At 46.5% G+C, this 144,179-nt stretch overlaps 1 pseudogene; it reads right to left on the bottom strand.

Annotated features, from left to right (window-relative positions):
* Positions 1 to 24,963: 24,963 nt before the first annotated feature.
* On the bottom strand, positions 24,964 to 137,180 carry LOC147117451 (uncharacterized; annotated as a pseudogene).
* Between the last annotated feature and the right edge of the window lie 6,999 nt (positions 137,181 to 144,179).

Here is a 144,179-nt window from a genome sequence, read left to right as displayed (position 1 = left end):
TGCCCCTGAATGGCTGACCGGCAGGATACACGGCTGGCTGGTAGTCCCGCTAGGGTTAAAATCGCCCCTATAAATATTAGGGATGGAGTGGGCGGGAGGGAGGAAAACATCAACATGGGTGAACACACATAAAATATTAGCTATCGCACTGATTTATTCACTTCCTGCACAAGTCAACAGGGAAAAACAAAGCAATCATGGACAGCACGGTCCTAGTAATGAAGTAACACTAGATTAAAGGGCACCCATCAGGAAAATATTGATAGAAAGACTGCTTAGGAAGACCTATAACAATGATTATAGTACAATAGGAAGGAAGAAAGAACACAAATTAACTGGAATTTACAAAATGTAAAATTTATATACACAATTAAATACATATTATTAAGTTGTAGAGTGCCAAGTGGTTTCACAGCAGTTCAACAGAATCATTACCAATCAACAAACTTAGATAAAAGAAGAGAGAGAGAGAAAATCATGATTAGGAAAACCGAGAGTGTTCCAGTCTGCTTAAAGCACATTTGAATGTTAAGGGTGTGTTTGAATCAGCAATGGAGCTGTGTGCAGAATGTTTTAAATTTAGTACCAGGGCTCAATAAAGAAAATTCAGCAATGTTGAGTTTAGGAGAAAGAAAAATACGTTATTGCTGTCAGATTTGAAAGACTGCTTGATTAAAGAAATTAGGAGATGCACATTATCCATGAACTATTTTGTATATTGAACACAGAATGGATTTATTACCACAAAAGACAAGTTTGTCCAATCCACATATTGATAAGTGAGATTCAAATGGAAGATTCTAGTTCCAGTTTTGAAGGATTCTACTGCAAGCACATTTCTGAACTGATTCTAGTTTCTTGCTATTGTGTTGTTGGTGAGGCTGGATCCAGATTAATGAGCGACATTCCAGCATGGAATGCACAAAAGAGCAGTGAAGTTTTTTGGACAGTGGGATTGAAAGAGTGTGTGAAAACTCTGTTCACCACACTTACCATTGTACAAATGTTTTGCATGTTGCCTTGATATGAAATAACTAAGTTAAATGATCCAGATAGGTGGAAATGAATTCCTTTCTGAATATGCATTAAAACAAAGAGTGAAATCAAAAAGACAGTGCATTTTTCAACAATTAACACTTATGGGGGATAATTTCTATGGGACTCTCCTGCTGTAACTTCAGCAGAAAATCAGGGAAAACCCTACAAAAACAGGGTAAGTTGCAGTTTTGGCAGTTTTAGCTGTTCATGCTGATTGATCAATCCAAGTTACAACAAGAGATCGGGAGAACCTCACAGAAATTCCAGGCGATGGTTTTGCATTTTCTTAATGTAACAGTTTTTATTTTTATTTCAGGTTTTAAAGCTGTTAAAACATACACAATGTACACCTAGAAGATAAATAAACAAAACCCAGCATATTAAAGAGGAAGAATATATTACTGAACAATTAAAATTTTCATCTGATGGCAAGCTGACAAGATCATAACATAAACCAACAGAGAATTAGCAGTAACTTACCCAATAGCTTGGTGGGTAAATATACTGTGTAGTGTGATACTGAACCACATAGACCAGGAGATCCTATGCTTGATCTCTAATCTGCGCTGAATTAGCAGATATCAAATAGGAGCAAAATAATCGGCCTGAGACCCTGATCCTGTGAGGGGAAAAAAATCAATGACTTTTCTCCCTCCTAATTGCCAGCCACTGGCTTTTGCTGAAAAGCACCCGTGGATAGATGAGGACAGGATTGGACTTAGTTGTGATGGCCTTCATGATCAAATTGCCCACTGACACTCGCTGTTTAGGTTTGGAAATGAAGAATGCCCACTTGCACGAGGTACGAAAGAGCTACTGGCACCCATGGACCCATAGCCTGGCAAGAATAAGTACTTTCAGGAGAAAAGAGAGGAAACTAGAAACAACAAGAATAAAAGACCAGCTCAACATCAGTGTTAGAATAGAAAATAAAATCTCAGTGAGACTAGTCAAACTAATGCACATAGTATGGGTAACCATACTGATTGGAAAAACTAAAATTGCCTCTAACCCTTGAAGCAATTTTCTCCATAGAATCTTACAACACATTTCTGTGCTTACTCTTTGAAAGAGCTTTCCAATTAGTCCCACTCTCCCCGCTCTTTCTCCGTAGCCCTGCAATTTCTTCTGCTTCCACCACCCTTTCAGGCAGTGTTCTCCAGACCATAACAACTCGCTACCTAAAAAAAAATTCTCCTCATCTCCTCTTTGGTTCTTTTGCCAATTATCTTAAATCTGTCTCCTCTGGTTTTCAACCCACCCATCAGTGGAAACAGGTTCCCCGTATTTACTCTATCAAAACCCCTCATAATTTTTAATACATCTATTAATTACGATCTCTCATTGAAATTATAATTAGAGCTGTAGGATACATGGGGGGAAACCATTTCTCATCATTTTAATGGTTTTGGTAAAATTAGCAAATGGAGGGAAATATACCCCATAGTTTGAAAGTTTAAAATGGAGCCTCACCCTCTTGGAAACAGAAGAAGCAATGGTCCCCTAAATAGCTCTGGTAAGGCAAAGACAATTCTAGTAACTAGTGTAGTCTGGAACATATAACTACCCCTCTCTGCACTATCACTATCTTATTTATTTTTAAATAAACCCCTACCACCAGTGCAGCAATTCTAGACTGAATATACAAAAATATTCTCATTACATTCCCAACCATGCCAAAGGATGTAAATGCGATCCTACAAAGTCTGCTAAGTGCAAGACACTTTCTGTTGAAAGTTTTACTTTGGTGATTTCGAGCTGCACATTCATAAATGGCGAGCAGCGACAACCACCTGGGTAAATGCACCACATACTGCGGTACTGAGACTTACAGAGCACAAAAGGTTCAATCACTGGTCTGCAGCTCATCTCAACCAAGGTGGCAGTTGGCTGCTACCACTGACCTCAACATCTGTAGACTAGTGAAGAGAAAAATTAAGTGGGATTCCCACTCCTGATTGCTATCGACTAATCCCTGTTGGCAAGTGTGGACATTTGTGGACATTGGATAAGGATGGAATTTGGCTTGGTTATGAAGTCTCCTTTGGTCCAATAGCTACACAACACTAAGGGGGTTAAATTTGGTTGATTTGCACCTCCCGTTAGCACCCTAAGAGGGCGCTAACAGGGTGCAAATCAACCGGTGCCTGGGTGCAGCGCCGCTAACACCTCCTGCAAAATTCAGCGGGAGGTTAGCGGCTCCGCTAACCATTAGCACCGTGTGGCGCTGTGCCGCCGGCGATGACATCATCGCCATGCGCAGCACCCGGCTGTAATATTGGGTGGCGCCCCCCGACTTACCGCCCGACGCTATGTCCAACGGGGTCAGGGGGGCCTACCTGTGGCCGGGGCGGCGCTAGTTAAAGGGGAGGTGGCGGGCGGCCATTTTTGCTGCTGGCCGCCTGCCAGCACCTGCCCCCATTGCCGTCCCCGGCCCCCATGAAGCCCCCCCACGGGGTGCCAGCTGATCTTCGTGAGCCTGGTACTCCTCTTGAGTGCCGAACTCATTTGCCGGCACTCCCGATCCCTGGTGGCCCAGCTGGGTGCCGGGACGCACTGCGCCAGGCCCCTCCTCTTTAGTAAAAGGAGGAAGGTCTGTAGTACCGCGGCACGACATTGCGCTGCAGTTTTGGCTCACAGCGCCCCAAGATGGACGTGGGGTGCTTCCAGTAGCACCCCTCCTCCCTCTTGGGGTGCTACCTATGAAAATTGGCCGCGGGGGCACTACAATTAGCGCCCCGGCGAAGGTAGCACAAATTATAGCCCAGCGTAATTCACAATCTTCAGGAAAGGAGTGGTGAGAGGAGGAAATCAGATTTCTTTTTACCCACTACTTGAAATATTTGCTGCTGAATTAGTCCCCAACATCCATACAGATACTTGCTTGTTCTTATACAACTTTGATAAAAGTGAGGTTTAAAGCAATGTTTCTCCAGTGGAATCAGAAAAAAAAGATGGAAATAGCAGGTTTGAATCATTACGGTTGAATTTCCATGGGATTCTCCCGCTCGTCCGCCGTAACTTCGGAGGAAGATCTGCGGAAACGCTGGAGAAACAGCAACAACTATGTTGATGCCATTTCTCCGGGGTATGCATGGATCTTACGCCAAAGTCACAGCAGATGATTGGGAGAATCCCTGTGGAAATTAATGGTGATTCTGCTTTACATGACAATGAGAGAGAAACTGGCTGGCAGCTAGTTTAAATTTACAGAATTGTCAGAAACTCCTGATCCAGATACAAGTCTTGAATGCACAGGACTCCAGTAGCAGGGCTGATAACTGTAACATCTCCCATGATCAACCACATTATAGTAAACAGCACCAAAGGTGATAGCATATTTCCTCAACTGTCTTTTTCCACAGATTAGTTATAGATTAAATGGAGCTGAGCACCTCTGCTGCTGCCTTAGGTATTTGCACTGTCCAGCATAAAAATCAGGAGTTAGCAGGCTTAAGTCGTGGTCTGTGCTGTGTTAATTGAGCTCAGCCCCAGGGTAGTAATGCAACTACAATTGGCCACAGCATCCCTGGATTAAGAGGGAGAAAATCAGCTGATTACTGTCCCGAGATTCCTCCTGTGAATTCCACAAGTGTGAGTATTGGGCGAAAACAGGATTAGGCAATTCTAGGATTTAATTCATAGACAAATAGCCTGCCAACACTCACTGTGTAGGTTCACATGGCTCTTTGAGGGTTGTCAGCATCGGCAGAATCATGCCTAACATGAGTTAGGCAAATAAAGGAGGTGAGTTTTTTGCGTTACAAATGCCATGAGCGCAGTACATCTCGCAACCCGACCGGCATAGTTGAAGTACCCAATATTATGCTGTAGCATCATGTGGTGTCAGCCATCATACTCTCTGCTCTACTGGAATTGAGGCGGTTGACCCAGAGCCTACTTTCCTTCAAAAGAATTCAAGTATTCAAGTATCTTAGATATGTTAGCGGATGAGACTCTGGGGGGAATTTGAATGTGGGTAAGCGCGTGGGTTTGGGTGTGGGTGAAATCCTGGAAAAAAGCAAGCACGTCGGGAAGTCGACTCCAACCCGCCAACTTCCGCATTTCCCTCCAGCGTGAAAGGCTGCGTGTGAGCAACCCCCTCGGGAGAGGCAGGTTTTCAATTTCAATATGTTAATCACTCAATTAGAGCGATATTGACATGGGTTTTGCAATTTAGCTTTGCATCCACGGACTTCCTGGGCTTCCTGGAACTCGCCAGTGAAAGCATGGTGAGAATACAGTGGCAATTCAGGGGGATAAAGACATGACAGGCAAATATGCCAATAAGTGCTCGGTACTGACAGCCGCTTTCCTACCTGTGTGTGGGAAAGGGTTTGTTCACAGTACTTGTGCTGGGAGGTTACTTTACACACTTTGGAGGTTTCTTCAACACTTTGGAAGTTTAGAGGTCTGATCTGCACTTTGGAGCTCTGATCTATCCGATCAGCAGGGGTGCCGCTTACGCTGTGTTAGATTGGACCTCAGATGAGGATCAAGATGACCAGCAGCAGCAGCAGGAGCAGCAGGACTGGCACCAGCAGGAACAGCAGGACCGGCACCAGCAGCACCAGCAGGACTGGCACAGCAGCACCAGCAGCAGCAGGAATAGCAGAAGCAGCAAGACTAGTACCAGCAAGAGCCTGCTGCTCACAGACCTCCAGCTCCACAGGACAGAGGGGAGCAACAGAGAGGTGCAGCTCGCAGGAGGCCATACCCGGCACACAGGGTCTACAGGCAGAGGATAAGCTTCCTCGACATGTCGGAACACCAGTGTCTGAGGAGGCTCCGGGTCAGGTGGTGGCAGTCATTTGCAGCCTGCTGGAACAAGACCTGCTGCCAACTGGACCTGGTGGCTATGCTTTACCAGTGGCTGTCAAAGTCACCACCACCCTCAACCTTTTTGCCTCTAGGTCCTTCCACGGCTCTGCCGGAGACATTTGCAGGATCTAGCAATTGGCAGCACACAAATACATAAGACAGGTGACTGATTGCTTCTCTGCCAGGGCTGGAAATTATATGAACTTCGCCAGCGATGACGCCAATCGGAATGAGCGGGCGCTCAGGTTTGTGGCACTGGTTGGCTTCCCACAGGTGCAGGACATCATTGACTACACACACACAGCAATGAATGCAGGTGTGTGCAAGATTCTCAGGCAGCTGCCATGATGCTTTTGTCCTGCAGCAGTCCACCCTCCCTGATCTCTTTGCACCTCGAAGCAGTTACCGGCTGGCTGTTCAGAGACAACAACAACAACTTGTATTTATATAGCATCTTTAACGTAGTAAAACATCACAAGGCGCTGCACAGGAGTATTTTAAGACAAAACATTTGACACCGATCCACATAAGGATAAATTAGGGCAGGTGACCAAAAGCTTGGTCAAAGAGGTAGATTTTAAGGAGCGTCTTAAAGGAGGAAAGAGAGGTAGTGAGGTGGAGAGGTTTAGGCAGGGAATTCCGGAGCTTAGGGCCTAGGCAACAGAAGGCATGGCCACCAATGGTTGAGCAATTATAATCAGGGATCCTCAAGAGGGCAGAATTTGAGGAACGCAGATATCACAGGGGGTTGTGGGGCTGGAGGAGATTACAGAGATAGGAAGGGGCGAGGCCATGGAGAGATTTGAAAACAAGGATGAGAATTTTGAAATCGAGGTGCTGCTAAGACAAGGGATAACCACTGAAAATGAGGCTGATGACACATCTCAGAAATCCAAGGAATGGGGCCCAGGAGCGATACAATGAATGCCATATAACCACCAGCTGTGTCATCGAATAAGCCATCGGCATGCTGAAGGTGTGCTTCAGGTGCCTGACAGGTCTGGAGGCGCCCTCCAGTAAGCACCAGTAGAGTCTCCAGAATGGTCGTGGTGTGCTATGCTCTCTACAACATTGTGCAGCAGCGAGGTTTGGACCTACAGGAAGACCAAGGCGCAGAGCATAGAGCCTCTTCGGAGGTGAAGGAGGTGGCGGAGGAGATACGGGCAATGCACCACCAGTGCACCCCCTCCCAAAGCCACTAACACAAAGCAGTCCTACAAACAACCAAGCATCCATTTCACAGCCCCTCATTGCTCGGCATCAAATCGTGTCTTCCCATTCATCATCATACACCTGAAAAGGTCACATTTGCCAGCCAGCAAACAAGAATGAGCAAGACTAGAAAGTGGTGCAAAAGAATAATATTTATGTGGCTCACATATAAAACAGAAACTTAACACCCTTGTGCAATTACAAATCTTTACTCTTCCCTTTCCTAGCACTTCTACGTGGTGCAACCCCTGTGGCTTCAGCAGAGGTAGAGGCAGGCTGCTCAGATCCCCGCTCTGATTGCTGAGTTGTTCTTGGCCGACGCCCTCTTGATTTTGGAGCCCGTGAGGATCCCGCCAAAGACGCCTTCACCTGCACCTGTGCAGGGGCAGACTTGGCCATCATGACACGAAGTAGCTTGAGGGGGACTGATTGAGGGAGGGAGGGGGGCAATGGGTGAGAAGTGGAAGCGCTTTGAGTGGAGTCCCCGCTTCCATGTCCCCTTTCACCATCATCCCTCTCATGGCCCAGCCCCACTTCCCTGCTGCCACTGTGCTGGAGAACACTTTGCTGCAGATCAGTGGGGCGCTAAAAGGCCAAGGCTAGGGTATCGTTCATCCTGTTTAAGGTAGCATCCAGAGTGTTCAAGCCATTGGTGAAGGCCTGCATTCACTCGTGTGAATGCCGTGTTTGATGCTGCATGCAGGTGGCCACTCTTTCCATGGACGAAGACATCATGCTACTCATTCTTGAGATGGACTCCTCCAATCTCTCTGCAAGCGTGCACAGTGCGGCTGGAATGCCTGCCAGTGCATCGAACATTCTCTGCTGCTGCTCCAGAAGTATCCTCTTCATCGACAACCCCCGAGGTACAGCATCTGCGTGCAGCTAAGCAGAGCTTGGAGCATCCTGTGCCCTCTGACGCCGACTCTCCACTGCTCTCCCTGACTCCACCATCTGCTCTTGCTCACTTGTGAAGTGCAAGTCACCAGGTTAAAACACAACTATCTGCCTTACTGGTCCCACCATTGTATGCCATGTGGCTGTCTGATATTTAATTCTGCCGCCAAGTATCTGGGACGCTCCTAGCTCCCCATCAGCAATGGCCAGACGCGCCAGGATCCCACTGATTTCCAGTGCCTCCTCCTCTGCAGTTATTAATTGAGAGATGGCTAGAGAGCCACCTCTGTTCCACTGTCTCGCCCTGGTTTCCTGTGCTCTTCTCCTGCAATGAGGGAAAGAAGAGACGTATGAGTGAGAGTAATGGCACGTGTTGAATGGATGGATGAAGAGCATTTGTCGAGGGTGACTATGAGGGAGAGGCACGACATTACATAAGGAATAGGGTGAGTGTCAGTGGTGGATAGACAGATGGGGATGTGAGGAAGTACATAGACAGATGGGGATGTGAGGAAGTACATAGACAGATGGGGATGGGTGTAACTGCAAGGTAAGTTGGTGTGAGGTGTGATGTGCTGGAGTAGGCTTGAGAAGACAGAGTGAGGGGGTTGGGGTGACACGCACATCAGGATGTAGGTGAATGTGCCATTGCTCTCACCTTTCCTGCCCTGCTAGGTCATTGAACTGCTCCCTACATTGGAGCCAGAAATGTGGCGCTACTCTCCTGCTGCTGACCTCTTGTGCCACCTCCAACCCTGCCTTCTTGATGACCCCAGCTGGCTTCTTCCTCCCGTTGCTAGAGAACAATATACCCCTCTGGGCCTCACTGCCCCCAGCAGCACATCCAGTGAGGTGTCGCTGAAGTGGGGTGCAGCCTTTGACCATCTACCTTCCAATGCAACACTTCTTTCTCTCTCCTTCCCACCTCCAACTGCTTCAACTTGCATATTTGAATTGTCTCTTTAAATCCTGGTGTTGAAATTGCGTCATGTGGGTCGTCATCACGCCCACTGACGCTAATTGGTCGGGAAATCCGGAAATCATATGTTAATGCAGTGGCTCTGATAAAATGCCCCTGACAGACACGCTTTACATACTTCCGGGTTTCCCATGCGTTATAGTTCACCCCTCCTCGCTGCCAACACGTCTGAACATTAACATCCAGGCCTCTGTCATTCAACAGGACTGTGAGAATCTCTCTGAGGTATGTAACCATAGAAAGAGTTTCTGCTATTTGGACCTTATTGAACACACCGATTAGACAAAAGCATACATCACAGCAGTCTGCTTTCCACATGATCTGTGGAAATTTCAGCTTTGCCTAAAATACCTCTGTGATGGTGCAATCATAAATGTCGCAAACAGATTTCTTCCTGCAACTTGGTCCCCAATGCCAATAATTGATCATGGATCTGTATATTCCTGAATTATTTGAGCAAACTCCCAAAAGCACTGCCGTCTGATAGCCATAATGTTTGGTTTTTAAAAATTGCAACCAGTAAAAGACGGAGCAGCTTTCTTAAGCAACTGCCTGTATAACAGTAACTAATATATCCTGCTCTGCATACACTGCGGATGCTAGAATTACATTAGTTTATGACCTTCCTGTTGCATTTGTTATCTTCTCATCAAAATGAGCAGCCAAGTGCAATGATCCTAGTTCTGCATAAATTATAAAATATTATCTATTATAATTTCACCTTGGGGGCAAGCAATCTCACTTCTTGTTCCTAACTGAAGTACTAACCGCAATTATCCCTCCATACCACAATCAGCTCACTGAAACAAACTTTGCCTTCATGATGGATATGAAAGCCATGTGCTACCTTGTTATTCCACATTGAACAACTTACTTATATCCCACTCTTAAATAATTCATTTATTCACTAGTCCTCTGCAAATTCATAAGGTCAAATTACGCTAATGGTGCTTTGCTACATTGCATCTATTAATTTCATCCTGAAATGTTTTCATATTTGTAATTTTGTTCTTTTGTCTCCTGTAATAATCCCCTAACTATAACCATAACTGTATATGTAAACAATGATTTCCAAAATAAATGAGACAGAAAGCGAGGTGGATACATATGTGGGATTACTGGGTTGGATTGCAAAGGGTCATATCAATAACGCACATGGCGAGTTTTGTTTCCAGGATAGATTATAGCATTATTGTAATTTAATGTTAATGCAATGATAATGTTGTTAATGTATTGTTATTGCAGAATGGAATGAGGAGGAGACTAAGTACTGTACTGTGATTTGAAACAATGGGGAAAATTTTAACCAACCTTGCATGACAGGAATAGGGTGGGGAGGGGTCTTTAAAATGGAGCATTCAGCCTCAGCCCATTCCAGCTGGAATCAAGCTGGCCGCCATTTTAACTGCTCACTGCAGTTTGGGGACTGAGGCGCCCTCAAAGTAAGTTGAAATCTTTCCTTTGTGGGCTAGGAGGAGCAGGAGTGCTCAATTCTCAATCTTCACAAGGTAATCGGGGTATGGCCTTTCTAACAGTGAGAAAAGGTAAATACCATTTGATTGAGCCATTCTTGCTCACTGTAAAGTATGTCCCAGTTACAAAATAGCATTGGTTAAGGCCAAAACAGAAACAGAAAATGCTGGAAATACTCAGCAGGTCAGGTCTGAATGAACGGAGATGTTCAGCAAAGCGATCACCCAATCTACATTTGGTCTCCCCACTGTAGAAGAGACCGCATCATGAGCAGTGAATGCAGTATACTAAATTGAAAAAAGTACAAGTAAATCGCTGTTTCGCTTGGAAGGAGTATTTGGGGCCCTGAAGAGTGGGAAGGGAGGAGGTAAAAGGGCAGGTGTTGTATCTCTTACGCTTGTATGGGAAGGTGCCGTAGGAAGGGGAACGGGTGTTGGGGGTGGTGGAAGAGTGGACCAGGATATCATGGATGCAACGGTCCCTTTGGAATGTTGAAAGGGGAGTGGAAGATGTGTTTGGTTGTGGCTTCTCGCTGGAGGTGGCGACAATGGCGCAGGATGGTCTGTTGAATGTAGAGGCTAGTGGGGTGAAAGGTGAGGACAAGGGGAACCCTATCGGGGAAGGGGTGAGAGCAGAATTGCGGGAAATGAGACGGACATGGTCGAGGGTCATGTCAACCATGGTGGAGGGGAATCCTCAGTTTAGGAAAAAGGAAGACATATCGAAAGCACTGGTGGGGAATGTGGCATCGTCAGAACAGACGCAACGGAGACGACGAAACTGGGAAAATGGAATGGAGTCCTTCCAGGAAGCGTGGTGGGAGGAAGTGTAAACAAGGTAGCTGTGGGTAGTCCACTGACATTTAACATAGTAAACTATCCCAAAGCGCTTCACAGGAGCATTATCAGACAATATTTGACACTGAACCGCATAAGGAGATATTAGGACAGGTGACCAAAAGTTCGGTCAAAGAGGTAGGTTGTAAGGAGCGTCTTAAAGGAGGAGAGAGAGGTAGAGGGTCGGAGAAGTTTAGGGAGGGAATTCCAGAGCTTAGGGCCTAGGCAGTTGAAGGCATGGCCGCCAATGGTGGAGCATTGAAAATCGGAGGTCCTCGAGGCCAGAATTGGATCAGCGCAGAGATCTTGGAGGTTTGTAGGGCTGCAGGAGGTTGGAGAGATAGGGAGGGGTGAGGCCATAGAGTGATTTGAAAACAAGGATGAGAATTTTAAAATCGAGGCGTTGCCAGACTGGGAACCAATGTAGGTAAGTGAACCCGGGGGTGATGGGTGAATGGGACGGTGGCAGTTAGGATACGGGCAGCAGAGTTTTGGATGACCTCAAGTTTACGGATGGTGCAAAGTGAGAGGTCAGCCAAAAGAGCAGTGGACTAGAAGTAACAAAGACATGGATGAGGGTTTCAGCAGCAGAGGAGCTGAGGCAGGGGCGGAGACGGGAGATGTTACGGAGGTGGAAGTAGGCGTTCTTGGTAATGGAGAGGAAATGTGGTCGGAAACTCAGCTCAGGGTCAGAAAGGATGCCTAGGTTGCAAACGGCCTGGTTCAGCCTCAGACAGTGGCCAGGGAAAGGGATGGAGTTGATGGCTGGGGAACAAGTATCTTGAAGAGAAACATATCATTGGTTACATCTGTTACAACAGCAGAAGAGCAAACTAAATGGACTTGTAATCTTTTCTGGTTTTGAGATTTTCTATGTTTCTAAAGTAACAATTCTGAAATTATTCAATGAATGTATATATATATAATAATAATTTCACTTGGCCTACATTGTATAGTATCAAAAATCTCAGAGGTTCCAAGATTTAATTTCTTAATTCCCTCTTCCATCAACCTAAGAAGAACAGCAGTAGAATATACAGCTAAAATGGGATGTTAAATTTTTTTTTAAAAAAGGACTGGGTGGCAAAAGTTTACTATCTTTTCACTTCTAGCGCTTGGGTTTGAATCCTCGCTATGTTGAAGATAAGGGTTTCCAGTGAAATGAGTTTAGGCAGTCTCACCCAGTTCCTGGTAAATGCCAGGCTACTGCTCAAAGCTCACCACAATTTGTCACATTACATCATTAAACTGGCAAACTCACCGAGACAGATCAAATGGTACATGAAGTGAAAGTGTCCCACTGGTGCAGCAGGAAGTGCTCTCCTGAAACTGGAGTGAAGTCATGTTGTTCGAGCAGAGTATGGGCAGCTTTACTTTACATGTAGCCGTGCTACACCTGCAATGCAGGATGCTAAAACTAAGTGACAAAAGGTGTGTGGGGGGAGGAAATTATTATGTCCGTGTATAATTGAGACACGGACTGCAGGAGTTGATTATAACAAGTCTTTACTGAATGGAGACAACCTGGAAACTGAAACTACAGAAGCCTGCTAGGGCCTTTTATACAGGGGTGGTCACTGCCGGTACTGCAGTCTGAGACCAGTTATTCCCTTAAAGGTACATACACAACAATTCCTCCCCTGTTAGATAAACAGTACATAACATTCATTTAACAACTAAATAATAACTAATTACGGTTGCTAGATACATTGGTTGAAGTTAAGCAATTATAAGTTCAGTCTTTGAGGAGGCTTCCTGATTCTGTCTGGATAATGTCTCTTTGGGATATCAGGTTCTTCTGGCAAGGTTGAGTCGGGATCAATGTCGTTGTTTGGTTCGTCTGCTTCCAATATCACCGATTCTGAGGTAGATGCAATTGGTACTTCGGTTTGATCGCCAGGTGTATCAGATCGTGGTGTGGAGTTGACGTTTTCCAGTAACTCTAGAATCTGGTCAGCATGGCGTCTTACAATGCTCTCTCCAACGTCCACGGTATACATTAGAGGTCCTTGCCGTGTACAGATCGTTCCTGGCTGCCATTTCTCTGTGCGGTAGTCCCGGGCCAAAACGGGTTGACCTATCTTAAAACTCCTGGTCGGCCTTTCATTCATATTCTGAAACTGCCTGTTCTCCACATCTCTTCTGACGTTTGGCTTAACCAAATCCAAGCGGCATCGTAGTCTTCGATTGAAGAACATCATGGCTGGAGTTTGGTTGGTAACCGCATGTGTCGCATTCCGGTAGGCAAACAAGAAGTTATCCACCTTGTGTTGTAGGGGTATATCTTCATTACACATTGCCTTGATAGCCTTCTTGAATGTTTGAACAAACCTCTCGGCCAATCCATTAGTGGCTGGATGATATGGGGCGGATGTGTAATGCTTAACACCATTGTTCTTTAAGAACCTCCGGAACTCTTCAGACACAAACTGTGGTCCATTGTCAGAGCAAGTCTGTTCAGGCAGCCCATTCCTGGCGAATATGGTTCGTAAGACTGTGATAGTTTTTTCTGTGGTGGTTGAGGACATTTTTATTACCTCTGGCCACTTTGAATGTGCATCCACTGCAATTAAAAACATCGAGTCCATAAAGGGACCAGCAAAATCAATGTGCACCCTTTGCCATGGAGATGAGGGCCACTCCCATGGATGTAGAGGGGCTTGTGGTGGGGCGTTTTGGACCTTCTGGCATCCTGTACAGCTCTTGGTCATCTCTTCGATTACTCTATCGATTCCCGGCCACCACACAAACGCTCTGGCTAAGTTCTTCATTTTTACCCCTCCCAGATGACCCTCATGAAGCTCATTGAGCACTCTATCCTTCAATTTGGGTGGAATTACTACTCTGGATCCACACATCAAGGTTCCTCTGCACACTGACAGCTGTTCTCTTCTCGGTGAGAATGCTGGCAGCAGTGGTTCGCCATGTGCTGGCCATCCCTTCACCGTTAAATCATAGACCCAGGAGAGTGTCGGGTCATTTTGTGTTTCCTTTTCTATGTTTGCATTCGTCACAGGGAGACATTCGACTATAGTTGAGTGGAATAACTCCACTGGATCCACTGCAAGGTCTTCTTCCACCGTCGGCAACGGTAGGTGCGACAATCCATCAGCGTTCCCATGCTGTTTAGTTCCTTTGTACTCGATGTCATATTGGTGTGCCCCTAGGAAAAGGGACCACCTCTGTAGCCGTTGTGCCGTCATTATCGGTACACCCTTCTGAGGGTTGAAAATGGAGACGAGAGGTTGATGATCAGTTGGTAGAGTAAATTTCTGACCGTGCAGGTAGTGATTGAACTTCTTCACCCCCCACACCAGGCTGAGGGCCTCTCTGTCAATCTGGGCGTAGTTACGCTCGGCTGAAGTTAACGAGCGTGACGCAAAAGCTATCGGCCTCTCTGAACCATCAAGGAATTTATGTGACAGTACCGCCCCAACACCGTAGGGAGACGCATCACACGCCAATCTTATCGGTAGTGATGGGTTGTAGTGAGCCAATACTTCTCTTGAAGTGATTAGGTCCTTACTCTTCTGAAAGGCCCGCTTACATTCATCGCTCCATTTCCATGCTACTCCCGTTCGTAGTAGGGCATTCAGTGGATGCAGAATTGTGGACAAATTCGGCAAAAACTTATGGTAGTAATTCACCAATCCGAGGAATGACCTCAGTTGCGACACATTTTCAGGCGCTGGAGCCTTAACTACCGCTTCAATTTTGTCAGGGGACTTATGCAACCCCTCTTCATCAATCACGTAGCCACAATACGATATCTGTTTCTTAAAAAACTCGCACTTAGGGTGATTGGCTCGTAGCCCATTTTCACGTAGTCTAGTGAGCACCTGCTCTAGGTTGGCAAGGTGTTCACTGTCATCTTCACCTGTCACTAGGATGTCGTCCAAGTAACACTGAGTCCCCGGAATCCCTTGCAGGACTTGTTCCATCACTCTTTGCCATATCGCCGGAGCTGATGCTACTCCGAATACCAGTCGATTATAATGGTAAAGACCTTTGTGAGTGTTTATCGTGAGATACTTCCTAGAGGATTCTTCAACCTCCATCTGCAAATATGCTTGTGCTAGGTCAATTTTTGTAAAACGCTTCCCTCCAGATAGTGAGGCGAAGATATCTTCTATCCTTGGAAGAGGATATTGTACTGTGTGAAGGACTGGGTTCACCGTCACCTTGAAGTCCCCACAGATGCGAACCTTCCTTGGCTCCTCAGACTTATTGTGTAACGTTTTCTTCATGACAGGAACGATGGGTGTCGCCCAATCGCTCCAGTCTACCTTAGATAACATGCCTGCCTTCTCCAGATTCTCCAGCTCTGCCTCGACGGCTGGACGAATTGCATATGGTACCGGTCTTGCTTTGAAAAACTTGGGAATTGCATTCTCCTCTATTTTTATCGAGGTGGTTACGCCTTTAAGAGTGCCCAGTTCTTGTTGAAATACCTTTTTGGCGTCAGCTAAGATTGTTGACAATCGTCCAGGAGTGACGTCGTCAGCCTTTTTACCAGCCACCGTCAGTGCTTGAGTGGAGTGCCAGTCCAAATTTATCTTTCTGATCCATTCACGTCCCAATAACGGTGGTCCACCATCTTGCAGAAAGTAGAGATACAATTTCAGTATTTTCTTGCTGTTGTATTCGACAGGCACCCTTATTTTCCCTCTGGTGTATACTTTTTGCCCCGTATACGTCCTAAAGACAATGGATGTCTCTCTCAAGGGTATGTGTGAGAATAGCCACTCGTAGTCTCGTCGATTCATGACGGTTAGAGCTGATCCTGTATCCAATTCCATTTTGACTTGGGACCCTGCTATCGTGAGGGTGACCCAAATGGTTCGGTGATCCTCTTTTGCGATTATGTTGTGAAGTTTGAGACAGCTTAGTCTCTTGTTCCCGGATTCACTATCGCTCATCTGGTCTTCGGAACTACTGTCCGTCATCTTTTGTACTTTCCTGTACGGTTCCTTAGTAGCCTTTTTGTTGTCATTGGTCTTCTTCCCAGACCTGTAAACTCATGCAATGTGTCCCATCTTTCCGCATTGCCTGCATATTTTGTCCTTGGACCAGCAGTCCTTCTGGTCATGGTTTGTTCTGCCGCAGCGATAACATTTTGCAAATCCCCGTGTCATTTCATGGGTGCCGTATTCCTGTGGCTTTTGTTGTATTTCCGCAGCTCCCCTTGCTGCTGCTTCGTACGATACTGCCACGCTGAAAGCCTTATCTAGCGTCAGCTCTTTCTCTGAGAGTAACCTCTTCTGGGTTCCTTCACTCAGGAGTCCACAGACAAATTTGTCCCGTAAGGTATCTGCCAGTCCTGCTCCGAACTGGCAGTGCTTTGATAGCTTGCGTAGTTCCGTAAGGTAATCAGCATTGCTCTCATTTTTATGCTGATTTCTCCTGTGGAATTTAAATCTTTCTGCTATCAGCAGCGGTGTAGGATTTAGGTGTTCCTGTAGGATAGCAACAATTTCGTTAAAACTCTTCGGCTTCGGTTTGGCTGGAGTAATCAGGTCCCGCAATAGGCCGTACGTTCTTGCGCCCATTAAATTTAGCAATACCGATGCCTTTTTCTCATCGGCTATTTCGTTTGCCTCGTAATATACCTCGACTCTTTCCACATACGTGGTCCAGTCTTCTATTGCATTATCGAAGGCAGTGATATCGCCAGTCTTTGGCATCTTGAAAATCTAAGATGGTGCCTCCCGCGCTTTGCCTTCATCCCCGATGGATCAAAATGGCGCCTCCCGTGCATTTCCTTCTTCCCCGCCGAGTTAAGATGGCGCCTCCCGTGCTTTCCCACCACTGCCGCTGCTGCCAACGCTGTTGCTGGCGATTATATTTATTTTACTATCCTGTAATGGCGACGCCCTATGGTCTTCGCGCCTCCCCGATCGCTGCTGCCAACGCCGCTCTCCTCGGTATTTTTATTTTTCTATCGCGCTTCAATATTTGCTCCGTTAATTGAAGAACGGTTCCCGTCGTGGAGCGGACCCTCTGGGACACTTCCCTCCCTCTTCTTAGGTCTGAACGCTGCCCGGCTGCGAAGCACCAGCCGCACCCTGTGTGCTCCACCCTCTCTCTCTCTCCTTGCTTCCCGAGTCGCTGCCCGGCCCCGTTGCAGAGCCACCCGATCGAGCTCTAGCCCGCCGCAGCCCAGGAAGGATCAGTGCACTACCTGCCACCAGCCCGATTAGCTGGGAAACCACAGACTGGAGACCAAGCCTGGCTCTCGACAGTCTCTGCTGCACTTTTCAATTCGATGATTTGGAGGGCGGTTGCCCACGGTCGACGCCCGTTTCTCGAGTTTCTTTGGATTATTTTTTTTTCTTTCTTCTGGCTTCGACCTTCAATAACGTCGTCTGAGGTGCTGCCGAGTTGCAGGTAAGTTCATTTCTTACTCGTCGCCAGTATTATGTCCGTGTATAATTGAGACACGGACTGCAGGAGTTGATTATAACAAGTCTTTACTGAATGGAGACACCCTGGAAACTGAAACTACAGAAGCCTGCTAGGGCCTTTTATACAGGGGTGGTCACTGCCGGTACTGCAGTCTGAGACCAGTTATTCCCTTAAAGGTACATACACAACAGAAATGTGTTACATTCTTTGACACCAACATCACTCACCTTGATGAAAACAAAAACAAATGATCAGAAATATACAGTACCGATTTTTTTTTTCAAACAGTAGGCTTCAGGATGATTCAGTTTATTTTCTGTGTCACTGCTAAGAAGAAATATTGGGGTAACAAGCAATGTTCTGATTTTAGAAGCAACATTATAGTTTCTATCCAACAATTGCATTATTAACATATAATATGAAACATGATTTGTTTGGTAAGAGAAAGGTGGACTGCTGCAGCGATGTTGGACATTGGAAACACATTGTCTACTTTGCAATCCCTTCCTAATTTGATCATCAAATTGTGATTCTATGTTGTTGGTGCTGTTTATGTTAAGATCCAGGTGTGTTGCATGATGCAGATGTGCTTCTGTTGTTACTGGCATTAACATGTTTAATTAGCACTAATTTGATGTATGTAGAACATAAAAGTTATGTAATTATTCCACTGCGTTTGTGTATTGATTCACAGGCTAAGTGTAGTTTGAATCTCAGCCAGAAGCGATTTTGACCACCCTGAATGTAGGAAATTGCCCAGATGATACAAATATTTAATGTGCGGTGGAATTGTGTATTGTGTTTGTATATTTTAATACAAATATTTGAAAACCTGGGACTTATTTTCCAATGACAAGTTTTCTTTGCCTAATTTACACACACATATATTGCATGCCCACATGTGTTTATCATGTACATTCACAGACACTGAACACAAACTATGCAAAACTAAGAGATATTACAGGCACATTTGTCAGCAACATCTAAGCTGTAGACACTTATAACCAGTTACCCAGTTCAGGAAAGGAAAACTGTGTGGAAAATATTCATGACATAATATTCATAACTATATTCAAATAAATTTAAAGATGCCAAAAATCTCTGATCTCTATATGGCTACTATCATTCTTGCCTTCAATTTTTTATTGCTGGCTGACACATGATTTTCTAACATATGTGAAACATCCAAAACATATCTGATCATCATGTGTTAATAACTTTGTAAACAGCTTCTTTATACTTGGTAGTTCTAGAAAAGTTGTAAAAGTGCTCTAACCAAATAAGTTTATGATTTAGCTGGAAGCAGTGAACGTAGGCAGCTGAAATTTCTGCAGTGGTTCTCCGGTGGGAGTTCAGCTGTTTATGCTGTTTCTGCGGAGGTTCCTTCAGTTTCCTGCCAAAGTTACGGCAGGAGATCAGGAGAACCCATGCAGAAATTCCCAGGCAGGAAATGTTCCTGCTGTGTTTACAATGTCGTTAACACACGATGACCGGGGCAGTTCTCTCCCTGTGTGCAGTATCTTTTTCTTCTTTCTAAATTATTGTTTGCACGCAAACAAGCAATCTCATTTTATGGAGAATTTTCAAATAAAGTCTTTTCTAAAGGTTCCCTGATTGCAGAAATATTACAATTGGCCTGTAAAATACCAAATTATTTTCAATTTAGATTTTATTACAGGAAAAGAAAAATAGCAATTTTTTCACATCTTACTTTTCAATACTATCTTATTTTACTATTACCAAAAATTCACCAGCACCAAATCTGTATCCTTCACATTCCAGCTTATTGTAGGTGTTTTCAATGTTATGTGGAGGGTCAAATGTATCTTTCATGGGAATTGTCATTATGCTCAAAGGATTCTTTAAACTGAGACAAGGGCGCTATGTAGAGATAAAAAAAGATAGATAGATAGAGGGTTAGTAAATGTGAGGTCACTGAGAAAGTTTAACGGCAGTTCAGCCCTGGAAGATAAAATCATCAAGTTTAGCCAAAGGGGCTGGTTAAGTGATGAGACCAGAGACTGTGAAGCTAACATTGTCCAGTAAAACCTGAGCTGATTAGATAATCTATAATTATATAGACAGTGCTAGAGAAAAATAAACTTTAAACTGATTAGCGGTAAAGCAGCAGCAGAAGAAAAGTACAGCTAAAAATATGAAATGGCATGAAAAGTGCAGAGCAAATTAAACAATAATGGAAAAGAAGAAAAATAATGCCTAAAATAGGTATGTAAAATTATTCAGAACGTGAGCAATCGAGGAGGGGATGAGGTGTAGTTAGAGATAAGGAGTGGGGGGGAGGGGGGGGGCGCGGGTGACGGGATCGGTACAATGCTGGTTTTACACCGCACTCGATTTTATTGGGCGAGATATAAAATCCCACCCAATCCCGTGGGCTTCCAGCCTTGCGAGTTAGGCTCAAATTACCACCAAGGTAACACCACGCTAGCAAAAGGAAAGGACAGTGAGACGTGTAGATGTACAAGCAAACATCCGAGTACAACTTAAAGATTATCAGTAAAGGAAGAACTGGCAGCAGAAAAAAGTGGTAGGAGCAGATGAGAAAAGTAAATTAATCTTACTGTCCTGAATAAGGGAAAAAGCTTGGTAGTCTTTATTTCATATAACAACTCAAGACAAATGACTACACAGCAGATATTAGTTTTGATGAAGGGCATGTGAGAAAGACAAAGGCTTTCCATTTTAAAATTAATCGACGCTCAAGTGATGCATCTGTGAAAATAATAAATAGGATTAAATGTAATCAGGAATCAAGATGGTAAAGTGGGCGAATGCTGCATTCCAACTGTGGAAGCTCTCCAAAATGCAGATGAAATATGCATAATATTAGAAAGGACTGCTGTTGTTGAATGTCTGCAGAAAGAGCACCTGGAAGATTAAAGCTGTGGACACAACATTAACAAAGTGCAGGCCACACTGAATTAATGAGCACTACAGATAGATATTCAGTGGAGTCTTAATTTATTTTCCCTTTCTAGCCCATCCTTTACAAAAATGACAGCATCCCCTTATCGATTTTACACTCAGAGATCAATCAGAATTGCCCTGACTCAGACAAAATTTACAGCACTCGCTGACAGAGCCTGGAGCATCTGGGTCTGAGCAGTAGTTAACAAGGAAGCAATATATAATGTTTGTAGTCAGAGATGGGCTTGGTTAAAAAAAATAAGCTAATCTGTACTGGAATTTCCTCCTTTCTGTCAAGTCAGTCTGCCCAGCTTTTCGGCCCCTTGTTATGAATTTCCCTCAAGTCATACTATTAATTATAACATGTTCCTAGGATTCATGTATTTAGGCCCACAGGGAGGCCATCTACTGTGCTGTTTTAGATAAAATATAAACTAACAGATCACTCCTACTTAAACAATGTGAAGTGTCATTTTGATGTACTCCATAAAGAAGCCTGAGGTGTTCCATCAAGAGCTATGATCAATTCTGACAGCCCAACAATATCAACACTAAATGATGGGCCTGTGTGTTCCTAAACAGCCTCAATGGAAATCACTGCATCCGGAGGCCCATTGTGTAACTAACCAGCTGTATCAAATGAAATAATTATGGAAATAAATCGAGCACAATTCTAATGCAGATTTTGTATATTTTCAGTTGTTTCCAATAAATTATATAGAGCTACTTATGTGGTAATTAGAACAATCTAAAGATGACTTGCAGCCGATCAACATCTGAATCTCTGTTTAAAAAGTGTCAAAAAAAAGTTCGAAATTTCTAAGTAGCCACAATTTATTTAACAAGGTATATGTTTCAAAAGGGCCTTTGAGGAAACAGATCCAATCAGGACAGTGAATGATAATATAACCAATTTAGCTGGCTTTCAATCTATTGCTGCACAACCACTTTTGAGAAACAAAACCAATAAATTAGAGTACAATAAAGTAGCAATTCTTATTCTTCGTTTCACGTACCATGCCATAACATACGTAGATTATGCTGCATCCCTGTTATATACAGTGAACTAGAACCTTATATTCATTGCGGGTTGAATCAGGTGCAGCCATAGTACTTCAGTTCAAATTATGTGATTTAATCACTGGGGACCTGTCATTTGTCACGATCTACCATGACACCCATCAACAACTCAAAATATGTCCAAAATGGAATAACACTGCGAGTGCCACCTGTACACATTACATTACACAGACTAGGCTGTGCTTCAAGAATAGAACATACTCAATGTCATTTGATGAACTGCTAAATCTTCATGCTCATGGTCAGACATCGTCTGAATCCCCTTACATTACAATGGCTGTAACACACTCCAACCTACGTGTCATTCTAAACGTAACAGTTCAGTAGTGCCCATAGTTTCTTGTATAACATGGAAGGCAGATTATTAAACTTTATCAGGATATAAATTGACACTAATTAATAGTTAATAATTGCTACACAATAATTAACAATAGTAAATTTTTATCTAATTTTGTATTGCACAATTATCCTTTTTCTAAACCTTAAAACTCTTCACTTGACTAACATATTGCACAATTTCTATCTTCTAATAAATCTGAGATTTAATCAACTAAGAATATTGTACAATTTTGACCATATTGAACTAGGTTCACAAAATTATTAAGGCTCCCTTAATAGTTTAGTTGGTAAGTGAATCGCTCATGTAATTCTGAGCCACACAGAACAGGATACCTGGCCTGGGCTGATTTAGGTAATCTCAGCTGGGGTGGCAGTGAGAACACTGCAATTGGTCTTAGTGCCTTTGGGGCAAGGGAGGGGTAAAACATCAGCCAGGGCTCCTGCTCTTGATCATTAACCAGTGACCCTTAATGGAAAGTGCATGTGTGGATGGTGGAGGAGGACAAGATAATGCCTGGTTTGGATCCTCTCCATAGTTGAATAGTCTACTGATACTCACTGTCTATGTTCACACACAAAGAATGAGCCACTTAGAGGAGCTAGTGGTATGTTACTAGTCCATATTCCAGATGCACAAGCACTTCAACTAAGAATGAATGCCTAGGGGGAATATTTTTTATTCAAATTAGTTCCCCATTTTTATGCAGCGAGATTATGCTATTACCAGATATTCAAATTTTTTGACGTAATGTGGTAGGAAGTTGGGACAGGACCTCGTTGCGTTGAATCCCCACCTCTGTTCTGCCCATCAGAAATTGCAGCGGTAGTGGGATCGGGTAGTGGGATAGTAAAACAGAATAATTTTTAAATGGTGAGAAACTATGAAATGTTGGTGTTCAGAGAGATTTATGTGTCCTCGTACAGGAAATACAGATAGTTAGCATGCAGGTACAGCAAGCAATTAGGAAGGCAAATGACATGTTGGCCTTTATTGCCAGGGGGTTGGAGTACAAGAGTAAGGAAGTCTTACTACAATTGTACAGGGCTTTGGTGAGACCACACCTGGAGTACTGTGCACAGTTCTGGTCTCCTTATCTGAGGAAGGATATATTTGCCTTGGAGGCGGTGCAACGAAGGTTCACGAGATTGATTCCTGGGATGAGAGGGCTGTCCTATGAGGAGAGATTGAGTAGAATGGGCCTATACTCCCTGGAGATTAGAAGAAGAAGAGGTGATCCCATTGAAGCGTATAAGATTCTGAAGGGAATTGACAGGGTAGATGCTGAGTCACTGTTTCCCCTGGCTGGAGAGTCTAGAACTAGGGGCATAGTCTCTGGATAAGGGGTCGGCCATTTAAGACTGAGATGAGGAAGAATTTCTTCACTCAGGGGGTTGTGAATCTTTGGAATTCTCTACCCCAAAGGGTTGTGGATGCTGAATTGTTGAGCATAGTCAAGGCTGAGATAGACCGATTTTTGGACTCTAGGGGAATCAATGGTTATGGAGATCAGGTGGGTAAGTGGAGTTGAGATCAAAGATCAGTCATGATCTTATTGAATGGCGGAGTAGGCTTGAGGGGCCGTATGGCCTAGTCCTGCTCCTAAGTCTTATGTTCTTATGTTCTTCTGTTCTTATGGGAGGTCGACACAGTGAAAATGAGAAAACGACCTCATACGGTGCATACCCTGCCATTTGCAGCCTATCAATGTTGGGCACTTGGAACATCTGCGCGATTAATCGATCCCAGTGCAGAAATTGGCCCACACTGAGAAGTGGCCATGCCTTGTCTGTAGCCATCAAGATCATGACGGCCAGTCAGCCATGCACACCTGCACCAAGCAAATTATGGATACCATCTTCAGAAGGGCTGGCTGTTTCAACATCTTTGGCATGGACAGCAGGAGCCAGCACAAGTGAGCTGATGGCTTTGTAGCCAATGTAGGCTTCCCTCAGGTGCAGGGAGTCATCGATTGCACAGATGTCACCATCAGGGCTCCACCCCAGGAGCCTACGGCCTTCTTGAACAGGAAGGGCTCTATTCAATAAATGTGCAGGTAGTCACAGACTGAAAATTATTCATATGTGTGTGCGCTTTCCGGGGAGGTTCGATGATGCTACCATACTGCGTCAGCCCACAGTGCCTGCACTTTTCAAACAAGACCAGCATGTGCATGGATGGCTCCTTTGCGGCAAGGGCTGTGCTCTATCTACATGGCTCATGATATCACTTTGATGTCCACAGTCTCCTGCTGAACAACAGGACAGCAATAGCCATGGGAGTACTCGAGACATCATTGAGCAGGTCTTTGGAATATTGAAGCAGCGCTTCAGATGCTTGGACCAGTCAGGAGGAGCGCTGCAATACAGGCCACCAAGAGTGTGGCATATGGTGGTGGCATGGTGCCTGCTGCATAATTTCACTGTTGACCATGGACAGATCCTGGATGTGGGGCAGCGGGAAGTCTTGCAGGGCCCTGACGAGGAGGAGCTGGAAGAAGAAGGTGAACCTGCAAACCAGAAACATCTTGTAGCACGAGCAATCCAAGAACAAGTGATCAACCAATGACTCCACTGAATTACAGCCCCACCCCCCGCCCGCCGGCCCGAAACTCACCAGCACTATTTTCTCCTTACATCTAGATCTAGACCAGTCCTCCCACCCTTCCCAGACATATGAAATTACTGCATGAAACATACAAACTCCACCACACAATGAAGGTCCTACAGCTCTTAATGAACCAATCACCACACATTGACAGTGATAAAACTCTGATTTTTTTTGAATATTAAATTAACAAATTCCACTCAAATGAATATTCACCCAGGTGCTACCCAATAATGTCTTGCTTAAGGGTGCTTTTCCTAACTTTTGTGCTCCTACGTGGCTGGTGGAAGGCAGCTGTGTTTGTGTTGACCGGCTGCAGACTGGTGCACCTCGGCTGCTGCCGGGGCTGCCTAGCCCAGCTGAATTAGTGGCACCTGTGTGGGCAATGGACAAGGGTCTGACGAGGACTCAGCCACACTACCCTCCTGAGACTGGGCAGCATCTGCAGCTCCCACAGAGCCAGTACCACTCCCATGGGGCTGTGCATCATCTGTTCTCCCACTACTCCGCATAAGAGCAGACTGCAGGAGGTCAGTGACCTGATCAAAGCCACTCTCCATTCGATCCCCCAGTCTGTGAACACAGCACAGCAGTGAATGCTGCACAGCATTTCCAGGCTGGAGAAGACAATAGAGCTTAGATGTCAGCAGTTTGACCTTTGATCAAATTTATCATTGGTGGTGTCAAGGGCTCTTGCATTGTAGGCTTCACTGCACCTTCCATAGAGGACACCACATACTCTATGGTAGATTGCCGAGAACTCATTCCTTGTTCTGGGATGCCACATGCTAGAGGTGGATTCCTCCATATTCTCAGTCATGATGTGGCAGCTCCTTGGCAGGTTGTCCAATGCATCCTCTATCTGTTGGTGCAATTCTAAGATCCTTCTCTGAAAGGCTGGGGCATTGAGGACTTCATTCCCCCCCACCTTCAGCAATGCTTGGACCCAGGCTTGCCCACCGCACACCTCTGTCCTCTGCTGTCCTTTCCACCACTGCCAGCTCCTGCTCACTTGTGATGTGAACTTCACTCTGTGCAGACCTCTCTAACTCACCATCATTCCCACGTGGGGTGCTGATCTATGAGCTGGTGCGTGCTGAGCTCTGAGGGGGTGACGGTGCAAGCTGGCTTGGCTGGCCTTCTTCTGAAGGGCCCAATTCTGCAGAGGGGCCTGGAAGCAGAAAAAAGATGATTGAATAGCAAGTATTGTCAGGTTAGGGAGCCTTATTCATCTGGAAGTGACAAAGCATTCACAATTTGGTCAGATTGGGGCAGTGTTACAGAGCAGGAGAGTGACAGGAGGGTGATATGTGGGATATGTGGGAGTAAGGACAAGAAAAGAGCACATGGCTTTCCCCGTGCAACCATGTAACAGCAAGCAACATGTTGCACATATCATGTGCTTGCTGTGAGGGCAACATGAGCTGCTGAAAGTTCAGCTACAAGTAGGAGGAGGAAAGACTTAGTTCCTATTGTTCATTAGAGTGTAAGCAGGTGCAGAGGGAGATGGGAGTACTTCAGTGGGGTGGTGGGGCGTGGGGTTATGGGAGGTGGCAAGATGCAGAATAGGAATCATGACATACATACATTCCTACCTTGGCTGAATGTGTAAGGTCATTACATGTCCTGAGATGAGGCTGATGCCATTGACCTACGGCGAGATGTCCTTCCAAGCTTGCCGCAGGATTTGCCTGGGAATGCAAGACTTTGTTGAGGGGAACAGGTGATCCTTGGGTACCCACAATTCCAAAATCTCCAGGGCTGCATCTGAAAATTATGTTGCCATTCCTTGGGACATTTCCGATGCTGAGTATTATCTCACTGCTACATTGATAACCTACTGTCCTCACTAAGAGATGCTGCCTCTCTTTTTACGATGTTGGGCCAACCGGAATTCTTCCCCACCTCATTGGTGAGCTGCTCGTTAATGTCGGAAAACATGTGGGCAGCGCCTGTGATAGGATAATGAGGCCCAACCATCAAAATGGTTTGAGCCTCTCACAATTTCTCGTAAGCGAACAATTTCTCAGCACCGATTGGGTGCCCGCACTGAAAATCAACCCCTCTCAGTGACAGAATAAAGAATAAAAATAACGTGGATAGCTAAGAAAGTTATGGAAGGCATTCAGAAGAAGGAAAAACACACAATTTTAAAATGTTCAGGAAAAGAACACGAAGGGGAGATCTATAAAGACTAACTAAAAAATGCAGAATAAATTATGAGACATTAATAAAGAACATCAGCAAAATATAGATGGCAACATAAATAAGAACACAAAAGCCTTCTTTATATATGTCAGAAGTAAGCAAAGGGTACATCATTTTTCCAGGGTTTTTGCGGCTATTCTTCCAGAGTTATGGCGTAAATGTGGGAAAACCCCCTCAGAAAATCACTCCCAATGGCCCGATTTTCGGCTTGTGTGGGGAATGGTCGGATTTCCCCGAATGTGGGGTTTCTGACACACATAAAAAAGTGTCAGCCAGCTCCACGCAATTTTCCCTCAAGTGGCCAATTAATTCCCAGTATGTGGGAAGCCTTGCTAATTGTCCAATTCGAGTCAGAAATCCCCACATTATGATGTCATCATTCGTGGTGCTTTCAAAGTGTCCAGCAAGCTTCTCCACCTCTGCAGGCTTCTCAACCACTCTTGCACAATGGCAGAGGAGCCTGCACCAGCTGCTGCCAGCGGCAGAGGCCGAGCTGCCTTCAAATTCGACGAGGCTTCACTGCAGGCATTATTGGATGGGGTTAGGGCCCACAGGGGGGTCCTCTTCCCTAGGTCAGGGAGGAAGAGGCCTCCCACTGAGACCAATGCTGCATGGATGCAGGTGTCAGCAGATGCTAACTCGCTGGGAGTCACCAGAAGAACCTTGGCATTACATCTCTATCTCCTTCCTTTACTCCCCCACAGTACCATCCAGAGCCCCCGTCCTCACTGTGGAGGAGGAAGAGGCTGTGCAGCCAGACTCCTCAGAGGAAGCTCCAACCTCTGAGGGTGCAATGTCAGCAGAAGTAAGCGCACCCAGCACCAGCGCAGACACTCACACCTCGGGGGGACCTTCGGGACATAGAATAGTGTTGTCACCTGGCGTTTCACAGCTCACAAGTGAGCCCCAGCAGATTCTGGAGACAGGGACAGCAGTGGAGAGTCCTCATCGGAGGGTGCAGGACTGTGCCAGCTCAGCTCAGCTGCGCTGCATGTCGACCCTCTGCCTCTGGGTCCATCCGCAAGAGAAGAGTTGATTGATCTCCATGCACCGATGCAGGAGTCTCTGGCAGGTTTTGTCTCCAGGGTCGCTGCGAGAGTGGAGCGAATGGAGGAGTCCATAGCGACCATGAGCAGAGACTTTGTGGAGTCATTGGCGCATGAACGCATCACCATGGAAAGGTTGGCAACCTCCATGCAGGAGATAACTCGCCAGGGTACGGAAAACATGGTGAGTGCTCATAAGAGAATAACATCTCTTGAGGAGCGTTGGCCATCTGTTGAACAGAGAAACCAGATCTTCATGGAAGTCCTTCTGAGTAGGACTGCCAGTGCAGATACGGGTCCCACTGGCCCCCTAAAGCGCAGCAAGGTGCTCTCAAGCCACTTCCAAGCACTGGCCCCTTCTGGCCTGTGCAGCTTCAGGTGAGTGAGCAGCAGCCTGGTGCTCCTGGTGCTCATCCTGCTGTTCCTGGTTCTGCTGCTGCCGCCTCTGCTGTTGGAGATCCTCTAATGCCAGGAAGGGAATGTACCAAAGGCCTCCCATGCTTCTGGCAGATGCCTCCGTTGAGGAGGTGCTGAGTTAGAGTGGTGAAAGGGGCTTCCCAGGAGCTCACACTGGAGAAGTGTGTGAGGCTCCAACTTTCTACAGCTGCTCCTAAGGCTTCAAAAAGTTCCGCCAAGCCTTGATCAGCAAGGTCCTGCAGCCTGCAAATGCTGCCTATTTAAATCTCTTCAGCCCTCAGCGACCTGCTGCTGCAAGCAAGCAAGCCAGCTGTTTTCACGCCAGCTCTCAGCGGCGGGGTTCCCCGCAGGTGGGTTTCAGGTGGGGAAAGCCCCAAAGTCGCAACGGCACGGGAAAATCCATTTCAACAAGCAGACAATTGCTTGTTAGTGCTCCGACGACCAGTCCTGCCAGCGGCGGCCGGGACTGAAGCGGGGCGCGCGGAAACGGCAGTCCGAAAGTCGGACGGGGCGGGGAATCAGGCGGGGGGGGTCCCGACCCGCTTTTTCGCCGATTTTCGGCCCCCGGCCGCATGAAAAGCCGCCCGACGGCGGCCAGAAAATCGGGGCCAATGTGTCTGAATTTGCAGATGACACCAAATTGGGACCAACAGCATGTCCAAAGGATCTAGACAAGCTGGGTCTGTGGTAAGAGAAGTTGCAGATGTAATTTGATACATGAAATTTAAAGTTCTGAAATGTTAATAAAAAATATTAAGAAATTGAAGGGGGAGCAAAGGAGAGCAATTGGATTTGTACCATTTAAGAGGACAGAGCAATGATGAGAAGTTTGCTACACTGAAACTTTTCTCTCTTGAAAAGAAAAGACTGAGGGGTGACTTGATGGGATTTTTTAAGATCATGAATAGTTTGGACAATGTGGCTTCAATTTAATTTTTCTGCTGTGTACAAGGGTTATAGGTTCAAACTAAGGACAACAAAAAATGGGAAATTTGGGTAAAATTTTTTCAGTAAAAGGGTGATAAACATGGTACAGCAAGGGTAGGGGAACAAAATTTATGCCAGGGTTCAGAAAGGACCAGTCAAGTTCCTGATGGCAAATAGGGTTCAGAGATAGTAGATTTAGAAGTGCATCAATGTAATATTCCAGGAAGATGGATGGGTAGGCTAGATGAACCAATGGTCTACTGCCTGAAAATTGTTACTAAGTGCTGGAGTGAGGCTTGAATCCGCAACTATCCTATTCAGAGGTAGGAGTACTACTAAATAATCTAAGCTGACACTATTTTGTGCATTTATTTAAAATCACTGATATTTACCATCCCTGTTAATTTGTTGCTTTAGTTTCTGCACAATTAAAGAATGATAGACTGTAACATATTTTAAAACAATTAATATAATTTACTTTTGCATTGCTAGAGGGTATATATGTTTATGTGTATTGCTGCTGTGCTTGTCCCTTGTGTGTTGTGAACTTTGCGTGTTGATTATGGGTGTGCCCTGTTAATAAGTGCTCTCCTACATGTGGTTATAGCACTGGTGGGTGAACTTCAGGGGATACAAAAGATAGAAAGAAAGAAAGACTTACATTTACATAGTGCCTTTCACGACCACTGGACGTCCCAAAGAGCTTTACAGCCAATGAAGTACTTTTTAAAGTGTAGTCCCTGTTGTAATGTAGGAAACACGGCAGCCAACTTGTGCACAGCAAGCTCCCACAGACAACAATGTGATAATGAGCAGATAATCTGTTTTAGTGGTGTTGATTGAGGGGTAAATATTGGCCAGGACACTGGGGATAACTCCCCTGCTCTTCGAAATAGTGCCTTGGGATCTTTAACATCTACCTGAGAGAGTAGACGGGGCCTTGGTTTAACGTCTCATCCGAAAGACGGCACCTCCGACAGTGCTGCACTCCCTCAGTACTGGAGTGTCAGTCTAGATTTTCGTGCTCAAGTCTCTGATCACAAAGTCCTTTACTTGTATCTGAAACTAACCCTGATGGACCTGTATCAGTGCTAGGTGTCTCTATTGTTGGAGTTGCTGTCAGCCCACTATTTTCAGAGGCAATGCCTACTACTACCTGTACTTGTGTAGGGATATCTGGTGGCACAGAACTGTCACTTACATAAGTGTTAAACTGACTACTTCAGACTCCACACAAATCCCTAGTAGTCACAATGCGCACTGATCTGTGCGAACAGTGGTAACTATGCAGTTTCTGAATTCATCCCTCATGGCTGACTGCAACTGTTCTCCAAGCATATTGAAACTGGCCATGACTGTATCTTGGAGTTTGGAATCCAAAATCTTCACAGCAACAGTGGGAACATTAGTGGAAGCTGTTTCTACTGCTGCCTATAGCCTCCATAACTGAGGCCTTCACTTTGGATGATGCTGGAGTTGCCAAGTGCTCAATGGCAGAATACTGTGTAAACAATCTGTGCTCCATATGGGAGATGGCAGTGCATATCTAGGTGTTTGATTCCTCCACCGTCCCCAGACCTATTTCCACTGCTGTGTGCAAGGATGCATGTGGCTACTCAATGCAATTCTGTTGCTGTACCAAACTCTATTTGAAAGCAGGAGCACTAAGATTGGTATCGCCATACAACTCAGTAGGGGCAATCAACATCTCTCCACCCTATACCAACAATTCACAAGGGGTAGCTTGAGTTTGAACACATTTCTAGGCCTATTGCTTCTTAGTGTTCACTTGCATGGATTATGCTGCACCTTCTCCTGTTCACTTAAAAAAGGAAAATGGGAGATCGGTGCTGAAGAATCCAGAAGAATAGAACTGCACCAGGAGCAGATGAGAGTATGAGACCTTAAGAGAAGAGAGTGGGAAAATTAAGTGGATCAGGTTCAGTTGAGTGTGCCCCCCGCAGGAAGAGTTGACTATATAATGTATATGTAAAGCTATTTTGTAATGCAGGGCCCATTAAAAAGTAACATGATAAGCAGCATAACATTATTCAGAGAGGTGTTGTGAAGAGGCTCTACTATATTATGCAAATTATAGGCTACCTGATTAATATGGTACATACCATTAATACTGTCTCTCCTCCAATCTCCACAGTCGCAATGTCATTTAAACTCAGTTCTGTATTAGCATCGAGACCCTGTTTTTCTCTATTCAGATGCTAATGTGCCTGTTGTGTATTTCATGTAGTTTCTGTCTTTATTTCAGATTTCCAGCATCTACAGTTTTTTTCTTTTTATACCTTGTAAACTGTCCTTTCCAAATAAATCAACTATGGCTTCCTCATGTGGACTAGGCTCCTTAAAGTCTGGATGTGCACCACCTGTTGCACACTATGCCCTCCTATTGAGCATCAGTTTTGACTTTAAACATAAGAGAAACGGGGCTAGAGACAGGGGCCCCGGATTTCCTCATGGATTCTGCCAGACTTCCACCATAACTCTAGTGGAATCTACTGGAAAAAGTCAGGGGCAGGTTGTACTTGGTCACTGCTAATTCCAGAATTTCATGGTCAACCTTGTAAGGGATGCAATCTTCTCCCATCCCTTACAAGGCCAACAATGTCAAGGGGGCAAAGTCATGGGCAGGGACTCCCTAAGCTGGGTGTTCCTAATTTCAACAGTTATTACTTAGATGGTACTGGCATCTAAATGGACACAGGTAGATCTTACTGATGGTGCGAGGAGGAGGGAGGGCTAGGCTGGGGAAGTAGCCTGGACTCCCAAAGTAAGGTCATTAAAAAAAATTCTGCATTAGCCCTCTAACACAGAGGGGCTGAGGGCAAGATGGAAGGGGTCGCCGGGACTGGTCTTGCCAATCCCCTACCCAGATGGCAGGTATGCAGCACAATTTTCCAGCTACATGGGATAGGTGGGTGCTGGAGTTGCACCTATATTGGCCCAGGCACCCTTTGGCACCTTGTCAATGAGATGTTTTTCCACTGACCTCAGTGGGATAGCAGTACATGGACTTTTGGGTTCAGCATAATTTGGCCCATTAAAATACCTTCTGGCAGTGCATTCTCTCTTCCATCATGCCAGGTATAATGTCATCTTTATAACACCAGTATTTTCACTTCTAATACCTCACTGCATCCTTGGTAGTGTTTATTTTACAAATTTTCAAGCCCCATATGTGTCTTGTGCTACTAACTTACAGTAACATTCATGCTTTATGTTTGAGCTCAGCTTTGAGATGTGCACTTTTTTTTAGATCTCCTGCCTGATCTTCTGAGTGGCAGATGCAACGTTGACCCAAATTGCCATGGTTTGTCCTCCTTTGCACACCAATGAGCTGTCCTCCCACACAAATATGTGCTTGCATTGCTCTATTACTGTTTTTACCAGCACTTGCTAAGGCCTCACTGTTAAATTGGACTTTTCTCTTTTGGTGTTCAGGCACTTTCTCCAACAGTGAACACACCACGACTGGATTATCAAACTTTTTCACATTTACTGTGGTTGAATGGCTTGTTCGGTGCTTGAGAAACACTGATGGATCATTATTGCTGGAGGGTTGTGATTGGCTGCTACTTTTTTGTGGAAATTGAATGTACAAAATTGCATGTTTGAAAGCTGAGCATTCCCACAGTTTTGTTAGTGGTTGATGAAAAAAAATGCTTTTCTTCCATTTTTATGAAAACAGGCATCTCGCCCCCCCTAGTGAGAAACATGTACTCTCCTTCAAATGCATTCCATTTTAAAATACAGTTATTAACACAGCAAATGGTGGATGCAAAAAATTTGAGTGTAACAGAGGTGGCCGGAAGCTAGCGTTGATACGGAGCGTTTTTTGTGTATGCGTTAAGATGCCAAAATATTTCTCCTATCCTTAGCTAATTGAACTGCAATGCAAGAAGTAGTTGTGTGATAATATCACTGAGAGATCTGTGTGACAGATGGAGAGTAACCCTTACAGCCCATTTTCCCAGTTCTTGCAGACAATAAAAAGGTTTGAAAATAGAACATTAAACAATGCAAATGCTACTTTTGCTATCTTACATTTAAAAACATCATTGAAATCAGAAAGTTCATTTACAAAGGACTGGCAGTTGCAATCAAAGCAATAATGTAGTGCTGAGAAAAAAGGGTAATTGGTTTGGTAAAGATCGCTTTCCATTACACCATAAAGCACTACACAATAGGAAAGGTCACCAATTAAGCAATCATGAATACCAAGTACTGAAGCTGATGAAAATAGGGCAGTGGTTTAAATAGATTTGCAAGCAATTTACCTTTTCACAATGTTGGCAATCTGATGCAATTTGCTTGCAATTTTGTCTGCTTTCAGTAGCACTCCAAGCTGACACTACACAGACCAAATGGCAAGGAGGCCTGCATAAAAAATGTACAACTATCTTGGCTACATCAGGGTACCAGGACAGTGGTTCATCAGGAAAATTACAACAATTAGCATAAGTGCAGAAAAATCAACACTTTAAATGTCAGGCTCACTAGCTGTGCTCGGAACTTTGAGAGCACCAGCTCCACTGTGGCTTAACTGTGACTATGAAGCAATCACCAACAAGCCCTGCGGACTGATGACTTGCAATTGGTGTAATAATTCTGTGTGTCTGAAAGAAGCCTTTCAGCCATCAATACTAAGCAAATATGTATTTTCATATGTTTTTCTCCTTTGTTTATTTATTTAAACATTTCAGCATAATTTCAACATTTCACTTATTTGAAAAACCCAGAGACCAGTATCATCAAGCAATTGACACTGGGTGTAGCTTTTAAAAAAAATCCTTAAAATAACACAACTGGTTTTTTTAATAATTAAAAGAAGATAATTGAAGTCGTGAAGACTTTTTCTCCAGTTTCTTCTTTTCAATATTATAGGACATTTATTTAATTTAATAATTTAGTTTATATGTAATAATTTAAAGGAGGACACAAGTAGTTCTGTATTTGCCAGCTGCTCAGGATTTAAGAGAATATTACTTTTCTAGCAAGATTAGCTTCTGGCTCCAAAACTGCTTGGGGATTCAATTCTAGCAGTTATGACGGGCTCACGCTCACCAGTGACCTCTCACTGTGTCTGCCGGATTATGTGGGGTCAGTGGGAGGTCACCCTTTTCGCATGGGGCTATCTTTCAGCATCTACTTGCCCCAGAAGGCCACAAAAATGTGGCACTGATAGCTGGGTTGGGTTGGTGTCGGGCTTCTCCTCCCAGAAATGCCAGCCTGTGCCCCCAGCAGCTCCTGTGCCAATGGGGCTGCTCTGAATATTTTTACAAATGCCGCCCCTTTCCAGGGCATGATCATGGTCAGGAAATCCCCCCCACCCCAGTGTGGGCCAGTTCCACCTATCAGGTGGCTGGTACACCTCCTCACTTGAAATACTGGTTCCAACTTACACCAGGTCACTTTACAGCCAATGATGTAGGAACTCCCAGCATTGGGAGTCCCCACCCTCATCAACACCCAGCACCGCACCCCACCCCCCCCCTTCTGAATCGACAGCCTTGTTTGGAGCAAGCAGAGGCGCCACCCCCAAACAACGCCACTGAAAATGGCAGAGTAACTCTTCTGGCGTATCCGGGTCCCGGTGGAGCTGTAGCTCTTCCACCAGGCTCCTGTCAGAGATAAAGCCAGATGTCAGACCAAATTCGGCCCCTCAAACATGCTTCCCACTACTCCATGTACAGCGTGTCCTCGCTGCACTATGCTGTGCCACCACTTTATAAAAATTGTTTTGAGATGATATTCTATCCATTCATAGTCAATAGGCATAATTGCTTAATTTTTTTTGAGAAACCTTGAAGTTTACAAAAAATGAAGTTTTCAGATATGAAGTTTAAAACTGTTTTACACCATGTTCGGTTTTTTATTTCATGACTTTAACTTCGAGTACAGTGTAAAACAGGCTGCCAATTTGCTATCCGCCCATTTTGTGCTACTGCCATTCACCCCTTATAATATCCTAGAGCTACCCTAAGTACCAATCTACACTTCACTGTTTCCTTGTAATGTGGTTAGCAACAGTGTGATGCCAAATATTTCCATTATAATTCTGGAGCGTCTTTCCCTTAAACTTAAACATAATTGAAAATTGCAGGAAACATCATTCGCATATTGGCACCTGATGTGTATTAATGAATTGAAGTTGACTTTTGACTTTGCAGCCTGATTGTGGATATGGGTCCTTTTATGGTGTAGTGAAGAGGGTGGGTATGCATCCAATTCCTGCCACCCAAATGTGTGTATGCTCAATCCCAGATGTTTAAGTGGTGAGGTGTACCCAGTTCCCTGTTAGTGTCTGCATTCTGAAAGGCTTATAAATTTGCTGGTAGTTCAATGATGGTTCTGCAAACTCATGCACTTTTTCTTAATACAGAATTAGAATTTTGGTTTCTCTAAATCTGACAAGTGAATTTATCTAATATTCAATCCTTCATCTTGCATAGTTTTTTAAAATGCAATTTTATTGCTTTATAGGAAACTAGTTATGAAAAGTTTGGACATACTAAAAATGACTTACTAGCTCAATTGTGCTACTTGTTTCAACAGTGCAAAATGCTCACCTGTCTTCATTCTGAGCAGCAGTAATAATTCTGTCAATAATTGATGACAGTGTTCGTTGACAATCTTACAATTCACTGCTATGTTTCATATTCTGCCAAGATTTGCCCTTATTAAATGAAGACAAAGTGGTTAGACGGGTATGGATTTTCTTTCAGTCTTCACTGGGTGTAGAAGACTATCTTCGTCTTTAGAAGAAGTAGTTTGTGATCAGATCTAGATGTGATGGCCTAAGTAGAGGAACTGCTTTCTGACAGCTATGGTTACTGGGAATAAAGATAATGCACAGATGGGACTAACGCTGACCAAAGCCCGCTCCATTGTATTTCATGCAATCTCTAATTACAGAGGTGCACCACAGAAAGAGATTAGAAAGGGCAGGTGACAGTATAGGAGAGAAACCAGTTTTACTTACACAGTGGAGGATCCCTCACCATCAGACCTGATGTACATCAGCCTGACAGCTAATTAGGGTCGACATGAATTTTTTCCAATGTAACAGATGTTCACTAATCAGGCCAGATTTGGAGGCCTTACATCAGGCAACATTTCATGCACAATTTAACTATCTAAAAGGGATAAACCACTTAATGCATTGTACTGAAGGCACAGCTGTTTTACAGTCAAAAAATTTGCCGTCTAAAATTTTCCTCTGTAAAACTGACGTATTTTCAAATAACTCTGACAGGACATTTGGAATGAATTAAAGTAAAGTCGTAAAAAGTCACTGGCACTCTAAAACTAATGCTTCTGCGTGGACAGTATAATAAAAGTTCATTATTGCCCTTTGCCACTCAGAAGGCCGGCATAGATTTTTAAAGTCTTCTCACATAGCATGTATAATAAATTAATCCTCTCTGCTACAACAGTGATTATTACACAGTGTTTGTGTTCATTAACATATCATAGCAGGATTTGACAAAATAATCTAATTATGACATTGTGAGATGCTCAATCCATAAGAATGACATGGTTTTAAAGGTCATCGCATAGAATTCATATTGACTGGTAACTAAACAAATTAAAGACAAAACTAAAGTTGTACTGTATTTGCCATGGGATTAAGGAAGAAGCCTTTGCAATGGACCACATATCTTCCAGCCTTTTTGTGCCAGGAAATGTAGGATTGCAGGCTGCTCCACTGCAAAGCAGACAGCTGGCAATGTTACACGCTTGTCACTGAATTTTAGCATTTACTCACATATTAGTACGGATTTATTTTGTATCTTCTCCAAAACAAAAAGTGAACATTAATCGCAGAAAAGTATTCAATTAGATCATGGCTGATCTGTATCTTAACTTCAACTATCCACCTTGGCTCTGTAACTCTTCATACCCTTATCTAACAAAAATCTACCAATCTCAGTTTTGAAATTTTTGATTGACCTAGTCTCAACAGCTTTGTAGGGAGTGTGTTCCAGATTTCCACTACTCTTTGTGTGAAGAAGTGCTTCCTGACATCACCCCATAACTGCCTAGCTCTAATTTTAAGGTTGTGCCCCCTTGTTCTGGACTGCCCCATCAGAGAAAATAGTTTGTCTCTTATCTACTCTATCAAATCCTTTAATCACCTTAAACACCTCAAGTCGATCACCCCTTAATCTTCTATAGTCCAAGGGAATACAAGCCTAGTCTATCCAACCTGTCCTCATAATTTAACCCTTTTAGTCCTGGTATAATTCTGGTGAATCTGTGCTGCACCCTCTCCAAGGCCAATATATCCTTCCTGCGGTGAGGTGCACAGAACTGAACATTTCATCATTACACAAGTAAGCACATGTAGGGACTAGTCACGAAACCTAACTCTTTCCTACATTACAACAATGACTACACTTCAAAAAGTATTTCATTGGCTGTAAAGCGCTTTGGGACGTCCAGTGGTCATGAAAGGCGCTATATAAATGCAAGTCTTTCTTCTTCTTTCTCTGTGACTGTTGACCAATTTTCTTAAACATTGCACTCTACAGCTGCCTTAATGAACTTTGTGACATTGGCACCAGTTAAATGGCTGGTTAGCTGTTTGACAAGCATTAAAGCATTAATGGCTCGTAATTTGCGAAGAAAGTTGCCCACAGAGACCTCGTGATCTCTGTGGTGAAAACTTGAGGTTTCTCAATGTGTAATTGATTGTAGCACTGTGAATAGGGGATTCCTAGTGTGATGCAGCAGTGACATCATTAAGCTGTCAAAGCAGCCAATCACAGTGAATAATTCTCACAGACAGCAAACCAGGAAATAAAAAGCCGCTTTTATCCTCACTTTCAAATGTTACAGAGGTCAAAATAAAGTTTGAGACTTTCACATGGGGATAAAGTAGAAGCTGAAATAAAAGCTGAAACTTAAAAAAAATATATATTTTTAAAATTGTAATTTTTATCATAATGGAGAAATTTGACATTGCACAAATATATAAATTAGTTTTTCAGTGCCAGAACTATTGTTTAGCTGTCAATATGCTGTTAAAACCCCAGTTACACCTATTCCAACGAGGCTTAACATTTAATGGGGTATTTAACAGCGATATTATTGCAGAAAAGTCCAAGATTTCATCAGTTTCACTGATTTCACTGATTGCCAGCTATGGATAGGGGAGGGAGGGTTTGGAGGGGGGTCCACAGCACAGCCTGTGTTGGAGCATTGAATGACTGACCACAACTTCAGGATTTCCATGTTTAGATGTACATGCACCAAATCCCGAAGTCGCGGTCACTTAGTCAGAGGGGTAATGATAGCAAACCCTGCCAGTTTGCCGTCATTACCCAATGCAAAATCTGGGCCATTATTTGAGGTCCATCATTACCAGCTGGTAGTTTTTCATTACTGCTAATGAAATCCATTCTTTAGAATTGCAAATTTCAAAACTGCGCATTCCTGCTATATTGTTACAGAGTCATATATTACAGTGAAACTCCATAAATGGTGAAAATGCACTAATTGTTAAATAAACTCCACAGTCCCAATTCACTTGCAATGCAAGTTAATATAAAGCCCACCTGTTATAATAAAATTACTAATAAGTTAGACTGACATATGACAATTTTGATCTTTAGTCTGGCCAATAAGGAACATTAATCTAAAACAGCCAACCAGATATTACTTAAAATTATTCAAATGTACTATCTCAATAAATTAAATGAAGCGCTTTTAACTATACTGATAAATATGCCATTGTATGCTGCTGGTGGTATGAAAATTATGGGCAAAGGAACAGCTTGAAAACAATGGGCTAAAAATTCGATTAGGCCCGAAAACGGGTGTGGGGATCGCGATGCGCGATCAGTCTGCGCCCATTGAATGTAATGCAGACAGCACCCGACTGATGCTTGCACCCCAGCACTGAGTGCGCTTCTGAGTGGCTGAGCGATTAGTAGGGGGCCGAAGTTTGTGCGAGGCTAGCACTATTTAAAGCTAGCCTCCACTTTTAAAGGTAGTCTGCACCTCTTAAAGGTGAGGTGCATTCTGCATTCAGCAGCTGCTGGAAGTACTTGTCAAGGCAACTGTGACTCAGTAATGGCTCAACAGGGCAGCGAAAGGGCACCAAGGTTCTCCGACACAGCACTAGAGGCCTTAGTGCAGGGGTAAGAAAGGAGAAGACAGGTCATCTACCCACAGGGAGCCAGGAGGCCTTCCTAGACTCACAGTCAGCAGGCAGTGGGAGCAGATAGCTCAAGCGGTCACTACCAGCAGTCTTGCCGCGAGGGCCTGGATCCTGTGCCGAAAGAAGTTCAATGACCTCACACGAGTGGTCAGGATCAGAGACTGCATCTTCAAAAGCCGCCTCCCACCAAATGCACCACTAGCCTCATACACTGCTCAATGCACCACATACCCATCGCTCACCAACCAACAAACTGTATGAATCATAACTTGTTTTTTATTCATTCCTGGGACGTGGGCATCACTGGCAAGGCCAGCATTTATTGCCCATCCCTAATTGCCCTTGAGAAGGTGGTGGTGAGTTGCCTTCTTGAACCGTTGTATTCCGTGTGGTGAAGGTACTCACACAGTGCTGTTAGGGAGGGAGTGCCAAGATTTTGACCCAGCGACGATGAAGGAATGGCGATATATTTCCAAATCAGGATGGTATGTGATTTGGAAGGGAACTTGAACATGATGGTGTTCCCATGCGCCTGCTGCCTCCTTCTAGGTGGTAGAGGTCGCGGATTTGGGAGGTGCTGTCGAAGAACCATTGGCGAGTTGCTGCAGTGCATCTTGCAGATGGTACACATTGCAGCCACGGTGCGCCAGTGGTGGATGGAGTGAATGTTTAAGAAGGTGGATGGGGTGCCAATCAAGTGACCTGCTTTGTCCTGGATGGTGTCAAGCTTTTTGAGTGTTGTTGGAGCTGCACTCATCCAGGCAAGTGAAGAGTATTCCATCACACTCCTGACTTGTGTCTTGTAGATGGCGGAAAGGCTTTGGGGAGTTAGGAGGTGAGACACTTGCTGCAGAATACCCAGCCTCTGGCCTGCTCTTGTAGCCACAGTATTTATGTGGCTGGTCCAGTTAAGTTTCTGGCCAATAGTGACCCCCATGATGTTGATGGTGGGGGAATTCAGCGATGGTAATGCCATTGATTGTCAAGGGGTGGTGGTTAGACTCTCACTTGTTGGAGATAATCATGTTATTTGCCACTTACCAGCTCAAGCCTGAATGTCATCCAGGTCTTGCTGCTTGCGGACATGAACTGCTTCATTATCCGAGGAGTTGTGAATGGAACTGAACATTGTGCAATCTTCAGTGAACATCCCCACTTCTGACCTTATAATGGAGGGAAGGTCATTGATGAAACAGCTGAAAATGGTTGGGTCTAGGACGCTGCTCTGAGGAATTCCACCAGCGATGTCCTGGGGCTGAGATGATTGGCTTCCATCAGCCACAACCATCTTCCTTTGTGCTAGGTATGACACCAGCCAGTGGAGAGTTTTCCCCCTGATTTCCATTGACTTCAGTTTTACTAGGTCGTGTCTGACAAACTTGATTGAGTTTTTTGAGGAGGTAACAAGGAGGGTAGATGAGGGTAGTGCATTTGATGTAGTGTATATGGACATTAGCAAGGCTTTTGATAAGGTTCCACATGGCAGACTGGTCACAAAGTTAAAAGCCCATGGGATCCAGGGCAAAGTGTCAAGTTGAATTCAAAATTGGCTCGGAGGCAGGAAGCAGAGGGTAATAGTTGATGGGTGTTTTTGTGACTGGAAGGCTGTTTCCAGTGGGGTTCCGCAGGGCTCAGTACTAGGTCCCTTGTTTTTTTGGTATACATCAATGATCTAGACTTGAATATAAGGGGTATGATTAAGAAGTTTGCAGATGATACTAAAATCGGCTGTGTGGTTGATACTGAAGAAGGAAGCTGTAGACTGCAAGAAGATATCAATAAATTGGTCAGGTGGGCAGAACAGTGGCAAATGAAATGCAATCCGGAGTAGTGTGAGGTAATGCATTTGGGGAGGGCTAACAAGGAAAGGGAATACACATTAAATGGTAGGACACTGAGAAGTGTAGAGGAACAAAGGGACCTTGGAGTGCATGTCCACAGATCCCTGAAGGTAGCAGGCCAGGTAGATAAGGTGGTTAAGAAGGCATACGGAATGCTTACCTTTATTAGCCATGGCATATAATACAAGAGCAGGGGATTATGCTTCAACTGTGTAAAACACTAGTTAAGCCTCAGCTAGAGTACTGCGTGCAGATCTGGTCACCACATTACAGGAAAGATGTGATTGCACTAGAGAGAGTACAGAGGAGATTTACAAGGATGTTGCTGGGAGTAGAGAATCTTAGCCATGAGGAAAGACTGGATAGGCTGGGTTTGTTTTCCTTGGAACAGAGGAGGCTGAGGGGAGACCTTATTGAGGTGTATAAAATTATGAGGGGCCTAGATAAAGTGAATGGAAAGGACCTATTTCCCTTAGCAGAGGGGTCAAAAACCAGGGGGCACAGATTTAAAGTAATTGGGGGGAGGTTTAGATGGGATTTGAGGGGAAATTTCTTCACCCAGAGGGTTGTGGGGGTCTGGAACTCACTGCCTGAAAGGGTGGTAGAGGCAGGAACCCTAATCATGTTTAAAAAGTACTTGGCTGTGCACTTGGGATGCTGTAACTTGCAGGGCTACGGACCAAGAGCTGGGAAGTGGGATTAGGTTGGATAGCTCTTTGTTGGCCAGCACGGACACGATGGGCCGAAATGGCCTTTTTCCGTGCTGTAACTTTCTATGATTCTATGATTCTATGATTCTAGGGCTTGGTCAAATGCTGCCTTGATGTCAAGGGCAGTCACTCTCACTTCACCTCTGGAATTCAGCTCATTTGTCCATGTTTGGACCAAGGCTGTAATGAGGTCCAGAGCTGAGTGGTCGTGCCGGAACCCAAATTGGGCATCAGTGAGCAGGTTATTGGTGAGTAAGTGCTGCTTGATAGCACTGTCGATGACACATTCCATCACTTTGCTGATGATTGAGAGTAGACTGTTGAGGCGGTAATTGGCTGGATTGGATTTGTCCTGCTTTTTGTGGGCAGGACATACCTGGGCAGTTTTTCACATTGACGGGTAAATGCCAGTGTTGTTGCTGTACTGAAATAGCTTACTAGAGGCACGGTTAGTTCTGGAGCACAAGTCTTCAGCACGACAGCCGGGATGTTGTTGGGGCCCATAGCCTTTGCTGTATCCAGTGCGCTCAGCCATTTCTTGATATCATGTGGAGTAAATCGAATTGGCTGAAGACTGGCTTCTCTGATCGTGGGGTCTTCAGGAGGAGGCCGAGATGGATCATCCACTTGACACTTCTGGCTGAAGATGGTTGCAAACGCTTCCATCTTGTCTTGTGCACTCGAGTGCTGGGCTCCGCCATCATTGAGGATGGGGATATTCATGGAGCCTCTTCCTCCCGTTAGTTGTTTAATTTCTACCACCATTCATGACTGGATGTGGCAGGACTGCAGAGCTTTGATCTGATCCGCTGATTGTGGGATTGCTTAGCTCTGTCTATAGCATGATGCTTCCACTGCTTAGCATGCATGCCGTCCTGCCTTGCAGCTTACCCAGGTTGGCACCTCATTTTTAGGTACGCCTGGTGCTGTTCCTGGCATGCTCTTCTACACTCCTTATTGAACCAGGGTTGGTCCCCTGGCTTGATGGTAATGGTAGAGTGAGGGATATGCCGGGCCATGAGGTTACACACTGTGGTGGAATACAATTCTGCTGCTGTTGATGGCCCACAGTGCTTCATGGATGCCCAGTTTTGAGCTGCTAGATCTGTTCTGAATCTATGTCATTTAGCATGATGGCAGTGCCACAAAACACCATGGAGGGTATCCTCAGTGTCAAGAATAGACTTCATCTCCACAAGGACTATGTGGTGGTCACTGCTACCAATACCATCATGGACAGATGCATCTGTGACAGGTAGATTGGTGAGGACGAAGTCAAGTATTGGTTCTCTCACCACCTGCTGTAGGCCCAGATTGGCAGCTATGTCCTTCAGGACTCGGTCAGCTCGGTCAGTAGTAGTGTTACTAAACCACTCTTGGTGATGGACATTGAAATCCCCCACCCAGAGTACATTCTGTGCCCTTGCTACTCTCAGTGTTCAACATGGAGGAGTACTGATTCATCTGCTGAGGGAGGGCGGTAGGTGGTAATCAGCAGGAGGTTTCCTTGCCCATGCTTGACCTGAAGACTTCATGGGGTCCGGAGTCAATGTTGAGGAATCCCAGGACCACTCTTTCCTGACTGTATGCCACTGTGTCGCCACCTCTGGTGAGTTTGTCCTGCCAGTGGGACAGGACATACCCAGGGATGGTGATGGAGGAGTCTGGGACATTGGCTGAAAGGTATGATTCTGTGAGTATGATTATGTCAGGCTGTTGCATGACGAGTCTGTGGGACAGCTCTCCCAATTTTGGCACAAGTCCCCAGATGATAGCGAGGAGGACTTTGAAGGGTCGACTGAGCTGTTTCACCTCACCGTCAGTCACTTACCACTGCTGCAAGCCTCACATCCACATCTCACACTTTGCACACACTGCCAGCTATTCAACCATGATAGGTACATCATCCAAACACATTGCACCACACTCACTGACACACTTCCCTCTCTCTTGCAGGACAAGGTGGCTCATAACAGCAGGCAGCAGCAGCTAACCGGCGGGAAACGGGCAAGCCTGCATATCCTTACCCAGCTGGAGGAGACCGTGCTCGATATTATTGGAGGGGCCGTTACTGAGGCTATGGCAATTGGGAAGGCTGAAACCATTGAAGATGACGGTATGTTCATACCTTATCCTCCTTCTCACATCCCACTTCCCCCTCATCCCACAATCTCTTCTCACTTACAAGCTGCTATGGTGTAAGCATGCACATCTTGCTTTCCCACCACCCACCCCCACCCTCGATCCCCTCACCACAACCCTACCCTTGTGCCTTTCTCCTTTCAGATACTTAAGAACTCCAACCTGGCCAGCCAGTACAGGAAGAGCAAGAGGAGAGTGTTGGTGAAGAAGAAACACCATCACTCGATCTCACAGTCGCAGCCACCAGCCTAGAAACTGGCACTGTGCGTACTTTAGAGGGTAGTATAGAGGTGGGTTCTGCATGGGGTTGAGTCACTGGGCATGAGTGGCCTGCAGCCAGGGCAGCAGGAAAGGGTCGTGCAGGTGCCCGGTCCCCAGAGGACAAAGTCGAACACGAGTTCTGCTGCAGGGACTCAGATGAGGACTTCGATGGGGCGGCCTGCAGAAGAAGGGTGATGGGAATGCACACAGGAATGCTTGGTACATAGGCAGGCCTGCCAGAGAGCCTGTTGTGACTGTCAAGGAGCATGGAGGAGTCCGACACCAACTTTGCACAGGGCTTTCCCCAGAGCTTGGAGCACATGATTTCCAGGATGGAAGTTGTAAGGGGTGGTGTGTGTGGTCAGCTTTGCCTCTGACTCCCTGAGCAGTTCAAATTGCTCCCACTCCCTTGGTTCTAGACTTTGGACTTATTTGGGGGTTGTAATGAAATTGCAACAGACAACTGAGTTGGTCAAAAAAACTTGGATTTTATTTGAGACAGGAAAATATACAACACAATAATCTTATCACTCTAAAAGGGGGAACACTTCAGAATATGCGAGGGAGAATGACAATAGACAAAGGGGGAGAAATTGGGTGAGTAGCGCCACCTGTTAGCGCCTAAAGAGGCAGCCAGTGGCTGTAGCGCCACTGGCTGCGCCTCCCGCGATATTCAGTAGGGGCGCTAATGGTGGCGTTAGCCTGTTGCGCTGCACCGCCACCGATGATGTCATCAGTGTGCGCAGCACCCCATTCACGCCCCGATCACGATATTTGGTAGCGAACGGCGCTGTTGCGCCGTTCGCTACCCGCGCCCGGTTCATAGGGCCTTACTGCGCTGGCAGAGGCGCAAGTTAAGGTGGAGGTGCGGGGCGGCCGGTTTTTTCAGCGGCTGCCTGCCAGCACCTCCGTCCCCGGCCTCCAGATCCCCCCCCGCGGCATTGCCGGCTGTTTCCCGAGAGCCCGGCACTTCTCCATGGTGCCGGGCTCTTTTGCCGGCACTCGCGATCGGGGTTCGCACTGCTGCAGGCCCCTCCCCCTTAACAATGGGAGGAAGGCCTGCAGTACTGCAGCGTGCCGTGCCGCAGCGTGTGGCGCTGCGGCACGTTGCGCTGTAAAATTCACTTTCAGCGCCCTAAGAGGGACGCGGAGCGCCTCGAGCCGCGCCCTGTCTCCCTCTAGGGGCACTGAGGCTGAATATCTGACGATCGCTATTGCTCCGAACGCTGCGCAAAAATCTGCGCCCAGGCGATCTTGGCGCCAGTTTGGCGCCTCACCCCAATTTCTAGGCCAAAATACCTTACCACTCCCAATCCCACTACACTAACTAGGTTGGGTTCCAGAGGACCAGGAAATGCTCACCAAATGACTTTCTTGACAGTTGTAGGGGTTCGCGATTTTGGGGTTCTCTTTAGTTGTGGCGGTTGGGGCCTGCCATACCCCAGACGTGGTGGAAGACTTCACGTGCATTGGGTTTTCATTCTTCACGTGTCCGCTGATGCGGTCGGGTGCGTATTTGGATTTATCGGGTAAGTACCCAATTTCCTTTGGTTAGGTATAGTTTTTTAGAGTCTTTTGCATTAAATCTTATCCAGGGGTAAGTCAGGCTAGCTTGTAGAGTGGAAACAAATTTGCGAAGCTTCGGTTTCTTCCAGGTTGGTTTCTTGTTGGTCGCGGTGGCCCAATATTACCTAGTTGTTGGTAGTATTGTTAGTTGTTGGTTTCTTGGGGGCCTTTGGTTGCCGCAATTCCCTTTTCCTTTCATTTCATTCTTCTTTCCTCAAGTCTCCGATTCTCCGATGATGTGCAGTGATGATGATGATGAGTAGTACTCTTCTGAATCGAACTGAGCTGAACTCCACTCCTTCTGAACCATACTTTCTGAGCTGCTCTCCTTTCAAATTGAACTTCTTCACCCAACTGCTCTGTGAACTGCAATGATTTCTGTGTAAAAGCAGGCCTCAATTATACTGTTTTGAGGCCATTGTTAATTTTGGCGGGCTCGTTAACTTTAATAGTTTTTAAATTCTTATTGAGTTTCGGGGCTGGTCCCATCTATTTTTAATTGACTTTCAACTAGTTTCGGGATTGCTTCGAAATCAGTTTAAGTGTGCGAAGTGGTTTTGGATGTCTCTCTGAGTGGTTTTAAACTGTTGTTCGATTGTCTTCTCCTGTTGGGGCCAGGGTCTCTCTTGTTGATTAGTGGCATGTATTGTATTATTCCTGTTCTTGATGGCCCTGTAGGTTTTGGCAGGAACTGTCCTTCCGTGGGCCTTATGTCTTTATGTGGAATGACTGAGACGGTCCAGAACATTCCCAGACAATCTGGCCTTTGCCAATACTCAAACTGTTTGTCCTACAGTGCCCATCCCAATTCCTTTGTTGCAGCCTTCCACAGGCCTGGACATGCCTTTTAAAATAGCCAAAAATCCTGGGGTTTTGATTTTATGCCCCTTTTGGCCCAATATTCTTTTAAACAGTCCAATATCTCGTCTTTTCTTGGTTAGGATGAGTCTGTAGAATTTTACGAGCCTTACAAAGTGATGGGGAACTTCATTATTGCACTTGTGGACCCAACCATGATGCTGGGCGTGATGGGCGATGTCTCAGCTTCCATTGCAGCACAAGCGGAAGCGACCAAACACCTGAGTGCTGCAGCGGAAGCTCAGACTTCTGTCATGCAAGGTCAGACTGATGCCATTGTGGTTGCATTTACCAGTGTGGAAAGGGGCTTGCAGGGTGTCACAGCATTCCAGCAATCTGTCCTCCAACAGATTGCTAGGATTCCTGAGGCACTGCCCTGGGGGAGTGACAATGGCTCCGTGGAACATGAACCTGCTGTCCTCTGTCAGGAATACAGCATTCGTACTTCCACCACTGCCACTCCGCCAGTGCCCTTGCTGTTGCCTGTCAGCCAGCCCATGCCGAGGTGTTGCAGTCTACAGCCAGACCTTCTAGGCCCAGAGCTGCTCAAGGTCATCCTGCAAGGGCATCTGAAGTCTCCCCCACTGAAAGACAGCAGCCTTCCACCAGTCATGCTGCAGCCACTGGGGTAGCACTTCGTAGGAGCACTAGGCCAGGCAAAGGTACATGGAAGACAGGTGCTAAGGGAATGCACAGGGCTGATTAGTTGACTTTGTTATGTAGTATTGGATTGAATGATTTATAAATGTGTTTTGGAATCTTTGTTTTGTGGTGGATTTCATTTCAGCATTGTGCCCAAGAGGACGCTGTGATGTTCCATGACAGAGGGATGGTAAAATGGGGATGTGTTGAGCAACGGGGATCTGGGGTTTCATTCAGGGGAACCGGAGTCTGAGGATACGCTCATGGACAGCCCGTCCGGAACATGGATGTGTAGGCTGTCTCCTCCTTTCCTCCTCCTCCTCTTCCTCCTCCTGTTGTAATCGCAGAACTTGTAGTTGCAAGGGCTGCACCCTCATGATGGACAGGTAGTGGAGGATGCCGCAGACCACCATGAATTGGGACACCCGCTCTGGTGAGTACTGGAGGGCTCCTCCCGAGCGGTCAAGGCAGTGGAACAGTTGCTTCAACAGCCCAATGGTCTGCTCCATGATGTTCCTCATGGCAACATGGCTCTCATTATCTGAGTGCTGGCCACGAGTGATGGGATTGCGCAGGGATGTCATCAGCCAGGTGTAGAGTTGATAGCCCTTGTCACCGAGCAGCCATCCTTGGGTTCGACATGGAGGCTGGAAGATGCTGGCACGGCAGACTGGTGCATGATGATAGCATCATGACTGCTGCCAAGATAGAGGACATTCACCAGCATGATGTGCTGGGCGTGGTCGCACACCACCTGCACAGTTGTGGTTGCGGTACTTCTCACCATTGAGATGCGGTGACCACAAAGCCACGTGTGTGCAGCTGATGGCTCTCTGCACCATGGGGAAGCCTGATATCCTGGCAAAGCCACGTGTGCACTCCTCCTGCTTCTCTCTATTTAGAGGGAAGACAATGAGCCTCTGTGACCTCCCGGATGCAGCGATGGATGGCGAACTGCAAGATGTTTCCTATGTCACCTGTTCCAGCCTGGAAGGACACCCTAGCGAAAAAATTCAGGGCCACGGTGATCTTGAGGGCCACTGGCAGCACTGTCCTCACCCGCTCTGAGGCTGCAGGGCTGGTTCCAGGATGTGGCAGAGTTCTGTGACCACCGCATTGGTGAAGCGGAGCCTCCTAATACACTACTCCTGGCTTAAATGCAGGTAGGAGAAGTGCTGTTGGAAGACCCTAGGTGGGTAAGGCCTTCTGCTCTGGGTCCTCCTCCCTTTCCTCCTCTTCCCTCTGCGAGCAGTTTGTCTTCTTTGCTGCCTCTGCTCCATCTCCCTGTCATGCTGCAGCACAAGGGGGACTGCAAGTATAGCCCCCATGACTGGGAGCAAGTGCTGTAGTCAGAGGCCTTCCATTAGCAACCAACACCTTCCCAATGTCCAGCAGCACTCCCTGCACACTTGAACATGTTTTAATTCTCTTCCAGTAACCCAGTATGTCTACAAACCCTGCAAGAGCCAGTACAAAAGCAATAAGCAACTTACCCGCAATTTGGATGTATTCCTTTAAGTAGTGCTGGTGGGGGGTGGGCAGTCCCTTGTGCAGCTGAACACACGTTCAGCTGTGCGTGTTTAGGAGAGGGTGTTGAACGGAGCGGTGATGGCGAAAATGGCAGGTCATGCGCCAAATCTGCCTACTCTACATACTGCCGGCGCATGCATGTACAGCCCACGCTAATGCCCTCACCAAGATGGGGAACAGCACGTGCTGCGCAGAAGTGGGCTGAAGCGAGATGGCCGCCATTTTTCTTTTAAAGGCCAAAACTACTGGCGCTACGGGGTTAAATTTTACAGCCAACATGTTCTCAAGCTGAAAAGTTTGCATTTGTCAAACAGCATTTTGTAAAATCTTGAAATTATATTAAATGTCCTGTGTCCACATTATTCAGCTGCATTTGAACTGAAACTGTAGCCCTCTGGTGCTGACAGTAGTCCTTCTCCAATTCCAATGCTTATTTAGTTCAAAGTACTTCATGAAACAATGATATTCATATCTCCATAATTGAAGTTTTCATCCAGGCCTGATGAATCCAATCCTGAGACAATAAACATCTTAGAGACTTAAAAAGATGCCAAATCTTTTGGTGAAGAGGATCCAGCAGCAGCCACTGAAGAGACTTCACCAAGAAACCAAACTATACAAAGTGGGAAATCCTTTCACCCACTCTTTTCTGGGTCATCCAGGATTATTTTTCTTAGCTACATCAAACAAGACAGAAAACACACCAGGAGGCACATTACCATCCATGTCAGATGTTGGTCCTTCCACACCTCACCACCATCTCAGAGCCTACTTTGTTTTCAGGCCATTACCAACCTTCATTGCAGTGTATAAATTGAAATATCAAGACGCACAGTGACATGGCTGATTTTCCATGGCCTAGGCACAGTTGGGTCCAGCAATTCTTTTCTCCTCACAACTCTTGGATGTTGTCATTAAGACATTCCTTCAGACCCTCTGAAGGCTTTTTTGTAAAAATTCTGGGGCCAGTGTCCTGTTCTTCTATACAGAACATCAGCTTTTTGAGTCATGCTTAAAATAATAACCTATTTTTCTCTTTCAGGTGCTGATCCAACTGCTGTACATTTTCAGCATTTTTTTGTTTTTATTTCAGATTTACAGCATATATGGTTTTCTTTTTACTTGTAAAGCTGTAAAATTGTCACATAGCAAACTAAAACACCTGATACAATGACATTTTGTCAAAGCAAATGAGATTTTGTTGCAAAAGAGTTCAACTCTTTACCTACTGTCTCGACTATTGAAGATATTTTGTCAGAAAACCTGAAAGGATTTCAATATGTTTATAGTTTTATCAGAACAAAGATGGAAACCTAGTATATGTCAAGGAATAAAATAGGTTACTTATAATTCTCAGTTAAAATTAATACAAAAAAATCTGAATCTATTTAATATTAAGTAAATTGAAAAGACATTTGGGAGGAAGTAGGCACTCGGTACACCTTCTTTGGTTCAGCAACATTAAGAGACCTGAAAACAATCCCAAACATTCATTCCTTTTTGCCCTTGAAACTGTAGCTGATCCAACAGGAATTTGGGGCCTCTTTCATAAAATCAAATTGGGATTGGCCAACAAATCTCAGAGGAAGTTTCTGAAAAATTGGAACAATCTAGAGCTGATCAAATGGTGCAGTGGGTAGAATAATTGATCAAAATTATGATTTTGGAAAATAGTGCATCTAGTGTAAAGAACAACAATAAAACATTGATAATATCTGAGGAATACAGTAGAAGAATCAAGACATGCTGATACCCAATGAACTGTTAGCCCTAACTATGTTGAATTGCTGCAAGGGGACTTCGTATAATAGGTGCAAATGGATGACTGTAGGATTTAGTAGACCTAATGTTGAAGTGGATTCCAGTACAAAAAGAGGGCAGAATCGGGATCATTGTCCTATGAATGACACACTTTATTAAGCAATAAGTGCTGTAAATATTGTATGTTATAATAGTATTTGGTTACTTTCTTCTATAGATATGGACCTATGCTTAATGTGAGTATGAAAAACTAATAAACTATGAATTACAATGGCACGAAAATTCCATTGGTCTCCTGATGTAACTCCGGCAGGTGTCCAGTGGAATCCCCAGGAAAATGCCAGAGATCCCGTTACGCCAGGTCCCTGACATTTCCGGGAGTTTCCTCACTGCATATATGGGATGGATTTTCTGTCTGCCCCTTACAAGGAAAATGACTGGCAGGAAGCCGGTCCAGGGTCAGGGACTCCCGAAACTAGAATTCTTGCTACTGATACTAAGTCAGGATCTAGTGTTGTTGTGGCACCTGGTACAATGAGTGAGTGAAAGTGCACTGACCTCCACAAGGCCATACATAGATCCCTGGCAAGACCACCCTAATTTATTTATTAATTTCTGGAGCTCAGCCCCCTTGCTCAGGAGACAAAGAGATAATGGCTGGGGTTGGGGCAGGGTGGGGTGGGGGGAACTTGGGCAACCCCACGGGTGGGCGGATGCTGGAATTTTCAGCAGGTATAGACCAACGGGCACTGAAGATGCACCCAAAGTAGTGTTTATGCCCAGCACCCCATGCAAATTAAATGTCCTTCCACTGATCCCTCTAAATTTGGTGAGGTTGGCGCTGGAGAGCACCATAGAGCATGATCCAAGTGTAACCACCGGGATCGTGACCTGAAGAATCTCAGGGCCAAAATGTTTAGAGCTTTCATTGCTTGTACTGTATATCCCTGGAGTACCTTAAGCAGGGGGGAAACAGAAATTAAGCACTTTGGACTTTCTGGGGCAGAATTTCTGATTTTGTGTTTGGCAGTTAAGTAATCACCTAGATGGCGTGTGTAGAGGAAAACTGTGTGGGGAGGATCACCATCCTTTAATGAAGCTAGCCGCCCATTAACTTAGGTGACAGAAAATTGGGTGGACTCTGTTATGGGCGTGAGTTTCTTCCCGCCTGATTTTCTTCTATGCGGTCCAACCAGGTGATTATTTAATGTCCAAAGAGGAAAATCTGCCTCGTTGTTTATCCACAACTCCTGCAACTCCAAAACAAAGTCTGAAGGCTGGCACTTTTAGGCTTGGATGGTACTTTAAAATTCAGAAATTGCATTCCTAAATTAAGGCAGCAGGTAATGAAATTCAACGGCAAAATCTGGATGTCTGAATCAAGAGAGGTACGCTATCTGCGTTTCCAGAATTGGTATTTGCCCACAATGGGCACACATTTACTCTGAGAAGAAGAGCATTTCTGAAACATTCAGTGTGTAGACTTACTGTTGGCTCACAACAAAGTTTAGGCCATTGCTATTTTTCAAGAATTATCTTTCCCAGAAAAAACATTTTAATTTTGTTTTGAATGAAGTAATAGCAACACGACAAACTGCTTAAACTAAGTTCACAAATTAAATGTAAAATTCGACCTTGCGGGACAAACCGGCGATTGATTTGCTAAACGATCTTAGTCTATGAGGGTAACTTTCAGCTTTGGTGGGGACAGATAATGTGCGGTATTATACTGGCTGCTGGTAATAAATCCCACCCAATTTTCCTTTAAAAAGAAAGTCGTCCAACTGTTGCCTCTTATATGTGAGAATAGGAAATATAAGGGGGGATTGTATTAATCAACAGATAATTGGGCAAATGCTGTGTAGAGATTACTGAAAGACACTAAAACACCATTACTTAGAGGATATATCAATGGTGAAATAGAGTAATTAGATTCTTTCATGTTGGAGACAGGGACAGCAGTGGAAAGTCCTCACCAGAGGGCACAGGACTCTCCCAGCTCTGCTCAGCTGCATGCAGACACTGAGCCTCAGGGGCCATCCAGAAAGAGGGCGATCCTGGAGGTGCAGGAAGACGAGCAGGAGGCTTTGACAGGTTTTGCGACCACGATGTCTGCAAATGTTCAGAGAATGGAGGAGTCCATCTCCAACATGAGCGCCACTGTGTCACAGGCGATGGTGCCTGTAGGCTCTTCTATGGATAGGATGGCCACCTGCATGGAACAGCTAATGTGCCACTCACAGGAACATATGGTCTCCATGGATAAAAGATGGCTATCTATGAAGAATAGATGGCTATCTATGAAGAATAGATGGCTATCTATGAAGAATAGATGGCAGAGGCTCATAGACCTCCTCTCTAGGAGTGATGTTATGGTGGACATGGGTCCTCATGGCCTCACTAATGTGCAGCAAATTGCTCTCCAGCTCCTTGCTAGCAGGGAAGTGCGGGTGGCCCATGAGAGGGATGACAGTGAGCGGAGACAGGAAGTGGGAGCTCCTTTCAAAGCACTCACAGTTCTCCCCTGTTCCAACGCCCTCAGTCAGAGCCCCAGATGCCTCCTCGGACAGCGATGACCGAGTCTGCCCCTGCACAGTCACAGGAGGTGCAAACGTTGGTGGAGCCATTAGAGGCTCCAAAACCTAGAGGACGTCCACCAAGAATGTCGAAGCAATCACAGCAGGGAAGTAAGCAGGCTGCCCCTACCTCTGCTGAAGCCACAAGGGTAGCACCTCATAGAAGCACGCTTAAGAGAAAGATGACACACAAGTTGATTCACAAGGGTAGCCACTTGGGTGTTTTATTCAATGTTAATGTCAAGTTTCCGTTAATGTGATGTCAACCATAAAAATCTTTATTTTCACCACTTTCCGGTCTTGGACAAATTTGTGTGCACCTTTGGAAGTGGCTTAGTGAGTTGCAGTGAATGGTGAGACACAACTGTAACTCCAGCAATGGAGGTCAGTGTGAAAGGAATGGCTTGGTCACTGTAGGGATACTTCATGGTAAAGCTGTGGAGTGGTGCCAACCTGGTACAACATGTGGCAGCCATATGGGTGTACTGTGTAAAGTTAAGTAAATCTGGTCATGATGAGGCCGTCATTGGTCTCCCGGGCAGCAATGTGCTCAGCTGCTGGTGGGATGTGGGCCGCAGGTTCCTCCAGCTCCTGCTCCTCCTCATCCTGCCCCATCTCCTCTGAAGAGGCTGTGCGCTCAGTGCCTTGCTCCTCATGCAGTGCTAATCCTCGCTGCTGTGCCATGTTGTGCAGGACGCAGCAGACCATGATGATTTTGGAGACCCTAGCTGGTGCGTACTGAAGTGCTTCTCGAGATCTGTCAAGGCATCTGAAGTGCATTTTGAACATGCCTATTGTCTGCTCTATGACACATCTGGTGGAAATGTTGCTTTCATTATATCTCTCCTGGGCCTCAGTACTTGGCCTCCTCAAGGGTGTCATGAGCCACGTCTTCAGTGGATAGCCCTTGTCTCCAAGCAGCCAGCCAGAAAGTCTGTTTGGAGGAGCGAAGAGCTGAGGGAGGGTGGACTGGTGAAGGACGAAAGAGTCATGACAGCTACCAGGGAATTTGACACACACATGCATGATGATCTTCCTATGGTTGCAGACCAGCTGCACATTGAGGGAGTGGAAGCCCTTGCAGTTGACAAATACTCCTGGGTGATGATGGGGTTTCCTGATGGCCACATGTGTGCAGTCGATGACGCCCTGCACCCGTAGGAAGCCAGCCAGAGTGGAAAATTTGAGCGCCCGCTCAGTAACACTAGCTTCGTCAGTGGCTTCATCAGTGGCAAAGTTGATATCATTGGCTGACTTGTCAAAGAAGGCATCATTGACCTGGGTGATGCATCTGTAGGCAGACGACTGCGAGATGCCACAAATGTCTGCTGCAGATCCCTGGAAGGAGCCTGAGGCAAAGAAGATGAGGACGCTGGTGACTTTGACAGCCACTGGTCTCCTTTGGGCTGCAGATCGTGCTCCAGCAATGTGCAAATGTCTGCAACGAACTGGCGTGATAGCCTGAGCCTCCTTTGGCACTGGTGCTCAGTCATGTTGAGGAAGCTCATCCTCTGCCTGTATACCCTGTGTTGGGGGTATTGCCTCTGGCACGGTGCAGCCCTGTGCTGATGCCGTGTCCTGTGCAGCTTCAGGTGGTTGAGGAGAAGGTTTGTGGTGTTGTTGTTGGTGCTGTTGCTGTGCCTGGTGCTGCTGGTGTTGGGGCTCATTTTGGTCCGATTCTGAGGATCAAGGTGAATCAGTATAAATGGCACCCATGCTGATGGAATAGATGGCAGGTCAAGTAGAGATGAGAGAAGCAGGCAGGTCAAGTAGAGATGAGAGAAGCAATCTGTCAATTATGTGATAGTATCTACCAATGAGGTGAGGCTGGATGGCGACTTTGCTGCACACACTTGCAGCATGTAGAAAGCTAAATCTGTGCTGGGAATGCAGTCAGCAACAGCTTCTGCCTGAGGAAAGTGAGGGAAGTGATCAGCTGTGAGGTGGGAGCTTTTATAGTACATTTCATGCTGTCAACTAATCAGCTGGAGCAATGGTCACTGAACTCCTGCCTCAGACTGACAGACGTGGTTCCCAAGCTGTATGAATCCCATGGTCTTCCAGGGAAATTTGAAAGATAGGGTTAAAAAGGCGCTTATGTATCTGACAACAAGGTGATAATAATTTGAATGAGGTTGCCCGCCTCTGCCGTTTGGGTCGCTGCCACACCAGCAAATGAGCCCAAGGAAAAGGCACGTGGGGGCGGGATGATGGCGGGTTCCCGACCCGCTCCAACTTATTTCAAATTTCCCACCCGACCCACCTCCGATCGCGCCCGCACAGACCCCAGAAAATTCTGGCCAATGTTTCAGGCCAATGACCTTTCATCAGAACTGGAAAAAGTTAGAGTTGCAACAGGTTTTAAGCAAGTACAAAGGCGGGGAAAGGGGCAAGTGGCGGAATGAACAAAAGGGAAGATCTTTGATCGGATGGAAAACAGGAGAGATTAAATGATAAAAGGAATGATGGTGCAAGGCAAAGGGGGATGGTACTCGGACAAGTAAAGAAGAAAAGATGGGTCTAGAGGAGATGTAAATTGGAATAGCAGAATTATTACCAACAGCTTCTGTCCAAAAAAATGGGGGCAGTGGTTATGGTCTGAAATTGTTGAACTTAATGTGGAATCCAGAAGGTTGTAAAGTGCTTAATCGAAAGATGAGGTCCTGTTCCTTGAGCTTCCATTGAGCTTTATTGGAAGAGTGCAGGAGGCTGAGGTCAGAGTGGGAGTTGGGCGAAGAATTAAAATGATGGGCGACCAGAAACTCGGGGTCATGCTTGCGGACAGAATGGTGGTGTTCTGCAAAGTGATCACCCAATCTGCGTTTGGCCTCCCCAATGTAGAGGAGACCACATTGTAAGCAGTGAATACAGTATACTAAATTGAAAGAAGTACAAGTAAATCGCAGTTTCACCTGGAAGGAGTGTTTGGGCCCTGGACGGTGGGAAGGGAGGAGGTAAAAGGACAGGTGTTGCATCTCCTACGCTTGCACGGGAAGGTGCCATGGGAAGGGGAGGGGGTGTTGCGGGTATTTGAAGAGTGGACCAGGGTGTTGTGGAGAGAATGGTCCTTTCAGAATGCTGAAAGGGGAGGGAAGGGGATGATGTGTTTGGTGGTGGCATCATGCTGAAGGTAACGGAAATGGTGGAGGATGATCTGTTGAATGTGGAGGCTGGTGGGGTGGAAGGTGAGGAGAAGGGGAATCCTATCGTGGTTCTGGAAGGGAGGGGAAGAGGGGAAGAACAGAAGTGGGGGGAATAGGATGGACGTGGTTGAGGGCCCTGTCAACCACAGTGAGTCAGAAGATTGTGGGGTCATGCGTCAAGCCCCACTCCAGAGAATTGAGCACATAATCCAGGCTGATAGTTCAGTGCAGTACTGAGGAAGTCCCGCACTGTCGGAGGTGCCCTCTCTCAGACATTTAACCAAGGTCCTATCTTCCCTCTCAGGTGGATGTAAAAGACATGGCACTACTTAAAGGAGAGTTCTTCCAGTGTCCTAGCCAGTATTTATCCCAACAACTAACATAATTAAAAAGGAAATTATCACACTGCTGTTTGCGGGATCTTGCTGTGCACAAAATAACTGCCATGTCTCCCTACAACAGTGAGCAAACTTCAAAAGTACATCATTGCCTCCAAAATGCTTTGGGACACCCTGAGGTTATGAATGGCGCTATATAAGTGCAAGCAATTCCCTTTCTATTTTCTCTATTCTATTTTCTCTAGTTGTGTCATTGACCATGTCTATTTCTATCTCTATTTTATTTTTAAGCTTTCTTTCTCCACTATTGTTTATTTTTGGCTTTTTCAATTCCTGTTTTCCACCTGTTCCATTTAATTTCAGTGCCTCTTTATATTGTAATTTCTTTCTGGTTCTTCAATGAGTCACTCTGCCCTTTTTATTTCTCTATGGGTTATATTTATCTATTTCCAAACATATTGGGCAAGCAGAGCTATGTAAAAACAAGACAGGCCATTCGCGATATGATCAACATGGGAATATTCCTCTGTGCGTTATCGGTAACGTAAATGCTAAGTGTGTGTTAACACGTGGCAATTTTGCGGATTAATGTTAACAGAGCATTCTCTCATTTTTTTCCCATGCTCCTAAAAGTCCTCTGGGGAATAATCTGGTTTAATGCACTTTAATGTACAAACCTGGGGCTAATTCTTTTGGCTTGTTAAAGGCTTGTTAAGCACCAATTAAAGGTAAGCATGCAGTTGCAAAAATTGCACACCTTCAGCAGCAGTGCATGACTGGCTGGCTACAGGGCAATTGAAGAAATGCAATAATTTCCAAAATTTCCACCAATGTGGGCAGAAGAGGGGTACTCAGTCATAGCAAGTACCTCCCCTCTTTATTTTGGCTTCAAATGTAATTAAGGAGCCTTCTCTTCTGAGTCAAATGAACGTTTACAGTATCAGCACTTGTTGTTTTGATGCCTCACTTCAATGCCGTTGAGTGGAAAAATCCAGAAGAATGTGAGGTAAAAATATGAAGAGAACATACACCGGGAACTCTTGGGCCTAGAAATTGGGTATAGCCCCGCTTGAGGCGTTAGAACTGGCGGTGCGCAAAGTTTATAGCCAAACTAAACTTATCGCTGCCTGGCGAGATATTGGGTTGCATCGCCCGCCAAAGGGGATTGAGGCGCTAATTCAGCCGTTGCACGGTGCTCCTAAGGCGCAAAAGTTCAGGCGCTACTCAATATCGACGCGGACGGGCGCAGCGCAGGTGATCTCAATTACGGGAAACCACGAGACTTCCAGGCGCCGGCCGGCTCTTAAAGGGGTGGGTCAGTCAGCCTGAGCTTCAACACCCAACGCCCTGTAGGCCTCAGATTCGGCGCTCGCCCTTCTCTGGCGTTAGAAACTTGTTGAGCATGGAGAAGGTTAGACAGAGAGCAGAACGCTTCAGCACTGAGGCTCTGGACCAATTGGTGGCTGCAGTTGAGCGCCGTCGAGATGTCCTGTATCCGGACAATGGCAAGAGGCCGAATCAGAAGGCTTACCGACGATCTTGGAGGGAGGTTGCTGTGAGGGTCAACTCCAGCAGCATGGCGACCAGGACCCCTGTTCAGTGCAGGAAGAAATTCAACGACCTCACACGGATCGTTAGGGTGAGTGATGGTTTAGCAAACTTCTGATTCCCTCCATCTGCAGCTGACTTCGGCCACCCTGTTGCCATGATGCCCCAATGGCCATCTGTCACCAAGCACCCATGGCCCTTTCTGGGCACACACATGGACAGATGTCTCAAGGCCTCATGTAAGGGCTCTTTCACCATGGGGGGCATGCGATGATCTCTCAAGGCCTCATGTAAGGGCTCTTTCACCATGGGGGGCATGCGATGATCTCTCAAGGCATCATGTTACAGAACTTCCCCTTCTTTCCCCTGCAGTCCAAGCTGGCGACGATCCGAAAGGAGCAGCGTCGAACCGGTGGCGGACCTCCACAAGTGGTCACTCTCACGGATTTGGAGGAGAGAGTGCACCAGATTCTTGGAGGACGTCTGTCTGGTCCTTTGACCACTGCATCTGCCGACCCCATTTCTGACAGCGAGGGTAAGACTCTCACCTTTTTCACCTGTTGCCTTCCACTTGGTCCCGCCGCCAGTATGCTTCCTCAGTGTGCAGCCATGTCAGAGCCTTGCCGCAATCTGGAATGCCTTTCCGCAAACCTGTCCTTTTGCTGCAGCCACTCTTCCACCTCCCTGCTTTCAGATGAATCAGCACCAACTCGGGCTCAATGCACTGAAGCTGCCAGTGCCAGTGCTGTAATGATATCAGCAAATAGAGATGGTATTTGCCTGTTTGATTATGATGCCTTACCAGCATGTTTGCATGTATTGATTGCTTGTGCCTGACCAGCAGAGGGCATGTGACCGAGACAAGCAAGGCAGTTGAGTTTAGTTTCAGTTTCGTTCTAGATGTATCACTAGCATGATGTCTCCTGTAAATGATGTTAAAAGAGTTGAACAAGCTTTAGATTAAAAGACATTCTCTTTCATAAATGTCTCGTCATTGAACCCACAAAGAAATCAATACATGGTGTCAGAAGTGATTGAAAGAGATGAAGAGGAAAAATCTGAAGTTAAATCAGCTCTCCACAGATTAGCAAGCCAAAAGAGAACATCGTTACTTACCATTAGAGAATAGCTAACGAAGTGAAAAATGGAAGGTTTATACCCACCGGCGACGCGTCAGTTGACAGGTAATGTGGCTGAAAATTGGAGAAGATTCAAACAACGTGTGGGGTTGTATTTATCAGCAATCGGAGCTGACGAGAAAAGCAATAAAAAGAAATCGTCACTGTTCTTACATGTCGTGGGTGATGAAGCGCTGGAGGTGTATAATAACTTCACATTCACTGCTGATGGAGACAAAATGAAGCTAGATAAAATAATGGAACAGTTTGAGGCCTACTGCATACCTAAACGTAACGTGACATTTGAGAGGCACAGATTTTTCACATGTGTACAGAAAACGGGTGAGGCTATTGATCAGTATGTGACTGAACTGAGAAACTGAAGCAAAACATGTGAATTTGGGGGACTGACAGACTCGCTGATAAAAGACAGACTGGTGTGTGATATTCCAGATAATGGTCTAAGGGAAAGACTGCTAAGAGAGCAAGATCTAGACCTGGGAAAAGCCATAGCACTGTGCAGGGCTACAGAGACTGTGAAGTTGCAGGCAAAGGAGCTGTTCAGTGACAATAGCTGCAACGTGGATGCAGTGAGAAAGAACGGATACAAACCGTTTAACAAAAAGAGCGCCAATGTGAAAAAAGAGGCGTGGCCAGCGAACAAAAATGAAAGGGACAATCGAAAGTCATGTAGTCGATGCGGTACACAGCATCCACCAAGAAAGTGTCCAGCATATGGTAAAACATGCAATAGTTGCAACAAAAACAACCATTATGCCCGTTGCTGTAAGAACCAAGCGCAACAAAGCAAGGTCCATACAGTAGATGAAAGCGAGATAGAGGAGTTCTATGTAGATGTTGTGTCTGAAAACAAAAAAGAAGAAAGAGACTGGATGTTGACACTAAAAGTGAATGACATACATATTCCACTTAAATTGGATACTGGAGCACAAGTTAATGTGATATCAGAGACTGATTTTAAGAAAATTAGACCCAGACCAAAGATACATGGAACCAAAGTGAAAGTGACAGGATACTCAGGTACTGATATACCAGTGAAAGGAAGAGGCATTGTCAAAGTAACACACAAGGACAGAGAGCACACGCTAGCATTAATCGTGGTGCCAAAGGATGTGCAAGCCATACTAGGTTTAAAAGCCTGTGAGAGACTGAACCTGGTAAAGAGAGTCCTCATTGTGGAAAGCGAAGGAGAGACAGTCTATGATGAACTGAATGTTGCGTACACACCGGGTAAGCTGATGTATACCGCAGACACGTTGACCCAGGAGAGCCCGCAAACACAGTGAAAAGACTGATGTACAAGGCAAAAGACAGTGGAACTGACTTCTACCAGAGCATGCTTGTATACCGCACAACGCCGCTCGAGTGTGGTATGTCACCAGCCCAACTCCTTATGGGACTTCGGCTAAGGTCAAACCTACCCATCCCGGGGAACCTCCTGAAAACAAAAGAGGGGGAGAAAGTGAGGAAGTTCAAAGAACAACAGAATGAAAAGCAAATGTACTACTATGACAGAGGAACACAAAACCTACCTGAACTCCACACTGGTGACCAAGTAAGGTTCAAAGACAAAACAAACACATGGACTCAGAAGGGAACTGTCTTGAGTGAAGTTCAACCAAGATCATACACCATTCAGACAGATGAGGGTGCTGTTCTGAGAAGAAATCGTTGAGATCTTCTCATGGGACCAGCCACAGCAGGTCAAGAGACTGATATTGTTGAACAACCTGATCACACAGCTGAGAACCAATCATCTGAGGCAACAACTCATATTCAAGCACAATCAATCAGAAAATCCTCAAGACACGTGAAGCCTCCTGAGAGACTCATTGAGCAAATTTAAGGACTATTGTTATAGAAGGAATTAATGTTATCTTATTCTTTCTTCAAGTTCTAGTGTATTTACATATTTCATGTGAACACACAAAGCAAGGTTAAAAAACCTTGATCATGATAATGATAATGTAAGTTCATTAAGTGTTACAGTTAAAATGCAGATTAATACAAAGAAAACATGTTGTTAGTTAAAAGTAAAATACTTTTGTTTTAAGAAAAGGAGATGTAATGATATCAGCAAATAGAGATGGTATTTGCCTATTTGATTATGATGCCTTACCAGCATGTTTGCATGTATTGATTGCTTGTGCCTGACCAGCAGAGGGCATGTGACCGAGACAAGCAAGGCAGTTGAATTTAGTTTCAGTTTCGTTCTAGATGCATCACTCGCATGATGCCTCCTGTAAATGATGTTAAAAGAGTTGAACAAGCTTTAGATTAAAAGACATTCTCTTTCATAAATGTCTCGTCATTGAACCCACAAAGAAATCAATACAAGTGCCACCGGAGGCGAGGAGCAGGAGGAATCCAGACCAGCCGTTGCAGAATCCGGGGAGCGGACACATCTACAGACTGGGGATAGTAGTGCCCTGGAGGGGAGGGGGGGGCTCTGAGGATGAACCAGTTGCCGGAACAAGCGGCATGCAGCAACGCAAGGGGGATAGACAAGTTCGCCCACCGTCTCCCCGGAGGGCAAGGCAGGTAGTGATGACTGCTGCACAGAGTGCAGAGGAGGTGTGTCACCTGGCTGAAATGAGCAAACAGGCCCGACTCAGACACACGGAGCTGATGGCTGCAGTGGAGAAGATGCCTGAGTCAATAGATTCATTGGCTAAGAGTATGTTGGACTTCGGGGCAACAATGGAGAGGACTCTCCAGGGCTTTGGGGCAACAATGGACAGGACTCTCCAGGGCTTCGGGGCAACAATGGACAGGTCTATCCAGGGCTTTGGGGCAACAATGGACAGGACTATCCAGGGCTTCAGCCCAACAATGGAGAGGACTGTCCAGGGCTTTGAGGCCACTATGGAAAGGACTGTTCAGGGCTTCGGACAATCCCTGGAAAGGTCTGTCCAGGGCTTGTCCGAGGCAGTGGAGCGGTCGGCACCTGCCTTGTCCGAAGCAATGGGAAGAACTGTCCAGGGCTTCTCCGAAGCACTGGCACCTGGCACACAGGTCCTCACTGTTGCCACGTAGTCACTTGCTGGGCTCCTCCACACCCAGATTGAGGCAATGCGATCTCTCACTGCAGCCACCCTCTCTGCATCAGTTAGGATCACCCCGGGTCCTTCCAGTCCCATACAAGGCCAGGAATCAGTGGAGCATGCGATTGTGGCGGATGAGCCGAGCCGCTCCCCTCAGATAGCCAGTGTGTCGTCCAACCATGGTGCAGGTGTCCTCTCTCAGCAGGTGACCATTGCTCATGCCAGCGCTGGTACGTCTGCAGTGCAGCTGCCACCACCTGCAGGGCACACTGCTTCCAGCCATGGTCGCATCAAGCATCCTGCGTCCGCACCCTCCAAGCCCAGAGGTCGGCCAGGCCGTCCCTCAGGGGCTTCTGCGCTTCCAGACAGTCAGCAGGCGTCCCCCAGCCTTGAGCCCGCCACTGGGGTCCAATTACGTAGGAGCAGCAGGGAGGGAAGGGGCCGGGCGCGAAAGAGAAGTCGTTCTCCCTCAAGGGGCCAGTTGTAGAAGGAGGTGCTGAGACGTTTCTTTGTCCAAATTCAAGGACACCCTCACCTGTTGTAATATTTGCAGAAGGTTTGTTGAGTTTTGCGGCTTTGCCGAAGAGTTCACAGTTATTTTGTTACTTATGGTTTCTGTTGACATTACGTTGTTTTGCTGTAATGAAAGACTTTTGTGACAATAAACAGAAGTTTCAATGTGGCATGGTGCACGTGACTACTTTCAGTGGTGCTGGCATTCAGAGGCCGTCAAACATCCAAAGTGCGCAGGAGTTAAGACTCTCATCATTCCGCCACAGGGGTCTCGAAAGTAGTCGTGGTGAGCCTCTGACGTATGGCCCTTCCACTTTCAGGAGCCCTTCCATCTTCCTCCTCCTCCTCCTCCTCCGCCTGCTCTTCCTCCTCCTCCTCCTCCGCCTGCTCTTCCTCCTCCTCCTCCTCCTCCTCCTCATCCTCCTCCTCCTCCGCCTGCTCTGCTGGTCGTTGAGGGACAGGTGGAATTGGCTGGGTGCGTCGAATCGCCAAGTTGTGGAGCATGCAGCAGACGATGACGATGTGTCCCACTTGCTGCGGCGACTACTGCAGGGATCCCCCCGAATGTTCCAAACATCGGAAACGCTTTTTGAGAACACCAATAGTGTGCTGTTTACTGTGCCTGGTCGCCTGATGGCGGCTGCTGCTGATCAGCTCTTCTGCTGGGGTGTCGGCCACACGGAGTGTTGTCATCAGCCATGGGCAGAGAGGATAGCCCTTGTCCCCAGTAAGTCAGCCTCGTGTTAGAGCCAGCCCCTCAAAAAGGTTACAAACTGAGGTCAACTGCAAGATAAAGGCATCGTGGCTGCACCCTGGGAAATGCGCGGTGACTGCCATGATGATTTGGCGGTGGTCACAGACCAGCTGCACGTTGAGGGAGTGGAACCCCTTGCGGTTGCGGAAGTCCTAAGGATGCTGGCATGGCGCCCTCAAAGCCACGTGTGTGCTGTCAGTCGCCCCCTGCACCATGGGGAAGTCCGCAATAGAAGCGATACCCTGCGTGCGCTCCGCCTGCTTGTGCAGGGTCAGAGGGAAGGTCATGAATTGACGCCTTCGCCTATAAAGGGCATCTGTAACTTGCCGGATGCAATAGTGGACTGCAACCTGAGCGATAGTCGCAATGTCCCCAATGGCTGACTGAAAGGATCCGTTGGCATAAAAATTGAGGCCATCAGTCAGTTTAGCGATCACGGACAGAGAGGTTCTGCACCGTTCACGCGGCTGCAGGTCCTGACCAAGCAGGTGGCACAGATCAGTAACAATGTCCCTCCAGAATCGGAGCCTTCGCAAACAATGCTCCTCCGACATGTCAAGGCTTGACACCTGATGCCTAAAGACCCTCGCAGCATCCCGTCGGATTGGCCGACCTCCATTGCCCCTCCTCCTTCTGGCCAATCCCGGCCCTCTCTCCCGCCGTCTCTCTGCCCCTTCACAGTGTTGGGCCATGAGGCCGTCGCCCTCCAAAGCAGCTCCCATTCCGATGCCAGTTGGTCAAAAGGCTTTTAGGTGTAGTGCTGCAAGTGCTTCGGACAGGTTTGAAGGTCCCAAGTACTCTAAAGCTAAATTCCCAAAACTCTGCTCCACAGTAGCTCGCCAACTCTCTCCAGCAACGATCGCAATGAGCAGGCCAAGTGGCTGAAGATTCTGCACTAGAGCTGTCCCCTTTAAATAGCGCCCCCCTACTCCGAGAAGGGCCTGCTAGCCCTCCCTCGAACTGTCACTAATAGCGCTAGGCGTTAAGGCTCCGGGCGCCACCCAATATGCGCTCAGGCGCTCCTAAAAGGCGTTGCACACTGAAATGATGTCATGATCTGCTTGCGCTCGCGGGCGCGCGCAAACACTTAGCGCAGGCGTTAAATGTATAATCAATATCTGAGTTGTCGCTATCTTCATAGCGACCGCCCCAACATAGGGTATCGCCCCAATTCTAGGTCTCTTTAGGCGCTCAGCGCCGGCGCTACCAACCGAATTTCTAGGCCTTGGAATTTTATCTGTGGTAAATGATCTTTTTTGAGGTAGATTTTAGAAAACTTTATGAAGATAGAAAGACTGCTTATAGGGAATCGTGTTTTATGAGCCCCACCTCCTCGGAATTTTATGCAGTTAAAAATTCCATCCAATAATTTCAATGGACTGAAGAGCATCCGAATTTGTTGTCATCCATGAATGACTTCTTGATATTCACTCCTGTCACATGGAGCTCTGTGTTAGGAGCACTGATTCATAAAATGTACAACATAATCTTTCCTGAGGGAAGTTTTAGATTTTTTTTATATGACTGACAGCAGGGCAGGTCTTTCGTGGAGGGCTTGCTGTTTGTAAGATCTGTGCCCTCCAGCCACCATTTGTTCATTTACTGTTTCAGAAAGAGAGATGGACGCCCTGAAATTCCATGGGAATTTCCCCAGTCTCCTGCTGTAACTCCAGCTGGAGACTGGTGGAACCCCCCAGGGGAATGGCGTAAACGGCTTGTTTTCTCGGCCCAGGTGCTTACCTCCAACATGGCTTTAAAATTTAAGAAATAAAAATTGAGCACATAGGCAAAGTAACATCAATGCCACTCATTTACAGTTTTCAGGAAAAATGGACAAAATCATGGAAACACGGATAAAAATACTACAATACCACGTAATAAAATGCAATTTGGCTTTTTCAGTAACCATGGGGGTAATCCTAACCCCCAAAAACGGGTGGGTTTGTGGCGGGTGGGAAGTTAAAATTTAAAACTTGACCCCAACCCGCCTCGAACCTGACCACCTCCAATTTTAACAGAGGTGTGATGAGGAGACGGTGGACCATTCCGCGGGTCAGTCATTGAAAGTTTTTAAGGAGACTACATGCCTCCATTTTAACATGCTTTCTATTTTTAACTAATGTTGACCTGGTTTACCTGGCCTCGGGTAAAAGGTGAGCAGGGCTGGATCCATCAGGTAAGTACCTTTACAGCACTGCGTGTGGGCCAGGCCCAACAAATTACCCTGTAAATCCCCCACGATCTGTCTGATCCCCCATCCCTATGAACACCAACTCCCACTGATGTCCCCGACCCCTCCCCCGTGATCTCCGACTCCTTGATATCCCCCGCGAACACCAACACCCCGCAATCTTGCCCCCACGCGATCACAATGTATCCCGCCGCCATCTCTCCTCCCTGAGACCACCACCTCGCCCCACGAACATGCTCTACCCCACCCCAATTTCTACACCTGTGATCTCTTCCCCTCCCCACCATGAGACCTATCTGTTCCTCTGCTGTGACCTCCTGCTGCAGGCTTTCTCACCCGACATGCAACTAGCCTGTCAATCAAGCTGGTTGTCAAGTGTGAAACCTGGAGAAAAAATGTAAAAGACGGTTTGGCCCATCCATAACTCCTGCCCCCCCACCCCCAACCCGAGCTCACGGCTCGGTAAATATCAGAGCTCATAAATCAGAAGTCCTGACAATAATGCTGCACACAAATTTTGTATTGTACTTATGTCTGAAAACCTCAACTTTCAATTACATAAAATAACAAGTCATGACTGAGCAGCGAGAGGACACATAAATTGTCAAGTAATAAGCAGGAACAAAAATCACCAGTCATGAGCTGTTCAAAATTAGGAAAGGTTTTGCTAAGATAAATAGGGAATATCTATTTCCACTGGTCAGAGTCAGTAATTAAAGAAATTTTAATACACAGAGGGTTGTTAACACATCCGGCCTAGAAATTCAGCTGTTTGCGCCAGCCGTTAGCGCCAGATTTCCGGCGCTAGCCACTTAGCGCCCGGGCACCGCCGGATCTGCGCCTACGCTGAAATTCAGGTGGGATTTAGCGCTGGCGCAAAGTGTTAGCGCCCGCTCAGCTGCGCGCGCATCTTATGATGTCATTTCGTCGTGCAACGCCGTTTGTGCGCCCCAAACCAGAAATTCAGTGGTGCCCGGCCGATGTGGGCGTGGCGCTGCTAAGAACTGTGAAATGGAACTCAACAGAGGCCCTGTGGGATTCGGGGAGCGCTAATTAAAGGGCACATCCACTCACCCATAAAAGCCAGCCATTTCGCTGCAATGACTTTACTGCTTTGGATTTCTGCACAGAGAGCAAGGCACAGAGATTACTGATTTCGGACACCATAGGAGAGGTATTTTTGGCTTCTAGCCAGTGCTTTGACATTTGCATCCTTGTGATTTTGCTGTTTGGAACTTTGTAATGGGGGCTGCATGGGGGGCCAACCCTCAGTTGCTACATTTTGTGCGAAGGGCTCGCAGACGCTTTGAGACAGGCCCAGGCATGGCTAGACGCAGAGGGGCCATTAGGCGTCACCAACGTAGGCCTTACCCAGTCAGGCAATACCGGGAGCAGGTCTCATATCTCACCATGACTGCGGCGCATTGTGTTAAGAGGCTGCGCTTCAGAAGGGAGGTGGTTGGAGAGATCTGCCAGCTGCTTCACGCAGATTTGCAGCCACAGCTCATGTCCAGGACGTCTCTCTCGGTGGAAGTGAAGGTCACGGTGGCTCTCAGCGTTTATGCAAGCGGCTCCTTCCAAGCCGCTGCTGGGGACATTGCGAACATCTCCCAGTTCGCCGCGCATCGCTGCATCCGACAGGTCACCGAAGCACTTTTCGCGAGGAGGCACCAATTCATCTCCTTCCCCATGACCCAACACAAGCAGGAGCAGCGTGCAGTCGGATTTGCCAGGATCGCGGCCTTCCCCATGGTGCAGGGCGCCATTGACTGCACGCATGTGGCTATGCGGCCACCTATCCACAATGCCGAGCAATACCGCAACCGGAAGGGCTACCATTCCCTAAATGTGCAGCTGGTGTGTGACCACAGGCAGCGCATCCTAGCTGTCAATGCCCGCTTCCCAGGAAGCAGCCACAATGCCTTTATCCTGCGCCAGACTACTGTGGCTGACATGTTCCAGGCACAGCCTCCACCAAGGGGATGGCTTATCGGGGACAAGGGCTACCCTTTGTGCAGATGGCTCATGACCCCGCTCCGCGCGCCCAGGACCCCAGCGGAGCTGGCATACAACGAAAGCCATCAAGCCACAAGGAACCTAATAGAGCAAACGATAGGCGTCCTCAAGCAACGGTTCCGTTGCCTGGATCGTTCGGGCGGGTCTCTTCAGTATTCGCCGGATAGAGTCTCCCAGTTCGTCGTGGTGTGCTGCATGCTCCACAACCTGGCTATCCGCAGGACTCAGGCACTGCCACCTGACATTGCCCCACCACCTCAGGAGGACGAGCAGGAGGACCCTGAGGAGGAGGAGCACCAGGCCAGGAGGGAGCGACAAGGTCCAAGGGCCGTCCGCCGGGGGCTTATTGCTCGACACTTCTAGGCCCCCTGTCAGGGAATGGCCTGGGCCACTGAACGCAGCTGAAGGCAGCCGCTCCGCAAGCCCTCAGCCGGTTAACCCAACAACCACTTGAAACATGATACCTGCACATGGTGAATAAATAAACATCTTTATTTCAAAAACTCAGGGCCCTTCCCACATGGAAGAGCAAAACAGAGAAGACCCCCAAAAAACAGTCACAAACTTCTGTCACTCCCAAAACCTGGGGAGGACTAACAAAACATCAACATCCAAATGGCCTTCCTCACTGGCCTAACAAAAACAAGCCCCCCCCACAAAACAAACACCCCCATAAAACCAAACAACATAATGCCCCCCAGAACAGAAGCCCCCGCATCACCCAAACCCTCGCTCACCACACTCTATTCGGTGTGGTGAGAGGGCGAGTCCGTCGACAGCCGTCTTTTGCCCCGGCCCGTCCTGCTGCTGCGCCTCAAGCTGGGCCGTGAGGCTGTGGCGAGGCTGGGGGAAGGATCTTCAGGGCGACAAGGCGTCTCGCCAGATGCCCTTGGGGGTCGGCCTACACGAGGGCGGGCCCGGGAGGGGCCGGCTGGTGGCTGCTGCAGCTGTGGGTGGCCCTCTTCACTGCCTGCAGCAGCTCCTTGCACCCTGGCTGGGGGAGTGGCAGGCTCGCCTGCACCAATGGGGACAAGGTGGGTGATGCCAGGCGCGCGCTGCTCGCCAGACACACGTGCACTCGGGCGGCCTGGCCGGGGAGCAAGTACGCCAAACTGTTGGTCGCCAGACCGGTGTGCGGCAGCAGGGCGGCGGCTGGCCTGGCGACGCCTCCGCGCCAGTGCGAGGGTGGCAGAAGTCAGTGCCCCAACTGCGCCGGCATGTGCCCGCATCTGCAGTGCCATTGTCTGCCCAACACCTCTCAGCTGGCGACTGGCGTGCTGCGCTGCCTCGAGTTGTTGCACCCCCCTCTCATGCGCTGCCACAAGGAGGTCCACCCCCCTGGCGTGCGCTGCTGCGATTTGCTCCAGCCCCCTGGCCTGGGATTGGCCGAAAGCCACCACACTTTGTGCGAGGCTTTCGATGGCGTGAGGCATCTGTGCCACCACCTCCATGAATTCGACGTGCCGCCGCTCCGACGCCGCCGACATCTCGTCCAGGAGGCGCACCTCCTGGGCGACGTCCGAGTCCGGACTGGAGGGCGCCTCCCCCCTCTGGGCAGAAGGCTGGCGTGCCGCCGGAGCCTTGCCGCATGCGGCCACGCCACTGGGAGCAGGTTCTGCCCTCCCCTCCACCGCCTCCCCCTGGCTCTCCGGCACGCCAGACGTCTCCCCTTCATTGCCATCTCCTGGAGCGGAGGAGGGTTCCCCCGAGGTGGCGCCTTCCTGCTGCTCCTCGACGTCCTCCTCCTCCGAGGGCCTGGCTGTGTGGGCTTCAGGGAGCACCTCCTCCTCACCAGCTGAAAGCAGGAAGGCACAAGTGTAGCTTTAGAGTGAGGACAGGCCGACAGCGAGGGAGGCCGCACTGGTGCATTATGCGCATTTTTCGGCCAGTGGGGAAGGATGTAGATCTGATGCGCGAGGGCAAGGAGAGAGGTGCACCCGGTCCTGTCCTTACCAGTGGGTTCCAGTATAGGGTCTGCGTCGCCGAGCGCCACAGGCCCAGTCACCGGGTGACGCAGGAGTCGGGCCACCCTCTCTTCCAGAACCGTTAGCTCCTGGTAATCGCGAGGGCCTCCACCAGTGACACGCAGGCTCCTGGCGTTCCTCGCCAACTTGGCCTGCAAGAGAAAGGAGGGCGTCTAAGTACAGTGTGGTGCCCTGTTGCTGTGTGTGAGGCCTCCCATGGTGGAATAGCTTGGACAGTGTGGTGCCCTGTTGCTGTGTGTGAGGCCTCCCATGGTGGAATAGCTTGGACAGTGTGGTGCCCTGTTGCTGTGTGTGAGGCCTCCCATGTTGGAATAGCTTGGACAGTGTGATAAGTGCAGAAAGAGCTATTGATTAACATGCAAGTGCCATTGCAGCGGGAGGAGGGCTGGACATTAGACCTTTGATGCCCCTTTGGCCCTAATGGGAGGTGCACATGCAAGGATGAGGGGGACACTGGAAAGGGTACTCACCTTGACCAGCCGACATAGGTCATTGTATTTCTTGCGGCACTGGTCCGCACTCCTGGGAACATCGGAGTTGGAGGAGACCCTCCGGGCAATTTTGGTCCAGGCCTCCCTGAACTTGCTCCTGGGAGCCTTCCTGCCACTAGCCGGGCACACGACCCGTCTTCTCTTGCGTACCCCATGAAGGAGCACACCCAGCGCATGGTCAGAGAACCGCTGGGCTCTTTCACGGGCCCTCTCCATTACCTCCAGGCGTTTATTTGGGACACAACCAGTGCTGAGGCCTAGTTGCAGGGCTACAGCATGCAGGGCGTGGCTGCAGTCAAAGTTGACCCTTCCCCCTTTAAGAGCTGGCCGGCGTCAGGGTGTCTGCTGACACTCAGCACATGATCGCACCTGCGCTGCGCCCGGAATCGGCGTTATCAGGCCACATCGCCGGATTAGCGCCTGAACACAGGGTTCCAACGCCTATTGCAGCGCTCGGCCAAAAAGTTGGCCAAATCTACTGAATTTCGGCGAGGTCGCCTGCACTTTCCGGCGGCCGCTAAATTTGCCGAGCGCCCGACTTTAGCGCCGCAAGAGCGTCCGAACTGAATTTCTAGGCCTAACAGAACAGTGTTGGAAGTGGAATCCATAACAGCTTTAAAAGGTCAGTGGATAAATATCTAATAATGAAAAATATTAACAGGGGGCAGGGTAAGAGCAGGAGAAGGGGACTAATAGTGGATAGCACTTTCAGAGATTTGGCACAGGTATAATGGGCCAAATGGTCTCCTTCTGTGCTGTATGATTTTCACAAAAGGCAAACACTGAGCATATGTACACACCTCAGACTATTGGGGGAATGAAGTGGAATTATTTTATTTCAACTTTGGATGCGGTAGAATCAAATAGCAGTGGAGAAATGGATTAGTAACCATGTTAGCTCAAGAAGGACAGAGGAAAATAATGTGGATAATAAAATTATAGGATTCAATGAAATGCAAAAACCATGGCCTGGATATTCCAATGTGGTGGAATCATTTTTCAGAAGAGATAAGAGGGTAGAGTTTTGTTTTTTACGACCTGGGCATTAAGTATCATTGGGGAGGAGCACAAAAAAGAAAATTTGGTGGAGAGAATTGCACGCCTCTTATAGAATTGATTGGATTTTCCATTAATTTCAATGGAAGCTTGATCTGCGTGTTCTGTTACCAGTGTATGATCTTCCCCGCTAGTTTTTCCTTTCGGTGATACTATTCACCCAGGCAGTTAAGACAAAAATCTAGCCGACTGATTTCTTGTTGTGCAGGCCTTATCTCTACCCATAATGTGTTTTTTGCTTGTGAGACAATGGCTTCTGGTGACAGATAGGACACTGGTGACCAGCCTGGCAGTGGCCGTTCCTTACAAATAGTTTTGAACAAGGAGCTGTAAAATGGCAAGACTGCAAACATTGGCCCAGAAATTCGGGTCTTCACGGGTGAGTACGCACGGGGTACTCACCCGTAGGCCCAATGGAAGTGCCGGTTTCCTGCACGCACTGCGCATGCGCGGGAAACCGGCACTTCCGTTCCTCTGAACGAAGGGGTTCAGAGGTCTAACGCGTGCGCAGGAGAGGCTGCGCGTGCGCATCAAACTTCGTTTTTTTTTACAGGTTTTCCCGGGAGAGTAAGTCTCCAGAATTTAGAAATGTAAAAAGCAGGCGTAAGGCCTGCTTTTTACAAGGTAAGTGGTGAATTAATTAAAATTAAAACATTTTTTCCACAGGTTTATTATTTTTAAATACTTTAAAGCAAGGTAAGTTTATTTTTAGCCCCGTTAGAAAATAAAATTATTTTTTTCAAAAATTTAAATTATTGTTTCAAATAGTTATTTCATGTAATTTATAGTTTATTTAAAAATGTGATTTAAAAAAATTAAAATATTTGAAGATTTAGTGCTGTTTTAGGGCCGTAGTATTTATAAGTCTTGACAGCTCTTCTTGTCAGGCTTATGAATGGAGCATTCCCTGCTCCGATTGGCTCCCCATGGCCCACGTGATCCCAGGGGACGCATCGAACTAACTGCGCCCCTGGGATATGCAAGCACTGCGTGCCGGCAGCTGGAGCAGGCCCCGGATCGGAATTCCATGGGGGCCCAGAGCTCAACGGCCGGCGCGCTAGGTAAGTGCAGATCGGGGGCTTGCACCCGCGGGAAGCCCCCGACCCGAATTTCTGGGCAATTGTCATTCTAACTTTTCCAAGTTCTAGATCAAGCGACATATCTCCTGTTGGTTTCTCATCTCCATGTGAAAATAGTGAGAGCGACTAATTAGGGGTTAATGGATGAGATGTTAAACGGAGGCTTCCTCTGCCCTCTCAGGTGGATGTAAAAGATTCCATGATGCTATTTGAAGAAGAGCAGGGAAGTTCTCCTGGCCAACATTCTTCCCCCAAACAATGGCCCTGAAACAGATTATCTGGTCATTTATCTCATTGCATTGTGGGACCTTGCTGTGTGCAACTTGGCTGCTGTATTTCCCTACATTACAAAGTGATAACACGTCAAGAAGTACTTGATTGGCTGTGAAACACTTTGGGTTGTCCTGTGAAAGATGCTATATGAATGCAACTTTTTCTTCTTTTAATATTTCATTTTGATACTGAGTATTATTTTGTAATATGATATTAAACTGCAAAAATCTTATTTGCATTCCCACCATCATTCTCAGTATAAAATGTCATATAATTACTGAAAGCTTTGTGGGAAGACTCTGAGTTTGAGAATGTTTTATTGTTTTGAAATGAGGACCAACAATTGTTTTTTCAGTTGGCAGCTTTCCTGGGGCTGTATCAGCATTTTTAAAGCTGGTAGTCAATTTTTCCAAGGGATGATGAAATCATACTTCAAAATGCCACACTTTGTTACAGATGCAAAGCAATCTTAAAAATAAAAGGAAAATAAACTCAGTCATTGACCTGGGCCCCAATATTTATGGGGAGGCGGGGAGGGAGCGGGGAGGAGGAGTGTTAATATCTGCAGGACGTCTTTTAACCTTATTCTAAAGGTTTCCCACTCAACAGCCAGCTTGCCTGTCGGCTGCCCGGCTACCCAGCTGACAGCCCGGCTGCCTACCCGTCAGCTGGAAAAGCCTGTGATGCAAGGCTGCAGCCAAGGAGCAGAGAGCAGATAGAGATGGAGGGAGAGATTGCGGTCAGGAGTGTCTCATGGTCGGGGGAGGGGGGTGGGGAATAATCGTGGTTGGGGAGGGAGAGATCAAGGTCACGGGGGAAAGATTGTGGTCAGGGGGAGAGATTGCGGGGAGGGAGGGAGAGCACAGAGGTGGGGAGAGATCGCGCGGGTGGTGGGGGGAAGTCAGCGATCGTGGAGCTGGAAGCAGGTAAGCTTGTTGGGCCGTGGGGAGACATTCCTACTACTCCTGGTCCTGGTCCACAAGCAGTGCTGTAAAAGCACTTACATGATGTCTCCGGCCCTTCTCACCTCCTTTTAACTGCTGGGTTTCTCGAGGCACGGGTACCCCGGCTGAAATGGGTTAAAAATAAAAAGCTTGTAAAAATGGAGGAGTGCAGCCACCTTAAAAATTTTTACCGACCAACCCACCTGTTCATCGACCCACCCCATCCTGCCTCCATTAAAACCGAAAGTGGACGGGTTCAAGGTGGGTTGGGTTTGGGTTTGAAATTTTTCAAATTTAACTTCTCACTCTACCCAAACCCACCCGTTCTTGGGGAATAAAATTACCTCTGAGTTAGAAGGCTGTGGGTTCAAATCCCACTCCAGAGACTTGAGCACAAAAATCTAGGCTGACACTCCAGTGCAATACTGAGGGAGTGCTGCACTGTTGGAGGTGCCATCTTTCGGATGAGACATTAAACCGAGGCCCCGCCTGCTCTCTCAGAGGGACGTAAAAGATCCCATGGCGTTATTTCGAAGAAGAGCAGGGGAGTTATACTTGCGGTCCTGGCCAATATTTACCCCTCAATCAATATCATTAAAACAGATTATCTGGTGATCATCACATCGCTGTTTGTGGGAGCTTGCTGTGAGCAAATTGGCTATTGCGTTTCCTACATTACAACAGTGACTACACTTCAAATGTATTTCATTGGCTGTAAAGTGCTTTGGGATGTCCTGAGGTGATGAAAGGTGCTATAGAAATGCAAGTCTTTCTTTCTATTATCACTTGCTGCAAACTATTGATGAATTCACGTGGCATTCAGTTTTTAAACACTGGGAGGGCAAAGTTTCATAAATATCTGAAAATAGTAAATTTACACTTGTACCTTATAATAACCCTCATTGTTTTTCAATCAAATTCTCTTGTTGCCACATAAACTCCTAAAAAATGTTGTTGTCTAGTGATATATTCTAAATAAACTGCTGTCAGCTTCAAGAACTCAAAAGGGATTACCTTCACTACAAACAATTTGCTAGAAAATAGCCTTACTTCTACAAAAAATAATGATGTGAACTGGCTAATGCTCATACTTTGGGTTTTATTTGAATCTTTCTGAAGTAATTCAATAAAATCTCTTTATATCCTAATAATCCTTACCAGTGATGGTAGGTGAGGTGCCTCAAGGCATCATTGGTAAGATGTTTTAAGTAAACTTCTGCCTTGCATATGTTATTTTAAATAATCTACAGGAGGTTTGTGAGTGCATTCTTTCTTTTCGTAATTTTTATTTTTTCTCTCTTTACCCCACCTCCCCTGAAGGCAGTGACTCGTGCTGAAATTGTAGCTCTTACTGGTGCTGGCAGGCCTCTGGTATCTCGCCGGTTGAGATTATGCAAATTCATTTCAGCTCAGCAATGGTAGTCTGGTGATATTCTGTTTCCTGGGGTCAGAAGTATCAAAAAGGAGTAAAAAACATTTTAGGTCAGTCAGGTTGAACAAAGGCTGCAAAAAGGCAGCTGGGACTTAATATATCTCTCGTCAGTTTTCCCAGCAAGAAACGAATAAACTTCAGTATAGATAAGTGTGAGGTGTTACATTTTGGTAGGATGGATAAGGAGGCCACGTATTGCTTGGAAAATAAGTGTCTAAATGGGGTAGAGGAGCAGAGGGATCAGGGGTACAGATATACAAATTACTAAAAGTAGCGATGCAGGTTAATAAGGCCATAAAAAAGCAAACAAAGCACTGGGGTTCATTTCTAGAGGGATAGAATTGAAATGCAGAGAAATTATGTAAACTTGTATAGAACCTTGGTTAGACCACACTTGGAAGCACTATGAACAGTTTTAATCTCCATGCCATAAAAAAGATATAGAGGCACTAGAGAAGGTGCAAAAAAGATTTAGAAGAATGACACTGGAACTATGGCCTAGAAATTGAGTGGGGTTAGCGCCCAATTAGAGGCGCTAGAGGGCCTTGTGCCGGAATTATAGCCGCTTCGGAAATTGATTTGGGCCCTACCATCGGCGTTAGCCGGTAGCGCTGCGCCGGCACCGATGACGTCATCGGTGTGCGCAGCGTCCCGGTTGCCGTGGTAACGCGGCCGGACGCCGAAATTCAGTTGCGGCCACCTCGCCCGTGGCAGCCGCAACCAACGATTTTTCAAAAGTTTCTTGCTGGACTTAGCGCCGGCGCATTAAGGTGGCGCGGCGGCCGGCCGCTTTCCCGGCGGCCGCCTGCCCGCACCTCCCTCCCCGGACTCCTCCACCACCCCCCCGCGGCACAGATGTGTGTGGGCCTCGAGCCCGGCACTTCTCCGAGGTGCCGGGCTCATTTTTCGTGTGATTCCACCGGCCAGCGGTCGGCTGCAGGCAGCTCCTCCTTAACAGAAGGAGGAGGCCTGCAGTACCCCAGCCTGCCGCACCGCATCGGGTGCCGCAGCGGGGGATTAGCGCCGCAATCCTGCATTCAGCGCCCATTGCGAGGCGCTGACACCCTCCATTAGCGCCCGCAGCCGTCTGGGCGCGGCGCAGCTGAATTTTTGGCGGGCGCAGCGGCAATTAACGCTGGCGCTAAATTTCGGGCGCTACAGCCCTGGCGGAGGCAAACTCAATTTCTAGGCCTATGAGTTTATACCTATCAGGAAAGACTGAACAGGCTGGGGCTCTTTTCTCTGGAAAAATGAAGACTGAGGGGTGACTTAATAGAGGTATTTAAGGCTATTAAATGTTTTGATGGGACAGACATAGATAAATTGTTTCCACTTGCGGGCGAGACCAGAACTAGGGGCCATAAATATAAGATAGTCACTAATAAATCCAACAAGGAGTTCAGGAGAAACTTCTTTACCCAGAGAGTGTTTAGAATGTTGAACTCGCTACCACAAGGAGTAGTTGCAGGGACTAGCATAGATGTATTTAAGGGGAGCTAGATAAACACATGAGGGAGAAAGGAATAGAAGGATATGCTGATGAGGTTAGATGAAGTAGGTGGGAGGAGGCTCATGTGGAGCACAGGCACGGACTTGTTGGGCTGAATTGCTTGTTTCCGTGCTGTAGGTACTATGTAATACTATGTAAGCTGACCTGAAAGAAAATAAAACAAAGAGTGAATATTCCACCCATTATTCGGGATAGTGTCGTCTGTTGTTATTGTTTGATGGTATTAAAAAGTCTGGAATTGTTACTTTTGTTCAATCACTTGTATTCTGTAAAATAAACCAGTTTCTAATTTGCCATCGACCTCGTCTCACTAGAGTGTTCATCAGTTCCACCTATTGAAAGACGGGAGAAACGCACGTGGAGACATGTGCCAGATTGCAGTAGGTCAATGGGGACACAATGGGGGGAGTTTTAACCGAAAAGAACGGGTGGGTTGGGGTCATGTGTGTAGTTAAAGTGTTAAAAACGTGAACCTCAACCTGAACCCGCCTCAAACCCACTCACTTTTGGTTCTAATGGAGGCGGGACGGGGGGCGGGCAACTAGTCCACTGCCAGGGGGCGGGTCGCCTATTTAAATATCATAATGAGGCTGAAAGACCCTGCTTTAATCTCCATTTTGAATTTAACTTTAGCTGGTCGGGTTTTGCATGCCTCATGAAACCCACCAGCTAATGCTAGGCGAGGACTGCTGGATCCTCCCGTGATCAGAGAGGTCCCCCTAGGCCTCCGATCCCCACACAAGGCCTCCCCCCCATGCTCCTCTGGCAGCCCCCACCCCACTGCTCCTCCAGCCGCCGATCTTTGCAGACACCCCTCCCCCCCGCTCCCCCCCTCACTGCTCCTGCAGCCCTCCCCATGCTGCTCTCGGCCCCTGATCCTCACCTGACCACCCGCCACCACCACCCCCGCCCCTGTGCTGCTCCCAGCTCTCGATCCCTTCAGACAAACCCTCATCCCCCCAGCCCCGTGCTCCCCCTGGCACCTATCCTCTTCGCACCTTGCCGATCCCGCTCTGGCCACCACGCGATCCCTCCCTCCCTTATCTCTGCGGCCTAGTGCTGTAGGCCCACCCACCTGGAGCCAGCCAGCCTCTCAATCTGGGTGGCCGCAAGTGGGAAACAGAGGCTTCCCATGCAAACAGGCCTTGCCGTTAAATTCGGCAGGGCCTGCGTGAAACCCATTCTCCCGGTTTTCCCAACCGCTTTAGAGCCCCCTCCCCGCTAAAATTCAGCCCAATATTGCATCCATTGGGTTACGCTATCATACAAATACATATTGGGCATTATGAGTCAACTCTGGAATGTAAGAGGTATGGGATGTGCTTATGGGAGCAACCAATGCCACTGTTTCTATAGAAACCCCTAAACTTACAACAATCCTATCCCTCAGTCATTTAGTCTATGTTAAATTTGGCCAGAGAGGAAACACACGACTCAATTATTTTTTAAGAGCAACAACTCATTTTATGCTTCAATACTACATTGCTTTACTAATATTGCTTATCATTTTATCAGTAATATGTAATTGTGTGTTTTAAGAGTCTAAACTTCAAAAGTAGATGTTGAGTGTAGGTAATCTAAAGTTTATGATGGTTATGTAGGAGCGATCCAGATGATGCCCATGGGGATATGAGCTATTCTTCTGGTCACTATGTGTAGCAACATCGTCAATGTGTTTTTAAAGATTTCTGGTGTTTGGTACTTTTAACGAAGTGTTCCTTTAGAACGTGTTTATGATTAAGCTAGAAATAATGACCAAATGAAGTTTTGAGGCATAAGGACTGATAAAAGGCTCCTGACTATTGTATTGATGTAAATAAGAAACAAAGGTGAAATAAAAGAAACAGATTTTTAACAAGCACTGGGTGAAAACAAAATAGGAAATAACAATAAATACCTTCTTTATACATGTACTTTGTTCTACAATGAGGCAGAATGGGATTTGGGTTGAAGAAAATTCACAGCTAGTAGTAAGAGTGAGTGAAGAAATTAATGGTAAAGAAGTATGCAGTATTTGTACTTTAATTCAGAATCAAATCTAAAAACCTTCAAGTGAAGAATGATAACCTGAAACATTAACCACTCTCTCTCTTTCTCAGATGCTGATTCCCTGCTATGTATTTCTGGTATCTTCCATTTTGACTGCAAATATCCAGCGCTCAGCCTTCTTTTACAATTTCCAGCAACATGGAACGGTTGGGTAAAATCAGCGATCAAAAATGAGATTGCAAATCACATGGAAAGAACAAACTGTTAATTTTTTTAATTAAAATAGTTGACATTTAAAGTAGGAAAAAAGCTCTGCCTGATTAAGAAATGCTCTAAAGGAGTGAGATTTCAACTACACAGTTTCTGTTACTCACATTAGGTGCAATAAGTTACTGATGTGTTCGTTTTGGAAAAGTGCTTGTAAGGCTATAAAATTGTACATGTGAATAAATAATATGCATCTATACTTAAAGGAGCAATTAAACTCTCACTATTCTCTTTTAAAATTGTTATCAAGAATTACAAGTAATTTTAACATTCTTTTTTTAATCTATTTCTGTGGACTTGTTCAAGCGCGAGTTCCTATGTCATCATCAGGGAGACAATGAAGTGGAGACAAATTTAGAGTTGCAATGTCATGATTGTAAAGCACCCCCGCATCTTTGCTGATGTTAATTCATCTCCCTTCCAAGTGAGTTCCTCTGATGATGTAATCAACCCTTGCTGTTTAAACAAAACTATTTGTAAAATCAGTATAAACAGACAGAACCACCCCCACCAAAAAATTAAAGCTAATCATAACTCTTTGTAATTGTTATTAAAGAGGCACTGACAGCCAAGCTTCCTTTTAAAAAAAAACTTCATGCAGATTACTGCAGCCTTTAGCTTTGCAAGGCTAGGATTAATACATCTAAATGCTTTGATTGAATAAAGCAGACTAAAATAGCATTATTTCATTACGATTCTATTTTACATAATTAGCTGTAATCAAAATCCTACACTTGGTCTGCTGATCATTGACTTTGAATCCTAAAGACCACAGAATTGAAATTCCTGGGAGGAAACTTTGTGACAGAAAATAACTACTTTTTTTTTAACAGCTACCTCACCTGCACTTTTCATTTCCTATGAGGTGCGGTGGCAAAGCTGCATCTTTCAACTGTCCCTCTTTTATCTGATGCAGTGGATGACAGGTAATCTAGTTGAAAGTTCCTACAATTGCACCACCAGAAAAACACTGGCTGATGAAATCTGAGCAGTTATCAGCCTAACCATCACCTGTCAAGCTTACTGCTTCAATTTAAGGGTGCATCAATTTTCTGAAGAGGAAATCAAGGGCAAAGAATAAAAGCAGCACAGATAAACAGTGACAAAGGCCCTTTCTGCTTTTTATTTATGATGGGATGTACTATCACAGGGTGTACTGCGAAGCTTTATCAACTGCCCTGATACATTCCAGATAGGTAGGAATTCTTCGGTCATTGATGAAGTGCCATACTTAAACTCACTGAAAGGGCAGGAGATTCTAACTGAAAATTACTTTCACTAAATACCACAAAGATATTGAAGCTGGAAAGAGCCAGGGAGATGGAACAAATGACAGTTGCATGTAACAATGAAGCTCGCTGTTTCCTCCACTGGCAGACATGACTGATTAGAGTCAGAACATGAAAGAATGTTTTCTCAAAGCCGAAGAGCATATTGTGTAAAGTGTCAGGTACAAAGAGTTCATATGTTCTTCTCAGTAAAATGTGAAAGCATTTTCTGCCAGCAATTTCTACTATGTGCTCTGTCATTGTTCCTATTTAGTTACCAGCCAGGTTTACAGATGTGAGTAGTCAAGGACTCTGAAATTCAGCTACAAGAGCAATCAAAAGACAGCTGCATCAGTTTGAAATCAGGCCAGAAGTCAAGACAATTTCTCATTGAGAAACATGAAAATCCACTAATGGATTAGGCATGATATTTTTATGGGTTTATTTCAGGTTAATTAAGGGAGTGAAGTTCTTGGTTTATTGTTACATTCATTTAAAAAATGATAAGAATGCTCAAATCATGACAATTCTTAAATTTGGGGGATTTGTGAGATCAATGTGCAGAAATAAAATGCACGTGATTGTTTTTTCTGCTTTGAAAGAGCACTGCCTTCATGAAAAGGTGTTTGGTAAACTGTTAGGTGGGTGGAAGAATGAAAAATCAGAAAATTCATACATCATTTTGGTCAAGCTGCTGCCACTTGCATGTGATGTGTTGATGTATTTTGATACAATTTTTGCCAATGGGTTGTACTGTTTGTAAACAAATAAAAAAGACGTGCTAAACATGCCTTCCTGAAGATAGTTTTAATTTAGAGTAATGAGAAGGAAACACAAAATAAAATAGAGTATTTTCATACAAACTCATTAAAGTGTCATTGCTAGTATTGCATAGTGTGATTTTTACCCATTAGTCTTCCTGATTTTTCCGGGTCATCGTGAAAACTGACAAAAAGTACTAAAAAGTGCATGTAAATGTATATCCTTTTATACAACGCATCTATAAAATCCTCAACCAATAACTTTTAGTTTTCACTTTGAAAAACAGAAATAAAATTTGATTTGATCAGGTTAAATTTAAAAAGTCATCCCTTAGTAATAACAACAGCATAAACTTGCACTTATATAGCACCAACTATTAACGTAGAAAAAGTCCCAAAGCCCTTCAACAAGTCGTAATCAGGCAAAAATAGTTTCATAATGGCTAAGGCAATATAGCTGTCATGATTTGTAATGGGGTACAAGAACCTCATTAACTGTTCTGTCTGAAAAATATGGGTGAAAGAAAGGTGCCGTATTGAAAATATGATGCTATATAGATGATAGTTTATGTAGAGAACAATATGAGCTTCCTTCAGAGAATGCTGGTTTAATTTAAAAGAAGCTGAAAGTCGTAGAGAACTAAATAGTTGCTCATAAACATAATTCCCAACTGGCATTAATTTGTTAATTACCTTGCTTTCAGTGTGAATGTTGCATTTTCACCCTTTCAGCCAGCTTACGTTACGGAATGTTACTAGAACCCATGGAGAAGCTGTGGATAGTATCTGGATCCTCTGTCTCATTTCTCAGCAGAAGGAGGATTACATAAAAGAGAATTGCTATGAAGAAGGAAAAGGAAAGAACTAAAATAAAAAAAACTGGGAGCAGTGATAAACATAATCCTGTGAATTTTGCATGGCACAACTAACCAATAAAGTTTCTAACAGTTCAGCATAAATTACCGTGGTTTGTTATATACCGATTTAATACCAATAACAAGTCTGTGGGCAGACTGAAAAAAAAATCAACCAGTCAGTATTAAAAATATAGATTTAATTGAAACTGTGTCACATTTTCTAAGTACACTGTACATTCATACTCCTTTCTAAATGTTGGCACACTGCCAGACTAAGTGCACTGTAATAGCCATAGAAACAGGGAGAAAATGGACTATAAACCACAGTGCAGAATGCTGCCCCTGCATAGGTTCTGTCACACTAGCGCAACACCAGTAAAACTCTGATTTTATGGTTTGACATTCTCAGACATGTTACACACAAAGTAACAGACTACTGGGTCACAAATTACACATAATCAGAATTAGTATTTTGTTATTATTTCCAAAAACAATGTTAAGCACTTGTCTTTCTCTTTCACTCAAACTAATTAGTGTTCATTGTACAGTAATAATCAACAGAGGCTAACTCACTCTTACATTTATTTGTACATTTTTTCCATTAGCCATGGTCTAACCTAATGTACCACATTTAATGCTAAAGCAAAGTACAAAGGCTGTTTATGTAGCTTGATTCTATTTGTGTTAGATTGCGTTAGCAACAAAAAGGCAATCCATGAAAAAAATTAAAACTGTTAAAAAAAGGCTTTATGTAAAAGAGTTTATATAGATAATAACCAAAGCCATTTTCTTCTCAATTTTCAATATATTGATTTTAATTTTATATACTATTTCAAATTTAGTATGCATTTAAACATTTTATTATACAACAAACTGAATATGAGGTAGAACTGAGAAAACCACTGGATACTTTTATGAGCGTGAATTCAACATTTGTCTGTGTTGTAAACAAACACTTTCTCTTGTGATGTCTGCATTACTTGTGACTGTTTTACAGCAGTTTATTAGTATTTTTTCTCACCTCACATATTTGTGTTCAGTAGTGTTTTCTCTTCCTTGTTGTTTATAGTTTTCACATTGGTTGAATATGAAAATAGTTTTGTTTCAAACAGATATATTTTCATTTGCAATTACAATATTTTATACTAAAGTTATTTTCTGTTTTCTTCTTTTGTCTTTCCTGAGTCTCTGTGCCATGTTGATTCAAAAGTGATCACTTTTGTCTCTATGAATACCATTGAATATAATTATTAAAGTTAAGAATATTCTGTTAATAAACTATAATATTATACCTGATATAATATGTACATTTGGCTGATTAAAATAAACTGTAGCTCGAAGTGGTTAATTCCTACCTTTACAAAACTGGACATATATATATTAAAAGCCATGCTAATTACACCTAGTTTAGTCATGCAAATTAAAGTAATTACAACTCGACATCCTCATCATACTCACATCTCATATCTTTAAACTTGCTTGTACTTCAAGGAGTATTGGACTGCTTTCCATTATGAAAACCAGCATTTCAATCCTGCATAAACCATATCTTATTAAAGCAAATATGCCTTTTACACATCACTCTCTGTCGAACAGGAAGAATGGTGTTTAAATGCCTCTTATATACAAAGGAAATGTACTGTGTGTTAACACTATGTTTTAATCAAAAAATGAAATATTTGATTAAGATAATAAAGAACTGGGTAAATTATTAGTCTGGTGATGATATATGTAATTGATTTACACAGCTACTGTTCTTATTGTTAGAGTTTTGAATACCTTCAGTCACAATTTCCAAGCCTGGAGAGTTTACAATCCTGTTGGACATGGGCGGCAGTAATAATATATCACTGCTGGACTGTCTGCATATAATGACTTTGCTTTCTACCCCCTGCCTAACTATGTCAACTCGCAGCACAGTCTGTTCTGTGTTCCTCCTACACAGTTACCAGCCTTGCCTCTGCTTACTTGAACATTTTCTTCTATGATCATGGTGCAAATAACATCATTTGCATATTCTTTGTGCTTTTGACAACTTTTAGCAAAAATATACAAATTGTTCAACAATGAACGTGAGGTTTTTTTCCTGCACTTTTTCTGGCATTTCTCGCTAGCTGACAATACCTTCATCTCCTCTTTGTAGTACATCTAATTGCAGGAAATTGACTTTGTCAGAGATTAGATCAAAGAGAGCTGGAGGAAGTATTATCTACGTTAAATTTTTCCAGCTTAAATAGAAAAAATAACAAAATGCACACATTAATGAGATGCTATCCTAAAAGGTTAAGCTTCTCTTTTCAATGCTAACTAAAATAAACAAACAAATAAATAAATTCATTTTTTAAGAAGTGAGGATGCAGCTAAAACACTGGTTACAGTGGCACTGTGACTGTCAAGTATTATGTGAGCAATAACAAATTAGCAGGAGTTTAAGATAATTAAAAAACACAAGCTAATTGCTGTGGATCATATGTAAACATTATTTTTAACCCACTCTCCTCTATTTTCTTATGTGCATTTAGTAATTACAGGAGACCTGTTCTTTTACTATATTTGCACATTGTCTGAGGATGTGTTACAGAGATAAAGGCCCCGATATTTACGGGGAGATGGGGGTGGGTGGGGGGGGCGCGTGTTTGCGAGGAGAAGCCCTGAAATGCAGGAACACAGGTCCTGCCACATTTAATGGCAGGACCTCTATTCTTTTTTCACTCTGTTTCCCGCCCTGCAGCCGGCCAGATTCAGAGGCTGGCCGGCTGCCAGGCAGGAAAGCCAATGGTAGAAGGCCTAGCGAGGGACCATTGGGGACAGTCCCCGGGAACGAGGAAACATCACAGGTTGGTGCGAGAGGAAGGGGGGACCGGGAGGAATCGCAGGTTTGGAGGAGGGAGGTCAGTTGAATGCGGCAGAAGATTTGCTTGAGGGGTCAGGGGAAGCACTCCTGCTCCTCCTGGCCCATGAGCAGTGCTTTAAAAAGCACTTAACTGCTGGATTCAGCTGCTCCCGCCTCCCTTTAGCTGTCAGGTTTCCAGAGGTCTGGGAAACCCGGCCGGCCAGTGTTAAATTTAAATGGCTGCCAAAATATCAGAAACAGAGCCTCATTTCCACATTATAATTACAGAGCCGCCTCTCCTGAGTGGGTTACTCGGGCGCCCCCGAACTCACTGCGGTAAAAACAGAAGCAGGTGCATTGGGGTCGGATTTTGCAAATCTGCTGATTTAATTCCACCCGACCCTCTCCTGGCTGTTGTAGGGGTGGTTAAAATTACCCCCACTATATGTTATAAGGTTTCTCTGATAATAAGAGAGTTACATTAGAGGTTGTGGCACATCAGTGTTATCGTGAGAAGCTACTGTGTTCACCTTCCTTGGGAACATTTTAAGCAACTGTTAAATGAATGGAAAATGTATTAACATGTGTATTGAACCACAATCCTGCATGTTAATGCAAATGGTGAAATTATGAATAGCCAGGGCAGTTAATAGCTGAAACATAACTTGAAGAGTTTAGTATTAGTTTGGATAGTTGGTTTCATTTGACCCAAACCAATTCTAGTCATTGAACCTACATTCTGAATCTAGCCACCACAATTGATTTCTTAGATATAAATCAAGAAAAGCCTAAATACGTATTTTAACACAATTGTTTCAAACTTTTACTTGGAAAGGAATGAATTGACGAGCTGTCTCCCCTCACAATGACAACAAATGTGTTACTGTTTGTTGCCTTCATGATGATTCACTCAGACAATTGTAAAATTTTCATCCTGCTTTTAACTACTAGGGGTTAAAACCGAGACTTTCTTTACAAAAGGTTACTATTTCAAATTGTAAACCATTACATGGGTCTGTTACAAGCCGTAGCCTAAAATGGTCAGTTCATAATCATTAGCACATCCTGGTGCTCTGTCACTTTCTGCTCTTTTTGAATCTGTGTCCATTATTTGCTGGTTTGGACAGAGAAATATCTAGGAACAGTGCTAATGGCACTGCTTTCTGTTTCTCAAGGATGTCATGTGCAGCAGGATTTAATGAATGCACAAAGCACTCTCAATATGTATTCTGTCTGTCTACAGATGTATAAATAGATTATATTTAGAGGTAGATATATGTAGGATATACATTTTATCCGTTAATATAGTGTTTCACGCTGTATTGTATTTATTGTTGTTGCTTGTCCCTGCCTGTGAAAGTTCAAGGCAGTAAAATTGAAATAGCCTTAAGGAATCAGATAAAGAAAAGTAAAAATGAAGATAAAGTTAGAAACATTCCTTTTTTCAGTGCAATAACAGCAATTGTTCAAACATTGCAATTTGAAATAATATGATGAAATAAAAAATCATTGAATTTGTAGCCTGTGTAAGACTCACCGGCTTGGTAGGTCCGGTTCACTCTTTCAGATGCGGAAGTCATTTTTGGATAGAGCTACAGCCACCCAGCTATCCTGTTAGAGCTATTTTAGGCACTTTAGTATTAACACCCTTAATTGCGACAAAATGATTTTTCTGATTACTTGCTCATTATTTGGTTGAAGGCTTAGAATTGATGTACCCTAGGGGTCAGTGCTGGGCCCACTTTTGTTCTCAATTTATACAGCTGATTTTGATTTGGGCGTAAGGATTTCAAGATTGAAATTTACTGACAGCACAGAGGTAGGTGTTTGGCAAACAGCAAAGAGGACTGGAAAAGACTTCAGGAGGACATAAACAGGTTGGTGCAATAAGCAGACAGGTGGCAGGTACATTTTAATGCAGAGATGTGAAGTAATACATTTTGATGGGGAAAGTGAGGAATGGGAGTGTATAAACTCAACTGAAACATGCTGAAGGGTGTGGAGGAACAAAGAGACCTAGGGATTTATAAACAGGGGCTGAAAAAAGAAGAGCAAGGAGATAATACTAAGTTTGTACTAGACAGTTTGAGGACTGAGGGGGTGATTTTCAACTGCTGGCTGCTGTTTCTCACCTCAAAAATGGGTGGCCGGCAGTTGAGGGCGGAGTGGGCACCTCGGCTGCTTATTTTTCAACAACAGCATCCTTCATTTAAATAGAGCTTTTAATGTAGGAAAACATTGCAAGGTGTAACAGAAGTGTAATCAGACAGAAAATTCAGGTAAATCAGGGTCATGCGCTGCTTATAGGTTCCTGTTCAAAATGTTCAGGTACAAATGGGCAGAAAGTGCCTGGTGCATGTTTTGCCTTTCCAAAAATCTAAATCAAAATCAAATCAACTTTTATTGTCATTGTTAGTGCACAAGTGCAGTACAACGAAATGTAGGCTTGCGGCTCCCGAGAGTGTACAATTTGTAGCAGGTGGTGAGATTCCTATAACAGTCCTTAAACTGCTGAATGACATGCAGCATAGATTCACCGGGATGATACCAGGGATGAGATGCTATACTCATAAACTTGAAATTTTGAGACTATTTCCAGTAGAGAAGGAAAGGCTAAGAGAGGATTTAATAGGGTTTTTAAAAACAATTATGAAGGATTTTGATACCGCAAATATGGAAAGATTAACTTTCTCTGGTTGGGGAGTTGGTGACAAGGGATCATCAATTTAAAATTGTCACTAAAAGAGTGAGAAGAATGATTAGAAGAATTTTCTTTCTGCAGAGGATTGTTTAAAACATGGAACACTTTGCCACTGGGAGTAATTCAGGCAAAGAACCTATCAACTTTGAAGAGAAGAGGACATGAACATTTGAAGCAGAGGAAGTTACAGGTCTACAGGGAGAGCAGGTCAGCAGGTTTTGGATTGCTCTAACAAAGGGCTGACATAGACATGATGGGCTGAATGGCCTCCTTTTATACTATAAAATAGCACTATGGCTATCTGCTCCCAGAGCTCCACCATTGCTGCTTGTCACTAACTGGTTATTAGGAGTTCTGTGAGAACAGCCCATCTGAATATTCCCCTAAAAAAAGGGTGGGTTGGGGGTGTGGGGGCAGTTAAATTGTTAAAAATGGGATTTCCGACCTGATCCCGCCTCTAACTCACCGACATCCAGTTTTAACAGGGGCGGGTTGGGGGGCGGGCGACCAACCCACTCCCAGGAGGCGGTACGTCAATTTAAATATTATAATGAGGCTAGAAGCCTCTCTTTTCACCTCCATTTTGAATTTAACTGCATGTGGATGGGTTTCACATAATTCATGAAACCTGGCAGTTAAACCGAGGTGAGGACTACTGCATCCAGGAGGTAAGTGGTTTTATACCTACCTCCTGGATCCAGGGACCCAACCTAACCCACCCACCATGATCGGAGACCCCTCCAATTGCCTTCCCAGGCCTCCGATTCCCCATCATGAGGCCTCCCCCCACCCCACCGGTGATGCTGAGGCCGGCCACAATCCTCTCTTTTTCTCCCCTCTGCCACCAATCCCTGATTCCCCTCCATTCCCCGGCTGCCCCCCCGCCCACCCCCGACCGATCCTCCAACAGCCCCCCGCCACCAATCCCTGATTCCCCCCTGTTCCCCGGCCGCCCCCCACCCACCCCTGACCGATCCTCCAACAGCCCCCCGCCGCCAATCCCTGATTCCCCCCCCGTTCCCCGGCCGCCCCCCCGCCCACCCCCGACCGATCCTCCAACAGCCCCCCGCCGCCAATCCCTGATTCCCCCCCGTTCCCCGGCCGCCCCCCCGCCCACCCCCGACCGACCCTCCAACAGCCCCCCGCCGCTGATCCCTGATCCCCCCGTTCCCCGGCCGCCACCCGCGCCCCCGGCCGATTCTCCAACAGCCCTCCACTGAACCCTGGTTGACGCCCCCCCACTCCCCCGCCGATGCTCCGGCCGACGCCCCCCCCCCAATCGACCCCCCTCCCATGATCCCCAATCCTCCACTGCCGCTCCTCCCCAAATTTTCCCCCCACCCCCCGCAATCCGTGATTTCCGATTCCCGACAATCCCCCCCACCCCAGCGATCCCTTCCCCCGGACCAACCCCTCACATCTGCAGACCTACCAGTCCACAGCCAGCCAGCCTCTCAATCTGGCTTGCTGCGGACGGGAATTCGAGGCCTCACATACAAATCAGGCCCTGCCGTAGTAAAGTCGACAGGGCCTGCGGGAAAACCGACCTCCCGGGTTTCCCGCCCGCCTCGGAGGCCCCCAGTCTCCCTGGAGAAAATTCCAGCTCAAGTTTCCCTTCCTGTCTAAGGAGATGTTACCAGCTTCTCTTTCATGGCCTTGTTTTGCTATCTCTGTAATCTACTCCAGCCCTACAACTCCTTCTTCCAGAACTCTCTATTCCTTCAATTTTGGCCTCTTGTGCATACCCCCTGATATGAAGTCATTCATGAAAGAAAGACTTATGAAATAATACTGAGCAGCCTGCGGGTGGCGCTGTCCAGGGAGAGTATAAATACTTGGGCACGGGCCCAGCTTGCGCAGGACATTCTTAACAGGAACTAGTCCTCCATGTTGTAAAACAATTGATTAAAGCTTTGTTTAACGCTTAGACCAAGTGCCTAGTAGTTTTCTTACGTCACCCCCTTCCCCATCATTGGCGTTCATGCCTTTCTAAACCCCACCCTCTTGATTTCCCTCCCTCAACCTCTCCACCTCTTCATCTTCCTCTCCTACTTTAAGACCCTCCTTAAAACACACCTCTGACCAAGCTTTTGGTCACCTCACCTAATACCTCTTTCTGTGGCTCAGATCCATTTTTGTCTCATTACGCCTCGGTGAAGTGCCTTGGGATGTTTTTTCTACATTAAAGGTGCTATATTTGTTGTTGTTTTTGTTTTTGTTTTTGTCCCCCCGTGATATAACAAAGATCAGGAGTGCAGAGAATAAGGAATCACGTATAGAAACCTTTCTATCATCCTTTCACTCCAGAATGCACCCTGTTAAAGGATCATTGTGCTGGGACATTAGCCTGTAGTTTACCTATCTTAGGTCAAGCAGCCAAAACGCAAATGGTGTAACAAGCAGAATAGTGTAAACTACACATTTCAAATCAATAATAATGTTACATAATTTTTAATTAAAATATTATGATAATGTATTTCTTGGCACATTGCATCTTTAGCATATATACTCCCCAGCTTTACTGCAATAACCTATGGGAATGAAAGTTAAACACATCCCATACAGCAAACTATTGATGAAATATTCAACATTTAAAACAGGGCAGCGGTATCTCAGTTAGGATGCAATCCTAAAACTTTGATGGCCAAGCTTTTATAATAATCAGGGGAGTGCTGCAATGTTGGAGGTACCATCTCCAGATGAGACGTTCAGCTAAGGCCTGCTTGCCTTGTCTGGTAATTCAAGGGAATGTTAAAGATTCCGTGGTAAAAAATTATTCCCGGTTACCATTCTGGCCAACATTTTTCCTACCACCAAAAGCAGATTAACTAGTCATTCATCAAATGTTGTTGGATCTTGCTGTGCACAAAATAGTTGTCATGTTCGCGTACACAAACGTTGCTGCGCTTCAAAGCAATTCATTATATGTGAAGTGCTTTGAGATATTTCTAAGAGATGTGATAAAGCACTATGCAAGTGCAAGTGCTTTTTTTTGTTAGGTAATCCCATTTTTTTCTATTAGTAATTAGAAACACTGCAATTAACTTTGAGTTCCTTTAACAGAAACTGTGATCTTCTACAAGTACCAGTGCATTATTCTGAGGTCTCATGATACATTACTTCGACACTAATATCTACTTTACCCATATCCGCAGTATACAACAAGGATGGTCAATCAATTGAACTCTGAGTGCATGAATCTCTGTCAGATTTCCTGCCGTATGGATGCTGACACACAAGGGTGGTGTCCTGCAGGGTCAGCAGTAACTTTAGAAGCAGACTGTGGAGTGTGGTAATGTTTGGCACAGTCAGGTAGCAATGTAGTGCAGTGTTGAAATCCACAGGGAGTTAAGGAGCATAAATGTCCAACCAACACACAGGATATGAGGTGGGTGGTAATAGTGTCCCCCAAGCACAGTTAACACCACACCAACTGCAGACAGAAGAATAGTGGCAAAAGAATTCACGTTCTTTAAAGCAGCTTTACAATTGAAAATTTTCAATGCAGTCTGAAAAACAATTCATTTTAGAGGTTGTTACTAAATGGCTCAAGACCACATGCAATCACTACAACATGACAATATATTCTTTCCCACCCAGAGTTTTATTAAACCGGATGAATATGCAAAACCAAAATACATAGACCTGTCTGTAAAAGCTGCATGTAAAACTATGGACTAACCATTTAGTCAGTTGCCTGCTATTACCATTAAAAAGATAAAGGGGGAGAAATTCGTTACAGCCAGGCGCTAATGGTTTTCAACTTTTAAAAAATTCGGTTTTGCACTCCAGGACAGAAGTGGAGGGCTAAATCAAGCGCTTCACTTTCTCCCTGGAGTGCAACAAGCAGCAGGCGGCGCAGGCGCAGTAGGTGTGCCGCACTCCACAATGGGCCGTGCAGAGCTGCCGCGTTGGAAGGCTCCTTCCCTCCCTTAAAGGGAAGAGCCATCATGCAGGCTCTGCATGGAAAAAACTTACCTGGTCCCTGACGGCAGCCGTGATCTGGCCCGATCAGCCCAATGCACTGCAGCTGGGTGCTGGGCTGATCGATCGCTGGCGAAGAAAAATGAAAAACAAACCCAGAAAGATCTTTTGAGAATTTTTTCCACTTTCCTCTTCCACCTTGCCTGAAAGTATCACCCCGAAGTGCTCAGCCTCCCAATGAACGCCTCCTGCAACTGCCGGTGTTTTCGCCTGGCGCTGCTGCAGGGGGCGGAACCGAAGTTCGCATCTGGGGCGCTACCGGGACGATGCGCACGGTGATGACGTCACGATCTCTGGGCGAAGGAGATCGGGGCGCAACGCCATACCACAAACCTCCCATCGAATATAGCAGGAATCGATCTTCTCGCTGCGCCCGGTCGGTAAGTGCTTAGCGCCCCATTACCGTCCCTGGAGGCACTAACGGGAGGCGCTAAGGTGCCCAATTTCTAGCCCTAGTTATGGAGATTGTGTTCCACTACTGCATCCATTTATAATTGTGGCCATTGGATTTTGTTGCGAAAATGCCCAATTCTCCTCTTAATCAATTGGACTTTGAGATTTTTAACCAAGGTTTTGCGAATCAAATTCTACAATTACATCCATTTTTCTGTGTTGAATGTAAATCAGTGGCCTTGCAAATGGGACATTGCATTTACAATGTGCTCCTGCTATAGTCTACTCTTGATAACTTGAGGACCTCTTTTACGTTAAAAAAATAATTATCCATTAATTTAAATTAAACAAAGTGGGAGTTTAGTGCTAAAACAATTAAATTATTAGATAATTTGAATTAAGCAACTTTGAATTAAGAGGAGTAGTCTGTAAAAATACTGTCTTCTTCATCACATTTTTACACGTTGATACAATACTAAATATACTGTATATTGTGAAAATATTAGGCTGCAGTAAAGGAAGTCCTGTTAACTTTATGAACATTAATATGAATAGATTACAGCACAGTTCATTAATACTGGACCAGGCAAACCGTGGGTTTGGGACCAAGGGCGGCCAGCCATTCTTCGATCTGTAGGAGGTCGCTAAACATTCTACAGTGCAGTACTATTTTTTACTTTTTTGCATTTTGTTTATTTTTACACACTTTGTTTGGATGAAACAAAGGCATTTCATGCGAAAGAGAGTTACATTAGCTGAAATTGGGTCTTGCCATGCTCAGCAGCGACATTGAGGCAGTATATATGTATATAAGCAGGAGAACCATCTCTACATTCTCTCTATAAAATACGCAATTTAATATACTTCTGTCACCAAAACTAGTTTGATAGATGGTGTTACACATCATATGTAGTGTATAATTATTAAATACAAATGTAACAAAATCAATTGCTTTACTTTCTTATTAAGGAGCCTTTGTAGTCACAAAATGTGTTTTTCCTACATCGATTACATTGGACCGATGTATATCAAATGCTGTGCTTCTTATCAGGTGAAAATTTATGGCAGGCTGATTTGTCTCTTCACAGAATAGATGTTTGCTAACATGACTTAAAATATTATCTCTGTCAAATGCCGGATCTTATCTCCAATGTTCTGCTAATCTCATTATGTCAATTAATCCATTTAATAAACTTATAAACACTTATCTAACTGAGGTGACAATGTCTTGCTGAGATACCCAATTTTCTGCTAACCAGCCTTTTCTGAAACAGATAATACCATTTTATTACACAAAGGTCACCAGGGAAATTAACTCCTCTCCTATCAAATCCAAAAAATCCACTTGCACTGAATGACAACATGTGGCTCCTTTGATTATACCCTTCCCTCAGATACCCAATGGAATAGGTCACTGACCTTTTCTGCTAACTTTAGTCCAAAACTGCTGCAGCTAGCAGCAGGGAGTTTCAAACTTCCTGTTCTTTGCAGTAACACCAGTCTAATACCATTACACGCACAAAAATAGGGCCGTGAGCTAGCTCTAAGGTACAATTGAAATGACAGTTCTTGTTTACTGTGCAAGAGGGATGTATTCTGCATCACAATGTTCACTGAGTATCAAAAGATTTGCAGATTTATGAACTATATACATACAAAAGGAAGAGTAGTTTGTTAAGAAAATAATACAGTACAATGTCAAATTACAATTCAAAAGAGAGAATTTTACATTTAATTTAAATGTTAACTGAAACGCTAACTCTGTTTCTCTCTCCACGGATGCTGCCTGGCCTGCTGAGTTTTTCCAGCATTTTCTGTTGTTATTTCAGATTTCCAGCATCCGCAGTATTTTGCTATTGTAATTGTTTTAGTGATGTTGGTTGAGGGATAAGTGTTGGCCAGGGCAAAGCTCTGCTTTGATTTTTTTTACATCCACCTCAGTACTGCAGTGAAGTGTCAGCCTAGATTATGTGCTCAAATCTCTGGAGTAGGGCTTGCATCCACAATCATCTAACTCCAGCAGCAAAAGTGACCACTGAGCCAAGCCTGACAACTTGAACCTCTTGTGCCCAAGACCCCCATCAACTTAACTTCAGATCACTATGACACTGCTCAGCCCAATAGTCTCTGACACTGTCACTGGCTCTCTGGGCTCGATTTTGCCAGGCTCGAGGAGGTGGGATTGGAGGTGTGTGAGGTGGTAAAATTGCAAAAAATGGTGGGCGTGCCCGATCCCGCCTCCAAGCAATTTTCCCAAATGCGTGTTTTCTGACCCCGTTTCCATTCTGCCTCCAAGAGGCGGGATAGGCCCTTAAGGTCCTTAACAACCAGTTAAGTGCCTCTATAATCCCATTTTGAGAGGCCTTTCTGATTTTACCACTTTTCCCACGTCCTGCACGTCTCCTCTGGAACACGCCAGTGAATCCTGGTGGCCTCACAAGTGGACTGCTTACTAAAAGCTGCAGCTCCACCATTAAAAAGGAATTTTCAGCACAATGAAACACTTTTGCCTCGCACCTTCTTATCAGACCATCGACAATGGCCAAGAACCTGCAGATTCCTATCACTCTGACCACCATACTGACAATTGCAAGTCGCCCTAAGCCCTCAAAGTGGAAGTCCCATTAGCGAAATAACACACGCCACAACTACAACAGTTTGCCATCAGAATTTTTTATGACAATAAGCAACTGATGGCTTTTCAAAATTAAACACAACGTTACACGCAAGCGACTACCCTTGTGACTACTTGTGCATTATCTTCCTCTTACACATGCTCCTACATGGTGCTTCCCCTGTGGCTTCAGCAGATGTGGAGGCCCTTTGCTCACTTTCTTGCTGCTCCTGTCTCGACACCTTTGGCGGGCATCCTCTGGGGTTGCGAACCTGTGAGGGCTCGGCAACAGTCTGCTGCTCCTGCGTCTGTGCAGGGGTTGAGATGCTGATCTCAGTTGGGTGGGGACTCTGGTGGGGCTCTGACCGAGGGCTCTGCAGTGGCATGGCCATGTGAGCACTTGGAGAGGAGCTCTCACCTCCTTGTTGTATGCCACCAACATCCCTCTCATGGGTCAGCCCCACTTCAGAGCTAGCAAATGGCTGGACAGCACCTTGCTGCACTGCAGGGGGGCCATGAGGACCCGTTTCTGCACTGGAAGTCCTACTCCAGAGGACTTGCATGAAGGTCTGGTTTGTTTGCTCAATAGCTGACCATCGCTCCTTAAGAGATGTCAGTCTATTCTGAACAATTACCATGTTTTCCATACACTGGCGACGAAGTTCCTCCATGGATGTAGCCATCCTCTCCTCTAGCATAGCCATCCTCTCCTCTATGGTAGCCAGCCTTACCATGGGTAGCCATCCTTTCCAAGGAGGTTGCCATCCTTTCTGTTGTGATGCATTCATGCGCCAACGCATCCACAAAAGCTCTGCTCATGTTAGCGATGGACTCATCCATTCGCTCCACACTCACAGCGAACCTGGAGACAAAGCCTGCCAGAGACTCCTGCACCTGTTCCTGGAGTTCCAGCACTGCTCTCCTTCTGGATGGACCCGGAGGCACAAGGTCGACATGTGTAGGGGGTGGCGGGTGACGCTGCGCCCAGTCAGTTATGCCCCTGACTGCCTGTGAGCGGTTCGAATCACTCCCACACCGCTGGGTTCTAGACACCGGACTTAGGTACAGGCGGCGATACAGAAAACTCGAGTAGACAAGTGGTTTGGTGTAAGAACACCAAGATTTTATTAAAAACACAGTCTTATGAGAAATTACTGATAGAAAAAAATTACAGGCATAAACAATAACTATACTTATACTTACACAGGGAATGGGGAACACATGGCACATCGAGGGAAAAACAACTACTTTAACAATCCCCTTATCCTTATCCCACCCCTATACCTAACTAGATTAAGCTATGAGGGGCCAGGAATTCATGCTCACCAATCCAAGGCAAAGCCTGTTGTTTTAGCAATTGCGAGTTTTGAGGTCTGGTCTCCTGTCCTTTGGGGTACTCCGTCGCCACGTGGTCTCAGGGTGCGGTGCTGGAGCTGCTGCTGCGACACACCTTTCCTCTCCTCAGCTACCGCCGTCGTCTCGTCGCGATGGGTTCTCTTCTTCTTCTACCTCGGGCGGTCGTCGGCGGTAACGTTGTGATTATGGGGCGGTTGGCGAGTTTATTGCTGGTTTGATTTTACTACCCAAGCGTCAAACGCTAGTATATTCGTTATGGTGTGGACACCTGCGTTTAACGCCAGCTTATACGCAGAGTTCAACTAGCCAACTTATTCTCACTGTCAATACATATATTTTCTTCCCCCAAGCGCCAGCTTATAACTAGGCACTCGGTCTTTATTAGTGCATCTTCTGCTGCCCTTCTCTGCTCTTGTCGGGTCTTTACCTTTTTCTTCGTCTCGCCTTAACTCACCTCATTTCATCTGCCCCTTTTTGGTGGCCCGTGTGTCCTGTATAACTTTGGACCCGGGTCTTGTTCCCCTCTCCGCGCTTGGTATGGATGTCCTTGGTTGCTTGCACAATGCGGGAAGCAAGAAGAGAACCCGCCATGAGGCCAGGGCACGAGTACGAGCGGCGGCAGCCCAAGACCAGACAAGAGGTCAGAGTCAAGAGAAGAGCGCAAGAGAGAGGCGTTGTTACTGAAGGCCTACAATGATACCCATGTCTTCAATTCCTTATCTGTGTGCCAAATCAGGCCAGTCCATTGTTTCACTTTTGGCGGGCTGTTTTAAAATGATTATATCAATCTAAACTAACTGGCTTTAGATGGCCGTTTATCGCACCTGATGGCCTGATGTCTGGGCTGTATTGTCATTAATGCATATTAATCGGCCTGTGCAGTCTTGATGGCTTCCATAAGCTGCTTCTGATTATTTATGCGGAAAAACTAATGGCCTTACGCTTAGGCCTGACTGGGTTGATCTGTTTTGATCTGACATAATGCATATTCAATGTTTGCCTAGCTGTCTGGCCCTTCAAACACATAAGTACTTTTCACAGAAATGCATTTTAAGTTTCGATTTCCCAAAGCAGCCTGTTCTGTGCTGTAGAGTCCAAGCTTGTAAAATCTTACAGGCTTTTGGTCACAAGGTGCGGACGCCATCTTTTGGGTACCCCTTTTAAATTGTCCATCCAGGGTCCCTTTTATTAATAACCTTGAGGGAATGTGGGAATTTTGAGAACCTTACACATGCAGCGGAGCCGAGCTGGGAGAATCCTCTCCACTGCGACGAGGACTCTCCAATGCTGTCCCTGTCTCCACCATCTGCTGATGCTCACTTGTGAGATGTGATACACCAGGTGGCAACTCTACTCTATGTCCCGAAGGTCCCACCGAAGTGTGAGTGTCTGCGCTGATGCAGGGTGCACTTAATTCTGCTGACGGAGCGCCTTCAGAGGTTGAGCTTCCTCTGAGGAGTCTGGAACCTCAGGCTCTTCATCCTGGACAGTGGGGACGGGGGCTCTTGATGGTCCTGTGGGGGAGTAAAGGAAAGAGTTAGAGATGTGAGGTAAAGGTTGCCTGCACATTGAATTGTTCAGATGATCATCTCAATCTGTTAGAGCATCAGAATCATTATCAGTGACTCCTGCAATGTCAATGAGAGAGATGCCAAACTATTCTGTCACCAGCTTGCTATGATGTGCCCGCCTGACTGTCCCCCACTTGGGAATCCTCATTGATCCCAGCAATTTCCAGGGCCGCCTCCTCCGAGGTGGTGAGCTGGGCTACTGAGGGTGGCCCTCCTCCTGTCCTCACTCTTTCCCTCTTATTGTGGGTTCTCTTTTCCTGCAATGAGGGACACAAGCGGAGTTTGAGTGAGAATGAAGGAGTGAGTGTAGAGAATCCATAACATAGATGTTTAGAAGGAGACAAAGGGCCCTCCCTGTGTGTTGTAAGTTGTTGTCATTGCATCACAGTGATAGTGAGTGTGAGGGCTGCATGGTCGAACAGTTAAGTGAATGTGACCATAGAGAGAGAGGGAATGGGTAAGGGTGCAGGGATGTCAGTGTCAAGTGGGATGTGGAGGAAGAGGTTGGCAAAGCAGAGTGCTGGTGAGGAGAGGCGATGGGGATGAGATTGAGGGTGATGAGAAAGTCATACTCACTTTTCCTGTGTGGAGAAGGTGATGAAACCTCTTCCTGCACTGCATCCAGGTTCTGCAGAACATAGAGATGGCATTGACCTCCTGGGCGACTTGCAGCCACACAGCTTTAGCCTGCTGGGGTGGCTTTTTTCTCCCTGAGGAAGGGAAGAGCACCTCCTTATTAGATCTTGCTCCCTGCACCAGAGCTTGGAAGGGGGGCTCATCAAAGCGAGGTGCACACTTTTGCTTGCTGGTGGACATGGTCGGTAAATGAAGTCCTTCATACAATGTCCAAAGCGTTTCCAGTCTCCAGAAGAAGCAAGGCTGCTTGCAGGCCTTAAATCCAACAGCACTGATGACATCATCGGAGGCGACTTTCTGTATGAAAAGACTCATTGGGCCAGGGGTTCCCACACGCTGGAAATCAATTGCCCAGTTAGGGGAAAAATCCCACTTTTTCAACACATCACTTAGGAGCCGGGGTCCTGACACGATTTCCACCTGACACGCCCCAGCCCGCCCACACTGACAAAATCCAGCCCTCTCCCTCTACAGTATTGACCTACCTCTTAAGACCTCCTCTCGAGTCCTCTGTTTTCTCTCCAACTACTGCCTTATCTCCAACTTATCCTTCCTGTTTAAAGTCCTCAAACATGTTTTGCCCCAAGCTTCATAAGCACTTTTTCTTAAACTCTAGGATAGAATTGGACATTTTTGAACCCATTATAAGGGTGTAAAATGGGTACAATGAGGCCAAATTTTGGGGACCAACATCCTGCACCCCAAGGACACTTGAAAGACATTTGTTCATAAATGAGGTTAGACTATTTTTCAGACACCCTGGCAGCCACCTAAAACAGACAGTAGGCTCCATACACATGTAAATGAGCAGCCTAACAGCTGTTTTATGACTCCTCGTGAAATTGGTGGGCCGAGGAGCAGAGCAGGTCTGGCTTCACCTGGTGTGGGTGGAGCCTAGCAACTGACATCCACTGAAAAGGTCATTTTCAGTCATTTGAAAAAAAAATTCATGTGGAGCCAGGAGGAGCAGGAGGTCTCCTCACAGCTCCACACCATGTGAGTTGTCCAGGATACTTCTCATGTCCTGGACAACCACATGTGTAGGAAGTGTCGTTAGCTGGAGGAGCTCGAGCTCCGGGTTTCGGAGATTGAGCAGAGGCTGGCTTTACCGCAATGCATTCGCGAGGCTGAGAGCTTTATGGATAGTATGTTTCAGGAGGTGGTCACCCTTCAGCTCAAGTATTTGCATGCAGAGAGGGAATGGGTGACTGCCAGACAGACAAGGAGGACCACGCAGGTAGTGCAGCAGTCCCCTGAGTGCATCACGCTCTCCAACTGGTATTTTGTTCTGAACACTGGTGATGGCAATCGTTCCTCTGGGGAGTACAGCCAGAGCCAAGTCCACGGCACCACGGGTGGCTCAGCTGTACAGGGTGTGGTGGGTGGGGGGGTGGGATGGAGGAGGAAGATCGAGAAAGTAGGGGAGCAGACAGGGGTTTCTTCAGCCGCAGATGTAACTCCAGGATGGTATGTTGCCTCCCTTGTGCCAGGGTCAAGGATGTCACTGAGCGGCTGCAGGGCATTCTGAGGGGGGAGGGTGAACAGCCAGAGGTCGTTGTCCATATCGGTAGCAATGTCATAGGTAGAAAGAGGGATGAGGTCCTGCAGGCAGATTTTAGGAAGCTAGGAAAGAGATTAAAAAGCAGGGCCTAGAAACTCAGTATAGCCACTTTTGGGGCGGTAAAGTCGGGCGGGCGCTAAAGTTAGCGCCCGCCGGAAAGTGGAGGCCACGTCGCCGAAATTCAGTAGCTTTGGCCAAGGAGTTTGGGCGAGCGCTGAAACTGGTGTTGCACTCCTATCTTTAGGCGCGAAGCCGGCAGTGCGGACTGATAACGCCGAGGCCGGGCGCAGCGCAGGTGCGGTCATGTTTTGATTGACAGCAGACACCCTGACGCCGGCCAGCTCTTAAAGGGGGAAGGGTCGACTTTGTCTGCAGCCACGCCCTGGATAGTGGAGCCCTGCAGCTAGGCCTGAACACTGCTGGTGGACCCAAATATCACCTGAAGCCATGCAGAAGGCCTGTGAACGAGCGCAGCGCTTCTCAGAGCATGCTTTGAGGGTGCTGCTTAGGGGGTTGGAAAAGAACAGAGAGATCTTGTGCCCGGACAGTGGCAAGAAGGCTCCCAGGAGGCAGTACAGGAGAGCCTGGAGGGAAATCGCCCAGAGGGTGTCAGCCAACAGCGATGTCCCCAGGACTGGTGACCAATGCCGCAAGAAGTACAACGACCTCAGTCGGTTGGTCAGGGTGAGTACCCTTTCCAGTGTCCTCCTCATCCTTGCATGTGCACCTCACATTATGGGCAAAGGGACCTCAAAGGCCTAATGGCCAGCCCTCCTCCCGCAGCTATGGCACTGGCATGATCATCAATAGCACTCTCTGCACTTAACACACTGGCCAAGCTATTCGACCATGGGAGGCAGTGCACACAACAACGGGGCACCACACTGTACTTAGAGGCCGTCCTTTCTCTTGCAGGCCAAGCTGGCGCGGAATTTGAAGAGCCAGACTGTCACCGGGGGAGGCCGTGCCCAGTTCCAGGAGCTCAGTCAGCTGGAGGAGAGCGTGGCTCGACTCATGCATGGCCGGGTGACTGGCCCCGTTGCTATTGGAGATGCCGACCCTGTGCTGGGACCCAATGGTAAGGACATGACCGTTTGGACCTCTCTGGTTCCCCTTGCGCTTCAGATCTACATCCTTTGCCACTGTCCCACCAATGCGCATAATGGAACCACTCATGCCTCCCTCGCTGACGCCCTGTCCTCACTCTAAAGCTACTCTTGTGCCTTCCTGCTTTCAGCTGGTGAGGAGGAGGTCCCTGAAGCTGAGAGTGCCAGTCCCTCGGAAGAGGAGGACGACGAGGACCAAGAGGAAGGCGGCACATCGGGGGAACCCTCATCCGCGCCAGGGGATGGCAATGGAGGGGACACGTCTTGCCTGGAGGAGAGCCAGGGGGAAGTGTTGCAGGGGGGTGTAGCTCCTGGGCCCAGTGGCGTCCAGGCACGCGGGAAGGGTCGGGCAGCACGGCTGCCTTCTCCCCAGAGGGGGGAAGTGTTGCAGGGGAGGGCAGTTCCTGGGCCCAGTGGCGTCCAGGCACGCGGGAAGGGTCGGGCAGCACGGCTGCCTTCTCCCCAGAGGGGGGAAGTGTTGCAGGGGAGGGCAGTTGCTGGGCCCAGTGGCGTCCAGGCACGCGGGAAGGGTCGGGCAGCTCGGCGGCCTTCTCCCCAGAGGGAGAGTCCGCCCTCCAGTCCGGAGACGGTCCTCGCCCAGGAGGTGTGCCTCCTTGATGAAATGTCCGCGGCCTCGGAGCGGCGCCACAACGAGTTCATGGGGGTTGTGGGACAGTTGCCTCAGGCCATTGAGTCCCTGGCTCATAGTGTGGCCAATTTCGGGGACTCACAGGCCAGGGGTGTCGACCAACTCGCGGCAGCACAGGACGCGAGTCGCGAGTTCATGAGTGGTGCCGTCCAGACACTGGCTGATCTGATGCGGGCACAGACCAGGGCAGTTCGCGCACTCACTTCTGCCACACTCGCTGTGTCACGGAAGCATCACCAGGGCACCCGCCGCCCTGCTGCAGCACAGCGGTCTGGCCTTCACCAGATTGCTGCGCTTGCTGCAGTGCCAGCCCGGCCGAGTGCCAGTGTCTCTGGCGACCAGCGAGCGCCTGGCATCAGCCAGCTTGCCCCCATTGCTGCAGCCGCCACTGCCACTCCCCCAGCCAAGGTGCGACGAGCTGCTGGAGAGACTGATGCTGGCCAGCCACAGCTGCAGCAGTCAGCAGCCGGCCCCTCCAGGGCCGGACCTCGTCTAGGCCGACCCCCAAGGGCATCTGCCGTCACGCATTGTGCCCCTCAGGAGCCTTCCCCCAGCCTTGCAACACCCACAGGGCCCAGGTTGAGGTGGAGCAACAGGTCGGGCAGGGGCCGGAGAAGCCTGCACAAGGTCTCGCCCTCTCGGCACACCAAGTAGAGTGTGTTGCCAACTGTTTTTTTTATATGGGTGTGTTTGTGTTCTGGAGGGGGGGGCTTATTTTGGTAAGGCCGAAGATGAAGGCAAATGTTTTTTTTATATGGGGGTGTTTGTGTTCTGGAGGGGGGGGGCTTATTTTGGTAAGGCCGAGGATGAAGGCCAATTGGATGGACGATTTTTGTTATTCCTCCCCAGGTTGTGGGAGTGAGATATGTTTTTGACTGTCTTTTGGGGGTCTTGTCTGTTTTTCTGTTTCATGTGGGAAGGGCCCTGAGTTTGTTAAATAAAGCTTTTTATTTATTCAGCTTGTCCAGGTGTCATGTTTCAAGTGGTTGTTGCGTTAACCGGCTGAGGGCTTGCGGAGCGGCTGCATTCAGGTGCGTTCATTGCCACAAGCCATTCCCTGACAGGGGGCCTAGAAGTGTCGTTCAATAAGCCGCCGGCGGACGGCCCTTGGACCTTGTGGCTCCCTCCTGGGCTGGTACTCCTCCTCCTCCTCCTCCTCCTCATGGTCCTCCTGCTCGTCCTCCTGAGGTGGTGGTCCAATGCGAGGTGGCAGTGCCTGAGTCCTGCGGATAGCCAGGTTGTGCAGCATGCAGCAAACGACGACAAACTGGGAGACTCTATCCGGCGAATACTGTAGAGATCCGCCGGAACGATCCAGGCAGTGGAACCGTTGCTTGAGGACGCCAATCGTTTGCTCTATGATGTTCCTTGTGGCTTGATGGCTTTCGTTGTATGCCTCCTCCGCAGGGGTCCTGGGCGCGCGGAGCGGGCTCATGAGCCATGTACACAAAGGGTAGCCCTTGTCCCCGATAAGCCATCCACTTGGGGGAGGCTGTGCCTGGAACATGTCAGCCACAGTAGTCTGGCGCAGGATAAATGCATCGTGGCTGCTTCCTGGAAAGCGGGCATTGACAGCTAGGATGCGCTGCCTGTGGTCACACACCAGCTGTACATTGAGGGAATGGTACCCCTTCCGGTTGCGGTAATCCTCGGCATTGTCGATAGGTGCCCGCATAGCCACATGCGTGCAGCCAATGGCGCCCTGCACCATGGGGAAGTCGGCGATCCTGGCAAATCCGACTGCACGCTGCTCCTGCCTCTCTAGGGTCATGGGGAAGGAGATGAATTGGTGTCTCCTTGCGAAAAGGGCATCGGTGACCTGCCGGATGCAGCGATGCACGGCGAACTGGGAGATGTTCGCTATGTCCTCAGCAGCGGCTTGGAAGGAGCCGCTTGCATAAAAGTTCAGAGCCACCGTGACCTTCACTTCCACCGACAGAGACGTCCTGCACATCAGCTGTGGACGCAGATCTCTGTGAAGCAGCTGGCAGATCTCTGCAACTACCTCCCTTCTGAAGCGCAGCCTCTTAACACAATGCGTGGCAGTCATGGTGAGATAGGACACCTGCTGCCGGTATTCCCTGAGTGGGTAAGGCCTACGTTGCCGACGCCTGATGGCCCCTCTGCGTCTAGGCATGGCTGGCCCTCTCACACAGCGTCTGCGAGCCCTTCGCACATAATGCTGGAACTGAGGGTTGGAACCCCATGCAGCCCCCATAATAAACTTGCAAACAGTGAAATCACAATGAGTCAAATTTCCAAGCTCTGGCCAGAAGCCAAAAATACCTCTCCTATGTTGTCCCAAATCAGTAAGGTCTGTTCCTTGGTCTCTGTCCAGAAATCCAAAGCACTAAAGTCATTGCAGCAAAATGGCTGGCCTTTATAGTTCAGTGTAAGTGCCCTTTAATTAGCGCTCCCCGAGGCCCGCAGGGCCTCTGCTGCGTTCCACTTCACAGTTCTTAACAGCGCCACACCCACATTGGGCGGGCGCCACTGAATTTCCGGTTTGGGGCGCACAAACAGCGTTGCACGACGAAATGACGTCATAAGCTGCGCGCGCAGCTGAGCGGGCGCAAACACTTTGCGCCGGCGCTAAATGTCAACTGAAGTTGGGCGTAGGCGCAGATCGGCCTGCGCCCGGGCGCTAAGTGCCTAGCGCTGGAAATCTACCCCTCTTATGGCGTTAACGGCTGGCGAACGCAACTGAATTTCTAGGCCCACGTCCTCAAAGGTAGTAATCTCCGGATTACTCCCAGTGCTACGCACTAGTGAGTGCAGAAATAGGAGGATAGCACAGATGAATGTGTGGCTGGAGAGATGGTGCAGGAGGGAGGGCTTTAAATTCCTGAGGCATTGGAACTGGTTATGGGGGAGGTGGAACCTGTACAAGCTGTATGGGTTGCACCTTAACAGGGCTTGGAGCAATATCCTCGCAGGGAGGTTTGCTAGTGCTATTGGGGAAGGTTTAAGCTAGCTTGGCAGGGGGTGGGACTCTGAGTGTAGATTCAGAAGGGAGAGAAGCAAAGCTGTAAATGGAAGGCAGTAAATTAGTAAGTGAATTTGGAAGGCAGAGGAAACAAATGCTAGAAAATAGACAACAAAGGGGTTTGGCAGTGCTTAATGGTATATACTTCAATGCAAGGAGTCAAGTGAATAAGGCAGATGAGCTGAGGGCACAGATAGACATGTGGAAGTATGATATCGTAGCTATTACTGAAACATGGCTGAAAGACGGGCAGGAATGGCAGCTCAACATTCCTGGTTACTGGGTGTTTAGACAAGGTAGAGAGGGATAAAAGTGAGGGGGGTCGCAATATTGGTTAAAGAAACAATTACAGCTGTGAGGAGGGATGATATGTTAGAAAGATCATCAATTGAGGCCATAAGGGCTGAAGTGAAGAACAAAAAAGGGGCAATTACACTGCTGGGAATGTACTATAGACCCTCAAATAGTCAGAGGGAGATAGAAGAGCAAATATGTAGGCAAATTTCTGAGAAGTGCAAAAAGAATAGGGCAGTAATAGTAGGGGATTGCAACTACCCTAATATTAACTGGGATAGAATCAGTGTAAAAGTTATAGAGAGCGCAGAATTCTTAAAATACATTCAGGAGAACCTTTTTAGCCAGTATGTAGCAAGCCCATCAAGAGAGGGAGCAGTTCTGGGCTTAGTTTTAGGGAATGAAGCTGGGCAGGTGGAAGGGATATCAGTAGGAGAGTATTTTGGTGTTAGTGATCATAATTCCGTTAGATTTATCATAGTTATGGAAAAGGACAGAGATAGACCAAGAGTAAAAGTTCTCGACTGGGGAAAGGCCAATTTTACTAAGCTGAGATGTGATTTAGCAAAAGTGGACTGGAAACAGTTACTTGAAGGTAAATCAGTGTCAGAGCAGTGGGAGGCATACAAAGAGGAGATAGTGAGGGTTCAGAGCAAATTTGTTCCCACAAAGAAAAAGGGTGGGACTCCCAAATCTAGAGCCCCCTGGAAGCCAAGGGACATACAGGGTAGGATAAGGCAAAAAAGGGAAGCTTATGTCAGATACCAAGAGCTGAATACTGCAGAAAGCCTAGAGGAGAATTGAAAGTACAGGGGTGAAATTTAAAAAAGGAAATTAGGAAAGCCAAGAGAGGGCATGAAAAAATATTGGCAAGTAAAATCAAGGAAAACCCAAAGATGTTTTATAAATACATAAAGAACAAGAAGATAACTAAAGAAAGAGTAGGGCCTGTTAGAGACCAAAAAGGAAGTTTGTGTGTGGAGCTGGAATACGTGGGTATTGGCCTTAATGAATACTTTGTGTCTGTCTTCACAAAAGAGAGGGACGTTGCAGACATTGTAGTTAAAGAGTAGCATGAAGTATTAGATAAGATAAACATAGTGAGAGAGTAACTTTTAAGGGGTTTAATATCTTTGAAAGTAGATAAATCACCAGACCCGGATGAAATGTATCCCAGGCTGTTAAGAGAAGCAAGAGAGGAAATAGCTGAGGCTCTGACCATCATTTTTCAATCTTCTCTGGCTGCAGGTGTGGCGCTGGAGGACTGGAGGACTGCGAATGAGTTTAAAAAGGGAGAAAGGGAAAGACCGAATAATTACAGGCTAGTCAGCTTAACCTCGGTGGTGGGCAAATTGTTGGGAGAAATTCTGAGGGACAGTATTAATCCTTATTTAGAAAGGCATGGATTAATCAAGGACAGTCAGCATGGATTTGTTAAGGGAAAGTCGTGTCTGACTAACTTGATTGAATTTTTTGAGGAGGTAACAAGGAGGGTCAATGAAGATAGCATGTTTGATGTAGTCTACATGGATTTTAGCAAGGCTTTTGACAAGTCCCACATAGCAGACTGGTCAGAAAAGTAAAAGCCCATGGGATCCAAGGGAAAGTGGCAAGTTGGATCCAAAATTGGCTCAGTGGCAGGAAGCAAAGGGTAATGGTCAACGGATGTTTTTGTGACTGGAAAGTTGTTTCCAGTTGGGTTCCGCAGGGCTCAGTACTAGGTCCCTTGATTTTTGTGGTATACGCCAATTATTTAGACTTCAATGTAGGGGGCATGATTAAGAAATTTGCAGATGATCGTGTGGTTGATAGTGAGGAGAAAGCGGTAGACTGTTGCAAGATATCAATGGACTGGTCAGGTGGGCAGAAAAGTGACAAATGGAATTCAATCTGGAGAAGTGTGAGGTAATGCATTTGGGGAGGGCTAACAAGGCAAGCGAATACACAATAAATGGTAGGATACTGAGAAGTGTAGAGGAACAGAGGGACCTTGGAGTGCATGTCCACAGATCACTGAAGGTAGCAGGACAGGTAGATAAAGTGGTTAAAAAGGCATAAGGGATATTTTACTTTATTAGCTGAGGGATAGAATGTAAAAGCAGGGAGGTTATGCTTGAACTGTATAAAACACTAGTTAGGCCACAGCTAGAGTACTGTTTACAGTTCTGGTCACCGCATTACAGGATAGATGTGATTGCACTAGAGAGGGTACAGAGGAGATTTACGAGGATGTTGCCAGGGCTGGAGAATTTTAGCTATGAGGAAAGATTGGATAGGCTGGGGTTCTTTTATTTGGAACAGAGGAGGCTGAGGGGAGACTTAATTGAGGTGTATAAAATTATGAGGATCTAGGAAGGACGTTATTTCCCTCAGCAGCGAGGTCAATAACCAGGGGGCACAGATTTAGAGTAATTGGTACAACAACAACATCAACAACTTGTATTAATATAGCGCCTTTAACGTAGTAAAACGTCCCAAGGCATTTCAGGAGCATTATAAGACAAAAAATTTGACACCGAGCCACATAAGGAGAAATTAGGGCAGGTGACCAAAAGCTTTGTCAAAGAGGTAGGTTTTTAGGAACATCTTAAAGGAGGAAAGAGAGGTAGAGAGGCGGAGAGGTTTAGGCAGGGAATTCCAGAGCTTAGGGCCTAGGCAACAGAAGGCACGACCACCAATGGACGAGCAATTATAATCAGGACTGCTCAAGAGGGCAGAATTAGAGGAGCGCAGATATTTCGGGGGGCGGGGTTGTGGGGCTGGAGGGGATTACAGAGAAAGGGAGGGGCGAGGCCATGGAGGGATTTGAAAACAAGGATGAGAATTTTGAAATCGAGGTGTTGCTTAACCGGGAGTCAGTGTAGGTCAGCAAGCACAGGAGTGATGGGTGGACGGGACTTGGTGCGAGTTAGGACACGGGCAGCTGAATTTTGGATGACCTCAAGTTTACATAAGGTAGAATGTGGGAGGCCAGCTAGGAGTGCGTTGGAGAAGTTAAGTCTAGAGGTAACAAAGGCTTGTTTGAGGGTTTCATCAGCAGATGAGCTGAGGCAAAGGTGTAGATGGGCGATGTTATGGAGGTGGAAATAGGCAATCTTAGATATGCCGTGGCTTTGTGGTCAGAAGCTCATTCCAGGGTCAAATATGACACCAAGGTTGTGAACAGTGTGGTTCAGCCTCAGACAGATGTTAGGGAGAGGGATGGAGTCAATGGCTAGGGAACGGAGTTTGTGGCGGGACCGAAAACAATGGCTTCGGTCTTCCCAATATTTAATTGGAGAAAATTTCTGCTCATCCAGAACTGGATGTCGGACCATTTGGAAACTGTAGAGGGGTTGAGAGAAGTGGTGGTGAGTTAGAGCGGCGTGTCATCAGCGTACATGTGGAAACTGACGCTGTATTTTTGGAAGATGTCGCCAAGGGGCAGCATGTAGATGAGAAATAGGAGGGGACCAAGGATAGATCCTTGGGGGACACCAGAGGTAATGATGTGGGAGCGGGAAGAGAAGCCATTGTAGGTGATTCTCTGGCTATGATTAGATAGGTAAGAATGGAACCAGGCGAGTGCAGTCCCACCCAGCTGGATGACGGTGGAGAGGCGTTGGAGAAGGATGGAGTGGCCAACTATGTGAAAGGCTGCACACAAGTCAAGAAGGATGAGGAGGGATAGTTTACCTTTGTCACAGTCATAAAGGATAACTTTTGTGACTTTGATGAGAGCCGTTTCGGTACTGTAGCAAGGGCGGAAACCTGATTGGAGGGATTCAAACATGGAGTTACGTGAAAGATGGGCACGGATTTGGGATGCGACAACACGTTCAAGGACTTTGGAGAGGAAAGGGAGGTAGTTTGCAAGGACGGAGGGATCAAGGGTTGTTTTTTTGAGGAGAGGGGTGATGAGGGCAGGTTTGATGGAGAGGGGGACAGTACCTGAAGAGAGATAACTGTTAACAATGTCAGTTAACATGGGAGCCAGAAAAGGAAGTTGGGTGGTCAGCAGTTTGGTGGGAATTGGGTCGAGAGAACAGGAAGTGGGTCTCATGGACAAGTTGAGCGCGGAGAGGTCATGAGGGGAGATCAGAGAGAAATTGGAGAAAGATGTGAGTTCAGGGCTAGGGCAGAGGGGATCATTTATAGAAAGCTTGGCCTGGTGGGCTAGGAGAAGGAAGGGAAGTGGTAGAGGCAGCTGAACGGATGGTCTCAATCTTAGAGACAAAGAAGTTGATGAGCTCCTCACACTTGTTGTCAGAGGTGAGGGTGGAGGAGACAGGGGAGAGAGGCTTGGGAAGATGGTTAGCAGTGGAGAATAGAAGCCACAGTTTATCTTTGCATTCCAGAATGATTCTGGAATAGTGAGCAATTTTGGCAGACGAGAGCAGGACCCGATAATAGAAACACAGAAACATAGAAACATAGAAGATAGGAGCAGGAGTAGGCCATTCGGCCCCTCGAGCCTGCTCCGCCATTCAATGAGATCATGGCTGATCGTCCAAATTCAGCACCCTGTTCCTGCCTTCTCTCCATATCCATTGATCCCCCTAGCCTTAAGAAATATATCCAACTCCTTCTTGAATATATTTAATGAATTGGCCTCTACTGCCTTCTTTGGTAGAGAATCCCACAGGTTCACCGCTCTCTGGGTGAAGAAATTCCTCCTCATCTCTGTCCTAAATGGCTTACCCCTTATCCTTAGACTGTGACCCCTGGTTCTGGACTCCCCAACCATTGGGAACATCCTTCCAGCATCTAGTCTGTCTAGTCCTGTTAGAATTTTATAAGTTTCGATGAGATCCCCTCTCATTCTTCTAAACTCCAGCGAGTACAAGCCTAATCGACCCAATCTCTCCTCATATGTCATCCCTGCCAGGGAGGTTATTTGTGTCCTCCTTTGTGAAGACAGAACCAAAATATGTATTAATTGGTCTGCCATTTCTTTGCTCCCCATTATAAATTCCCCCGATTCTGACTGCAAGGGACCTACGCTTGACTTCACCAATATTTTTCTCCTTCCGTATCTATAAAAGCTTTTAGTCAGTTTTTATGTTCCCTGAAAGCTTACTCTCATATTCTATTTCCCCTTTCTTAATTAATCCCTTTGTCCTCCTTTGTTGAATCCTAAACTGCTCCCAATTGTAGTGTATGTACCTTGAAGAAGGAACTATATTCTGCAACCCCTGTATACTGCAGTACCAGTAGTGACCACCCCTGTATATAAGCCTGTGCAGTAACTTTGTATAGTAGTTCCAGTTTTGTCTCCATTCAGTAAACACCTGTTATAACCAACTTCTGCAGTCCGTGTCTCAATTACACACAGATATTACATTGGCGACGAACAGATCCGAACTTACCTACAGTTCTGCACCACCTCACGGGGATCCATCCCTGAAGCGAAGTTATTAGAGGTCGAAGCCAGAAGGAAGAAATCCAAAAAGAAAAAACAAACAGAAGAAACAGCCGTCGACCGTGGGCAACCGCCCTCTGATTCACTAGACTAAGAGAACATGGGCTACGAGCCCCAAGTGCGAGTTTTTTTTAAGAAACAAATATCGTATTGTGGCCACGTGATTGATGAAGAGGGGTTACATAAGTCCCCTGACAAAATTGAAGCGGTAGTTAAGGCTCCAGCGCCTGAAAATGTGTCACAACTGAGGTCATTCCTCGGATTGGTGAATTACTACCATAATTTTTTGCCGAATTTTTCCACAATTCTGCACCCACTGAACGCCCTGCTACAAACTGGAGTAGCATGGAAATGGAGAGATGAATGTAAGCGGACCTTTCAGAAGTGTAAAGACCTGATCACTTCAAGAGAAGTATTGGCTCACTACAACCCATCACTACCGATAAGACTGGCGTGTGATGCGTCTCCCTACGGCGTTGGAGCGGTACTGTCACATGAATTCCTTGATGGTTCAGAGAGGCCGATAGCTTTTGCGTCACGCTCGTTAACTTCAGCCGAGCGTAACTACGCCCAGATTGACAGAGAGGCCCTCAGCCTGGTGTGGGGGGTGAAGAAGTTCAATCACTACCTGCACGGACAGAAATTTACAATTCTAACTGACCATCAACCTCTTGTCTCCATTTTCAACCCTCAGAAGGGCGTCCCGATAATGACAGCACAACGGCTACAGAGGTGGTCCCTTTTCCTAGGGGCACACCAATATGACATAGAGTACAAAGGAACTAAACAGCATGGGAATGCTGATGGATTGTCGCGCCTACCGTTGCCAATGGTGGAAGAAGCACCTGCAGTGGATCCTGTGGAGATATTCCACTCGACCATAGTCGAATGTCTACCTGTGACGAATGCAAACATAGAAAAGGAAACACGAAATGACCCGACACTCTCCAAGGTCTATGATTTAACGGTGAAGGGATGGCCAGCACATGGCGATCCACTGTTGCCAGCATTCTCGCCGAGAAGAGAACAGCTGTCAGTGTGCCGAGGAACCTTGATGTGTGGATCCAGAGTAGTAATTCCACCCAAATTGAAGGATAGAGTGCTCAATGAGCTTCATGAGGGTCATCTGGGAGGGGTAAAAATGAAGAACTTAGCCAGAGCGTTTGTGTGGTGGCCGGGAATCGATGGAGAAATCGAAGAGATGACCAACAGCTGTACAGGATGCCAGAAGGTCTAAAACGCCCCACCACAAGCCCCTCTACATCCATGGGAGTGGCCCTCATCACCATGGCAAAGGGTACACATTGATTTTGCTAGTCCATTTATGGACTCGATGTTTTTAATTGCGGTGGATGCACATTCAAAGTGGCCAGAGGTAATAAAAATGTCCTCAACCACCACAGAAAAAACTATCACAGTCTTACGAACCATATTCGCCAGAAATGGGCTGCCTGAACAGATTTGCTGTGACAATGGACCACAGTTTGTGTCTGAAGAGTTCCGGAGGTTCTTAAAGAACAATGGTGTTAAGCATTACACATCCGCCCCATATCATCCAGCCACCAATGGATTGGCTGAGAGGTTCATTCAAACATTGAAGAAGGCTATCAAGGCAATGTGTAATGAAGACATACCCCTACAACACAAGGTGGATAACTTCTTGTTTGCCTACACATGCGGTTACCAACCAAACTCCAGCCATGATGTTCTTCAATCGAAGACTACGATGCTGCTTGGATTTGGTTAAGCCAAACATCAGAAGAGATGTGGAGAACAGGCAGTTTCAGAATATGAATGAAAGGCCAACCAGGAGTTTCAAGATAGGTCAACCAGTTTTGGCCCGGGACTACCGCACAGAGAAATGGCAGCCAGGAACGATCTGCACATGGCAAGGGCCTCTAATGTATACCGTGGACGTTGGAGAGAGCATTGTAAGACGCCATGCTGACCAGATTCTAGAGTCACTGGAAAACGTCAAATCTACACCACGATCCGATACACCTGGTGATGAAACCGAAGTACCAATTGCATCTACCTCAGAATCGGTGATATTGCCAGCAGTCGAACCAAACAACGACGTTGATCCCGAATCAACTTTGTCAGAAGAACCTAATACCCCAAAGAGGCGTTATCCAGACAGAATCAGGAAGCCTCCTCAAAGACTGAATTTATAATTGATTAACTTCAGCTAATGTATATAGCAACTGTAATTGTAAATATGTTATTTAATTATTAATCGAATGTTATGTACTGTTTAGCTAAAAGGGGAGGAATTGTAGTGTATGTACCTTGAAGAAGGAACTATATTCTGCAGCCCCTGTATACTGCAGTACCAGTAGTGACCACCCCTGTGTATAAGCCTGTGAAGTAACTTTGTATAGTAGTTCCAGTTTTGTCTCCATTCAGTAAACACCTGTTATAACCAACTTCTGCAGTCCGTGTCTCAATTACACATGGACATTACACCAATCCTCAGGATTATTGCTTTTTCTGGCCAATTTGTATGTCCTCTCCTTGGATCTTATGCTTTCCCTAATTTCCCTTGTTAGCCACGGTTGGGTCACCTGTTTTGTTTTATTTTTATGCCAAACAGGGATGAACAACTTCTGTAGTTCATCCATTCGGTCTTTGAATGTTTGCCATTGCCTATCCACCGTCAACCCTTTGAGTGCCATTCCCCAATCAATCCTACCCAACTCGCTCCCCAGACCATTGTAGTTTCCTTTATTTAAATTGAGGACCCTAGTTTCTGAGTCAACTACTTCATTCTCCATCTTAATGAAGAATTCGATCATATTATGATCGCTCCGACCCAAGGGGCCTCGTACAACGAGATTGCTAATTAATCCTTTCTCGTTACATAATACCCAATCTAAGATGACCTGATCTCTGGTTGGTTCCTCGACATATTGGTCCAGGAAACCATCCCGTAAGCACTCCAGGAATTCCTCCTCCACAGTATTGTTACTAATTTGGTTAGTCCAATCTATATGTAGATTAAAGTCACCCATGATGACTGCTGTGCCCTTATTGCACGCTTCTTTAATTTCCCTTTTAATGCCATCCCCAACCTCCGCCTTATTGTTTGGAGGTCTATATACCACTCCCACTAATGTTTTTTCCCCTTAGTATTTCTCAATTCTACCCATACATATTCCACATCATCAGAGCTAATATCCTTCATTACAATTGTGTTAATCCCTTCTTTAACCAGTAATGCTACCCCTCCTCCCTTTCCTTTTTGCCTATCTTTCCTGAATATCAAATACCCCTGGATGTTGAGTTCCCAGTCTTGGGCATCCTTGAGCCACGTTTCCATAATCCCAACAAATCATATTCGTTTACCTCTATTTGCGCAACCAATTCATCCACCTTATTACAAATGCTCCTCGCATTAAGACACAAAGCCTTCAGGCTTGTTTTTTTTAACACTTTTAGACCTATTAGAATTATTATTTACTGTGGCCACGTTTGATTTAAACCGTTGATTTCTCTAACTGCCACTTTTGTTTTTCTCCTTCCTATCTTTTGCTTTTATCCTGTTTCCCTTTCCTCTGTCTCCCTGCTCAGGTTCCCAACCCCCTTCCATTTTAGTTTAAACCCTCCCCCACAGCACTAGCAAACACCCCCCCTAGGACATCGGTTCCAGCCCTGCCCAGGTGCAGACCGTCCGGTTTGAACTGGTTCCAGCTCCCCCAGAACCGGTTCCAATGTCCCAGGAACTTGAATCCCTCCTCCTGGCACCATTCCTCTAGCCACGTATTCATCTGAAGTATCCTTCTATTTCTACTCTGACTAGCACGTGGCACTGGTAGCAATTTTACCAGTTACATCCTCAAAAAATTCCAGTAGATTAATCAAGCACGACTTACCTTTTGTAAATCCATGTTGACTTTGTCCGATCCGGTCACTTTTTTCCAAGTGCTCTGCTATTACATCCTTTATAATGGACTCTAGCATTTTCCCCACTACCGATGTCAGGCTTACCAGTCTGTAATTCCCCATTTTCTCTCTACCACCCTTATTGAACAGTGTGGTAACATTAGCTACCCGCCAATCCATGGGTACTGTTCCAGAGTCTATCGAATTTTGGAAGATGACCCGCAATGCATCTACTATTTCTAATACTTTATGTGGTCCAGCCAGATCTGGCGGTGAATGGCTAAACCAGTTGGCCACCATATCCGTTCAAGTCTGTGTCCCTTGGACTTAAGGGAGTGAAGATGAGGGCTATGCCAGGGGGAATGACCAGGATGAGAGGGAGTAATTGTTTTAATAGGGACTCGGGCATCAATGGTGGTGGTGAGGGTGTGGTTGAGCAAATCAGTAGCTGCAGAAATATTGTGTGAATGGAGAGCCAAAGGCTGGACAGTTGGGATTTCATAAGTGCAGTTGTAAGAGAGTTGGGAGAGAGTTTTTTCCAGGGGTGGACACAGAAGGAAGTAGGGTTGGGTGGAGGGGGGTGGGGGGTGATAGAAGGGGGATGTGGGTGGAGGGCGATATGAGGAATTGGTCAGAGAAGAATTCGAGGGGAGTTGAGAACTTGTTTCACCCAGAGGGTGGTGGGGGTCTGGGACTCACTGTCTGAAAGGGTGGTAGAGGCAGAAGCACTCATCACATTTAAAAAGTACCTGGATATGCACTTGAAGTGCCTTAACCTACAAAGTTACGGACCAAGCGTTGGAAAGTGGGATTAGGCTGGATAGCTCTTTTTCGGCTGGCACTGACATGATGGCTGGAATTTTCCAGGGTCCTTGCGGGCGTGAACGGAGGTGGGTCGGGTGGGAAAGTTGAAATATCTTGGAGTGTGTCGGGAACCCCCTGTCATCCTGCCCCCACACGCCTTTCCCTGGGGCGCGTTTGCCGGAGCGGCAGTGACCCGAATGGCAGAGGCCGGCGACCCAATTTAAAGGATTATTAGCTTGTTGTCAGACCCTTAAGAGTCTTTTTAGCCTTACCTTTCCAATTTCACTGGATGCCCATGGGACTCTCGCTGCTCGGGAACCACGTCTGTCAACCTGAGGCAGGAGTTGAATTGCCATTGATGCAGCTGGTTAGTTGACAGCATCAAATGTAATATAAAAGCTCCCACCTGATAGCTGATCACTTTGCTCAGACAGAAGCTGTTGCTGACTGCATTGCCAGCACAGATTGAGCTTTCTGCAGGCTGCAAGTCTTTCCAGCAAAGTCTCCATCCATTGTCACCTCATTGGAAGAACCTCTCGCATCATTGACAGAATGCTTCTGTCATCTCGACTTCACCTGCCATGTATTCCATCAACATGGGTGCCATTTATACTATCTCACCTTGATCCTCAGAATCTGACCACAATGAGCCCCAACACAAGCAGCACCAGGCACACCAGCAGCACCAACAACAGCAACAACACCAAACTTCTCTGCAATCACCTGTTGCTGCACAGGGCAGAAGGCATCAGCACCCGAGCATATTGCTGCCTGGGAGGCCAGGGATGGCCTCATCATGGCTAGATTTACTTAACTTTATATAGTACATCCATATGTCTGCCACATGATGCGCCAGGTTGGCACCACCCAATACCAACACCATAAAGCATCCCTACAATGACCAAGCCATTCCATTCACACTCCCCATCATTGCTGGTGGTACCGTTAGTCTCACCATTCACTGCAACTCACTAAACTACTTCCAAAGGTGTACACAAATCTGTTCAAGACCAGAAAGTGTAGAAAATAAAGATTTTTATGTTTGACAGCACATAAATGGAAACTTTACATAAACATTGGATAAAACACCCAAGTGGCTACCTTTGTGAAACTACTTGTGTGTCATTTTTCTCTTCTGTGTGCTTCTACGAGGTGCTACCCCTGTGGCTTCAGCAGAGTTAGAGGCAGCCTGCTCACTTCCCTGCTGCCATGGAGCTGGAGAGCACTTGCTGTACATCAGCGGCGCCATGAGGACCCACGTCTACACTGACATCCCTCCTAGAGAGGAGGTCTATGAGCCTCTGCCATCTATTCTCCATAGATAGCCATCTATTCTCCAAGAGACCATGTGCTCCTGTGAGTGGTGCATTAGCTGCTCCATGTAGGTGGTCATCCTGTCCATGGAAGAGCCTACAGTCACCATCGCCCGCGACATGGTGGTGCTCATGTTGGAGATGGATTCCTCCATTCTCTGAACATTTGCAGGCATTGCGCTCGCAACACTTGTCATAGCCCCCTGCACTTCTTGCTGCACCTCCAGGATTGCCCTCTTTCTGGATGGCCCCCGAGGCTCAGCGTCTGCATGCAGCTGAGTAAAGCTAAGAGCATCCCGTGTCCTCCGGCGAGGAGTCTCCACTGCAGTCCCTGTCTCCACCATCTGCTCTTGCTCACTTGACAACACTACTCTATCTCGCGTGGGACCCACCGAAGTGTGCGTATCTGCGCTGGTGCTGGGTGTGCTTGGATCTGCTGACTGTGCACCCTCAGAGGTTGGAGGCTGCTCTGAGGAGTCATCTTCCTCTTCCTCCTGGACAGTTGGGGGGGGGGGGCTCTTGATGGGAGAGTAAAGAGTTGAGTTAGATATGTCATATGAAGAATGGGTACAGATACCATTATGCACATGATGACCATTCAGTGGCTGCTGACATCAGTCCCCATATGAGTGACTGATGTCTGCCATGTAGCTATATGAGATGTAAATCTGTCACCAGGTTGCTGAGATGTCCCCCTCTCTCCGCCTCCCACCTCCAGCTGCTCGGTGATTCCAGATATTTCTAAAGCAGCCACCTCTGCTGTTCTAAGGTTTGCAAATGATGGAGGGACACCGGCGGTTCTCCCCCTCTCCCTCGTATTTTGGACTCTCTTTTCCTGCAGGGAGGGAACAAGAGAAGGTTGAGTGAGAGTGATGGAATAAATGTAAGGAATGGATGGATTAGATCTTTAGAGGGAGATTATGATGGATTGGGGTGGCAATGCCAAGTGGCGTCCTTGCGTGTTGTTAGTTGGTATGATTTCATTAGGATGAGGGTGAGTGTGAGGGGTGGTTAGTCAGATGGGGATGTGATAATGTAGATAGAGAGAGAGGAATGGGTGGACGTGCAAGGTATGTTGGTGTGAGTAAGGATGTGCAGGAGTAGGTTTGGGAAGGCAGAGTGATGGGGATGTGATGAGAGGCACAGCAGGATGAAGTTGAGTGTGGCTTTGTACTCACCTTTCCTGATCTAATGAGATCATTGAAACATTTCCGGCACTGCACGCAAGTCCTCCTGACCACATCTCTGATGTTTACCTCCTCTTATTTTGATCTCCTGGGGAGGTCTCTTCTGCCCTTTGGAAGGGAAGAGGCTCTCCCTGCCTGCTCTGACTCCCTCCACAAGCAAATGGAGGGAGTCATTGCAGAACCTGAGTGCAGCCCTCTGTCTCAGTGCAGTCATTTCCAATGTGTTTGCAGCACTCCAATGCTGTAGTGCACTGACTGCACTATTTTACATTAACCTTCAAATATAATATGGCCGTGGCCCCTTTAAATATCCTGGCTGAAAACGTGTCATGGATGACGTCAGCAGACCCGCAACATTTAATTGGCCCTGGTAACGCGCAGAGTGGGCTTAATAGGCCCTACTGAAGTAAAGGCGTTTTGTGCAGTGGGATGGAGCCAGCAATGGAGTCGCGATCCACCATGGCAACTGTGGTGTATGTAACCTGTTCCACCTTAAGAGAACTTAAGCCTGTTCCACCTTAAGAGATGTACTACTTTCTCTGGCTGCTGTATACGTAATACCGGTGGTGACCACCGGTATATAAGTACTGTGTAGTGATATTGTATTTAGTATAGTCCTGACCTCCAACTAGTAAAGACCTGTTGAACTTTATTCTTGTAGTCTGTGTCAGTAATTAATCTTAATACAACTGGAACACACAGACTTAACAGTGGCGACGAGTCCGATTCTTACCCTGCGGCAGTTTATATCCACGGCAGCTTCGTCCACAGAACGGGCGTCGAAGAGAGGCATCCACCCTCATCACCCTGCTGGAAGACACGTCGCACGGCAGGCATCGAGAACCCGGAGTGCAGAAGACATCCTGAACTCGAAGCCTCCATCAGCGGCAGTCAGCTATCTTCTTTCTACCTCGATGGTGGGTAAGCCGGTCAGCGACGCGAGCAGAAAGTCGGCCGCGTTGGCTGTACAGACGGGGGGGAGGAAGACGGAGGAATAAGGGCGGTGAGATCGATCGTGACCGGAGATAAGGGCCGGGCCGCATTCGGGCCGAAAGGCGCAGCACGGGGACATCGATCGTGGCTGGTGATAAGGGCCGGGCCGCTTTTGGGCCAAAAAGGCGCAGCGTCTGGGGCGACTGAAGGCGCGAGAGCTGCGGTGAAGGCGAACGCAGCCGGTGCTAATAACCGGGCTGCAAGAAGGGCTGCGAGGCGTGACATCGGGGAAGCGCGAATGCCCGAGGGAGCCGCGGTGAAGCGGAGACAGCGTCGGGGGAGTTACTAACTGCTGGGAAAGGGGAGCAGCAGCGGCACGCCAAACGCCATTGCAGCCAGTGGGTGAAGACCGCCAAGCGCGGGAAACCGCCATTTTGTAGGCGGAGGACGAAGACAAGAGCGGGAAGCCGCCATCTTGGGATAAAATAAATTGCAACGATGCCGAAACATGGGAACATTAATACCTTTGATAGCGATATCGAAGATTGGGCCATGTATGTATAACGCATACAAAATTATTGTAAAGCAAATAAAATCCCAGATGCAGAGAAAGCACTAACTTTATTAAACTTAATGGGTGCGAAGACATACGGGCAATTGAAACACCTTTTATCACCAGATGAACTGGCGGATAAGACGTTCGAGGAGATTGTTACTATCCTGAAAAATCATCTAAACCCCACGCCGCTGATGCTAGCGGAACAATTTAAATTTTACAGCAGAAGGCAGCTGAAGGATGAAAGCAATGCTGAATATTTAATGGAATTGCGTAAGCTAGCAAAGTACTGTCAGTTTGGAACGGGACTAACAGACGCGCTAAGAGATAAATTTGTGTGTGGATTATTAAAAGAAGATACACAAAAGCGACTGCTCGAGGAGAATGAGCTGACGCTTGAGAAAGCAGTCACTATGGCAGCAGCACACGAAGCCGCAGCGAGAGGCACGGCAGTAATGCAGCTACGGTCACCGGAACTCAGTACAAATAAATTGGGTTTGAGTACTGTAAAATGTTATCGTTGTGGAAAGACAACACATGATCAGAACCAGTGTTGGTTTAAAAACCAAGAATGCAGAACGTGTGGCAGGCTTGGCCACATAGCTAAAGTATGTCGGTCAGGAAAGAAGACCAGCAACAAAAAGTCACCGCAAGGAAAATACATAAAGGTGCACAAGGTGACAAAGACCAGTTCAAACGAACAGAAGTCAGATTCAGACGCTAGCAGTAATGAACTGGGTAGCTTAAGAGTACACAATGTTGGTAAGGATGCAGATCTCCAGACAATTTGGGTCACTCTTCAGATAGCAGGAGTCCAAGTAAAGATGGAATTGGACACTGGATCGGCATTGACGGTCATGAATAAGAAAGATTACAAAAGGTTATTCCAACATATTCCCCTACGGGATACGGAGATTATATTGAAAACATACACGGGGCAAAGAGTGTACCCCATCGGAAAGTTAGAGGTAAAAGTGGTCCACAAGGGCGAAGAAAGCCAAGTAATGGACTTATATGTGCTACCTGAAGGAGGTCCACCACTACTGGGACGGGAGTGGATTAGGAAAATGAATATGGACTGGCACTCCTTAAAAGCACTAACGGTAGATTCCGGGGAAACAGATGTCAAACCTAAACGATTGTCCAAAATATTGGATGATGCTAAAGAGGTGTTCCAGCAAGGACTGGGAACACTGAAAGGAATTACGGCAAACATCAAGATTGATGAACATGCACAACCAAAATTTTTCAAAGCCAGACCGGTACCCTATGCAATACGACCTACTGTAGAAGCGGAACTGGAAGCGCTAGAACGTTCAGGTGTACTGTCTAAGGTAGATTGGAGTGAGTGGGCTACGCCCATTGTTCCCGTTATGAAACGTCCTTCGCGCAACAAGCCAGGAGAACCAGGGAAGGTTTGCATCTGTGGAGATTTCAAGATCACCGTTAATCCGATGCTTCACACGGTACAGTATCCGCTTCCGCGGATTGAGGATATTTTTGCTTCGTTGTCTGGCGGGAAACACTTCACCAAGATAGACCTGGCGCAGGCGTACTTGCAGATGGAGGTTGAAGAAGAGTCACGCCAGTACCTCACGATCAACACGCATAGAGGTTTGTACCGGTATAATAGGCTGGTTTTTGGAGTGGCATCGGCTCCGGCAATTTGGCAGAGGGCCATGGAGCAGGTATTACAGGGAATTCCAGGCACACAATGTTACCTGGACGATATTCTGATTACAGATGATGGCGATGAAGAACACCTCGCAAACTTGGAACTGGTGCTCAACAGACTGAAAGAGTATGGACTTAGAGTTAATTGGCAGAAATGTGAGTTCTTTCAGAAGCGGATCTCGTACTGTGGTCATGTCATTGACCGGGAGGGGCTTCATAAGTCTCCTGACAAGACAGAGGCAGTTGTAAAGGCTCCCGCTCCAGATAATGTCTCTCAGTTGAGGTCGTTTCTGGGATTGATTAACTATTACCATAAGTTTCTACCGAATCTATCCACGGTACTGCACCCGCTGAACGCTCTTTTACAGAAGGGGGTACCATGGGAATGGAGCGAAACCTGTAAGAAGGCATTTTGCAAAAGCAAAGAATTGATCACCTCAGAGGAAGTGTTGGCTCACTTCAACCCAACACTGCCTATTCGGTTGGCTTGTGATGCTTCTCCATATGGTATTGGGGCAGTACTCTCACACAAGTTCCAAATGGCACGGAAAGGCCAGTCGCGTTTGCATCCAGATCATTGACCTCTGCTGAGTGCAACTATGCGCAGATCGATAGGGAGGCTCTCAGCCTTGTATGGGGAGTGAAGAAGTTTAATCATTACCTGCAGGGCCAAAAATTCACACTTCTGACAGACCATCAGCCGTTGGTATCCATTTTTAACCCTAAGAAGGGTGTTTCGGTGATGACAGCACAGCGACTCCAGAGATGGTCCCTTTTCCTAGGGGCACATCAATATCAAATAGAATTCAAAGGTACAAAGCAGCATGGCAATGCTGATGGGCTGTCGCGCCTGCCACTACCTGAAGCAGAAGAGACGACGAAAGTTGACCCTGTTGAGTTATTTCATTCGACCATCATCGAGTGTTTACCAGTCACCAATGCAAGTATTGAAAGAGAAACCAGGAACGACCCGACACTGTCCTGAGTTTACGAGGTGACAGTGAAGGGATGGCCAACACATGGTGATCCTCTGTTACTGGCATTCTCGGCAAGGCGAGACCAGCTGTCCGTCTGCCATGGTACTTTGATGTACGGGACAAGAGTGATTATTCCTCTCAAGTTACGGGAAAGAGTTCTAAAGGAACTGCATGAAGGTCATCTGGGGGGAGTTAAGATGAAAAGTCTTGCTAGGGCTTATGTATGGTGGCCGGGCATTGACCAACAGATAGAGGAGTTGACAAAAAGCTGCGCTGGGTGCCAAAAAGTGCAAAATGCACCTCCGATCGCACCGCTACACCCATGGGAATGGCCTTCAGCCCCATGGCAACGCGTACATATTGACTTTGCTGGTCCATTCATGGACTCCATGTTCCTAATTGCGGTGGACGCACATTCCAAATGGCCAGAAGTGATCAAGATGAATACCACTACTTCAGAAAAGACAATTGCGGTGTTAAGAACAATATTTGCAAGGAACGGATTGCCAGAACAGATATGTTCGGACAACGGACCACAGTTCGTGTCGGAAGAATTCCAAAAATTCTTAAAGAAGAATGGGGTGAAACATTATACCTCTGCCCCATATCATCCGGCGACAAACGGGTTGGCCGAGAGATTTGTCCAAACATTCAAAATGGCAATAAAGGCCATGAACGATGATCAGATTCCGTTACAACACAAGGTGGACAATTTCCTAATGGCATATCGAAACGCCGCTCATGCAGTGACTAACCAAAGTCCTGCCATGATGTTTTCTAACAGGAGGTTGCGGTTCAGGTTGGACTTGTTAAAACCAAATATGCGGAGGGAAGTGGAAAACAAACAGTTCCGGCATATTAATAACAAGTCCACTCGAAGTTTCGACGTAGGACAACCAGTGTTGGCAAGGGGCTATGGAAACGAAAAATGGCAGTCCGGAACAATTCGGGCCAGACAAGGACCTCTGATGTACACAGTAGATATTGGTAACAATGTGATAAGGCGTCATGCGGATCAACTGGTAGAATCAAGAGCAAGGGTCGAACCCATGGTTGCGACAGAGACAACTGTGGAAGACGTTAATGAACCTGAAGCATCTACCTCGGCAGGGACTGTACCTGATGATGACGTCCAATACATAGGAAACCAACAAGAAGAGTCACCTCAGCAACAAGAATCAGAGACCACTGAAAGGCGTTATCCAAACCGAATCAGAAGGCCTCCTGAGAGACTGAACCTTTGAACTGTTTATACCTGAAGTTATATATGTATATATGTTATTATGTTATGTTAAATGGGGATATGACTGTTAAGCTAAAAAGGGAGGATTGTGGTGTATGTAACCTGTTCCACCTTAAGAGAACTTAAGCCTGTTCCACCTTAAGAGATGTACTACTTTCTCTGGCTGCTGTATACGTAATACCGGTGGTGACCACCGGTATATAAGTACTGTGTAGTGATATTGTATTTAGTATAGTCCTGACCTCCAACTGGTAAAGACCTGTTGAACTTTATTCTTGTAGTCTGTGTCAGTAATTAATCTTAATACAACTGGAACACACAGACTTAACAGCCACCGTCCCCACCCAGGTACGGAAAATCCTGGCCGTTATGTTAAACTTGTATAGCAACTTGGAGTGCTGTGAACAGTTTTGGTCTCCATGCTATAAATAAGATATTGAGGTACTGGAGAAGGTACAAATAAGATTTACTAGAATGATACTGGAATTGTGAGTTTATACCGACCAGGAAAGATTGAACAGGCTGGGGCTCTCTTCTCTGGAAAAGAGAAGATTGAGGGATGGCCTGATAGAGATATTTAAGGCTATGACAGGGTTTCATAGGGCAGACTTACAGAAGATGTTTCCACTTGTGGATGAGACCAGAACTAGGGGGCAACCATGGCGACTGCCCGCACCAAGGTAGCGAAAATTCCAGCCATCGGATCAAATGGCTGTAAATTGTTATGATTCTATGAGGACTACTGCGGGCTGCTGCTGGCTGTAATCAGCCCCCCTCCCTCTCCCCCATCCACCCCCTCTCCTGCCCCCCACAGCTGCCAGCAGGGCAAGTAGCCCAAAATTTGTTCATGCAGAAGGGTGAGCTGCCTGTTGAGGCACGACAGGCACTGAATAATTAAATGAGGCTCAAGGCTCAATTTTGGGCTGCTCTTGGGCGTCCTGGTTCAGGCATGCATTGCGGTTACATTGTCACCTTTGTGCCTGAATCCGAATGCCGCTGAATTTCTACCCTTCTGTATTTGGCTCACTGCAATCTGGTTTCCACCCTGTCAGGAGCAGAGACTGCCTTTGCCAAAGTCAGCCGTGACATCTTTTGCGACTATTTCGGGCAGCCGTGTTTCCGGCAGCTGCTCTCAGGTAGGTCTTGCAAGAAGGAGGTACAATTGGGAGGGACGGGGAGTGACTGGGAGAGGGAGGAGGGTGGCCAGGGGAGGGGGTTGGTGTTCAGGTGGGTGGGATGGGGGTCGACTGGTTTAGGGGTTGAGACAATGACCGGGAAAGAGGGGGTCGAATGGTGTCCGGCAACAGCCTGTGGTTTTAATGTGGAGCTAGATAAGTATTTTTTAAAATGTACCTTTTTAGTGGCAGCCTGCAGCTGCCCCTTTAAGGTCCACTGGTTAGACTGCATGTAGGCCTGATATTCCAGCTCAAAATGCACTTGAACACGTTGCCCACCATATTGAATGCTTTGGCGCCCGTTTTACCCCTGTAAAATTGGCACAGCATGATCTAATTTCCAGATCATTGGCTCTATTTGTTTCGGAAACAGCAGGATTTTGTTTTATGGGGATTGTCTTCACCCATGGGAATATTTTAATTAAAAACAGAAAATGCTGGAAATACTCAGCAGGCCAGGCAGCATCTGTGGAGAAAAAAACAAAGTTAACGTTTCAGGTCGATGACTTTTCATCAGGACTGGAAAAAGTTGCAGATATAACAGGTTTTAAAGCAAGTACAGGGGCAGGGAAAGGGGGAGGGGAGGAAAGAACAAAAGGGAAGGTCTGTGATAGGATGGAAGGCAGGAGAGATTAAATGACAAAAGGGATGATGCTGCAGGGCAAAAGGGGATGGTGATGGGACAAGTAAAGAAATAAAAGATGGGTCTAGAGGAGGTGCAAATGGAAATGGCAGAATCATTACCAACAGCTGCTGTCTGAAAAAACTGGGGCAGAAGTTTTGATCTGAAATTGTTGAACTTGATGTTGAGTCCAGAAGGCTGTAAAGTTCCTAATAGAAAGATGAGGTGCTGTTCCTCGAGCTTACATGGAGTTTCATTGGAACAGTGTAAAAGAGGCAGCGGACAGAGAGGCCAGAGTGAGAGTGGAGTGGAGAATTAAAGTGACAGGCGACCAAAAGCTCGGGGTCATGCTTGCGGACTGAACAGAGGTGTTACGCAAAGCGATCACCCAATCTGAGTTTAATCTCCCAGTGGATGTGGTGTATTTGGATTTTCAGAAGGCATTCGATAAGGTGCCACACAAGAGATTATTAAACAAATCTAGGGCTTATGGGACTGGGGGTAATATACTAGCATGGATTGAGGATTGGTTAACGGACAGAAAACAGAGTAGGAAAAAACGGGTCATTTTCAGGTTGGCAGGCTGTAACTAGTGGGGTACTGCAAGGATCAGTGCTTGGGCCTCAGCTATTCACAATCTACATCAATGATTTGGATGAAGGGACCAAAATCCAAGTTTTTTTTAAATTCATTGATGGGATGTGGGCGTCGCTGGCTAGGCCTGCATTTAGTGCCCATCCCTAATTGCTCTTGAGAAGATGGTGGTGAGCAGCCTTCTTGAACCGCTGCAGTCCATATGGTGTAGGTACACCCACAATGCTGTTAGGAAGGGAGCTCCAGGATTTTGGCCCAGCGACAGTGAAGGAACGACGATACAGGTCCAAGTCAGGATGGTGTGTGGCTTGGAGGGGAACTTGTAGGTGGTGATGTTCCCATGCGCCTGCTGCCCTTGTCCTTCTAAGTGGTAGAGGTCGCGGGTTTGGAAGGTGCTGTTGAAGGAGCTTTGGCGAGTTGCTGCAGTGCATCTTGTAGATGGTACACACTGCAGCCACAGTGCGCTGGTGGTGGAGGGAGTGAATGTTGAAGGTGGTGGATGGAGTGCCAATCAAGCGGGCTGCTTTACCCTGAATGGTGTCGAGCTTCTTGAGTGTTGTTGGAGCTGCACTCATCCAGGGAAGTGGAGAGTATTCCATCACACTCCTGACTTCTGCCTTGTAGATGGTGGAAAGGCTTTGGGGAGTCAGGAGGTGAGACACTCGCCGCAGAATTCCCAGTCTCTGGCCTGCTCTTGTAGCCACAGTATTTATATGGCTGGTCCAGTTCAGTTTCTGATCAATGGTAACCCCCAGGATGTTGATAGTGGGGGATTCAGCGATGGTAATGCCATTGAATGTCAAGGGGAGATGGTTAGAGTCTCGCTTGTTGGAGATGGTCATTGCCTGGCACTTGTGTGGTGCGAATGTTACTTGCCACTTGTCAGCCCAAGTCTGAATGTTGTCCAGGCCTTGATATACAAAGCTGGGTGGGAATGTAAGTTGTGAGGAGGATGCAAAGAGGCTTCAAGAGGATATAGACAGGCTAAGTAAGTGGGCAAGAACATGGCAAATGGAATATAATGTGGAAAAATGTGAAGTTATCCACTTTGGTAGGAAAAATAGAAAACAGAGTATTTTTTAAATGGTGAGAGATTGGGAAATGTTGGTGTTCAGAGGGACCTGGGTGTCCTTATACACAAATCACTGAACGTTAACATGCAGGTACAGCAAGCAATTAGGAAAGCAAATGGTATGTTACAAGAGGGTTTGTGTATAATAGTAAAGACATCTTACTGCAATTATATAGGGCCCTGGTGAGACCACACCTCGAGTATTGTGTACAGTTTTGGTCTCCTGACCTAAAGGAAGGATATACTATAGAGGGAGTGCAACGAAGGTTCACCAGACTGGTTCCAGGGATGGGGGGATTGTCCTATGAGAACAAATTGAGTAGACTAGGCCTATATTCTCTAGAGTTTAGAAGAATGAGAGGTGATCTCATTGAAACATACAAAATTCTTACAGGGCTTGACAGGCTAGATGCAGGGAGGATGTTTCCCCTGGCTGGGGAGTCTAGAACTAGGGGTCACAGTCTCAGAATAAGGGTTCGGCTATTTAGGACTGAGATGAGGAGAAATTTCTTCACCCAGAGGGTGGTGAATCTTTGTAATTCTCTACCCCAGGGGGCTGTGGAGGCTCATTGTTGAGTGTATTTAAGATCGAGATCAATAGATTTTTGGATATTAAAAGAATCAAAGGATATGGGGATAGTTCAGGAAAGTGGAGATGAGGTAGAAGATCAGCCATGATCTTATTGAATGGCGGAGTAGGCTTGAAGGGCCAAATGGCCTACTCCTGCTACTATTTCTTATGTTCTTATGTTCTTAATGTAGGGGAGACCGCATCGTCAGCAGCGAATAAAGTTTTATAAATTGAAAAAAGTACAAGTAAATTGCTGTTTCACCTTGGAGGAGTGTTTGGGGCCCTAGACAGTGGGAAGGGAGGAGGTAAAAAGGAAGTGTTGCATCTCCTGCGCTTGCATGGCAAGGTGCCATGGAAAGGGGAGGGGTGTTGGAGGCGATTGTAGACTGGACCAGAGTGTCGCGGAGGGAATGGTCCCTTTGGAATGCTGAAAGGGGAGGGGAGGGGAGGTGAAGATGTGTTTGATAAAAGGTCATTGACCTGAAACATTAACTCTATTTCTCTCTCCACAGATGCTGCCTGACCTGCTGAGTATTTCTAGCATTTCCTGTTTTTACTTCAGATTTCCAGCATCTGCAGTATTTTGCTTTTGGAACATTTTAATTGGCAACTCATGGACAGAGAGAGAATCACAGGTCTGATTTCCAACTTCCTCTCAAGTTACAGGAAAAAACAAAATAGAAACAGATGTTCAAGGTCTGAGAAAGGCAGGCTAGAGGTTAGGTAAGTCTACCTCTGAACATGCCTTAGTCCAAGTCAGTGAAAGCGTTGACCAAATAAAGTGTTGCTTAGCCAACTAACAGAGACAGTGTGGCTGTTTAATACTTCCTTTTATGAGGAGGAACTGAAATTTAGTGAAAAAAAGATAAGATTTCCTGTAATGGTTACTCTGTACATTCACTTGCTGACTGTAAAATAAGGTAACTTAATGCTTGGTGTATGGCCTTGTCCCACTGAAGAGTTAATCAGCCTACCTTTGTGGAAAATTGGAAAAGTGCAATAAGGGTACACGTGAGGATCACAATATCCAATTCACACAACAATGGTGTCTCATTTTTACACCCTATTTTATAACTAGATATTGGATAGTATGGGTGAACCTCGATCATAAGGGACAGGAGGTCTACTTGCAATAGTGACATTTGACGCTAACCCCAAGAGAAAGCTAGAGTAGGCTGTCAATTTGTAACAGCCCTCTTGTGCCCTGTCATTATGCTTTCTGAGATGTTGGGATGGATTTACTTAAGATGGAGGTCAATATGTGAGGTTCATTGTTTAGTCAGGCTTGTTAATAGAACATTCATTCAAGATGCAGGACTGTGCAGTTGCTACAGTTTAAATGTAACTCAGGGATATGTACTTTAGAGAGGATTTATTCATGTGACATTATGTGATATTAAAATACTGATTTAGGTAGACAGGTTAGAAATTTCCGTGAGCAATATTATCGTATGAACATTGAACATGTCATGTCAAATTCTCCTCTCTACAATTTTAACTGACATGTTAACATTGTGGGTTAATGCCTTCATAAACATAACGGAGGGAGGAATCTTATAGGAGCACTTTAAACATTTGTATGATAACATCGAAACAATTTTTACCCCATTATGAACAGTGCTTTCAATCTACAGGAGTGAAACTCCACTTCAGCAAGGGCGTAGAAAGGGTATAACGAGCAGCCAATCCGCTACTGCCCATTTTGCACCCCCGCCAAAGTTGAATTCTACGCTCTACTTATACTGTTTGGGAAGACTGCTTAACAAAAATAGTGGCCCAGAAATTGGGTGATTTATTGCCACCTGTTACTGCCATAATCGGGTGAAAAAATGGTGGCCGCCGCTCTTCATTGAAATGAAACAGATTGTGATGTCACTGAGTGTGCAATGCTCACTTGATGCCCGATCTGCTAGATTGGACTTTGCCGCTCCACTTACCGGCATGCCTGAAGTACGACGAGCTGAGCAACCAGGAAGGAGGCTCCAGCAGTGGTATTTAAAGGGATCATCAGCAATCACTTGTACCTGACATGTTTCTGCAGTTTGACTGGCTCTGTGCAACTTTCTGCAACTCCACCAGCTTCATAAACTTCTTTCAATGTTCTAAGGTAACGTGGACTGTTGGTGCAAGTGGAGAATGACTTCATTCTTATTTAAAGGCTTCTGCTCACAACACTTACTCACAGTCATGATGGTTCTACTGGCAGTCCTCCTCGCGCCCCAGGACCTTCGGCAGAGGGAGCGGAGGCAACCAGGAAGGGAAGAAATTGCGTGTGGTAGGCAGAGAAGGGCCAGAAGGGTTCTCAATAGGAGGCCTTACCCACCTAGGGTCTTCAGAGAGCAATTCTCTTATCTCCATTTAAGTGAGGAGCAGTGAATTAGGAGGCTCGGCTTCACCAAGGAGGTGGTCACAGAACTCTGCCACCTCCTGCAACCAGACCTGCAGCTTGAGAGCAGGGTGAACACGGCTCTTCCAGTGGCAGCCAATGTCACCATGGCTCACAATTTCTTCGCCAGCGGATCCTTCCAGTCTGCAGCAGGAGACATAGCTAACGTTCCACAGTTCACCAACCATCGTTGCATTCAGGAGGTCACAGAGGCTCTGTACACCAGGAGAAGGGACTTCATTGTCTTTTCTCTGAGCAGAGAGAAGCAGGACAAGCGCGCATGTAGCTTTACCAGGATAGTCGGCTTCCCCATGGTGCAGGGCGCAATCGACTGCACCCATGTGGCTTTGCGGGCACCACATAACAATCCTGAGATCTTTTGGAACCACAAAGGCTACCATTCACTTCATGTGCAGTTAGTGTGCGACCACGCCCAACGATCCTTGATGGTCAATGTCCGCTATCATAGCAGCAGCCATGATGCCTTCATCCAGTGCGGCATCGGCAGCGGGTGGAGGCGGAGCTGAGCGGCAGAGCGACTACAAGAGGCCCCAGAGGCTCAGGTAGGCCCCAGTGCGGCATCGGCAGTGGGTGGAGGCGGAGCTGAGCGGCAGAGCGACTACAAGAGGCCCCAGAGGCTCAGGTAGGCCCCAGTGCGGCATCGGCAGCGGGTGGAGGCTGAGCTGAGCGGCAGAGCGACTACAAGAGGCCCCAGAGGCTCAGGTAGGCCCCAGTGCGGCATTGGCAGCGGGTGGAGGCGGAGCTGAGCGGCAGAGCGACTACAAGAGGCCCCAGAGGCTCAGGTAGGCCCCAGTGCGGCATCGGCAGCGGGTGGAGGCGGAGCTGAGCGGCAGAGCGACTACAAGAGGCCCCAGAGGCTCAGGTAGGCCCCAGTGCGGCATCGGCAGCGGGTGGAGGCGGAGCTGAGCGGCAGAGCGACTACAAGAGGCCCCAGAGGCTCAGGTAGGCCCCAGTGCGGCATCGGCAGCGGGTGGAGGCGGAGCTGAGCGGCAGAGCGACTACAAGAGGCCCCAGAGGCTCAGGTAGGCCCCAGTGCGGCATCGGCAGCGGGTGGAGGCGGAGCTGAGCGGCAGAGCGACTACAAGAGGCCCCAGAGGCTCAGGTAGGCCCCAGTGCGGCATCGGCAGCGGGTGGAGGCGGAGTCGGGACCAGCGGGAGCAGCGAGGAGGAGCTCGGGAGAAAACCCGGCGACCAGCGAGGCCCGAGACCAGTCGGGAGCAGTGAGTCGGAGCCCGGTATAAAAACCGGAGAGAGGCGAGGCCCGAGACCACAGCTGGGGCAGTCGGGAGAGCAGGAGGCCAGTAACTGCTGGGGCAGTCGGGAGAGCAGGAGGCCAGTAACTGGTGAGTTTAAAAGCTCACCTTTCGCGGGCTTTTTCTTTCACAGCTGGTGCAGTCGGGAGAGCAGGAGGCCAGTAACTCTTATATAGGTGGAGCTGTTGCTAAACCCGAAACACTACAGTGTAGTGTCTCCCACCCTTCCACCTCCTCTAACCTTTTAGGGGTTAGGGGAAGTTGAAAAGGTAGGTTCAATTTATTTTATTTCAGGAGCCTAACCTAGGTGGAAAAGGTTCCAGGACAGGAGGCGGCAGTGAAAATATAACACCAGAAAACAGGTAGGTGACTGGTTGGTGAGTACTTTCACAAACTTATTCTAAGTAGAATTCAATAATTAAGCTAAATCGTAGTAAATAAAAGGGTATTGTAAGGGTTAAATCATGGAAGGGCAGCTCGGACCCGTGTCATGCTTCTCCTGTGCCATGTGGGAAATCAGGGACACTGTCCCTGACAACTATGTGTGCAGGAAGTGTGTCCAGCTGCAGCTCCTAGCAGACCGCATGGCGGCGCTGGAGCTGCGAATGGACTCACTCTGGAGCATACGCGATGCTGAGGATGTTGTGGATAGCACATTCAGTGAGTTGGTCACACCGCAGGTAAAGGCTAGCTCAGACAGTAAATGGGTGACCAAAAGGCAGGGTAAAGGCAGGAAGGTAGTGCAGGAGTCACCTGCGGTCATCTCCCTCCAAAACAGGTTTACCGTTTTGGGTACTGTTGGGGGAGATGACTTATCAGGGGAAGGCACCAGCAGCCAGGTTCAGGGCACCATGACTGGCTCTGCTGCACAGAAGGGCGGGAAAAAGAGGGATAGGGCTATAGTGATAGGGGATTCAATTGTAAGGGGGATAGATAGGAGTTTCTGTGGCCGAGACCGAGACTCCAAGATGGTATGTTGCCTCCCTGGTGCAAGGGTCAAGGATGTCTCGGAGCGGGTGCAGAGCATTCTGAAGGGGGAGGGGGATCAGCCAGTTGTCGTGGTACATGTAGGTACCAACGATGTAGGTAAAAAGAGGGAGGAGGTCCTACAAGCTGAATTTAGGGAGTTAGGAGCTAAATTGAAAAGTAGGACCTCAAAGGTAGTAATCTCTGGATTGCTACCAGTGCCACGAGCTAATAAGTTTAGAGAGAGTAAGATAGATAAGCTAAATACGTGGCTTGAGCAGTGGTGCAAGGGAGAGGGATTTAAATTCTTGAGGCATTGGAACCAGTTCTTGGGGAGGAGTGACCTGTACCAAGGGGACGGTCTACACCTGAACTGTGAGGGAGCCGATGTCCTCGGGGTAATATTTTCTAGGGCGGTTCGGGAGGATTTAAACTAATTTGGCAGGGGGATGGGAACCTAGGTAGTGGAAAAGAGGGAAGTCATATGAAGTTAGAAATAGATGGTAGAAAGGTGAGAAGCAATAAGCAAAGGAGAGAAACACAAAGGGCCAAACTAATTCATAATGAGAGTGTGAAAAAAGCAAGCCTGAAGGCTTTGTATCTTAATGCTAGAAGCATTAGGAACAAGGTGGATGAATTAGTTGTGGAAATAGAGGTAAACAAGTATGATTTGATTGGGATTACAGAAACGTGGCTGCAGGGTGGGCAAGGCTGGGAACTTAACATCCAGGGATATACAATATTTAGGAAGGATCGGCAAAAAGGTAGGGGAGGTGGGGTAGCATTGCTGGTAAAGGAGGGGATTAATGCAATGGAAAGGAAGGATATTAACTCGGATGAAACGGAATCTGTATGGGTAGAAATGAGAAATAGCAAGGGGAGGAAAACGTTAGTGGGTGTGATATATAGGCCTCCAAATAGTAATATGGAGGTGAGGGAAGGCATAAAAAGGGAAATTAGAGAAGCGTGCGATAAGAGCACAGCCGTCATCATGGGTGACTTTAATTTACATATTGATTGGACTACCCAAATTAGTAAAAATTCTGAGGAGGAGGAATTCCTGGAATGTTTTCGGGACGGTTATCTGGACCAATATGTCGAGGAGCCGACTCGAGATCAGGCCATTTTAGACTGGGTATTGTGCAATGAGAAGGGACTTATCAGCAATCTTCTTGTACGAGGCCCCTTGGGTCAGAGCGATCATAATATGATCGAGCTCTCAGTCGAGATGGAGAGTGAGGAAATTGAATCAGAGACTAAGGTCCAGAACTTAAATAAAGGGAATTACGAGGGTATGAGACGGGAATTGGGTAAGATTGATTGGGTGGTGTTTCTGGGGGGATTGACAGTGGATAGACAATGGCAAGCATTCAAAGATAGAATGGAAGAATTCCAGAACATGTTTATACCGGTTTGGCATAAAAATAAACCTAAAAAGGTGACTCAACCGTGGATAACGAGGGAAATTAGGGACAGCATAAAATCAAAAAAAAGGGCATATCAACTGGCAAAAAAAAGCACCAGACCGGAAGATTGGGGACAGTACAGGATACAGCAAAAGAGGACAAAGGGATTAATCAGGAAGGGGAAAATAGAATACGAAAGTAAACTTGCAGCAAACATAAAGACAGACTGCAAAAGCTTTTATCGGTATATCAGGAGGAAAAGACTGGTAAAATCCCAAGTCGGTCCCTTGCAGTCCGATTCGGGAGAATATATAATGGAGAATAAGGAAATGGCAGACCAATTAAACTCATACTTTGGTTCTGTATTCACAAAGGAGGACACAAATAACCTCCCAGGAATATCGACAAATATAGGGACTAATGAGAGGGAGGAGCTGACAGAAATTAGTATCTCTAGGGATATGGTGTTGGGTAAGTTGAGGGGACTGAAGGCCGACAAATCCCCGGGGCCTGATAAACTACATCCTAGGGTACTTAAGGAGGTGGCCCTGGAGATAGCAGATGCTCTAAGGATCATCTTCCGGAACTCCATTGACTCGGGAACAGTACCCGTGGATTGGAGGGTAGCTAATGTTACCCCAATATTTAAAAAGGGGGGTAGAGAGAAAGCAGGGAATTATAGACCAGTAAGCCTTACATCGGTTGTGGGCAAAATGCTAGAGTCCATTATTAAGGATAAAATAGCGGAGCACTTGACAAATGGGGAAAGGATCGGACAGAGTCAACATGGATTTACAAAGGGTAAATCGTGTTTGACTAATCTGCTGGAATTTTTTGAGGAAGTAACTGGTAAAATAGATGGGGGAGAGCCAGTGGATGTGGTGTACCTTGACTTCCAGAAAGCCTTCGATAAGTTTCCACACAAAAGATTATCATGCAAAATTAAGGCTCATGGGATTGGGGGCAAAGTATTAACGTGGATAGAGAACTGGCTGGCGGATAGAAAACAGAGAGTTGGAATAAACGGCTCGTTTTCGAAGTGGCAGGCAGTGACCAGCGGGGTGCCGCAAGGATCTGTCCTGGGACCCCAGCTGTTCACAATATATATAAATGATCTGGATCAGGGAATTGGATGCAATATTTCCAAATTCGCTGACGACACTAAACTAGGAGGAGGGGTGGGCTCTGATGAGGATGTCAGGAGGCTACAGTGCGATTTGGACAGGTTGGGGGAATGGGCGGATACATGGCAGATGCACTATAATGTGGATAAATGCGAGGTTATCCACTTTGGGGGTAAAAACAGGAGGGTGGATTATTATCTAAATGGCAATAGATTGGGAGATGGGGAAGTGCAGAGGGACCTGGGTGTTCTTGTGCACCAGTCACTGAAGGAGAGCATGCAGGTGCAACAGGCGATTAAGAAGGCAAATGGTATGTTGGCCTTCATATCAAGGGGGTTCGAGTATAGGAATAGGGATACCTTACTACAGCTGTACAAGGTGCTGGTGAGACCGCATCTGGAGTATTGTGTACAGTTTTGGTCGCCCCATCTGCGGAAGGATGTTCTTGCCATGGAAAGAGTGCAGCGGCGATTCACCAGGCTGATACCTGGAATGGCGGGAATGACCTACGAGGAGAGATTGAATAGTTTGGGCTTGTACTCACTGGAGTTTAGAAGATTGAGAGGGGATCTCATCGAAACATATAAAATTATGGCAGGCCTGGACAGGCTGAATTCAGAGAGAATGTTTCCAATGGCAGGGGAGCACAGAACCAGGGGCCACAGTCTAAAAATAGCGGGCAAATCATTTAAAACAGAGATGAGGAAGAATTTCTTCACTCAAAGAGTGGTGAGCCTGTGGAATTCCCTGCCACAGAGGGCTGTGAAGGCTAATTCAATAAATATTTTCAAGAGAGAATTGGATATATTTCTGAAGGCTAAGGGGATTAAGGGTTACGGAGAAAAGGCGGGGACGGGGTACTGAACTGGTAAGATCAGCTATGATCTCAGACGAAGATCAGCCATGATTTCATTGAATGGCGGAGCAGGCTCGAAGGGCCGAATGGCCTACTCCTGTTCCTATCTCTATGTTTCTATGTTTATCCTGCATCAGTCCGGTATGCCAGCAGTCTTCCAGCCACCACAGCAAACTCGAGGGTGGCTGCTCGGAGACGGGGGCTAACCCCTTCTCCACCTGGCTCATGAATCCCCTCTGCAACCCCAACATTCGTGCCCAGCTCTCATATAATGAGAGCCATGCTTCCACCAGGAACATCATCGAGCAGACCATCAGACCACTGAAGCAACAGTTCCGCTGCTTTGACCGCTCGGGAGGAGCTCTCCAGAACACGCCGGAGCGGGTGTCCCATTTCATGGTGGCCTGCTGCATCCTCCACAACTTGGCCATCATGAGGGCGCAGACATTGCCACCAGGTGTTGCGGAACCACCTCAGGAGGAGGAGGAGGAAGAGTAAGAGGACAAGGATGGAGGGAGGAGGCAGGCAGCCAATCCCCCTTCCAGACAGGCTCTCCGTGAACGCCTCATCAGACTCCGATTCCAATGAATGAAACCCCAGATCCCCATTGCTCACCACATCACCATCATACCATCCCTCTGTCACGGAATATTACAGCGCCCTCCTCGGCATAAAGCTGAAATGAGAGACACCACTAAAGATTCCAAGCAAAATTAATAAATTTATCAAAAAATTCACACATATTTACAGTAACAATATGAACCTATCGCCCTTGCGCAATCCATTAGTGCCTGCCATTTGGGTGCTCTTTCCTGTCCTAGTGTTCCTACGAAGTGCTCCCCCAATGGTTGCAGCATGGCTGATAGAAGGCTTCTGAGTTTCTGTGGGGGAGACGTTAGCTGGCCTTGCAGGATGGCCTTGAGCAACTCTGACCCTAGAAGGCCCAGCTGCAGACTGCACCCCCTCGGTATGGGCGACAGCAGTCTGGGCTGGCTGGCTGACAGGCAGCAGCAAGGGCAATGGCGGAGTGGCAGTGGTGGGAACAGGGATGCTGTCATCTTGAGAGAGGTCAGCAGGGTCCTGCTCCACTGACCCACTGTTACTCCCCTGGGGCGGCGCCTCAGCATTCCCAGCAATCTGTTGGAGCACAGATTGCTGAGCTGCTATGACACCCCGCAAGCCCCGGTCGACAGTGGCAAACCCAGCCACAATGGCAGCAGTCTGAGTTTGGGTGGCAGCAAGCTGAGACTGCAGGACAGCGGTCTGCCCTTCCACTGCAGCACTAAGACATTGGGTCACTTCCGCCTGTGCTGCAATGACAGCCACGACATCACCCATCACACACAGCATCATGTCTGGGTCGACACGGTCTCTTCGGGAGTCTTCCATCATTTCCAGCCTGGAAATCCTGGGCTCCAAGCTCTGCACCGAGCCCCATGCAATGTTGGAGGTAGACTCCTCCACACTCCTTGACATCGCCACAAGGCTCTCTGGCAGGCTTGCCATTGCACCTTGCAATTTGGTGTGCACACCCATCACCCTGCTTCTGAAGGCCGCCTCATCGAGATTCTCATCGGAATCCTGTACAGCAGAACATGCATGCGAACGGGAGCTGGCCCCCGAGCTACGCTTTACCCTTGGCCTTGCTGCAGCCCACTCGTGCCCGGTGCCTCACCCTGTACAGATCCCGCTTCTATACTAGCCTCTAAAATACGCACAGTGCCAGTTTCTGAGCTGGTGTCTGCGTGTGACAGATGCAGTGATGCTGTGTCTTCTTTGTGCTCTTCTTCTTCCCCCTCACTCACGTGCATCACCTCGGGGACAGGCTGCTCGGGTGCTTGTTGTTGATTATCTGAAAGCAGAAAGGCACAAGAGTTGGGTTATGGTGAGGGGAGGGCGGGTGAATCCAGATATGCATGCATACATACAGCATCAGCTGCTTGAAAGTAAGAAGAGATTGTGGGATGAGGGGGAAGTGGGATGTGAGAAGAAGGATTAGGAATGAGCATACTGTTGTTGTCCCCAAGGGATTCAACCTTGCCGGTTTCCACAGCCTCTATAATCTGCCGTCCAATTACGTCCAGCACTCTCTCCTCCAATTGGCTGAGGTCATGTGTGACCTTGGCCTGCAAGAGAAAGAGTAGTATGTGACTGAGCATGTTGCAATGTGTTTGGGTGATGTGTCTGCCATAGTTGAATAGCTGTCAATGTGTGGAAGGTGTGAGATGTGGGTGTGAGTGTTGCAGCAGTGGTAAGGTTGTGAGGGTGAAGTGAAGCTCTGATTGTGAGCTGTGAGAGGTGGTAGGCAGAGGTTGTTGGTAGGGGAGTGCTAGTGGTGTCCTGCATTGAGCAGTGTGTGAGGCTTGTGGTGTAGATGGTGGGATATTTGCTGAAGCCTTCACTCACCTTGACCACTCGTGTGAAGTCGTTAAACTTCTTTCGGTACTGGATGGCTGACATTGGCACCACAGTGCTGGCCGTGACATGGGTGGCTATCTCCTGCCACAGCCTTCTGGAGATGTGTGGCAAGGGCTTCCTTTCAGTGGGTGTGAAGAGGACAGCCCGCCTCCTCTCCACAGCCACAAACCGTGCCTCCAGAGTCATGTCAGAAAATCTCCGGGCTCTCTCCCTTTGAGGATGCTCCAACTCCAGTCATATTAGACTGAAGCTGATATTGGTCCACCTGTTGAGCGTTAAGCCAATAAGCAGCAGTTTTAGCACTGGAAGCAACACTATAATCATGTTAATGAGGACTGAGCACAAATTCTGTGTGCTACCTAGACGATTTTGAGGTGGCGCAGCTTAATATCGTTGAGCCTTAACACTGCCTGTTTTGAGGCTATATTCAATTTATTAGGCCAGTGTATTTCACATTTACCATATTCCGATACTGGTGACATAATGGAGCAGAGCAATATCAGGAAATCATAAACTAAGGCTGGGTAAGTACTTTTTTTCCTGTGGGCCTATTTTATTATATGACACTTTCCTCTGCCACTCATTTGAGATTATTGTCCTGTTTACAACAATGCTGTAGAGTTTGTGGATTTTTTTCTATACTTTGTTTTTTTAATGGTTAACCTGGCGTGCAAGTAGGCTGAGAGTGGCGATGTCTGCAGCTCTTAAAGGGACACACACATCATTCAGGTAAGTTTGAATTTAAGGGTTTGCACTGGGTTTTTTGATTTTATTGAAATGGTGACTTGCTGCAATAGATGTGAAAAGTTTTTTAAGTGTGCAGGGAGTGCTGCTGGACACTTGCAAGGGCTCAGATGGTAAATGAAGGTCTTTCAGAAGAAAGAAAATGCAATACTCAGCAGGTCTCGCAACATCCGTGGAGAGAAAAACAGAGTTCACATCTCCGGTCGACATGCTGCCTGAACAACTGAGTATTTCCAGTATTTTATGCAGTCATTTCACATTTACAGCATCTGCTCACAGAGGGAAGAGGAAGACAAGAAGAAGAAGTTGCAGAAGAGGAGGAAGCTGAAGAGGAGGAATCAGATGGAAGGATACATCCCGGACAGCCCCTTTGTGGCCAGGATATCCGGAGTGGAATCATCTGCCTGCGGTCCCACTGGCTGGGTAGGCTGCCTCTTCTTGTTGACCCACTGGCTGGGCAGGCTGCATTTCTTGGATGTGTGAAATGAGGAAGGCACAAGGGTGGAGTTGTGCTGACAGGAGGGTGGGAAAGCAAGAGGCGCATGCCAGAAGGAGGATAATGTACGAGGATACTCGCATCTTGTATCCTTTCAGCCCCACCGCTGGCCAAGGGCTCAACCATGCCCCTGCCAAGAATGACCTGTACTGTCTTCTCCAAGGGGATGAGGTGAGGCTAGGAATGGGAGTTGTGCCTCATCATTGCTGAGGATTGTTGGTAGGTGAGTGATTGGGGGTTGTGCATTGAGCAGTGTGTGAGGCTAGTGGTGCCGTTGGTAGGAGATGGCTTTTGAAGGTGCTTTCACGAACCTTGACCAGTGGTCTGAGGTCATGAAGCTTCACTGGAGACAGGTGGTGGGGATGACACTGCTGGCAGTGACGGCCTTAGTGATGTACTCCCACATTGTTCTTTCTGCAGGGCCTTCTGGCCCCTGTGGGTAGAGGGCTGCTCTTGCAGTATTGACCCCCTGCACAAAGCTGGAGCGCTGCATGTGAGACCCCCGGTGCCCCTTCCCTGGCTTGCTGAGCCATTTGTGTTAGTGCTGAGGCAGTTTTCCCATTTGTTGAGGTTAGGAAGGTAATTCAGCTTTAACAGCTGAATATTCACATTTGGAACTTCTTTTAAATATTGAATATTTCTTAAAAGGCTGAAAAATGTATTGATTCACTGCATTTTATTTTGTATTGCTTCAGTGCGCATGGCCCCTTTAATTCTCAGACTTCTTCATTACCCACAACTCCCTGCGAGGTCCACAGCTTTGCTCACAGAGGCTGTGGGAAGCTGCAACGTTGGACCTGGACAGGAACTTCGTCCTGGATCCCTCCAGCAACGCCACCAGGATGGCGTTGCACGCAAGTTGAGTGCTGTGCCGCCTATCTCCATGCCTCCCAGACCAATTTCACTTGGTTAGGGTTGTGGCCATTTCCAGTGGCCGTTAACTGCAGTTTCCGGCAACTTTGCTGGCAAACACAAATTTTTCCCCCTTAACTCAGTTTTTAATGTGCTGGAAAACGTTAAGAGTAAACTATTTTATGTATATCAATGTATGAAACTTTGCTTCTATACCTTCTCTTGTAATATCAAAAATATTGCACAGTATTAATCTTTTTTCTTCATTTTATAAAACTGACTTTGTTCTCTCTTATGTCAAATCATGGTGTAATGTCCTAAGAGAGATTACTGCCAGAAGTGTCATCCTTCAGATGAGGCATTATACCAAGTCTGCCCTCTCAAGTGGATGTAAAAGATTGTATGATACTATTGGAAGAACAGTAGGGGAGTTGTCCCAGTGTCTTGGTTGACCAACACCATTAAAATTGATTATTTGGAAATTTGTCTCATTTCTGTTTGTGGGACCTTGCTGTACGCATTTTGGCTGCCATATTTGCCTACATAACAATAGCTACATTTTTGTAGTAATTCAATGATTTTGAAACACTTTGGGACATATATGAATATTTATTATTTAACATAAAACCACCTTTAGTCTGGAGGTGTGTGCATTCTCATTAATGTTAGAAAAGAACTGATGTATAATATAAAAAGCTTAAGTAAGTGAATGAAGGTGTTTAATGCCTTAAATATATGTTGATGGGATAACAGTATTTAATGCTCTTAATTCACTGATGCGGAATGCAGGAGGTTTAAATCAATGCCAGAGCAAAAAAGCAACAGGGACAGAATCGGTAAGATTGATCCTGACCAAAGATGCCCCACCGCTGCTGAAAGCTTTACTTCAGTAATGTCTCTGTTCATCAACTAAATCAATGCAAAACAACCTTTCAATAGCATCCAATTATCAGTTTACAGTGCAGCAAGTCATCCTTCGTAAATCAGGAAACTTTAAATGTCGAAACAGACACAGACAAGATAAAAGTTAATAGAAATGCAAATAATGTCCTTAATATAGCACTGAAAACCATTCCTGAGAATGTACGTTATTTAAGACTTATGACTGCAACAGCTTAAAAGCTGCATTTATGACTATTTCATTTACTTCACTGGCTTTTGCCTGACCTTTAATTGCACATAGATCAAAGACACAAAGACGATGAGAGACACATTTAAGGAGTTGTGGGTTCTAAGGACAGCGCATTAATAAAATACAGCAAATCCAGTGAGCTAGATCGCCACTTACAATATTAGAATTTAAGCCAATACAATAGATGAATTCAAGTGGCAGTAGATTTCACTAACTTGTATGTCTGATAAATTATTTAACTTTGAAAGTGTAAACAAAATTTTAAAAGATATTGCTTAGGTATAACCATTAAATTTGATTTTGCTAACTACATGCACTTCTATAAAGTACGTATGTGACTTTGAACTACACTTTCACCTTTCCCTGCTTGATTTTCACCTCTCCACCTGTAAGACACTCTTTTCTTTTATGTGAACAGTACTATATAAATGTAAGTAGTTGTTGCTACACATTTAACTTTGGACCTGAATTTCAAACATTCTCAGTGCTGTGTTTCATGATTTTTATTTTTGGCATCAACATTGTAAGAACTTGTTGAAAAAAATCCAGAGTAATTCCACCTAACTCTTAGGCTCAGCATTTCCTTGGAGCTGTTCCCACTCTGCAGCTGTAACTTCACTGAAAGTGCGGTGGAAACCTCATTTGCACGAGTGATGTTCTGCATATGTTAAAAAAAACACCAAGCCGGCTTTGGGCGGCTGTCCTTGCCGTGCCTGTTCGAACAAAAGCATCTCCAATTTTTCAGGGTTTTTTTGTATTTGTATTTGCTCATACCAGGCAACATCCTTGTGAATCTGCACTGTACCCTCACTATTTCCTCAACATCCTTCCTATTGTGTGGAGCCCAAAAACTATACATGCACTCTAACTGTGGTCTTACTAAGGTTTTATAGTGAGTCATCCGATACGTCTTGCTATAAAATCCAGTATTCCATTAGTTTTCTTTTTGGCCTTATTCACTTGAAGTTCTGCTTTTAAAGTCTTGTGAACCTGAACCCCATAAATCCCTCTGATCTTCCACAGCACCCTGCCTTTCCTCATTCAAAGCATAATTGCTATTATTTATAACCAGAATGTACCATTGCGCATTTAATGACATTGAATTCCATTTGCCATTTTTGGCTCCTGCCACCATTTAGTCAGTATTCTCTTGCAGCTTCCTTTAGTGCTCAGAATTATTTACTAAGCCTCCTATTTACGTATTGTCTGCAAATTTGGACATTACTCCCTCTAACCCTATATCCAAATAATTGATGTACACAGTAAACAGAAGCGTTCCCTGTGGAACACCGCTACTCAATGTAAGGGGTGGTGTTTGGGGTCAGCTTTGCCTCTGACATATGAGCAGTTCGAATCGCTCCCACTCCCTTGGTTCTAGACCTTGGACTTATTTGGGGGCTGTAATGAAATTGCAGCAGACAACTGAATTTTGGTGAAAGAAATGTGATCTTTATTTGAGAAAGGAAATACACAACACAATAATCTTAACACTCTAAATTGGGGGAACACTTCGGAATATGCGAGGGAAAATAACAATAGACAGAATACTTCGCCCCTCCCAATCCCACTTCACTAGATAAGTTGGGCTCCAGAGGACCAGGGATAATGCTCACCAAAACAACATCTTTTGACAGTTGTAGAGGTTCGCGATTTTGGGGTTCTCTAGATGCGGCGGTTGGGGCCTGCCATACCCCGGATGCGGTAGAGGACTTCACCTGCATTGCTGGTCAGTCTTCGCATGTCCGCTGATGCGGTCGGGTGCGTATTGGATCTATCAAGTGAGTACCCAATTTCTTTTGGTTAGAAGTAGGGTTTAGAGTCTCTTCAGTAAAATCTTACCCAGGGGTAAGTCAGGGTAGTTTGTAGAGTGGAAAAACTTGCGGATCTTCGGGACTTTCGGTTTTCTTCCAAGTTGGGTTTTGTTGGTCGCGATGGCCCAATATTACCCGGTTGCTGGTAATATTTGGTTGTTTGTTTCATGGGGTCCTGGTCTACCGCGAGGTCTCCAATGGTGTGTTACTTCTTCGAGAGTGAGAACTGCTTCAAGATGCTTCTTCTTGGACTGAACTTGATGACTTTATTTGAGATGAACGATGAACCGAACTTCCTCCAGCACTGCTTTCTTGAACTCTTTTCTTCAACTCGACTCAACTGTTTTCTGTGAGAAACAGGCCTTCAATTATGTTGATTGAGTCCTGCTAATCTGTGCGCCAAATCAGTTCTGGCTTATTGTTAGTTTTGGCGGGCTCGTTAACATTGATAGGTTTAAAATTGTTTAATAGGTTTTGGGATGGTCCCATCGATCTTAATTGGTTTAAGATTGTGTGAAGTGGTTTCAGGATGGTCCCATCGATTCTTAAGTGGTTTTAAGTGATTGTTTAACCTCTTGTTTAATTGCAGTAACATTTGTCTTTTCCTGTGGGGGCCCAAGGTTCTTTTGTTGGTTGGGGCATGTTCTGCATTATGTATACTTTGGATGGTTCTGTAATTTTGGCGGGAACTGCTCTTCAGTTGGTCTACTGTCATTATGTAAAATGACTGAGACAGTCCAGATAGTCTCCAGACAGCTTGGCTTAATGCCAATACCCAAAGCTGTCCATTTACAGAGGCCAATCCCAATTCCTTTGTTGCAGCCCTTTTCCTTCCACAGGCTTGAACATGCTTTAAAAAATTAAACCAAAATCCTGGGGTCTTTGATTTTAAATCTCCCTTGGGCCCAATACTCTTTTATCATCCTGCGATAGTTTAGAATAGTCCAAAACCCCTTCCTTAGGGTAATCTTCTTGGTTTTGGGGGATCTGCTGAATTTTGCGAATCTTACATCAATTCCAACCACCCTGAGAAACTGTCCCAAGTCCTAGGGGTAATTTTAAAACTGGTGGGTTGGGGTCAGGTGGGAGGTTAAAGAGTTAAAAATCTGAATCCCAGCCCCAACCTGCTTCCAACCCGCCCACTTCCAATTTTAACGTAGGCGGGACAGGGGCTCGGGCAGCCAACCCGCTCCCAGGAGGCGGGTTGGCACTTTAAATATTATAATGTGTGCCTCATTTGCAAGCAGTATTTTAAATTTAACTCTGGCTGACCGGGTTTCTCAGGCCTCGGGGAACCCGCCAGCTAAAGGAAGGAGAGGACTACTGGATCCAGGAGATAAGTGCTGTAAGAAATCGTGAATTGGAAGAAATAACTTGAGACAAAAACATCTCTTCAGACTGGTGCTAGAATAACTGGATAGGCGCTTAGAATTTGCTTATGTTCTTGATTCCCTGGATGTTATAACATTCTGACCTTGTCTGTGTGCTAGAAAGGTTGTTGACTGTATCTTTGATAATCTACCCTAAGCCCACCCCTAAATAGAGAGTAAAAGAGATACCTAACGAGCTTTTAGCACAGACGGTGAAGGGAAGGGAAGAGCTGTTCACACACGCCAGCTGTCTGTCCAATCAGGACCGATACCAGCTGCTTGTCATGGTCGTATGCCTACTATGTCTATCTTGATTGCATGTTGTACTTAACTTAAACTGCCGCTCTGTAATAAAGTGCCTTACAACTCCTAAGACCCTCTGGGTAATCTGTGTGTGACCTGTGATCCGAATCTTACAGCGGTGTCAGAAGTGGGATCACAGGTCACTTTTAAATTCAGCAGGGCCTGAGGGAAACCCACTCTCCCGAGTTTCCTGACTGCATTGCATCCCCCCCCCACCACCCCTCCTCACCCCGCTCCCTACCCGCCTCCAAATTAAAAGCTGGCCTACTCTAACCAGTTTTTAATCCAATTTGCTACCCATCCCTAAAACTGGACAAGCAGTCCAATACCTGACCTCCTGCAGATGCTGCATGAACTGCTTTTCCACTGTGCCACTCAGGGCACCATCCCATATGTCAGCTTTGCAGCATGCCTGCAAGAAGGTGCAACCAAGTTTCAGGCCACAGCTCACCATTACTGTCTCTGCATGTGCAAGCC

Source organism: Somniosus microcephalus, chromosome 5, assembly GCF_052327205.1.
Source record: "Somniosus microcephalus isolate GS21.2 chromosome 5, FLI_Smic_1.0, whole genome shotgun sequence".
In the NCBI taxonomy this organism is placed as follows: Eukaryota; Metazoa; Chordata; class Chondrichthyes; order Squaliformes; family Somniosidae; genus Somniosus; species Somniosus microcephalus.
This window is presented reverse-complemented; position numbering and strand designations above follow the sequence as displayed.